Source organism: Peromyscus californicus, unplaced genomic scaffold (genome assembly GCF_007827085.1).
Source record: "Peromyscus californicus insignis strain IS unplaced genomic scaffold, ASM782708v3 Scaffold_24__1_contigs__length_46423439, whole genome shotgun sequence".
In the NCBI taxonomy this organism is placed as follows: domain Eukaryota; kingdom Metazoa; phylum Chordata; class Mammalia; order Rodentia; family Cricetidae; genus Peromyscus; species Peromyscus californicus.
Genome location: NW_026294535.1, coordinates 15,264,085 through 15,408,263, shown reverse-complemented (window position 1 = coordinate 15,408,263; position 144,179 = coordinate 15,264,085). Strand labels below are relative to the sequence as shown.

The window sequence follows — 144,179 nt, the reverse complement described above, 5'->3', positions numbered from 1 at the left end:
CCATGATGTCCTAAAAAGTTCTGGGCTGTATTTAGTCGACATCTCTGCCTTCATGATAGCTGAGACTATCACTAATCTAATAACTTTAAAGAGATCAATTTGACTTCTGTCTTTGGGGAAATAAAAACATTAGTATTCATTCCCAGCCTCCTCAAGATTTTTCATCTTTTTTAATTCCTAGGTTATTAAAATAGCAGGGCACCAAAAAATACCTCCATTCCTTCAAAAATAAAAGTTTTTAAGTACTCACTACAAAATTTAAAAGCAATTCACAATAGCAATAAATTATCAATATGATTTTACTGTGTGAACATTAAATCCAACTGAATAGCACGTCCTAAAGCCGAAGGTCTCTTCCATTTCAGATGAAGAGCTGTTTTCCTGTGAGCAAGTTACACAGGCTTCCGGTGCCTTCATGTACTCAGACATCAAGTGACGATGTTAACAGCAGTTCGCTCCCGGCATCCTCATGAGTGAACGAGGCAGTATATCTAAGTACCCCCGCTCACTCACTATAATTTATACTCACATGAGGTAAGAATCCAGACTACAGATAATTGCAGGGGTGTGTGTATGTGACTGATTTATTGTGGTTATTCCTGTAATATCTTAATACATTCTTCATGGTTTGTTCAGATTTTTTTTTTAATTCAAAGTTTTGTCAGAGTTGCTCACATTTTGCTAATCCTACCATTCACATGGGAAAGACTTTTTGAAGAGAAATTACATATTTTCCCATCCTATCCTCATCCTAACTTCCAAAGAATAGGCTGTCTATGGTAGGCCCTCTGTAAACATGTTTGAGTAAATGTATTAAGTAAATAACATTAATTTTTACTGTGTTGCAGGTATTTCAGCAAAAGATAACAGAATGTTTACATTTCTCTTCAATAATTTCAGGTTCAGACTACCTTAACTGGAATAGCTATGTAGCATTTGCTCCAGGGAGCAGGTGGTGGGAAAACTTCCATTCACAGAACAGAAACAATCCAAAGCATTATAAGGGATGGACAGTTCATTTATTATGATTTCTTACTTCATAAGATAGAAGATAGAAACCTAAGATGCACTACAGGGTAGACTCTTAGAGCATTCAAGCCATGGTCTTCTGTATTGTCCTTCACTGAGTCAATAATCTCTGCCTTCACTGGAGCTGAGACTATCACTAATCTAACAACTGTAAGTGGACCGAGCAATGTTTCTATCTTTGGGGAAAGAAAAACATTAACACTCACTTCCAACACCCTCAAGGTCTTTCCTGTCTCCTCTCGCTCCTGTCTTAGCATACACACACACACACACACACACACACACACACACACACACACACACACTACACTAGTAACCAAGGAAAGCATGCAAAGTTCATCTGGCCACCAGGGGGCTTCCCTGAGACTAGAAAAGCTTAGAACAAACATATGAATGAATGTCTGCCTTGTTTTGTCCAGAAAGAAAGTGTGCGGGTTTTAGAATGTGAAAAATGCTGCCTTTCAGAAGCCAGAATCTTTGTTTGAATGAAATTTCTATAGCTGATGACTTTCCTTTGTGGGTAAAACAGGGGCACTCCAAAAACTGAGATTGATACATTTTCATTCACTAACTGAATCTAAATTGTCATTTGTCTTCAACAACAACTCACTATCTGATCATTTAAAGGAAGTTATTAATCACTATATGAGATAAAAATATTATGGGTCATTTTAAAATCTGATTTTGTAAGTATGCTGAAAAAATTATAAGTAAAATCATGATAATGTTTGGGTTTGTCTTAAAATATATATAATAATACACTGTGTGCCTCGAAGGGCTAGAAGGAGGGACTTTGAATGCTTTCATCATAAATTATAAATGTTTGATGAGATAAACATGTTTAACCTGATTTAAGCCTTACACAGTATATACATATATAAGGTACACATATGTATAAACATGGTAGCCCCATTCTTATGTATATAATTTTATTTATTTTAAAGCAAGATCTTTCTATTTTTGCTTGGATAGCTTCAAATTATTGGGCTCAAAGAGTCCTCTTTCCATAGCTTTGCCAGCACTTACGACTAGATGCATACCTCCGTAGTAAGCTTCAATTTAAGGTTATATGTGATGGCTATTCTTGGTAGACAACTTGATTACATTTGGAATTAACTAAAACCAAAAATGGAGGAGCAAACCTGTGAGGAAGTTTTACTTAACTTGAAGTGGGAAGGTCTAATTCTAATCTGGATCTTTGAGGTAGGAAGACACATCTTTAATCCATATTTTTGGGCTGGGAAAACCCACCTCTAATTTGACCCATACATTCTGTGGGGAGCTTGTACAAGGACATGAAGGAAGCTTTTGCTCTTTGCCTGCTTGCTCTCATCTCTCTAGCAAGTCCATTTCTTCACTGGTGTTCGAGCCTACTTTTTTGGGATTCCTGTGGTGATATTTTATTTGTGCTGAAATGTGGTGACATTTTATTTGCGCTTTAATAAATAAAGCTTGCCTGGAGATCAGAGGAAATAGCAAGCCATTTTAAGTAAACAAAGAAGTCAGACAGAGGTAGCACACGCTCTTAATCCTATCACTTGGCAGGCAGGATCTCTGTGTGTTCACAGCCACATTGGAAACAGAGCCAGGTGTGGTGGCACATGCCTTAAATTCTCAAACTAGTTAACCATGGAGTTCTGTACAGACAGACAGGAATTGACAGAGCTGGGTAGGAAGGGGAAGTGATGTAGCTTTATGGAGACAGCATATCAGATGGCAGAACATCAAGGCATATAGGCATGGGTAGACAGGAAGTTGTGGCATTTGGAAACTGCAGAGTTGGTGAGGTAAGGTTGGCTAGTGGCTTTCCCTGTTTCCCTGATCTCTCTAAGGCTTTCACCCCTATATTTAGCTATATTTGGTTTTGTGTTTTTTATTTAATAAGACCATTTAGAACTTCATCTACAGATTCCAGTGTCTACTGAAGATCAGCAGAGACATCCAGCCTGAGCAATTACTGGATTCTTGGATTTTCCATTCATAGCCAACCATTGTTGGATTAGCAGGACCATAACCTATAATAAATCCCCTTTCTAATAAAACCCCTTTCTACACATATAGAGAAATTAATTCTATAATTTCTGTAAAGACTGTTAACCCTGACAAATATATTACATATCAGATAAAAATAAATTTAAGATGTGGGGATTTTTTGTTTTGTTTTGTTTTCTGAAACAGAGTCTCTATGTACCCATGCTGTTTTGAGTCAACTATGTAGCCCAGGATGGGCTTGAAATTGTGGCAGTCCTCAAGCCTTACAAACCAAGAGTGCTGGCATTAGAAGCATGCCTTGCCATGCTGAAAATTTTAATTTAATTTGAGTTTTAAAAAACAAAAATATATATATTTTAAGAAGGAAGAAGGGGTATTTAGGGGGGAAATTCAAGAAGTATAGCGGCAAGCATTATACAATGGTTCAAAAAAACCTCAGACATTTTTTATGCTGTTTGAATGTTTTTGTAATGACTCTACAGTTAACATCACTAAAACACACAAAGATTAAAATCTCAAAATGAACATCAATTGTAAATATAAGGTAAGGTCTTTGGTCAGAAATATAGATTATTTTTCTCTCATTTAAGTTCTGTTTTATATAACAAATACATTTGGAATAAGCAATAAACCAAGTATTCAAAATTCTATCTCACAAGAATTTGTCAGTCTTAAACATCATATAATGATATACAAATGTACACATAGCTATGTCCATTTTCTCCTACCATCTTATAGAAAGAAACCAGTGCTGAATTTTAAGAATGTATTGTGGATTTTGTGTTCAATCTACAGACACATTCTTTCTTTGCTCTAGCTTTACCTATGTTATAAGCAGACTTTTTACCCCTGGGGAATATTTGACAACATTTAGTGATATGTTTTGGCATAAGAGGAAGGTAAAAACCAGCATCTGTGAGCAGAAGCAAGGGATGAGGCTAACTCTCCTCTAGTATGTGAAACACCCTCAGGACAGAGTCACTCAGCTCAAGCAATCGGCAAGGCCAAGATGGAGATGCCCTCTGTCTTAAAGTCATGCTATTGCAGAGTTGAAAAGAGCATTACTTCCACACAACACATACCTTCAAATGTAAGAACATGACAAAAGCAATTCATATTTTTCTCAGTAAATTTAGCTCAAATACTATCTGCAACTTTATTAGATGAAAGTCAGCAAAAGCCCTTTAAAAAGCTCAATGTCAGCATATTTTTCTGAGATTTATGTTTTGTACTGTAGAATGATCTCACTGGGAAGATTCTCAAGGATATTAGTCTAGTTGATGCTGGTCTCCAACTTATACAAAATGAGTGCCTAAAAAAAAATATACACTATAATAAAAAAAAACCCTTGACTTTAAGTTTTTATTACAGAATTTGGTCCAGAATTAATTTTCCTCATTTGGTACATCGAAAGGGATTTTGTTGAGACAGTTATGAATGTTTCTGGCCAACTCAAACACAGGAGATCATTTTGTTGATTTTGTTTTTCTTTTCTTAGGATCATAGCATTATATGTATAGCCCAGGCTAGTTTAGAACGATGTAGCCTAGGCTAACCTATAATTGGTGATCCTCCTGCCTCAATCTTCTGTGTGAGATAGAGTATATTACCACACCTAGAGACAGTTTCAGCAGCTTTGAATTTAGCTCTCTCCATATTACTCAGATAACAGAGTCTCCATAGAATTGTTAGGTGGAGTGAAATTAGTAATGTTAAACTAAATCAGTTAATGTTGAAAAAATAACAATATTCACAACCATCAATAATACAATAATAATGACATAGGGTTCCAACAGATTAGTGATTTATATATGCATTTTTATTGGCCCTTTCCTAAAATATTGAGCCCAAAACAACTGCAATGGATTCATGAATCTTAGCAGGGAACATCAATGTTGATCAGTATCTTAAAAAAATGGAGTTAATAAGGCACTCTCTGCTTCCTGTTGAGGAGAGCACATCACCACCCCATCTAATCCCACCCTCCAAGGAAAACAATTGAACTAATCATGTGCCAAGAGAAGGAAGGTTTGGACTATTAAAATGCTCTATAGCTCATTGACACATTATCCTAGAAATAAATTAAAACAACACAAACTGCTATGAGAAATAATGAAGAGGAGTATTTTGATGAAAGAAAGAACAGTCTGGAGACTGGAGAGATGGCCCAGCAATTAAGGGCACTTACTGTGCTTGCAGAAAATCAGAGCTCAGTTTCCAGCACCTACATCAGGTACCTCAGCATGTGTAACTCCAGCTCCAAGGAATCCAGTGCTTTTTTTTCTAGCCTCTGTGGACACTTGTACTCACACATGCAGATAACTCTCTCTCTCTCTCTCTCTCTCTCTCTCTCTCTCTCTCTCTCTCTCTCTCCCCATCTCTCTCTCTCTCACACACACACACACTGAGAGAGAGAGAGAGAGAGAGAGAGAGAGAGAGAGAGAAACACACACTTAATTTAAAATAAAATAAATCTTTAAAAAGCAGCAGTCCAGACTACATTTTTACTGTGCAGAGATGCACAGCTATGTGATAAGTCTGTGAGCTTGTGGGGAACAGAATAAATAGGGAGAAAATTCAGGGCAGCAGCTCCTTTAAGGAAAAGCAGGCTATGCAGGACTCCCACGGGACTTCTTGAAAAGCACTGAAACTCTGTGGCTTCATCTGAATGACAGGTGTAGTATAATAAACTATTAAGCACGGCACTTTTCCTATTCAATAGCCACTTTTTAAATTTTACAATAATGTGTTAAAATTATATTTTATGGACTAGATTGATAGCTCAGAAGGTAAAGAAAGGCTCCTGTCTTCAAGTCTGAGGACCTTACTTCCATCCTCAAGACCCATGTGGTAGGAGAGAACTGACTCCTACCAGTTGTCCTCTGACTTCCACACATGTACCACGACACATGCACATGCACATGCCCACCTACCCCCACACAGCGAATAAGTAAATAAATGTAATAAAAATTTGCATTTTATTATAGATGATTATTACACGGAGGGAAACCACTCACATTCAGGTATCACAGTTCATCGAGATACAGAATGGAAGAAATCTGTGCAATGGCCATATTCTGTTTTCCATCAGAGCAGCTCTGACTACTTGCAACAGCTCCCTGAGATCAGGCTGGTTGACTATGGACATTCTCCCATGGACGTCAGTTGTATGTGACTCTGCCCTAGTTGCACATGGCCTCTTACGGTCCAGGGATGTTCTTGTGTCTATCAACTATGAGGTACAGCTGCTTTGGTGTCATCCAAGGTGCTGTAAGTAACCCTTTGACCCATAGCATGTAAGTTGGCCCAATGAGGCCAACAGTTCCCTGAGCTGACTTTGGTGGAATCATATTTTGGTTTATTGTCGGGCCCTTTAAAAAGCGAGTTGTGTGTTCACATCTCCCTAGAGAAAAACTTCCTGTGATACAAATGTTTTTAAGCCAAGCTTTCAACCCATAACCCTTTGCCTCACATTTCTAGCCTGCTTCCATTTTAACTGACATAAGCTTGGGGTAGGGGCTCTTTAATATAAAAGGTAATCTATGGCCATACTACCCTGAACGTGCCCAAACTCGTCTGCTATAAAAGGTAGGTGTTCCCGTAATTGTAGAGCTTAATCACTATTTCTCTGACAGTTTACTACCATTGAAAACTCATGTCTCCAATCCATCACACATAATGACGAGTGCTGCATGTTTAGCAAAATTACATTAGCATTTCATTAAGCACACACAGGAAAGAGGTGACGTTTCGGAGGCCCTAATGACTTGTCATTTGCTGAGATTGGTTAAGTCAGTAACTCGAATCACACTGCTCATTTGTAACCCCACCTCAATTATCCAGGGGTAGATTATCCATGGGAGACATTACATTAAAATTCACATCGACAGTCACCGGTTCCCATCTCCAGATGGGACTGAGACGAACTAACTTTGGGGAGCATTTATGCAATGCGTAGTTTAATAGATAAGGACGGCAAAAGGCAGAGAGGCTTTATGCGAGGTCAACCCTCTGATAAATAGTGAAGCTGGAATCCCGGCTTGACTAATGCTAGGACAATGTGCTTTCAGTTGTACCCATCGAGTCATATACGCGCTGTGCACTTTTTCAAGTGTCTTACAATTTAAGGTCTTTGGGGGGATGTTAATGCCACACATGCTTTTGGGGTCCCAGATGTACTAGCACGATCACATAGCTACACGTTGTCTGTAGCACTCTCCTCTTCCACTTTTTAGGATCGATTCTACGGAAGCTATGTGACAAGTCACAGATAACCAATAGCAGTACAATTATAGCCGTGCCTTGTCTACAGGCATAGAAGTCTGTCCCGTGGATATGCCATGCTTCTTCTTCTGTGATGGAAGAGACCCTTGCCTCCATTTCCATAGTGATTTTTTTTTTTTTTTTTAGTGTTCCAAGCCCGAGAATGTGGTGCTGAGGTTGTCTTTGAGTCAGCGACACAACTGTTTCGTTCCCTAATTAACTCACATCCTAAGCAAGTCATACACGCATTTATTTTTACATCTAGGCATGAGAGTCAGGACTGAACGCTTGTTTTTTTAAAAATTGTCTTTTAACCACAGCTATTACTATTGTTGTTATACTACCGCAAGATGCCGCCGTGACTAAACAAGAGGCCTTCTGATAGCATCTCACGCAGTCTTCAAAATAGCTTCAAAGTCACGTGCACTAACTAGCTCGTCTTTACAAACACCCGATGGGTAGTACTTACTCTTATCTTTCTCTCACAAATGACACACCTGTGCTCCGGAAAGCTTCATGAGCTCAGGCACAGAAATGCCGCTGCTACCATGCATACAGCTTGACATCCAGTGTCACGTGACCCCAGACCTCTGGTTCTTACTCATAGACCCTTACTGGTGCCAGCATCACACCATTTCCGTCAGATTTCCCCTTCAACTGGGAATGAGAAGAGAGATGTTATCTGGGGGGGAAATGGACCATTGAAATGAAGTTGATGTTTTGATACACTCTTCCTGTCTGTCCGAATATATGAAATCAGGACAAGGTGAAGATGATTGATTTCAGTCCATAATTAAATAGGTTGAACTTCGGCTGACTTCACTTGATATATTTTGATCATTGGGTTAAAAATATTGTGAATTCCTAGAATTTCACAAGTATAAAAGATATGGTGAAAATGCACAAGAAAGCAAATTTTCAAGGGCAAAAAAAAAGGTAGTAGAAAGTTTGTCATTAAAAATCGTCTCTTATCTAATTATTGGCATTATTTGTTTAAAATTGGATGATACCATCATATCCGAGAAAACACAGCTAAATTGAATATCCATTCACCCAGCAGACTCTATCTGAAGCAATCATGTGAGGATTATCATGCATCAAAATGAAAATATGTAGCCTGCTGACATCATTTGTGTCCCTTTGGAAAGAAAAATAATCGTCCTGCCTGATTAAAAGCCGATCCTTGGCCTTTCATCTTTGCGCTTCTGAACCCCACCAAATTTCTTCATCTTCCAGACTTGATGTTAGCTCTCTTTCAGAACTGACCACATCTCACTTTTATGTACCCATAGGGTCATTATGGCCCAGAATTTTGGTCCAGGGCCACTCGTGTGAAGATCCCTTGGCCACAAGTCATAGCTTCAAGTTTCCTGGAGGCCTGAACTGTCACTGATGGGAACATTTCTCCCCTGAGGATTAGCAGCAGCTGAGGTTGAAGGGATGGGAAGAATAAATCCACAAATGGGGTGGTAAATGAGGAGGATGGAGCATGATTCTTCCATTCTGTGCTTCCAGTCACATGCTCTGGAGATTGGGAAAAGATCCAGTAGCTGCATGGTCCACATACATTCCACATCTGGTGCTCTCTTTGGGTATTCTCTCCATCTCCTTCTCAACTCCATATTGATTGCTCATCAAACAACAACAGAAATAACCATGCTTTGATCTCTAAAAACATTTTTGAACGTGACCTCTACAATACTGCTTTGTTTTTGGGTACTTATCACCTACTCTTAGGGTTCTACATAGCTTCTTAACTGCTCCTTAGGCTTCTTGTCTTTTATTTATGGCCAATATTGCCATGAACTGTGCACCACACATGTCCAACCTACATCCACTAGAGGACCTGCTGTCGTCCAGGGTGACTTTGCCGCCATGTTACTCACTGCGTCACTTACAGCTCCCGCTGGCCATTTCCACTCCATCACTGGCACTACTATCCTGCTTTGACTGCATACTGTTCCCCGCTAACACTGGCTGGAGCTATCCTACTCCAGACTAGAGCCAGACAATGACTAGTTGGCCTGGTCCAGACTACTGGACCCAGACTACATCTCTGGCCAAACATGTCCATTTACCAAGAAACATCTCAGCGCTTCTGTCATTGAACTGGCTAGTTTTTTTAATGCCATGGGTGCTTGGAACATGATACTCTTGTTGAACATCCTTCCCTGCTTCCTGCTGGCAGGATCACCCTCAGGGTATCAATGCACACACACTGATTGTTACTTGTAGGAACAATAAGAAATATGCAGACATTCCAGTAATAGGGGACACAAAGAAGCAATCCAGAGCTTGTCATTTGATTAATAACACACTTTACTTTCATTCTGTTGCTATAATAGCCACTCTAACCAAAAGCAATATGAGAGCTGAGGCTTTATTTCATCTTATACTGTCAAGTAACATCTATCTTTCCCTCTATCATTGAGGGAAGTAAAGGTAAGAACGGAAGTAGAAACCACAGAATAATGCCTCCTGCTTCACTCTGTGGCTCACACTCAACTAACTGTCTTATACATCCCAGGACCAGTTGCTTAGAGATGGTTCTTCCCATACCAGGCCGGGCCCTCCCATATATATCATCAACTAGGACAATGTTCACCGCAGACTCACCCACAGGTCAGTCTGATCAAGGCAAACTTCAATTGAGGTTTCCTCTTCCCTGCTGAATCTAGGTTGTGTCCAGTTGACAAAAAAAACAAAAACAAAAACAAAAAAAAAACAAAAAACCCTTACCAGGACATAACAAAACATTAAGACACAATGACACAAAATTTATTAAATGATGCTTCTTGATGATACCATGGGTATTACATTGGCCTATGTAAGCCAGTTAATGTTTGTGTTTGTTCAAGTTCACATGTATGTGCACATAAAAGGCAGAGGACAGCCCTAATGTATTACAATACCTCGGGAGCTGGCCACTTTGTTATATGAGACAGTGTCCGGCTGACTAGGGATTCATTGACTAGGTTAGATTGACCAGCCTGAGCCTCGGGCATCCTCCTGCCTCTGCCTTCCCAGCACTGGAATTCCTGGCCCGCATCACCACTCTGGGCTTTTCCACACGGGTTTTTCTCAGGTCTCCATACTAGCACACTAGGCACCTTACCCACAAAGGCATCTTCCCACCTCTGCGCAGACTTCTTAAGGAGAACTCGTTTTCTTTCCTTTCAATGTCTAACATACAGCCCAATTCAACAATCAATTAAACAACAAGTGAATTAAAATGTTTGGAATCTGTTCGGCGCACCAGCCTTTCTTGGACACAGTCAACAAGCCCTGATTCCTTCACATATTACATATTGAAATGTGAGTTTAACTCCTGCATGTGCCAGTCTTCCAAATGACTGACTTGGCTCTAGCACAGCGATTGAGTTCAGCCTCTTGTCCTAAGAGTAACAGTTTCCAGGGCAAGGGAAGGGACTTTAAAACGTGTTCTTCCAGTGGGGAGTGGTAAGGTTGAGGGCAGAGCCGAGCAGGCAAAAGTCCCATTATGTTTGGCACGTCTCCTGTTTGCTGTACTTTCTGTCTTGTGTGCCGGGGCTTCTGTGTAACTGAGCTGAGGATTTAAGCATGAACAAGCAAAGAATTGCTCAACTCCCTGGGTAGGCAGGTCTCACACAGTATTTGACAGACAACCTGTCATTTGAGTGTGATGTATATTTTCCAGAGGGAACCTGGAGAGTTTAGGCTCAAGGCCTTTTCTGCTCACCTGAAACGTTTAGTGCTCGGCCCATGGGAAACCCAGTGTCTCCCTTACCTTCAGGCTCTGAAGCCTGAGACAAATGAAATTTCCATCTACCTCCTGGCCATTTGGGTTTGAACAGTCTCTAAAACAGTCCAGTAAACAGACAGACAAGACTCCACTTGAGTCTGTTTATAACCTAAAGCTAAAGCATTTATGGAATCACAGACCAGGCTGGGGCATGCCAACTCTGCATTGAAAATCAAAGAATAGCCATTTAGAGGTAGGGGCGGGGCAGGGCAGGGCTGTTAAAACAAAATGGATACAGCTGGTTTTGCTTTTCAACATGTCTAGATGTGAGAAGGAGGTCAGGAAAGTACACACCAGAAAATGGGTGTGCTCGGCAGTCAATCTGTGACGGGGCAGCATGGCCATGGGCCTATGTAAATTAAACAACTTAGCCAATATGGAAAACACATTTTCGGCAGTAAATAATGCCCTTTAAGGGGTCTGATTGCTAAAGCGGCCTCATTGCCTAATGGGAGGATACACATTCACTCAACAAATATTTACTGCTCAGCTCTGGGGCTGGCAATAATGCATGCTGCTCAGGAATCACGGCTGCCCCGAAGCCTCTAAGTTTTTAGCGAAGAGGTTTTCAAATATTATAGAGAGTTTGTTTTTCTTTCTTTGAGACAGGGTCTCCAATTTCCTAGGTTGGCATCAAATTTAAACTTGTTATAAAGCAGATGACCTTGAGTCTCTGCTTCCCTTGTCCCCACCCCCTGAGTCTTGGGACATCAGACAGCATACTGCCACATCTGGTTCATGAGGTCCTGTGACTTCATTCTACATGCTAAGTAAGTGGTCTACCAACTCAGCCATCCTCAGCATGAAACATGCTAATTTATTTCATTTTATTTTTTGGTTTTTTTTAATCATAAAAATGTTTATGCTAAAATGGTTCTCTGAGAAACATGGAATTCTACCAATTTATTTTATTTTTTTATTTAAGAAATCTTTTTATTCATTTTACATACCAACCACAGATTTCCCCTCTCATCCCTCCTCCTGCTCCCCCTACCCACCAGTCTTTCCCCCCTACCCGCCATCCCCTCCTCCAAAAGGGTAAGGCCTCCCACAGGGAGTCAACAAAGCCTGGTACATTCAGTTGAGGCAGGTCCCAGCCCCTCCCTGCTGCATCAAGGTTTAGAAAGGCATCCCACTATAGGGAATGGACTCCAAAACGCCAGTTCATGCACCAGGGACAGATCCTGATTCCACTGCCAGGAGCCCCTCAAACAGATCTAGCTACACAACTGTCTCCTGTATGCAGGGAGTCTAGTCCGGTCCCATGCAGGCTCCACAGCTGTCAGTCTAAAGTTTGTGAGTTCCCTCTAGCTTGGTTTGGTTGTCTCTGTAGATTGTCCCATCACGATCTTGATGCCCCTTGCTCGTATAATCCCTTTTCCCTCTCTTCGAATGGACTCCTGGAGCTCGGTTTGGTGCTTGGCTGTGGATCTCTGCATCTGTTTCCATCAGTTACTAGATGAAGGCTCTGTGATGACAGTTAGGGTATTGACCAATCTGTTTACTAGGGTAAGCCAGTTCAGGCATCCTCTTCACTATTGTTAGCAGTCTAAGCTGGGGTCATCCTTGTGGATTTCTGGGAATCTCCCTAGCACCCGGGTTCTCCCTATCCCTACAATGTCTCCCTCTATCATGGTATCTCTTTCATTGCTCTCCCACTCCATCCCTGTTCCAGCTTGACCACCCTATTCCCTTATGTTCTCATCCCCTATCCCCTACCCTCCATTGCCCACCCCTCATCCCCACTTTACTCATGGAGATCTCATCTATTTCCCCTTCCCAGGGCAATCCATGCATCCATCTTTGGGTCTTCCTTGTCAGTTAGCTTCTCTGGAGTCGTGGATTGGAGTCTGGTTATTCTTTGCTTTATATCTAGTATCCACTTGTGAATGAGTACATACCATGTTTGTCCTTCTGAGTCTGGGTTACCTCACTCAGGACGGTATCTTCTAGTTCTATCCATTTGCCTGTAAATTTCATGATATCATTATTTTTTATAGCTGAGTAATATTCCATTGTATATATGTACCACATTTTCTTTATCCATTCTTCAGTTGAGGGGCATCTAGGTTGTTCTAGGTTCTGGTTATTACGAATAATGCTGCTATGAACGTAGTTGAGCAAGTGACCCTGTGGTACGATTGAGCAGAAACATGCCATTTTAAGAAAATCAATCCATTTGTATGAAAGGCCTAAAGAGGGGGGAAAACTGCTTTTCTGTTGACGTAGTTGTTTGAGTGACATGTAGAAACATAGCCCTAATCTAACCTGTATCCATGGGAACCACTCCATCCCAACACACCTGTATACAAAGACAGGGCATGAAACTTAATGCTTTGGGAGCCTCAGTTGAATCTGCTATGGGCGTAAATGTTGACCCTTCTGAGTTTTATCAGTGATCAAAGGAGACTACAAGGTCAGAACCATACTCATGAAGAACACAGCTACTTTACTGACCTAGGACTCCAAACTTCGAGGCTCGAATCATCTGAATCAAGATGTGTAAGTTATGTGAAGGAAATTACTTGACTCCCCCTACCCTTAATGCAGGCACCGACGGGTGGCTATTGTTCAATGCCAGCAATAAATATGTTACTTTAATGTAGAATGCAGTAACTCTGCATCCTAACAGGATGAAAGCAGGAGAAAAAGCATCATGGAGGAGTTGCAATGAAGTCATAAGAAACAAAATCATCAGGAAGAGGTCCACGCTTAACAGCATGTAAGCTGCTGTACACAGTGGCAGACTCCACCCCTTCAGATGGAATGACCCATACATTTTGTTACCAAAATGTCAAATGTCACCCAGGAGAGGGAACACTTCTGTCCATTCTCTTCCAATTAGTTTAGACTTAAAGGAGTCATACGCCACATTGCTCTATACAGTGTGCATGAGGAGAACTGGAAGCAGTCTGTAAACTCTCCATACGAAAATCATCTGTTCAAATGCCCATTCTCATAGGTCGTGAGCATGTACAGATTCCATGTACCTTCCATCATGTTTATTTTAGATTATCTTGATTTTAGATAGTTATTCATCCATTTCTTTCAATAAATATCTATGAGGCCAGTTTCCTGCCAATTGTTTGATGGCGTCACTGGCAACTGTTTACATGGTGGATCTATATTCTTCCCCATTATGTCTTCCTGCAAGTTTGATGTTATCCTACCTTTTTATCCTTATTCCCTTGGGTTTATGGACTTTCCAAGATGTTGAAATCCCACCTCCACCATGTGCTGCTATTCAGAGATGGAGTCCCAGAGAGATACTTCCTATTAGTTGAGATCCTGAGTGGAGCGCTCATGAATGGAAGTTGGTGCCCTTAGAAGATCGGGTGAGAGCATGTCTTCCCTCTGTGCCCTCACCCATGTGTGAACACAGCAGGAAGCCGGCCCTCTGACACAGAGGCTGGCCTGCACAGGAGGCCAGCCGCAACCATGCCGGCCCTGTAATCTTAGACTTCCAGCTTCTAGAACTGTCAAGTATATATTTATAGGTTTTGTAAGCTACTGAAACCGTAGTATTTTCTTACAGCAGACTGACCTACGAATCTTGCTTTTTAATAACAGTGTTATAATGTATAGCATATACTTAAGCAATAGTTTTGTGCTGAGCTGTTTTTGTATTTTAAAAGGGGGCTATTATGTTCTATCTAACTTTGGAGATTTTCTTGATTCTCAATAATAGCTACGATTCATTTACATTATGTAGAGTTTACAGCTTATTCATTTTCACTGCTGTAGAATGTCACACTTACGAATGACTTTTTGTTCATTCCTCTTGTGACAGATATTTGCATTTTAAATGTGTGTATATATGTATGTGCATTTATGTGTGTGCAAATACAGGTATCTCGTGGAATATGAGTGCATATGTGTGTGAACGTGTGTGTGTGTGTGCGTGTGTGTGTGTGTGTGTGTGTGTGTGTGTGTGTGTAGGCAAGAGATCAGCCTTAGGCATCATTTATCCAGTACCAACTACCTTGTTTTTGTTTGGTTTGGTTTGGTTTGGTGTGTGTGAGAGAGAGGGGAGGAGAGAGAGTGGGAGGGAGGGAAGAAGGAGAGACAGAGACAGAGACAGAGACAGAGACAGAGAGTTGGTTGGAACTTATCTACTAGGCTAAGCTATCTAAGCAAGCCCCATAAATAAACATAGCCCTGCCTCCCATTACTGGGATTTCAAGCCTGTGCAACCACACCCAGCACTTTCATATGGATTTCTAGAGATTAAGCTCAAGTCATCATGACTGTGAAACAAGCATTTGCCAACTGAACTGATGGGGTAGAGTGGGGGGATGTGTTGAGTGGGGATGCACACCCACTGCAAAGCACACGTGACGGTTCAAGGACAGGTTATCAGGGGTCAAGTCTCTCCTTCCATCTTATTTTCAAGCAAGGTCTCTCTTGGTTCTGCCACACTGTCGCAGCCTGGCCTTCCAGCATCTGGGCAATTCTTCCGTCTTTCTCTCCATCTTCCGATAGGAATGCTTGGATTAGAGATGTGCGACAGGGGTATTGGTGGAAATGTGAATAGCTGTATCTGGCTTTTTACATGGGTTACAGGGATTGAACTCAGGTCCTGAAAACTGGTGAAGCAAATGCCTTTATCCTCTAAGTCATCATTGCAGCAACCCTGTAAAGATTATTTTCTTTCCTTTCTTTGTGAAATTGTCATCTATGTTACTATAAACATTTTACATATGCCTTGTAGCACAGACAAGCAATTGTGCCATGTGAATGTATATCTAAAAGATAAATTGATAGATCCGAAGATACATACACGTTCATTTTTACAAGAAAACTTCAAATTATTTTCCAAGGCAGAAGCATGGTTTCTCCCTCCTGCTACCAGTGTAGGAGATAGTATTGATCCACCTCTCTCCAACAACTGGAATTATCAAACTTCTAATTGCTTTGACAAATTGATGTAAAATAGCATCTTCTCATAGTCGTGATTGATAGTAACTGGCTAGCTAATGAAGTTAGCCGTGTCTTCACATGCTTGTTGTCTAATGACTTTCCAATACGTTTACAGGACAACTACACTAAGCAGCCTGATAATGAAGAATTGATTCTGGGCAGGAGAGAGTTTCAGGACAAATATTCTCTAACTTGCTCTCTAGAATGTTAGCCTTTTTCATGCTCTTTTATGGATATTGCATTCCTATGGTTTGATCTATAGCTGATATAGTTGCCTCTGTTGCAGACTTATAGTTTCACAACCTAACCTAACCACCCTGGAAGTCCCAGAATGAAGAATGAACGGTTGATTCTCACAGACTAGGGATGCTGTATGAATACTGGTGATCCTTTAATTTATGTAGAGAAATTATTGCAGCTTATTGGAGATGTAGCTTTATCCCTACAAGTGCAGCTCTTTATTTGGAACTAAACTATATCAGCATTTGTTCTCTGGGTGGTATCAATATTTTTTTCTATGCTTAAAATGTCCCTATGCTTCTTTGAGGAATGAAATATGCAGGTCAGTATTAGAGAGCATGCAAAAAGATGCTTTTCCTTCTCAAGTAATTAATCATGCAATTCTTGAAAGCCATACCTTGTAAAAAGCAGTTAAAGGCTCTTTGAGAAACTGCAGGGCATTGTTTCTACTAACAGTCACAGATAACGGGAAGCATGGAAGAACCATGATTCATCACCCCACAATTTTATGAAGTAGAACTAATGACTCTTCACTCTGTCCAAAGTAGTTGCAGGGGATGGTCTGATGTGGTTGTTCCTTTCCTCTGGGTATCAAAAACCGACAAGTTCCCATCTTTGATAGGTATTAGAACAGGGAAAACAGAAAGGGAACTGTAAATGTTCAAAAGCCAGACTCACAGAGAAGCAAGTTGCCTCTGGCTTAAATTTGAGTGACATTAGTACATCGCTTGGAGGCCAGTGGCATGTTTCCAGGTAAGACAGCAATGTCTTCATCCCTGCAGATTATCCCACTGTGGGAAAATACAGAGGTTGTGCAGTCAAGGTTCAGCAACTGATCTTTCCACTCAAAGAGCTTTGGCTTTTTGTAATCAGAATTTGTTCTTATTTTTGCCAAAAATCAGAGATAGATTGGTTTGGGGGACCTGTTTAAAATGGGTTTTACTTTATACTAACCAACACAGAATTGCTTAGTTGCTTTGTATGAAAAATAAATGATATTCCAGCTGCAAATGATGCCTCTTAATAGACAAAATCATCTTAAACAATAAGTAGTTGCAGGGGATGGTCTGATGTGGTTGTTCCTTTCCTCTGGGTATCAAAAACCGACAAGTTCCCATCTTTGATAGGTATTAGAACAGGGAAAACAGAAAGGGAACTGTAAATGTTCAAAAGCCAGACTCACAGAGAAGCAAGTTGCCTCTGGCTTAAATTTGAGTGACATTAGTACATCGCTTGGAGGCCAGTGGCATGTTTCCAGGTAAGACAGCAATGTCTTCATCCCTGCAGATTTTCCCACAGTGGAAACATATCTTAAACAATAAGTAGATCTATTGCATCTTTCATTTTAGAGTTCCATAACAAATGAATAAAAATGAGTCAACTTGCATCATTGAGTTGGACATTGAACTTCCCCATTTTTACCAATGCAGACACCTTGTGATTATTTCCAATTCGTGTGTATTGTCCTCACAGAAATTAACCATTCTGTAAATTAATAATTCCAAAAAGTTGCTTATGTTATATGCTTTCGTGTAAAGGGCCCACTGTTCATGTGCAACTTTTTTTAAGGCATTGTGAATATGTGTAAAAGGTTGTCACTAAATGCCACAGGCAGCACAGAGCAGTAGAGTACATGTGAATAAGAGTGACAGACAAGAAGGTAAGACATTACTCACAGCTCAGAGGGGACACTGGGCAATGCACTAGTACCTGGTAATCACTCCCCAAGTAGCTTGTAGTAAACTCTTACGCAAAGACAAGGGTATGTATGGTCTATGGAGAGGAAAGATACAACAAGTTCTGGGTGAATTAGGACTTTTAGTCATATGATCCTTAGCTTTCCACCCTCTAGAGTAAAATTCCATCATCAACATGTTAGCCAATCAGTCAACAAGTATGTACTGAGTATGCATCATGTGCCCTGAATGCCAGTGAAATAAACAAAAGTTCTCCCCTTACATAAAAAACCATGACTGAGAACTATAGTTTAAACATTCAAAACCATATTGTGCCTTCTTTCTCTTTCTCTCTTATTCATTTTGTTACTCTGTAATCTTCCTTATCAAAGAATATGGGAAGTATGAGAATTACAGCACAGAAAAATACCAATGATGTTTAATTCCTCTCTCCTTGAAAGGGTTCAATATCTACTAGGAAAGCAACATACATGTATATCAATACACATAATGGTCCTTAGCTTTATGGTAGGTAAAATGATTAGAGAGTTTTAAAATACTTAGCTCTTGATGCAGGTAATAATAATTGTCATTTTGTTTTGGATGTTGAATATTCCCCCAATAACTTACCTGTTAAGTCACTATTAAATATTTAGTCTTCAGCTTAGTGCTGTTAGAAATGGGAGAATTTAAGAGGTAGGAGTCTCCTGGGAGTTAAGGCCATTGGGAGCATTCCTGGAAACAGGCAGTAGGATTCCAATTCCTTATGTTTGTCTATATTCATCCCTGTCCTTGAGGTGAGGGGTTTCATTCTACATGCCCTCCTCTATGCTCTGCTGCCTCGACACAGACCCAACTACACAGGCTGAATTGTCCAAGCCTGTACACACACACAAAAAAAAAATCAACCTTTTGTCCTTAGAAGTTAACTATCTCAAATATTTTTGTAGTGACACCCAGCTGACCAGCAGTTAGTTAGCATTTATTGATATTATTCGAACAAGGTTGCACAGATGTGCAGTTGTTTATCACATGGAAATGAGAGAGAAGGACATGCTCCTAGATTCACAGATAATAGAAAGAAGAAAACAGAGTTAATGAGCTGGAGAGAAGGCTTCATGTTTGCCACATGACCCTGAAGACCAGAGTTTTCAAACCCCAGAGCTCACATAACTGTCAGATAGATGTCATGATCTTTATGTAACTCCAGTCTCAAAAAGCAGAGACTGGGTGTACCCACAGAAAGCTGGCTATTGAGAGTGGCCATATTAGTGAACTTTGGCTTTGACTGAGAGATTCTGCCTCAATGAATAAGGCATGGGCATGATGGAGGATGCTCCCAACATCAGCCTTGGGTGTCCACATGCATGTGCACACAAGTGCATGTGCACCCCCATACATGCAAATGCACACACACACACACACACACACACACACACACACACACACACACACACACTAACAGAAAAAGGGAATAGCTAATCATTCAAGGGTAGTGAATTATCACAGGTGCCAACGTGGAAATCAAGGTTTGAGGCAGAGTAGGGCCATTTTATACAGTCAGGTGCTTCCTAAATGCTCTAGATGGTTTTTTTTTTCCTTCTTTGAAGCATACCCAACACAAGTGTATTATATTTTTCCACAAGTCTCTACAGCACACAAAATACAATAATGCAGCACTTTGTACTCCAGTCTCTCCTAAACATGGCCTATTACATCACGTAGAACTTGGAGGGTTTTGATATTCATTTGTCCTCCCTGCCAGCGTCCACTGTATAGTGATTTAAATTTTGCAAACCAACCTAACAGCTGGTGAGGGCATTGCTGCTTCTATGGCAGAGCTGTGCCATCTGTTCAGCTGGTGCCATTTGCAAGATTTCTTAGATAGCATATTTCATGATTATTTCATAAGTTGCATTCGCAATAAACCCTGCTAGCTGTACCCTTGGAGAAATCAAAATTGGCATTTATTATAGATTTGAGAATGGCCATATCCTAGGAGACGATACAGTTGTATATCTCTCAAATTAAAAAGAACAATGTCTTATGTAAATGTCTATACCATACAGACAGAAATCTTGATGTGGAAAGCTCCTGTCATAAAACCCTATAGCCTAAGTCATTCAGATTCATGGTCTCCAAGCCCAGCTGTCATCAGTCTACATTTCCTGGGGTCCATCAACATTTCCCTTTCCCTTTTCCTTCAGAACTTGTTCTATAAATCCCTGCTGGCTTAATGCCTCTTCCCTTGCTGTACGGAGCCCAGCAGCCCTGAGGGAATATGTACTGTTGACATGGGCATGGACTCTAAGGCCTAGGATCCACAGGGAATTGGCCAAGCCATTCCCCATATGGGTAAGGCTCAGAGGGATGGCAAAGCTCTCCTTGGGGGTTCAAGTACAGATGTTTATGGACAACTGATCACTGGGTACAAAAACTAGCAACTGCAGCTTCCTCCTCCAAGATGTTCACAGTCTGAAACTGTTTACCTACAGAGACCTCCTACCAATACTATGACTCCACCCCTGTGCTGTATCCAATAATAAACACGCTGAGGTTCCAGGTTCCTGGCAGTAATAGGTACTAGTTCATCAGTGTGAGGGCATCCCCATTCAACCCCAGCTTTTCTGTATCTGTCTCTGTGTGTCTGTCCAGGCTTGATTCCCTCACCGTGCCTAGTTAGGGTTTCAGGACCTTCCCAAGCTGTGTGGGTTGTGGTACCCTCACCCTTACTGGTGGATGGCGTATTCTCCCCCAGCCACAGTGAGATGACTCAGTTGGTAAAGTGTGAGTACCTGAGCTCAGGCCCTAGAACTCAGGTTTTGTTTTGTCTTAAAAAGTCAGGTGTTGTGACGTGTGTTCATAATCCTACCTCTGGGGACATAGAAATAGGAGGATCCCCGGGGCTGGCTGGACAGCAGCCAGTCTAGTAAAATCAGTGAGCACCAGGTTTCATGAGAAACTCTGCCTCAAACATAAACAACCAAATATATGAATCAGTAATGAATAAAATAAGGTGGAACATAATTGAGGAAGACATCTAATGTTGACCTCTGACCTCTGCACACCCCTGTGCATGCACATGTGTGCATGCACGAAGAAGTGAGAGCACAACAGAGCCCCTTTTCTCTTCATCTCTGTGCTCCCATGGTGCATTTTATTTATTTGCATCCTTCTAGAGGATTCCTTTCTTATTTTCTTTTAGAAATTATTTTTTTTCAGTGTGTGTGTGTGTGTGTGTGTGTGTGTGTGTGTGTGTGTGTGTGTGCATGCGTGCATGTGAGTGCAGGTACTAGCAGAGACCAGAAGAGGGAGTCAGATATCCTGGAACTGGAGTTACAGGTAGTTGCAAGCCAGCTAAAATGGGTGCTGAGAACTGGACAGCTTTCTGCAAGAGCAACAAGCTCTCTTACCCACAGCCCTTCACAGGATTTCTCTCTCTCTCTCTTTCTCTCTCTCTCTCTCTCTCTCTCTCTCTCTCTCTCTCTCTCTCTCTCAGTCTCTGTCTCTGTCTCTCTCTGTCTTTGTGTCTGTCTGTCTGTCTGTCTATCTGTCTTTCTCCCTCCCTCCCTGAATTTCCCTTCAGAGACCTTTTTTTAATCATTTGTTCCTCTTTCCATGTCTGTTCCTTTCCTCTCCTTCTCCCCTTTCTCCTTTTCATTCTGTCTTCCTACCATGCTCCCCTTTTTTTCTGTCTCGTAGCTCATTCCTTCCATTTATATGCACAGTTAAGTACACATGGACAGTTATATGTCACCAGTCTTGAGGAGCACATGCTTCCCTGTGACCCACAGTCTTCCTCTCCGTTTACCTTTGCACTGTCAAGCTTCCTTGCTTAATAAGTGCTCTGCTGCTCACACTGCTGGCATCTGGCTTTTGTTCTCTGACCTCACCATCAAGGATGTTTCTATTTCCAAGGGTAACAGATAATCCCGAATTGTTATTTGACGTGACTGTGCATTGCACTTGACCCATCTGATACTCCCTCACACCATTCTGAGAATTTCTAACTATCTAGGAAACACCATGCCCTATGGCACTTTGGCAAGCTGTGGATACCAGGACCTCTTGGCTTTCATTCCATTTGTGTTTCTTCCCCGGCCTTGGTTAGACTGCTACACAGATGTTGGAGGATCCAGAACCAACTTGCTAATTCTGTCTTGAGCTTCTAACAGAGATGACACTATGTTCAAAATTTGTCAGTCACAACTACTCTATTGTGCTCTGAATTGCACTGAGCAAAAGCATCTAAACTCTTAAGTCCAACGCCCTAGCCAAAGAGACCTATAAAAAAGAAAGTAAGAATTGATGTGGTGTCTTGCAACTGATGATGTAGGTTTAAATAATATCTGTGTCATTAAGACACACTGCTTTTCTGGCTCTCCAACTGAGGCCACTAGTGGTTAACTGTTGAGAAGGTACCATGCACTATTGGGGTGCTGGCTAGTTAACTCACATGTAGCTTGTTATATTGTGGGCCTATGGGGTAAGGCAAACAGAAAGGTGAGATGGGCTGAGTGACCATAAAGAGCTGTACATGTTATGGCAAGATGCTATTCTGTGCTTTGAAGACAGAAAAAACAGGGACATAGGGAAAAGACAAACGATAAACCTCATAGGAAGAAATCTGAATCATCCAGTCTCATCTGAGGGACACAGAAAAGCTTTCACACAATTCTCATGAAAATTACCGGTTGAGAACTTTTAAAGAAGTACAGATTTTAAGGAGAAATTATATAACTAGAAAAATTGATGCAATGAAAAATTTAGGCTTACCAACTTCAACAGGACTCTCAGCACCACTTAGTAATCTAACTATGTCCCTCTGAAAATGTTCAAGCTTTACATTCTTCATGATGCCTCATCAACTACATGCTCTTTCATTTTCTCCCAACAGAATCTACAGACTGTCATGTCTGTATCTATCCCATCATTTTCTTAATGCAACTATAGAATTAATGTCCTATTCCTTTTCCTCACTAATCCCTCTCTAGGCACTGTTAATGCAATACACTGTCTTGTTTTGCCCCCTGAATCTTCAGATTATCTTTTTTTCTATACTAGATCTTTTTTTTTTAATCATCAGTCAACAGATCTAGCAGTTCTAGTAACCTTTTAAAACAAGCATGGTCTCATCCATTCCCTTGCATATCCCTAGAGAGATGACCAGAAAGTTTTCCTGACCCTGCCCTTCTGTGAATTCCTCACCCACTTCCACACCAACATCTCTCGGTCTGTTAGTCAGGATGGCTAACCTGAGGCTGAAGTTGTTACTGTTTTCAAACAGTGTAGACCTCTCAGCAGTATTCAATGTGACTAACCACCGCTGCCCCTCCACCACCTCTCAGTACATACTTTCTAGGGTCCTGTCTTGAACTCACTTTTCTCCTACTTCCACAGTTTGCAGTTTCTTCTCCAGATACAGTCTTGGTTCGGTCTTACCAATTTCCCCTCCAACTAAGTTAATGACATCATTGACTTGAGCCGTGGGAGAGACTACATCTTCAAACTTTCAAGGAAAAGTTACGTTCAACTCAGAATTTGATATCCTTCCAGAGTATGTCAAACTCTAAGAAACACACATATCTTCAGATGAATATGAATTCCTTAAACTTGCTTTCAGGGGGTTATGGAGAACATTAGCATTGAAATGAGGGAATAAAACCAAAGAATAAATAAGTAAAAATATAATTCAAGCTAAAAAAATCCAACAAGAAGAAACCAAATTTTTATAACAACAGTTAAAGGAAAAAAGACCTACATTTCAAAAATTAAAATCGCAAATTACTAAGCACAAAATTAAAAAAATTCAAGCTTATATTTATTTTATTTGTACATTCATTTTCTATCTCACCATAATTAAAAATAAATTTTTATTATGAAAATAATTGTGTGACCTCTAATAGCTTTACATGTACAAGGTACATGGAAACTCAGTGCTCTATATATGATAAGGACAATTATAAATTGACCCTAGTTTCTGTCCATGATGTGCACACCCTCTGTAATTCTCCTGTGCTGAGTACGGGCCAGTCTCAGGAGATTCACACATGAACCGTATGAATTCACACTTTATACCATATTCCACGTGAGATAAGATCATACAGATGTAGCTCAGTCAGGTGTCTTGGACTTAGTCACAAGCAACATTTTCCTGGATGACTCTGATATAAACATATAAGCAACCTAAAAGAGTCCAGACAAAGAGATTCAACTCAAGACGCACTCACCTGTGTTCCAAGCAATAACCACATTGTGAACTGCCTATCAAGACCCCCTCTGGTAGCCCTTCTGAGAAGGAGACATGACATGCAGCAACTGAGGGTGGTGGCTGACTCATCATCAGAAATGAAACAGGTATGTCCCTCTTAAAACTGCAAGGCGTTGGTCTCTCCCAACCACCAGGGAATGAAGAAGTCCCAAACCTCAAATGAGACTTTGGCTGCAAACTGTAATTTGCTTAGACTATGACCATAGGTCTCAGATATGCCATATCCAGACTCCCAAGCCTGAGGAATGTGAGATAATATAGTAATAAGTGAGTGTTGTCTTAACCCGAGGCTTGTGATGATCTGCTCCTCACAGATCCATCGTCTTAGCTGACTGAATTGGCTTCAAGAACCTGGGATTCCCCAGCCTTAAAGTCTAGTGGTAACAACACATGAAACAATCCCCACAGCAAAGAAACAGTCTACAGAATGGGAAGAAACGAATCTCTGCCAGCTACACTTTAGACAAGGAATTACAGTCTATGAACTGTAATTGTTAAATATCAAAACCGAATCACCCAATCCGTAAATGCATGGGCCAACTGTATAGATAGTTCAAACAAGAATGAAAGTGGCCAATAAATACTTCCCAAAAAAATGTTCAATAGCAATGGGAAATGCAACTTAAAACTGCATTGTGATTCTCCCCAATCAGAATGGCTATCACTGAGTAAAGAAACAACAAAAAATTGTGGCAAAGATGTGGGGAAAGAGGAACGCTATTTACTTCTAGTCAGAGTGCAAAATGTTGCAGTTGCTATGGAAATCAGTATGGAAATTCCTCAAAAGACTGAAAGCAGAATTACCATATGAAACAGCTATACCTGCAGTACATACCCAAAAGGACTATGTCTGTGGTACATGCCCAAAAGGACTATGTCCATGGTATGTGCTCAAAAGGACTATGTCTGTGGTACATGCTCAAAAGGAATATGACTGTGGTACATGCCTCTACAATCAACGTATCACAGAGATGCTTAGACATCCATGTTTATTGCTACAGTATTCACGGTGGCCAGGAAATGAGCTAGCCCAGATTGTGAATTGATAATAAAAATGTAATACATGTACAAAATGGATTTTTCTGCACCCAGAAAGAAAAATTGAGTCATGACATTTACAGAAAAATGGATGCAGCAGGAAGTCAGTACATTAAGCAAAATATGTCAAACACAGAAGAATCTTTTCTTTTATATTCAGAAACTAGATTTAAAACTCCTCCCACCCTGTGTGAGTGTGTGTGTGTGTGTGTGTGTGTGTGTGTGTGTGTGTGTACAAACTTATATACCTTTGGGTAGTCATGAGTCTAGAAAGGGATTGTTAAGGGGCAGGAAGGCTCTTAAGGGATGTAGGGAATAGTGTAACAGCATATGTGTAATAAGAAAGTGGGAAGGGTGCTAACTAGAAGAAAGCCTGTCGGGAAGGGGAGGGGGATGGAGGTAGCAGTATGGGACGATGTCTTAGTTACTGTGAAAAGATAACATGTCCAAAGAAACTCTGAGAAAAGAAAGGGTTTAACTGGAGGCTTGCTTACAGTTTCAGAGGGTCAGTCCATTATCATCACGGAGCAGAGCAGATTGGCATGGTGCTGAACCAGTAGCTGGAAGCTCTACATCCTGACCCACAGGGAGCAGGCTGGGAGGGATGGAGGCAGAGACTGGGCCTGAATGGGCTTTTGAAACCTCAAAGCCCACCCCTGAGACACATTTCCTCCAATAAGTCCACGTGTCCTAATCTTTCTAATTCTTCTCAAACAGTTCACTAACTGGGGATTAAGCCTGCAAATATATAAGCCTATGGGGGCCATTCTCATTCAAACCACCATAGATGGAAAAGAAAACATGGTATGTACTCACTCATAAGTGGATATTAGGAGTAAAGTACAGGATAACATGCTACAATCCACAGCTCCAAAGAGGCTAGACAATAAGAGGGCCTGAAGGGGGATGCAAGGATTTCTCTGGGAAGGGGAAATAGAAGAAATCTCCTGGGTAAATTGGGTGAGGATGGGGGAATGAGGGAATGGGAATTTGAGTGAGCAGGTTGGGCAGGCTGGGTATAGGAAGCAGGTTGGGGGTGGGGCAGAGGGGAGTAACGAAAGAGATGTTTTGTTGGCTGCGGGGCAGAGGTGCTTTGGGGTTAGAGAGAAACCTGGTGCCAGGGAAACCCACAGGAATCCACAAGGATGACCCCAGCTAAGACTCCTAGCAATAGTGGAGAGGGTGCCTGAACTGGATGTAATCAGGTTGGTGTCTACCCTAATGGCCATCACAAAGCCTTTATCCAGTACCTGATGGAAGCAGATGCAGAGATCCACACCCAAGCACTGGACCGAGATCCAGGAGTGCTGCTGAGAGTGGAGGAGGGATTATACAAGCCAGCGGGGGTCAAGGTCATGACCGGAACCCACAGAGACAGCTGACCTGAGCTCCTGGGAGCACATAGACTCTGGACCAACAGTAAGGGAGCCTGCATGGGACTAGCCTAGGCCCTCTGCACGTGTGTAACCTGGTCTGTTTGTAAGGCTCCTAGCAGTGAGATCAGGACCTGTTCCTGGCACTTAGCTGACTTTTGGGAACCTGTTCCCCAAACTGGATTAAATCGCCCAGTCTTGATGCAAGGCGGGGGGCGGGGGGCGGGGGGGGGTTGTTCCTGCTTCAACTTGACATATCATGCTTTGTTCAAGCCTATGGGAGGCCTGCCCCTTTCTGAAGGGAGACAGAGGAGTGGATGGAGTAAAAAATAAATAAACAATTTAAAAAAAAAAAAAGAGCAAAGTATACATAGAAGCCATGATGAAACCCATTACATTGTATGCTAACCTAAAAATTAAAAAAAAAAAAAGGTAATAGAATCAAAATTTCAGGTGATAAAAGCAGGCAAGACAAGTCCACTTGATATCACAGCAACCATCTTGAAATTCTTAGTTAGATATTGCAGAGAACAGTGTATAAAGAATTCAAAATTCTCACTGGAAAGCACCCACATAGTTGCCCATGGCACTTGTTACACTCAAGTCTATCCTGAGTTCTTTTCATGTTTTTTTCTCCCTCTTTTGAACTAACACTTGCACATTTTTTGTGTCATAAAATAATATGTAACTGGATGGTTGATAGCTTTCAGAGTTCACACTGCCTGGTAGTCATTATGCTAAAAAGAAAAAAGAATAATTTAAAATTATAAAACAGGAGAATTAAGTCAGAGAGGGGACGGATAGGATCCAGGAAAGAGTAAGGAAGATTAGCACTAAAATGAGCAGTGACTATAATTTCCATGAAGATCGAAGTGATTCACACGCCTAAGTGCATGCTGCAAGAGTCACTCTCAATGTTCCCAAGGTGTCTGCTGAAAGAGCTCTAATTTGCCTTTGAGCATGACTTCTGCCTCATTTTCCCAGAATAATGTAGTTCATAAAAGGAAAAAAAAAAGGTAGATTCAAGAAAATTAGAAATGGTTCTTTGGAAAAATGGTAGAAAATGCCACCTGGAAACCCAGAGAAGAGCAGAGACAGTGGAGTGACTGGGTCTTGGCGAACCTTACATTGTTGTCAAGCTTCATAATTCGACTTACTTTCAGCAGTGACATATGAACACAAGGCACGGTGTGTTGGCGTTCATCGAAGGTCCTAAAGATACTCCATGTTTCTACGTAGTTCTCTGGGAGTTTCTGGCCACTTCCAGGAGAACACATCTCAGGCAGCTCCTGTCCCTTCAACCTAGACCTCAGATAAACCAAAGCCTGGAGCTGTGAGGAGTGATTGTCATGAGTTATTGCAGGCCGTGACATTCCTATCACAACCGATGTCAGATCTGAACCCTGAAGAGGACCTTGAGGCTGGATCTCAAAGGCCCTCAACATGAAGCTAAGCCAGTAGACCTACATACCTGTCCAAACTGGACCACAGAAGCATTAACCATGACCTTGCAGCAACACCCTGGAATCCTGGGTCAGTTTTATTTGAAAACGGTCAACTATTTCAGAGGACAGTGGAAAGGTGAATGGTTGAGATGATCCAGCAGCAGGATGTTGCCAAGATGAAGCTCAAAGAAAAACAGAAATTAAAGGTCATGGCCAAGAGCTGCTGGAAAGGTGAATGTTTAGGTCGTGGCTGGAAAGGAAAGGAAAGGAAAGTTGAAAGGCAGAGAGGTTCAGGTGAAGCCCACGGTGCGCTGCCTTCTCGTTGATGCCAACAAGATGAATGGTCAGTTATATCCTACTTTTCACATTTAAAGTTTCCTTCTGAACTTTATTCTCTTAATTCCAGCCTTTATTAAGTGCTTTGTACTAGGAATATAAAGATATCAATTCAAGTGCCTTAAACATGATTTTATACCAGACGATATTCAGACAAAAAGCCCTGTATTCTGATGATCGTGGGTGACTTTACTTTCAATGGCTATCCAGACAGTATCAAACACCCACACATGCTCTTCTGCAATATGTCCCTGGATATCCCTAAAAAGACTGAGCATATGAACTTTTCCTTGAATCTGGGTGGGCTTTTGATTACTTTGTACAATCGATTATGACTGAAATTGTGAAATGGATTTCTATAAAGATGCCACATTGCTTTATACCCAGCAGGCTGATTTGCTGCCCAGAACTCTGTGGAGAACTGGAATGTTACAGATCAAGAACCAAAATTACCTCGGGCTATCTTCAGTCTCCTTAATAACCATTTACTACCAACCTCTGTACCTGACCTAACATAGTGGTGACTGTTACATACAACCTTCGGAATGCATTGTTAAATTTAGCAGACCACTGCCTCCACCCACCCTGAATCTAAGAATGTTTTACCATCTAAAATACACAGAAGAGATTTCCCCCTTCTACTGTAAACCATCTTAAGTTCCTAACAACGCATCTGATACATGTGTTGACTTATAACTTTCTTTCGTTCTGTAACTATAGAAGCTCATATGGCCCCTCTGACAATGGACCGTGTTATTTGGGATAACCTCAGGCTGTGTTCACAGAGCATGGGCAGTTGTATTTGGCTCAGAATACATTACCTCCTATTCCCTTGAAGTGACAGTAGTATTTTGTGTCTGCATAATGCCATAGGACGTGAAATGTTCACTCCCCTTGCACTTTCTCTTGGGGAGTTCCCTCCTAGAGCATAGGCATTACAATGATAAGACGTTTAAGAGTTATTACACACATGGACATTATTCAACCATCTGTGGAAAGCTCCAATTTTAAGTCACTAAAGTCCAAGCACCAGTCACATGACTGAAAAAGACTGTATGAGAGTTCAACCTCTCGGCAATTTCAGTCTACTAAAGGTCCTAGGCATATGGAACAGATCAAACCAGCTGTCTCTACTCAGACAAATTCCAGTTCCGTGAATTTCATCATCACCAGAAAATGGTGATTTTCTTGTGTTCTGAGGTTTGGGGTAGTGTTTTGCTATTTAGAATAATCTGAAATATTCTAGCATGAAACTGTGTTACATGCTCTAACAGAACAAAAAATGCCATGAATCATTGTAACCAGAGAAATGTGTGTGATGATCCAAGGAGATTTAGGGAATGAAAGAGATAACTACAGATCTTGGGTCGTAACAAACACACATACATGACTTTGAAGGTATATCATGGTGTCCTTTTATGAGTTTCCTGGGGATGCCACAATGAATCACTACAATTTTAGGGCTTAAAGGGGCAAAACACATAGCTTATCAAATTCTAAAGAATTCTGGCATCAGTGTCACAAGACTGAAGTCAAGGTGTTAGAGGGTCACCGTCCCCCTGATCAACTATTGTATAGATTTCATATGAAGACATAGACACATGTGTGTATGCATGTGCTCATACATAAGATTTAGCTGGAGTTAATCTATGAAATGGATAATGCCCTTTTCAGAAGCCATATGTTGCCAAATAAAAAGTCCATTCCAAACAGGATGGTGTTGGTCAGAGGTGACGACCTGGAGACCCAAAACATTACAGGCTGTTACAGTTGCTTTTTGCTTCCCACCAGAACTTGATGCCAAGACCCTATTGCTGAAGACACCACACACTTTGCCTACAGGACTTGGAGAAATGGTACTGATGAATAAGCTGCCTCCTTGCAGGCTAGCTTTCATAGGTGCCTTAATGACCGACATGACAATATATGCCCACGGGTTTAATACTAGCATTAATATTATGGAGACAACCAACCACTATCAGATTCGATTTAATATCTACTGCACAGGAGGTAACCCATGCATGGTACTGTGAGTCTGACCAAGAACTCATGGTCGGTGAGCTCATAGGCCCCAGCGATGAACCTATTGCTATTATACACTAAGTAGATAGTATCACACTGCTCTCAAAATTCACTTTTCTGTGTCCAATGAAGGCCATCAGCCTTCACTGGAGAAGTTTCTTTGTACAGTAAAGGATGATAATACAGGATACAGGTAATACAGAAAAAGTAGTACAGAAACTTACAATTGATCAAGGTGCAGAGAAAAAATGTGTATGGAGTGCTCAGGCACAAATGGTACATCTACACCACATCAAGTTCCCCCAAAGCTCGGAAACCATCACAGAAAAGGGGGTGGAAAGATGTATAAGCCAGAGACTTAGAAGGACCAGAGGAAAACAGTATCTTTTGGATACAACAGGCTACCGTAGTCATGAACTCACAGCAGCTGTGGTTGCCTGGACAATGCCAGCCAGCATTCTAGCACTGAAGGAGAGAGGGCTCATACACCTCCACATTTAGCTGTTGACCACTGATAGCTCCTGAGGGAGAACTGATTTTCTTTAAGGGGTTATTTCATGGTCTGTAGACCATCCGGTGCATGGCCTCACATACATGAGTACATAGACAGCATAAATTAGACCTAGTGGGTTATAAAAATCAAACAAACAAACATCAAAACAAGCCAAAACTAAAAAAACCACAAAGTTGAGGTTGGGTTGAATTTGCAAGGACATAGGGTAAGGAGTAGGGAATGAATATGACCAAAATATGTTGTATGCATATATGAAATTCTCAAGGAATTAGTGAAAACATTATTTTAAGAAAGGAAAACAAGGAAGAGGAGGATGAGGATGATGAACGGAATGTGAGCTGTATCTTCAGGCTAGGGTGAAGATGTTTTAAAATTACTATCTAGCTATAATCTTTGTGGTAAAGAAGAGAGACATACAGTTTTCCCTTCCTTAAAAGTCAATCCAAGCAGGCCTGTCAATCACCTAGACAGGAAAATTCACAATATCTGAAACAATTAAAAAGAGTTAGAGGTATTCACAATTGAAGAAAACAAAAAAGTGACTGAGAACCTGCAAGTTCTAGAACAGGTCTTGGAGAATAAAAATGAAAACCTTACAGAGAGTCACTAAAGGGGATCAGACAGCTCTGACTGATAAACTTAAAAAGAATAGCACCTAGAATATCAAAACGACTGTAGAGGGAAGTTTCTGTGTCCCGCCTAGGCCCTGTGGTCGGGACAAATCTATCCCACCCATGGTCCCGTAGCCACTTACAAAATAATCACTCAGAGGCTTATATTAATTACAAACTGCATGGTCAATGGCTTCAGCTCCTTGCTAGCTAGCTCTTTCATCTTAAATTAACCCATTCCTATAAATCTATATGTTGCCACATGGCCATGGCATTACAGGTCTGCTGGCATCTTATTGTTCCTACAGTGACAGGCTGACTCTGCCCTTCTCCTCTCTGTATCTCTGCTTGGATTTCCCACCTGGCTGTAAGCTTTCTTGCCATAGGCCAAAACAGCTTTATTTATTATCCAGTGGGAGACACACATATTCACAGCATACAGAAAGACATCCCCTAGCAAAGGACTGCTGCATAATGGATTAAATACTAACAAAGCATATTAGACAAAGAACTTGTATATAGAAAGTACATATTTTTAAAATATAAATGACTCAACCATAAAAAGGAAACAACCCAAAGTTTATGGATACAGGTTGGGCATCTCCTTCAGACATTTTGAATATGTTCTCCAAGTGCAGAAACCTGCAGCCAAACCTTAGGCAGACCTCCAGGAATCCCATGGAAGAAGAGAACTGTGAGAGCCAGAGGGGTCAAGGGCACCACCAAAAAAAAAAAAAAAAAAACAAAACCACAGAATCAACTAACCTGGGCTCATAGGGGTTCACAGAGAATGAACCCACAACCAGCGAGCCTGCGTGGACTGACCTAAGCACTCTGCATGTATGTGACAGTTGTGTAGCTTGGTCTTCTTGTGAGATTCCTAACAGTAGGAGCAGGGGCTGTCTCTGACTCTGTTGCCTGCTTTGGGGACCCTTCTCTCCTACTGGGTTGCCTCATCCAGCCTCAATTGGAGAGGAGGTGCCTAGTCTCACTGCAACTTGACATGCCATGGCTGGCTGACCTTCCCTTTTCTGAAGAGAAAGGAGGAGGAGTGGATTAGGGGATGAAAGAAGAGGGGAGATTATGTGTGGGGGACTGGGAGGAGGGGGAGGGAGGGGAAACTGTGATTGGACTGGAAAATAACTAATTAATTATTTTAATTTTCATAAATATTTTAAATGTTCTCAAATTACACTATGGAAATGGTGCCCAACTCTAAATATGCTGCAAGTTACTTAGCTGCAAACGGAACTTGCTTTGTAGCTATGACACAATCGCACAGACTTGCAAGAATTCAGACCAGTGCTCCCAACTCCCAACATCTATAAAAATAAAGTAGAAAATGGCTTCCAGGGCTGGAAGGGTGAAATCATTTGAGACATCTCCAAAATAGAAGGGTGTCCAGCAAACCTGAGTGGATGTTTCCAACCTTCTTGATCTAGAATGGTCCTTCTAAATCCTATCAATCATCCTGCATCCCACGACACGAAGTCCAGAAACATCCTCACACATTCTTGCTGTTCTAATTGTCTCCTCCAGGGGAGGTGATGAGGGCCAGGGGGTCTAATTTCTTCTTCAGGTTTGATCTGGCATTGAACGCACTGGTGCATGGCATTTGGTAGAAGATAATGGTAAGGTATTAGAGGAAAACGTACAGTACTTACCTCAGAGAACTGTGGAAGACAGAGCCTGAAACTCAGGAAGTGTGAAAGAGATGGGACAGTCTAGAGCAGGCAGGAAGAGGGATAGCACAATGATAAAGAGATGAAAGAATGGGTTCCAGAAACTTCGATACAGCTGAAAAGTTTAGAGAAGGGAGGGGGAATAAAAACTGGAGGAACGGGCTGGAGAGATGGCTCAGAGGTTAAGAGCATTGACTGCTCTTCCAGAGGTCCTGAGTTCAATTCCCAGCACCCACATGATGGCTCACAACCATCTGTAATGAGATCTGGCACCCTCTTCTGTATACATAATAAGTAAATAAATCTTTAAAAAAAAAAAAAACCGCCGGGCGGTGGTGGCGCACGCCTTTAATCCCAGCACTCGGGAGGCAGAGGCAGGCGGATCTCTGTGAGTTTGAGGCCAGCCTGGGCTACAGAGTGAGTTCCAGGAAAGGCACAAAGCTACACAGAGAAACCCTGTCTCAAAAAAAAACAAAAAAAAAAAAAAATGGAGGAACAAGGAACTAGAATTGTTTTTCTTTTTTAAAATGCTTTTCACCTTTGATCCTAAAAACTGTTAAGTAGGAAAAGGGCTCAACATTGCCAACCAGTCACGAGCTCTCTGCTCAGACAGCAAGAGGCTATGTGATACAATGGAGGGTTGTATCCCCCTAAATGCATGTGTGTTAAAACATCAATGTGACAGTACTAGGTAGAGCCCTCACGATAGGCTTAGTATTTACAAAGAGGAAGACACCAAGGTATCTCTCTTGTCTCCATGGGAAGACAAAAGGAGAAAACATCTTATGCCAGACAGTGGATTGTCACAAGTGGATCCACAAGCATCTTGATCTAGGACATGTCAACCCCAGAACTGAAAAACAAACTCTTATTAATCCTAGGGTACATCTTTAGTGTGTGCCAACACTTATTGACAGGCCAATGTCTATGATATATTTGTGACAGCAACCTCAACACAAAGTGATTAAGGCAGGTCTCTTTGGAATGCAATACCCAAAGAGACAGAAAAATGTACAGATGAGTCAGGCTAGTGTTTAGAGTTATTGCATCCTATACCATGCAGCAATCTTCACACAGAAGATATGATAATTTGCCAGCCAAATTAGCTAAGAAATAAATATGTTAGTTGATTTGTCCAATTTATAACTCAAATCAACAGCAATAATCAATCAAAATAAAACAAAAACACCATAGTAAAATTCATTACTTACTGAAAATTGGTAAAACTGTAACCTTTCTATAAAATCTTCATGTCAACATTTTATTCCCAATACATTAACTCGATGGATCTAATACACATATGACAAAACTTCCAAAATGCAAGAGCGGTAATTATGTATTAGAATTTAAAAAATTGACTTAAAAGACTTCCTTTTTGTTGAAACTTTTACCTGGAAAATGACTGAAGAAAATAATTTTAGCAAAATGAAAATGAACATCCAAAATTGGAGTTTGATTTGAGTGCACTAGGCAGGGAATTAATCAAGGAATTAAATTGGTTTGCTGGGGAAATATATTCATATGTATGTATGTCTTTGTGTGTGTGTGTGTGTGTGTGTGTGTGTGTGTGTGTGTGTGTGTGTGTGTGTGTATTCCCTAGTCCAGATTTCTTTGATCCATGAGCATTTTTCCTCCATGTGCTCTGGGGAAACCTAAGTTTGCACATTCTGACACACAAAGAGCCCCTGAGGACACTTTATTAAGCTTCTGACAAACAATAGAAGTCCAGTGGAACCTTCAGTTGTGTTCCCTGGGCACTTCAAGAGCAGTGAGCAGGTGGTTGAATGGGCTCTCTTGCCTTTCGTGTTTATGACTAAGTATAGATTTCAGGGATTCTCCTGTGAAGCACCCAGCTCCAGCTCCAACTTGGTTGAGCTGAGGTATTTGGAACAAAGCATCTTTCCCAATACCCATGCCCTCAAAGCCATCCTAAAGATAATCCTAAAAGATATAAATGAATAAGGAATGATTGGGCATAGCCATGAGGCTTGCCAAAAGCCAAGGAAAATCAGAGTTGTCTAGTTACGTTCAGAGAGTGGGACTAAGAGAAGCCCTTACATGCTAGGGTTCAAGGTACTTCTGTTTCTGTGGCTGAACACTTCCCAAGAAGGGAGTTCTACTGGAGAAGATGTCATGTACTGCTTGCTCTCATGCCCATCCCCACTTCCCTCTTTGTGCCACTGAGGAAGTTAAAAGAAGAGGCAATGACCTGGTCTCCTCGGCTGCCTCTTAATTGTCTTAGGAAGCCAACCCACCTTCAAGGAATATGTGTCCTGTACTTTTTGGTGCCATTTTTTTTTTTTTTTATAAAACTGGCACTCTTCCCTCCCACCAGCACAGCCCATATTGTTTCTGCACCAGGAACTCTGATTTTTTTCTGCTTCCACCTGGACACACGTGGCAATAGCAGCCCATCCCGAGGCGCAGACTTGAGAAGTCCATTTCTCTACATAAGGTAGCCAAATTTGTAGGGAAAAGGGGCCAGCTAAAGAAACCCACCCTGACCCTGGAAACCAGAACCAGTGAAAGAAACACAGCCTGGATCTGGGACCCAAGCCAGTGAAAGAAACACTTTATCCCTGAACCCAGAACCAAAGAAACATGCCCTGACTCTGAAACCAGTGCCAAAGAAACATACTTTGTCCATAGAATCAGAGTCAGTGAAAGAAATGTGCCCTGGCCTTAGAATGAGAGCTAAAAAGCTAAGAAAGGCTAGTGAAAGGAACACAGTTTGGCTCTAAAATCGGGGCCATCTCTGCCTCTGACCAACAAGACTAACCAATCCCTGAGTAGAAAAAAAACTAACCAATCTCTGGACAGATATCTTCTCCCTGGAGAAACTCCACCCCTAAGAAACCCTATATAAACCACCTTGCCTGGTCAGTTGCTGGGTGTTCTTTCCCACCCTGGTAGAGGCATCCACTCTCCTGGACTCCTCTTCCCAAATAAATCTCTTTCTCAAAAGAGTCTTGAGTGTGAAGATCTTCATTCACTGGTACAAAGAAGAACCTTGCTAAGTTAGTGAACTGAGCAGAAAAAACCTTGCAGAGATGTTATCTTGGGGGGCTGAGCAAGGGGGAGCTGAACAGAAGAACTTTGCTGAGATGTTCCTTAGGGGACTGAGCAAGAAGGAGAAGAAAAAGCAATAACTTTTCTTAGGAGCTGGAGAAGATTGCTACATTTCTGCAGGCGTTTCCCCTTTTGCAGAGTGAAGCAAAAGAAGCAACATCTTGGGCTGAAGAAGAAGGCAGAGCTCTGCTAGGAAACCCCTTTAAGTGGGGGCTGAGCAAAGCTCAGCTGGAGCAGCTCCCCAGGAGAGGAGCAGGATTGCTATATCCTACAGAGAGACTGTCCCCCACCACACCAAGTATAGCCTGACTCCCCAACAGTCAGGATACCTTTCCCTGAAGGGCTGTCCTAACAGCTCCAGCTGCCAGAACTGTCCTCCAAGCTCAGGGTGTAGCCTGACTTCCCAAGCAGTCAGGATACCTCCCCCCACCACCACCAGAGTTGTAATGATCTTGGTGATCATTATGATTTTTGATACTTGGGGGAGTGTGTGATTCTACACTTGAACACAGAAGGAAGGAGTATTATTATCCAATTTTTATTTAAGGAAACAAATCAATTTGCTCTCTTCTTCCTCCTTGGTTGTTTCCTTCCATGGAAAACAAACCCCAGGGGATTCCTGCTCACAGTTTTTATGGATATGCATTTGTTTTCCTCTTTATTTTTATGAAAAGGAAGTAAGAATAGGAATGAGAGGTGCAGTTAACATTTTGAGGATCTTATAAAACTAAAAAGCAGTAAGATTTCTTTCACACAAAATGGTAAGGTTAAAAAAAAGGGGAGGATTTAAACAAAAGAACTTTTGGGGGTGAGGAAGTACAAAGAGACATGTCCTTATCCAAAATGTGGTCATTTAGTATTGAAAAGACAGCTAAAAATTTAGATATCTTTGTACATGATATCAAATATAAAATAAATATTCAACTATATGAGTGTTCTCATAAAATCACAGAGCATATTCATGTATTTTCCATGAAATTGATCTTGGATTTAGAAAATTGGTCTAGAATATCCTACAGCTTTCTGTTCAAATGCATAGGGCATTATTATTCATAGCACTACTTTGTAAGCAAACAAGAAGGTTTGGCTGTATTTCTAGACTGGATGTATTTACTGAAACACATAATAGCCAATACTCTAACTAGAGAGAAGTCTATGTGCCACTGAGATTCAATTTCTATTCCCCTTGTATTTGACATCAATATTAATAAGCACTTGAACACATTACCACAGCTAAATACAGAAAACTGCAAAACTCCGAAAAATCTAAAGGAAAAAATATCTCAAAAACATGCAACTGAAGAGTGAGGCTGAGTTACTCTGAGTCGCCTCTGAGGAGATTTTAAAATGGGTGGTTTGTCGTTCTACAAATTCCTCACCCAAGACCCTTTATAACCTGCCCTCTTCAATCTCAGGATGTTGAAATTAGGTTAGACAGAGGAAGAAAGCATCTCCATGCTCTTATTCAGAAGCTCCAGCCCATTCTGCAACTGTTCAGTGTTCTTTCTGAATGAACTGAAATCCTCCCCTCTCTGAAGTAGAATGCCATCTCCTCTCTAAAACAGCAGTCTCTATCTCTACAGTTTCTTTGGTATTGTAGAATATTATTTTAAGGTATGTTACTTTTGTTTATGTTGCACTTGTTTAACTCTGTGAAACTGTGTTACTGTGCCTGTCTAGAACACCTGATGGTCTAATAAAGAACTGAACAGTCAACAGCGAGGCAGGAGAAAGGATAGGTGGGGCTGGCAAGCAGAGAGAATATATAGAAGGAGAAACTGGCAAGAAGGATTGAAAAGGAGGAGCCAGAGAAGGAGCAGGACATCAGGAGCCAGCCACCCAGCTACACAGAGAGCCATGAAGTAAGAGTAAGATTTACAGAAGTAAGAGAACAAGAAAAGTCCAGAGACAAAAATAGATGGGATAATTTAAAGTTAAGAAACGCTAGGTACAAATAAGCCAAGCTAAGGCCTGGCATTTATAATTAAGAATAAGCCTCCATGCATGATTGATTTGAGAGCTGGGTGGCAGGCCGCCCAAAAGAGCAAAAGCCAAGAAAGTAAAAAACCACCACCAACATTTTGGTGTGGCCAGTCACACATAAACAAACAGACTAGCCCAAGAGTAACTAATTAATGTGCAAGTAACGTGAACATCAGAGAAGAAACCACCTTCTGATAGCCTACAATCACCACACATGCATTTGTCTGCCTTGCCTTCACCAATGACTAACCAGCTTGTTCTTGGACTCTGCTCTAGGCTGGTAGAAGTTGGGAAGCCTGCTCCTTATAGACATCATTATCTTTAAGCGAAACATTGTTACTCAAAGAATCACTCCAACTGGCATTGGCACTGCTAATATACACAGGTCCAGTTAACTGACCTGAATTTTATCATGGTTGTTGTGATAGTCAATAAGTACTTAACGCATGTCCCTGGAATACTGCTCAGTATTGCTAGATGTTAAGAGCTTACCCCCCTCCCAACCCCACAATGTTTTAAAGGAACAATGGATATCTGAAATCTAGGTTTGAATGACAAATGCAAAAGTCAAAAAAAAAAAGGAATAATCCGCTTCTAAGTAAAAAGTTGTCTGGATTTTTCTCATTCCTTCCCAATGTCAATAATTATGAGTTATTTGCATATATAAAGATACACACTGAGGCAAGAAATGATGATGATGATGATAAATGGTAATGATAGATATGAGGGATATAAACAACATGCAAATGTATATAATGATGTATAGATCTAGAAAGAGATATTTACAGAACGTCTATGTTCATAAATATCTATCCAGTCCTATACACATAGATACAAATATCAGAATAATCTTGTTAGCATGTCTTAATATATCTGGTATGAGTAAAGTATAGCTTTGATTTCACTGATTAAAATTGAATGGACGGCATTAAGGACTTTCCTAAACCATCACTCAAAATTTGCAAACCAAATGTGGGCTTCACGGTTATAGAGTTACAGAAATTTTGGATAAAATCCAAACAAGAGCAACAACCTTCTCCGAGAAACTAAATGCAGAAGTCTCAAGGCTAAACTGAGACAGCTGAGGAAAGATATAAGTCTGGGGTTTGATTGAATTTGTAAGGCCCGGTGCAGTATGGGGTTTAGTTAGCATAGTATGAATGAGTTCTTCAAAGTATCTCTATCTTTATCCTAAAAACTGGGAGATGAGTAAGCCCAGAAAAAGTAGATATATAAACCACTAGTCAACAAAAGAACTTTTCCAAAGAATGTGCTAATACTGAACACATTTGGGAAAAAAATAGATATTGAGACATTGATTAAAATTAGATATTATAGACTTTTACTATAACACAGTGTTACTTGGATAATATACTGGATAAGGGATAAGTAAGGCGGGGGCAGAAATCAGACCTAATATAAGGTGGGGTGCTGTGGGATGTTCTGTATGGCAAATGTGTTGCTGATTGGTCAATAAATAAAACACTGATTGACCATTGGCTAGTCAGGAAGTATAGGTGGGACAAGGAGGAGAATAAAGCTGGGAAGTGGAAGGCTGAGTCAGAGAGACACTGCCAGCTGCCACGATGAGAAACAGCATGTGAAGATGCTAGTAAGCCACGAGCCATGTGGCAAGGTATAGATTAATGGAAATGTATTAATTTAAGCTGTAAGAACAGTTAGCAAGAAGCCTGCCACGGCCATACAGTTTGTAACCAGTATAAGTCTCAGTGTTTACTTGGTCGGGTCTGAGCGGCTGTGGGACTGGCAGGTGAGAGAGATTTATCCTGACTGTGGGCCAGGCAGGAAAACTCCAGCTACAGTGGGGTTTTTTTTTTTGACCCATTTAAGTAACATTCTGTTTTATCTAGGGTGACCTTTGTTTAAGTGCCGTTGAAATGAAGAAAAAACTTCTGTTGATAGACTTCATTCCACTTTCTATAGGGATTCTTGGGAGAAAGCAGTTAACATACATGCCGTATACATATACTGGAATGTTGAAGATTTCAAATCCACCAAGCAATAGGCATTTCAGAGCTTGGTTCTCTGGTTACCAAAACATGTCAGCCAGTCATGGTCTACTTATTCTGACAACAGCAGAGTGCAACACAAGAAGACAGAAGAGAGAAAATAGCTGCCAACCTATAACCAACTAGCATCTCTATGAATAACATCTTCTGGTCTGTCCTTCCCTGAAGCCACATCTTAATCACAGGGCCCCGTGGGTCAGCCTCCTTTCTCAATCATGATCTTCCCAGTCTCCAGCTTTGGACATCCCGCCTTTATACTCTATACTATCATAATTAAGAGCATTGGTTCTTATTGCTTCAATTGTAGCACAAGTTGAATAATATCATGACCATAAGAAATTGTCTTGGTCTATATAGCTCCATAGTACAATTGAAATTAGAGATGGTGATGCCTCAAGCAGTTCTCTTACTGTTCACAATTGTTTTAGCTATCCTAGGTTTTTTGTTTTTCTATATGGAGTTGGAAATTGTCCTTTCAAGTTTTGTGAAGAATTGTGTTGGAATTCTGATGGGGATTGTGTTGAATCTGTAGATTGCTTTTGGTAGAATGGCCATTTTTTACTATGCTAATCCTACTGATCCATGAGAATGGGAAATCCTTCCATCTTCTGATATCTTTAGTTTCTTTCTTCAAAGACTTGAAATTTTTATCATACAAGTTTTTCACTTGCTTGGTTATAGTTACCTCAAGATATTTTATGTTATTTGAGGCTACTATGAAATGTGTTGTTTCCCTGATTTCTCTGTCCATTTGTCATTTGTATATAGGAGGGCTAGAGTTAATCTTGTATCCAGCCACTTTGCTAAAAGTATCTATCAACTTAGAAGTTCCTTGGTAGAATTTTTAGGGTCACTTATATATACTATCATATTATCTGCAAATAATGATACTATGACTTCTTCCTTTCCAATTTGTATCTCCTTGATCTCCTTCAGTTGTCTTATCGCTCTATCTAAAACTTCAAGTACTATATTGAATTAATATGGAGAGAGTGAACAACCTTGTCTTGTTCAAACCACGTGATATTGACATAAAAGCAGACACACTGATTAATGGAATTGAAGACCCAGACATAAATTCACATACCTATATACACCTGATTTTTTATTAAGAATCTAGAAAGACACAGTGGAGGAAAAAGCATATTCAACAAATGGTACTGGTGAAATTGAATCTCTCCATGTAGAAGAATGCAAATAGATCCATATTTATCACCCTTCACAAAACTCAAATCCAAGTGGATCAAAGACCTCAACATAAATGCAGTTACATTTAACCTGACAGAACAGAAAGTGGGGAGCAGCCTTGAATGCATTGGCACAGGAGACAACTTTATGGTCAGAACACCAATAGTGCAAGCACTAAGATCGACAATAAATAAATGGGGTTTCATGAAACTGAGAAGCTTCTGTAAGGCAAAAGACACTGTTAATTGTACGAAAGGCATCCTGGAGAATGGGAAATTTTTTTTTACCAATGCCACATCCAATAGTGGTCTATTATCCAAAATATATAAAAGACTCGATAAATTAGATATAAAAAGATCCCAAATAATCCAATTAAAAATGGGGCACAGACCTAAACATAATTCTCAATAGAAGAATCTCAAATGGCTGAGAAACAACTAAAGAAATGTTCAATATTCTTAGCTTTCAGGGAAACAGAAATCAAATGACTCAGATCAATAGCACAAGTGACAGTCCATAGCAGTGAGGATGTGGAGCAAGGGGAACACTCCTCCATTGCTGGTGGAAGTACAAATTTTTACAGCCACTATGGAAATCAATATGGTGATTCCTCAGGAAGTTGGGAATCTATCTACCTCAAGACCCAGCAATATCACTCTGAGGTATATACCCAAAGGATGCTCCATTCTACCATAAGGACATTTGTCCAACTATGTTCATTCTGGCTTTATTCATAATAGCCAGAAACTGGAAACAACCTAGTTGTCCTTCAACTGAAGAATGGATAAAGAAAATGTGGCATATTTATACATGGACTGTTACTTGGATGTTTAAAAATGATACCATGAAATTTTGCAGGCAAAATAGATGGAACTAGAAAAAAATAATCCTGAGTAAGGTAACCCAGACCCACAAAGACAAATATGGTATGTGTTCACTTTAAATAGGTATTAGCTGATAAGTAAATGATAATCAAGCTACAATACACAGACCCAGAGAGGTTAGGTAAAGAGGGGGTTCTAGGATGCATGAACTCCCTTCAAAGGGGAAATAGAATAGATTTTGCAGATGGACTGAGGACAGGTGGCCATAGGAGTGGGAGTTATCAGGTGTGGGATGAAGGGTGGAGGGAGAGAGTATGGGGAGAGAAAGCTGGAATTGGGGGGCATTGAAGTGGTGGTGTGGAAACTTAGTGAAGTGAAACTTCCTGGAATCTATGCAGGTTACCCTAGTGAGGACTCTTAGTAATGGAGGATGCAGAGTCTGAAGTGGACATCTGTATCCATGCAAGGGTTTCCAGTGGTGAGACTGGGATGCATTCATTCGAGTTGTTGGCCAAGGAGGTCCCATGAAGATCCCTAAACCACACAGGCTGATGCTAGGACAGAAGGTCACTCTCTAAAAACTTGACAGCTGGACCCCATTGCTGAGGACAACATCCACATGGCTCACTGAACATAGAGATGTTGAGGTGGTGCCCGCACGGAACCTTCACCCCTACATTCTAGTCTATTTGGTGCAAGAAAGTACTCTGCAGGCTACAGCAGAGAAGCCTGGACACCAACCCAGCCACAAAACCCTCCACCTACAATCTGTCCACCCTACAAGATGTAGCAGGTAATGGGGCAATGGGGGCACAGAACATGTAGGAGTAGCCAACCAACGTCTAGTTCAAGTTGAGGCCCACCCCAAGTTAGGGATCCCATGCCTTATACTGCCTGGATAGCTAGGAACTGGAGATTGGATAGCACAGATCCCTAGGGTAGATCCAAACATAGCTGGCAAAAGAGAGAGAGAAAGAAAGAAAGAAAGAAAGAAAGAAAGAAAGAAAGAAAGAAAGAAAGAAAGAAGATGTAATGATTCTTAGTGGTAATATGCTACACTCACGGATCAGTGCCTTGTCTAGTCATCATTAGAGAGGCTTCCTCCAGCAGCAGATGGGACCAGGTGCAGAGATCCACAGCCAGACATTACATGGAGAGTCTAAACTGGAGGTCTCCAGGGGGTGCTTCCACTAGGAGCTGGAGAAGCCCCATGGTGGGGTGAGTTGTAGGAGTCAGAGGGATGGAGGCTACCAGGAGAACAGGACCCACCACCAAATCAACTAAGTAGGGTTCACATGGGCTCACAGGGTCTGAAGTATCAAGCACAGGGCCTGCATGGGTCTGCACCAGGTCCTCTGTGTATATGTTAGGGTTGTTAGCTTGATATTTTTGTGAGACTCCTAACAGTGGGAGCTGGGGTGTCTTTCTGACACTTTTGCCTGCTCTTGGGACTCTTTTCCTCCTAGTGGGTTACTTTGTCCAGCCTCGATATGAGGACTTTTTCCCTGTCTTAGTGTATCTTATTTGGTTCTGTTTGGCTGTCATCTCTTGGAGACCTGATCTTTTCTGAAGAGGAAACAGAGTAGGGGTGGATCTAGGACAGAGGAAAGTGGTGGCAGTGGGCAGGAGCTGGGAGGAGTGGAGGGAGGGCAAACTGTGGTGGAGAAGTATTGTATGAGAGAAGGATCTGTTTTCAATAAAAATTTTAAAAAGAAATTAAAAAAATAAACAAGACAAAGAAGAAATTATCTTAGTCCATTTTGCACAACTGTGACAGAATCCCTGCTTGGATTAATCTACAAAGAATGGAATTTATTTTTCTTACAGTTCTAGAGGTTAGTCAGTCCACCTTCCTTAAGGGGCTCACATATAATAAAGGCTTTCTTGCTCCATCTGCAGGAGGCAGAAAAGTCAAGAAAGAATGAAAGAAAGAGAGAGAGAGAGAGAGAGAGAGAGAAAGAAAAAAAGAAAGAAAGAATTGTTTTCCTAAGGGTATTCTCATCTGAGAGAGCCCACTCTCAGAACAAACCATCCCTCCGATAATGCTAATCCATTAGTAAATGCAGAGGCTCTGTAGTGTAATCTCCTCTTAGGGGCTCCACTGCTCAACACCACTGCATTGGAATTAACTTGTCATATGAACTTTGAAGCTTTCTAACAGTGGGACACACTTCCTGAGAGAATCACCTTAGAAGAGAAGCCTCGGTCTGGCTCAGGGTTTCCATGGTCTCAGGCCATAGTCATTTGGTCCTGATGCTTGGAGCCTGTGGCCTCATGATAACCTTGAAGCATGTTGGAGAAGCTCTAACTCTCTCATGAAGAGAAACAAGAGGGGACTGAACCCCTCAAGTCCTCCCTAGAGCATTCCTCCAATGACCTAACTTCCATAACTAACTAGGCTCTACTTCTTACGGGTTCTATCACTCCTAAGAGACCAAGCCTTCATCTCAGAGGACTTTGGGAAACAGTCAAGCTCCAAACTCTTCAATGAAACACAGCGAGGACACTCAGCGAACGATAGGGGGTTCCAGAATTGTTTCCTCCCTAAAATTTAATCTGAGTTTATTTGCCATGGGAGCAGGTAGCCTTGGGGAAAGTTATGGATGGAGAAACCAGAAGAATGGCCTGGCTGGGACACAAGCCTGATATTTAATTAGTGGAGACAAAGACTTTATTCATGGGCAAATGAAGGTAGGGTCATTGCCAGAAACACTCCATGTAGAAGTAAATAAAAGGTTTGGGGAACCATCTGCAGCTGAAAGGGGTTCAGCACCAGTAGATACAGAACCAACATAAAGACCTTAACAGATGCCCATTCTGTGCATTTTCCAAGTATGTATTTTGTTCTGACTCGTAGTATAGGACTTTGTCAGAATTATCAGAATTTCCTACATCCTATTCATGATATAAATTTTGTCACAAAATAACTCAAAATTTATTAGCATAAACTATTTGTTTAGCTGGTAAATCTATTGATTCTCCATATGGTCTGGTGGAAGTGAGGTTGATCTTGACACCATTTTCGCCTGGATTTGTGGTCAGCTAGAAGTGTGGGTAAGGTCGGCGGGTTTGTGACGGCTGTTTCTAGGGCAGCTCAAACATCCTGGTGTCTTACGTCACCTTTCATTGTCCATCAGGCTAAATTTGACTTTATCACAATGAATCTGCAGAATCCCCAAAGTCAGGAGGGCAGAAAAATTCCATATTTCAAATACACATAGCATCTCTTCCAGCACATTTTATCATTCCATTCAAATTCAAAAAGTAAAAAACACTGGTTTTATTCCTTCACTGTAGGAGCCACCAGTTTCTAGTTCACAGAACGATAGCGTCAGGGAAGGGAAGTGTTTTTTATTTGCATGGGTTGCTTGTTGGTGCTGTTGCTGTGGTAAATTACGAGAGTAAGGAAACTTAAGAAAGGAAGAGTTTATTTGGACCGACAGTTCAAGGACACAGTCCCCCGTGGTGGGGACGTCATGGTGGCAGGAGCGTGAGGCAGCTGCTCACACAGCATCCGCAGTCAAGAAGCATGAGCGAATGAATGCCTGTTCTCAGCTCCATTTCCCCTTTTCACTCAGTCCAGGACCCCAGTCCATGGAACGGTATGACCAATACTCTGCTGATGTAACTGATACTCTGCATAGGTCTTCCTACCAGAGTCAACTTAGAAAATTCCCTGCAGACATGCCCAGATATTTGTTTTCAAGACTATTCCAAACCCTGTCAAATTGGTGATCCAGATTAATACACAGTCAATAAGCAGATATGCATGATTCGTCAATAGCAAATTTTCCATATAAGAGAAAATGAAATTATAGAGATGAGCACTGAATGAAGGAGGCAATAACCATAGTTATTGTATATATATATATATATATATATATATATATATATATATAGAGAGAGAGAGAGAGAGAGAGAGAGAGAGAGAGAGAGACAGAGACAGAGACAGAGACAGACAGAGAGAGAGAGAGACAGAAAGAGAGAGACAGAGAGAGAGAGAGAGACACAGAGAGAGAGAGACAGAGAGAGATCGAGAGATCACCATAGTATCTGAAATACAAGATACTCCAGAACTACAACTATGTCTTCTAATTTCATTGCACCAAATTGGTCAGCATATAAAAGCAAAGATTAACTTCAGCATTCTTTAAAAAGCTCATTATAGGGTCTGGAGAGTGGATCAGTGGTCAAGAGCATATACTGTTCTTGCAGAGGACTAAGGTTAGTTTCCAGCACCTAAATTGCAGCTCACAATTGCCTGTAACTTCAGTACCAGAGGATCTGATGTCCTCTTCTGGCCTGTGCAGGCTTCTGCACACATGTGGTACATGTTGAGTCTTGCAGGTACACATATATACACATTAATAATAAACAAATAAATAAATAAACCAATTTAAACCTCATTAGGATCAGAAATGCTTGCTATTTCACATCAACATTTCTATAACTTGGGATAGGATTGAGCACACTAAGGAATGAACAGTATCCCTATGGCTTACTTTTGCAGGGTAAGTGTGTGTTTAAGGAGGGAAGGAATAGCCCCTAAACATGCTGGGCATGACCCTGTGTGGTAATTGTTGGATTCTGCCACTCCGGCAGCATGACCGAACATGTGCAGTTCAGTAGCTAAGCAGAGGGGCCTTAAGTCCTACATCATCAGTGTGCTGCATGACCGTGCAAATGCGTGCAGTGTGGTCACACAGTCAGTGCATGTGTGGCATAGCTCCATAAGCCCACCTGCGCATGTGCAGGGGAATCCTTAAAAATCCGGACACAGACTCCTCCCTTCCCTTCTCTCTCCTCTCTCTTCCCCCTACCCTCTCTCTCTCTTTCTGCATGTGTGTCTCCCCCAGGCCTGGTTACTCTCTTCTGTCCCCCCCCACACACACACACACTCCTAATAAAGCTCTGACACTGGGTTTTGTCATGTCTCATAACGTTTTCACCTGGTAACAGCGCACTATTATTTTTAAAATAATAGTAATGCCTACAATTATTTATTCTTGTGCAAGAGAGAATTCAGAGTGAGCCAAAAGTATTAAAGCTGAAAGGTAAAAGAGAGAAAGAACATTTTGGAAAGATATGGCAAGAATATCTATACCTCAGATCTGTATATGAGGTTATATAAAAGTGATGTATTTTTCTTGGACATTTACCCTTCAACACTATAGCATCCTAAATAAACATGTATTCAGCCAAAGTTAGAGTCAGGTACTGCACTCACGGTGTGAGAAACAGAGAGGTGCCAGACATTTTCTTAGACATTTTCTTATAGTCAAGAAACTTTATACTGCAAGAGACACATTCTAAAGCAAATAACTATTAGGCAATAAATGCATGTATAGTATTCCATGGGAGCACAGTAGAAAGATCTAGAAAAAAAATGAGCTTACCATGAAGAGTAGGCACTGGCAAGAATGGTACCCAGAGATCTAAGTGAGTCATAGAAGACACATAGGCTATCTCAAGATACAGACATTTGAGCTGTTTCTAAGGAAGGGGCTAAAAAAAAATGTGAGACACAGAAACTCAGAATTGCCAGAAAGGAAAACATTTCACACACGGGGAACAGAACTAACAAATATGCTGGTACGCAGAAAGTGTCATTTGCTTGGAGAACAAAGAAAAGTTAGAAGTGGGTAAATTATAGACCACATGAGCGAGCATAGAAAATGAAGTGTACAAAACTCCTCTTTCTATCCAGAGCACCAGAGTAGCCATAGGTTCTTAATTCTCAACTCCGGTGACATGACCCATGGTCCACCTCATAATTAATATTTTATGCAGTGAAACATTCATCAAAACCTGAAGACTAGTCGGTATGCAAAACTACTGCCTTGATTGCAATTTGATCTAAAAATCAAAATAGAAAATCAATTTTAAGTAAGTTTCAATAAATCACAGGCATTCACAAATGTGTGTAAAATCGCCCATGAAAGGTGTCTTTCATTTTTATCAAATCCTTTTGTCTAACTGCTAAAGGACTAACCTCATTATAAACCCCAGGAGTATTCTATCTTCCCCACAAAAGAAAGAGAGGGAAAAAGATAAATTTCTGAGGCTGATTTTGCACACCAATGACAGGCATAGGTTTCTAAAGAATGGTTTCCAACCTGTTAATAGTTATCAATACACAACAGCTGCAATCCATGAAAGAGATAAATATTCATGGCACAAAGCATTTATATGTATCAAATGTATATTCATGAACAAATGGCTTTCCCTGCCTTTAATACCGTTTGCTGTGCAGTCAGTGAAGAATGGCCCAACTCCCTCCCACCCCCCACCCCGACTGCAACCACTGCTGCGTCTCCAGAATGCCCATGCAACAGTGATTAGGCAGGACAATAGCCATGAAAAATATATAAATAAATAATCAAAGGTATCTGGCCTCAGTTCCCGCTCCTTTCAGATAACAGGTTGTAAGAGTTCCCTGCATCAAATACAAATGGCAGACTTTATATGGCTGTTGACTTATTTTGCAAGAAAAGCATTTGCTGTTCCGGTCCTCTGTAGCCAGATGTGCCATGGAACACACATGGTTGACCCTCACCTTTCAAGGATGCTTCCTCACACCCCAGTCCTCCCCAAAGGCTGCACTAGGAAGACCGGAAAGAAAATTAGCATACACTGAATGGCACTCTCAGGTGACCTTGGGTACCCAGTTGTCAGGGCCCCAATCAGTGTTTGGTGTGGCACTGAGGAGAAAGGATGACAGTGTGGATTATGCAACAAGAGGGTTTGTTATTCAGTAAGGTTAGAGGACAGGATGCGCTTTTGAAAACTGGCACATTGTTGAGTAAAATTATCATCTGCTCCATTAGTTGTGCAGGAAGGAGGCTAGAAAAGTGATAGATGGGAAGAATGCCTTTTGTTGTAAAAGCAAAGTCATAATAAGGTTAGGGCACCGAACAAAGCCTGCTAAAATTAAAAATAAAGAGTAAAGAAATAATGGGAGCTAAATCACCAGCAAAGGAGCCCTTCAATTTCGCAAAATGGGTCTCCTAGTTAATTCCCTCCCTCAGATTTTCCTGAGGAGCACCCAGCCTTCTGTTGGTGTTAAAAGAAAACAATCCTCAATCTAGCAAGATGCCAGCCTTCCCCCCCCCTTTTTTTCTTCTGGCATTTCCTGTCCACTCTCAGAGGTGTGCTTTTTAAGACAGTTATGATAAACCGAAAATGTGACAGGAAACTGTTCCCTCCTACATTTTCCTAAAAGTAGCTGGTATGCACATATTTAGGTTTGCAAAATCAAATTGTACCCAAACCTCTCGGTGAGTCATACAATGCAACGCATCAAAATATAAATTATAACCAAGTGTAAAGTAGAAAAGATTTTAAGTCTACCATATAAGACTAAGATTGCACACGGTGGCAGATAAAGAGAAGAACCGTACGGGTTCTGCCGAAATTCTGGGAGTATCAGTGGATTGTAGCTACTAAGTGGTTTGAATGAGGCCATGCCTCACTATAGAAACAGCTCCACATTGAAAACATCACTTCAGTATTTTAAATAATCACTCATTTTATCTTTGATTGTATTTTTAAAATTAAGCCTTTCCAGAGGAAATAGTCTCAAGATTTCCATAAATAAATAGAATAGGTCATTGCAAACCCACAATGAGTTCTCTTGATCCCTCCTACAAGACAGAATTTGAGGCATGTTATTATCATCCCTTCCCCCCATCTCAATGAAACATTTTGCATCTAGTTTTTCTATGTCAACTTTTATCCATGAGTCTCACTGCTGAAGAGCCCAGCCTACCGCAGCAGCTCAGGGCACATTTCAACCTTCAATCACTTCATCTGAATGGGAAGCTATATGGAAGACGCAGGAGCTGCCCTTTTGTGTGCCTGAGCTGATTGTCCACTCCTCTCATGTGCTGGGACTATACCACATTACTGAATTACAGCCTCTTCCCTCAAAACGGTATTCAGGCTAACAGAAAAAGAAAGAAACAAAAGAAGATGCCACACATAAAATGAAAGTGTACTGAGGGCTTATGGGGGTGAAATGGAAGGAATTATAGATTCCAAAGGGTTTAAGACCCTTGCTCAAGATCCCACAAGAAAGCTTAGGGTTGAGTCCAAGCCTGCTGGTCTCTTAATGCGCTGTATACTTTTATAAGAAATACTGGTTTAGCTGTGCCCAGACTCCTGTGGCTTCCCATTACCCAACATTTGAGCACTAAGAAGAGAGTTGGGAGAGAAACTAAAAACAAGAATGGAATGGAGGTGGGGGGTAGGGCTGACCATAAGTCAAGCACTGTGCTGGTTTTGTTTTTGGTTTATTTGTTTTTAATACTCCCTTTCATCAACAACTCAAACTAACCCCAGCACTCAGGTATTGGTTGAGGAAAAGCAGCAAAGAGGTTAGCTTTCGTCCCTGAGACCTTACGCAGAGTAAGTGACAGATTCAGGATGGAAACGTAGCAGATCATGACCCTGAAGCAGACATGGTGTCCTGACATCACCCTGAAGATGAGTACCTTTTCCCAGAAATGTAAAAGCAAACTGATGTACCTTTTCTTCTCCAAATACAAAACAGGCCAAGTAATAAAAAAGAAGAAAAATAAGTGGACATACATCTACATTAATAAGTACCAGTGTTGCTGAAGAAGAAGCTAGTTTGGGTCTTCATCAGGACAAAAACAGCCTTGCAACACCCTTCCAAAGCTATTCCCCGCTGCTCCCTGGGCTGCCATCAAAGGAGAAGGAGAGAACTGGGGACACAGACCTGACCTCCCCCTGGCCCTGTAACTGGCACTGTAACATTCTAAAAATCATTCCAACACAAGGTAACTTCGTATGGGATGAGGCTGGATGGGAAGCCCGAGACACCCAGGGACTAATTCAGCTAAAGCTTAGATGAGAAATGAAGACAGAAAGGAAAAAGAAAATCCTCTCACTACGTCAAACTGGGATACATGGGCTGGTATCAAACTCATGCCGACGGAGAACCTAAATATTAACACGTTCTAAGACCTGGGAGTTTCCATCTAGAATAAACAAACAGAAAGATTTTTCAAAGTGTTCTGTGTGTGTATGTGCCTGTGCACATACCAATCTTGAAAAAAAATGCATTATATATATATATATATATATATATATATATATATATATATATATATATATATATATATATTCCATAGACATTTACTAAATATGTATTCCATATACATATTCCATAGAAAGATACTAAAAACGCAGTAATCATGACATTTTCCTAAGTCTTGAGCTCGGAGGTATTTCCAGTTAGAGGTCTGGACCCTGGTAGCACAAACTTTCCTAACAAAGGCTGCCACAGGTGTCTATTCACAATGGATGTGACCATGACCTCTTAACATTTATAGCTGCAAAGCCTAAGGGAGCTGATGTCAGCTTCCACATCTACGCCTGCCACTCCCTACTCAGAAAATCCCATTGTTAGCGAGCACAGGGCATAAGCAACTCTTCACGTAGCTCCATCCTAGGTGGAAGACCTGGGGCAGCTGTGTGAGGTGGGTCATGGTGGCCTTGGTCAGGAAGCCCAGACTCCTGTGTGTTTGCCAGCCCAGCTTGGTAACCAGCCTGTCAGAAAGGCAGGAATGCAGTAGGTATGAGAGCGAGGGTGTTGAAGCAGTACTGTTTACTGCACACATGAAAGTTCTTGTAAAATAAAAGGGTTAACTACTCCACATTATAGCCCTCTACAAAATACAAGAAAAAGCCGGGCGGTGGTGGTGGCGCACGCCTTTAATCCCAGCACTCGGGGGGCAGAGCCAGGCGAATCCCTGTGAGTTTGAGACCAGCCTGATCTACAGAGTGAGTTCCAGGACAGGCACCAAAATTACACAGAGAAACCTTGTCTAGAAAAACAAACAAAAAAAAAAGTACAGGAAAGTTCCCATTCCTTCCATACATTATAGAATTCCTAAGTATATGAGCCCAAGAGGTGCTGTTCCCGACCCAGCATCCTTCCTTGGTCTTACATTCCTGGCCTCATGCTTCCCTTATGTGTCAATTAGGTTTCAACATCCGCAAACTCTCACGTTTATATATGTGGGGACTTAACAAGATAGAACTGTCTCCAAGGCGCCGTTCACCATTATTTAAAGTCAATTCGTTCTCCTTCTTGACTTCTGTCAAGAACAGAGCTAATATTTATTTTCCTTTTCTTTTCCAGAGCAGCAGCCACTTTGAGATGGATGCTGTCAAGTTCTTCCCCCGGGAGAGGGGAATGGACAATATGTGTGGCACAAGGTTGGTGTGAACAGGGACTCTGTCCCTTTCTTTCCCACCTCACTAAATCATGGGAGACTATTTTATTAGTCATTTTAAGTCACACTTAATGTGAAGAACAGAAAAAAGAAAGTGATGGTAGGGTCCACGAAGGGCTGGGCTTGGGGTTTTGTGAGACTGCTAAGGAGTCGCCTGTCTGACTAGGGGTTTTAAGAACCAGTGTTTCATCATGATTTCATAATGTTTTCCTGCATTGCTATACCAGGATCCGTTTATTCTCTCACTTCTCCAATATTCTACATCAAGTATATGGTCATATAGAATATACCGGCAGTATTCTAAACAGCAAAGGAGGAAAGGGGGTACTGAATAAGAAGCATGACACCAAGAGTTCAGATACTATTGTGTGTGTGTACGTATGTATACATGTGTATTGTGTGTGTATATGTGTGTATGTGTATGTATAAGTGTACATGTGTATACATATGAGTATGCATATGTGTATGTATATGTGTATGTGTATTGTGTGTATGTATATGTGTATGTGTATGCATATGTGTACACATATGTATATGTATATAAATGTGTGCGTGTATACATATATGTATATATGTGTTTATATGTATATCCATATGTATATGTGTGTGTGTATGTGTTTATGTATACATATATGTATATGTATACTTGCAAGAAGCCTTGTAAAACAGGAACAATTGTGGCAGTGGTATGGAGTAGAGCTGAAATGGAGGGAAGGGGTCCCGAGTTACTTCAAGAGGAAAGTCCACGAGAACAAATTTTCAGATTTCATGGGAGCCCCCATTGCTTGTAGTTACAAAACTGGGGAGGAGACTTTCCAAAGGCTTTAGGATTTTGTCACAGCTGAGCTAAGAAGCAAATGAGATCAAACGAGGGGAATGTGGTTCTGGTTCATAGACAAGGCAACAAAATGCAGTCTCACAGGGGAAGGGGGCAGATTTGACGGTCCCTAGACTGGGAGAAACAAAGAATCACTCTGTTGCCCCTTGAATAAGTGCTACTAGTTGGAAGTATTCAAATCTATGTCTCCAAGATGTTTTCAGCATATGATGTCTGCTAACATGGAATTCTCAACAAGTACCAAAGAATATGTATTATGACTACTTTTTTTTTATTTTTTATTTTTTGAGACAGGGTTTCTCTGTGTATCCCTGGCTGTCCTGAAACTCATTTTGTAGACCAGGCTGGCCTCGAACTCACAGAGATCCACCTGCCTCTGTCTCTCAAATGCCTGGCGACTCCTTTTTATAGTTAGGTATCTTAGTCACTGCTCTATTGCTGTGAAGAGACACTATAACCATGGCAACTCTTATAAAAGAAAACATTTAATTGGGGCTGGCTTACAATTCCAGAGGTTTAGTCCATTCTCACCACGGCAGGAAGCAGGGTGGCATGCAGGCAGACCTGGTGCTGGAGAAGGGGCTGAGAGTTCTACATCTGGGTCTGCAGGTAGCAAAGGAGAGACATTCTGGACTTGGAGTGGGCCTTTTGAAACCTCAGAACCCACCCCAATGACACACTTCCTCCGACAAGGCCACACGTCCTAATACTTTCAGATAGCGCTCCTCCCTGGTGACCAAGTATTCAAATCTGTGAGCCTATGGGGGCCACTGGAGTAGCCATTACATTCAGGAAGCCAAGGCCCAGGGAGGATCCTTTTCCAGAGTTGTATGAGCCATGGATCCTGCCTCAATCTTGTCTTCTTTTATGCTTGATGCTTACATCTTTTCTCTTTGTTTCTTTTCTTGTCTTTTGCAGTGATTGAACCCAGGCAGACATGCATTCTACCACTGAGCTGGATCTCCAGCCGTTTTTAACAAAAATGGTTATTCTGAGGCAAGGTCCCCCTGAGTTACTCAGGCTAGTCTTGGACTCACCATGGAGTCCAGCTCAACCTTAAACTCATGATCCTCTTGCTTCAGCCTCTCCAGAAGGTGGAATTGCAGTCTCGTGCCACTGGTCAAGCTATGTAAACCATCTTTAAAGGTGTGATCTGAGTTGCTTATCCCCATTTACTCTTTAGCAGAATATAATCTGACTTGCTTCCTTCTGGCTCTCAACAATAGACACAAAGGTCCTTCAAGAGACATCAGTACTAACCTCTTAACTTCCCGTTCCAGTGGCCTGCTGTTATCCTCACTCAGCCTCCTTTCCCTGAGGGTTCATAATGTTTACATTCCCTGTAAGTTGCTCCTACTTTGTCCTCCATCCTTTTAGCTAACTCAGCTACTTCTTCCACTGGGGACAGCAGTCGGCTCTGTCCTTCACCAGCTCCCATCCTGATTCCAGCACTAAGGAAGGAGTCTCCATGAGACTGGACATGCAGGATGTATAGAAGGCCATCGCTTAGAATAGTCTTTAGGCTGTCCACACGTTCTCTCAAGATTTCAGTAGCAGCGCTTTGAATGTAAAACCCCCCATAGGCTTGTGTTTGAACACTACCTCCCCCTTGCTGGTGATGCTGTTGTGGTGGGTTGTGGCGTGTTTGGAACTTCACTAGAAGCAGGCCTTAAGGGTGGTGACCCAGCCCTCCTTCTGGTCCTGCCTTCTGCTTCCTGGTCTGCCGAGATGTGAGAACTCTAACACACACACACACACACACACACACACACACACACACATGCCTGCCCTGACTGGGACCATAGGTGGAGACCTCAAGCCAAAGTAAACGCTTCCTCCCTCCAGCTCCTTCTGTCAGGTGATTAGCATCGTCCCGAGGAAAGAAACCAATATCCTAATTATCCCGATACATTCCATACTTTGTGGGCCGATGAAGCAAGAGCTACATTGTCCGTTCCTTCAATGCCTAGGAAATTTAACCAAAACTACTTAAGAAATGGTAGTTCGTTCCGGTGCCCCCTGTCCCGTGGGCTTTGTCTCCCTCTCTCCTGCTTCCAAAAGAGGCCCTACTCCAAATAACTGCTTCTCCCACCTTAAAAAAGAAAAAAAAAGAAAGTTCTTTTGTATCTATAGATTGAAAATCATGGAAAGAGAAGCTGGAGAAGCAGAAGAGGAAGAAAAAAGAAAGAATGGCAGAGATAGTATGGGTGTCCGTGAAGTAGCAATTTGGGGGAAGCACAAAAAGCGGCTGTAGCTTAGGATCCAGGCCTAATCACTACGCAGAACCAATTGGGACTCTGGTGAAGACTGAGCAGTCCAGCACAGTCAGGTGTACGGAGGCAGGGGCATCACCAGGGAATCAGGCAAGCTTGACTACATCACATGTTGAAGGGAGAAAGGGGCGTTTAGATTGTGGCCTCTACGTTGTACAAGGATGTCCTTTCTTTGATTCTTTCCATTTAGAAATGCCGACACATGGCCTCACTGACTGATTCCACGTCAACTATTAGGTAACCCACTGAATGGTAAAATGGCTGTCTATGGAATCATGCCCCTTCTTAACATGATATGTATTTTCTCCCTCAATCTTTACAATAATCCCATGTAGCAGGAGCTGGAATTATATTGTTTGCAAGGAAGACAAGAATCTTGTCAGGAAAAAAGAGGAGGAATTTCATCCAGGGTCATCTGCCACTTCAAGCACTGTTCTTAAGCAACAGTATCGCCTCTCAATGTGATGTTCTGGCACCATTTGTCATCAGGGAAATGCAAATGAAAACCACCCGTTAGAATGATTGCAGGCAAGGCTGGCAGCCCCGCGCGTGCATAGAGATGAAGAACAACTGGAATACTCATATGTTTCCGATGAAAGAGGAAAAGGCTTAAAAAAAAAAAAGTGAAAGACTGTTTAGCAATCACTAATCAGTTTAAATACATGTTTGTCTGTTGGCATTCACAATCTCACTCCTATTATATTTACCCAAGAAAAATGAAAATTTTCCATGCAAATATCTCTATAACAATGTCCTCAGTGGCTTCCATTGTGGTAGTCTCTAACAGGAACAGCTTAGGTGTGAAAAAAATGGAAAAGCCAATGCTAATAAGCACCTTTATTTGGAATGTTTAAAAACACAAAGGAAGAAGCTGAATAAACCCATAAATGCACAGCTTAAATGCATCTTCCAGATAAAGCATTGTGAACAAAAGCCGGGCACAGAGAGTCTTTGCTGTATGATTCCATTTCTATAAAGTTCTCAGATTAAGAAACCTAACCCATGGCTTCGCAAAAAGGGAAATGAATCGTGAGTCAGTGGCAGTTTCTTCTCAGGGCCAGAGGGTCTGGCTTAGAGGAGATACAGGAGCACTTCCTGTCGTGAGAAAAACTGTAGATTTCCTATATCTTGATGCCGTGAGGATTGCATAATTGTATGCACTGGTGGAGACTGTAGTTAAGATCATAGCACCTTAATGTGTGTGATTTCCATCTCAAAAAAAGAAAAAAACTAAAGAAATAGAGCTGTGGAGATAACTAGGTCATAAAATGCTCACCATGCAAGCACAAGGGCCTGAGTTTAACCCCCAACACCTATGTAAAAAGCCAAATCCAGAGATGCATGCTTGTAATCCACCAGTGAGTTGGAAACAAGAGGAGGACCCCTGGAGCTTGCAATTAGCAATGTGGTCAAATCTACAAACTCTAGGTTCGTGGAGAGAACCTTATTAAAAAATAAGGAAGCAACCAGACATGTGTTGTGCGCCTTTAATCCCAGCACTTGTTTGGGAGGCAGATTTCTGTGAGTTCAAGGCCAGGCTGGTGTATATAGTGAGACTGTGTCTCAAAGCAAGAGGGGAAGAGAGAGAGACAGAGACAGAGACAGAGACACAGAGAAAGAAACAGAGATGCAGAGAAAGAGACAGAGACAGAGAGAATTTTCCTCTGTCACAGTTTCAGCTGAGTTCCACCAGCAATCACATAAACTCCAAAAAGTTCTCTGAGCCTCAGATGAAATTATAATCCCAGCTAGATGTGACACTTGCCTGGATGCCATCACCCAGCACTTAGGAGGCAGAGGCTGGAAGATGAGATGTTCAACAACACCTTCGGCTACAGAGTAAGTCTGAAGCCAATCTGGGCTACCTGTGACACTGTAGAACTCACAGCACTCTTGGCTGTCCATTGTTCCAAGCCACTGACCAGCCTGCACGCTAGATTAGAAATGGATGAACCCCGTTTCTCCTTCTCTCTTCATTCCTTCCAACATTCCAAGCACTCTGGCCTTTTCCCTTTTCTCGGTTTCCTAGTTTAAACGTTCAGTGACGTGGATCTTCGAGGACTAGTCACTTCTCCTGGAACCACTTATCGTTGATGTTCATGGAATACTATTGCTGCTTCCAGACCAGCTTAGCCTTCCCTAATTAACAGTGGAGCCCATCCCTCCCTGCTCAGTACTCCCTCTTCTCTGTCCTCTCCCCATCTACCTCCCCTTGAGTTGACAAGAACTTACAGTCATCACATTCATAACACCTAAACTAGCCCAATGCTCTGCCCCTAGTAGCCTCACAGCCACTCCATAAATAGTTAATAGGCTCATAAACATATTGTTTCTCACTAAAATGCTCCGGGAATTTATTCAGTATTTATCCTCAGAGCCTCATACAGCTGCTGTACCATGAATAAGGCATGTCTCCTGTCTGTTCTCAGAAGAGTAAGATTCACATGCCACCAAAACTTACAAGAACACGACCTCTGTCTCATATGCTCTGTGGGGTAGGTCAAAGGGTTCAGACTCAGGGAGGCTCAGAAATGTGCCATCTCTCTCTCTTCCAGCCTCACTGTATACTTGAAGGAGCAACATCTTTCCATCATTATCAAGAAGGTAGGGATAAGAAAGGATTGTTTGTGAGCCAATTATCACGTGAAATATGTGAAAATGATTACAGGAAAAGGTGGGTCCCGGATGGGGAGAGGGTGTTGACAATGTCAGCTTTGTTCTGAGGCTCTGGATGGTAGGGTCGAGGGAGACATGGCACATTTTTGCTTGATGGGGGTGTGTGGTGCAGCTCGCAGGAGTCAGCTCAGCCGTTAGTGTGAAACCCAAGGAAACTGCCCTGCCACAGCTGATGTGAGCACTCCCAGCTGCCCTGAGTTGTGAATCAGACACCCACATCCTGTGGTCTCAGGCTCACTCTTGTCCTCCTTTTACAAGCTATATCAAAGAGTCGATGCCTGATGTCTCCAGAAGATGTCTGTTGCTTTTTAGCAGAAAGAAAATGTATGTGCGCGTTCTGCAGAAGTCCACCAAATGTGGCCCAGCCTCATTTCCCCCCAGTGCTTGGAAGCCTGAGCCAGAGAACAAACAGTAACTCCACACACTACATCATTTGGTATCAATTAAGCACTGTTCTCTTTGAAGACATGGCATCTATTTAGTTTGAGCCAATATCATTCAAGTAAACTTACAAAGAATTATAAAGTGTTTATTAATATTAAACTTGACTTCAACACTAAACCAATTAGACATTTTGTTCTGGCTGATTCTCTGAGCTTACAAAAGCTTATATTGTGGATATAAAGTTCTGATTATGCTTGACATGGTTCCATGTTTTTGAACTTTATCCATTTGCTTTCTCAGGCTAAAATAATAATCAGACCACTGGATCAATGTAGTTCTTCATATTTACTCTTTTTTTTTTTCAATTGAAGATTTTTGGCTCTGGTGGGGAGGAGAGAAAAGAAAAGACAGTAGAAAATGAATTGAAATTAAATCAAGGCTCAGGAGAAATTTATTGTGTCTCTCTAGTTTGAAATATCCGTTCTGTTCATGTGGCTTTCAATCACTTATGGACAGATCCCTGGTGATCTTCGGCAGAGTCACAGACAAATACCTCACTTGGTAGTCATCTCAATGAGGTGTTAAGGGCGTCCTTCTTGGGTGCTCTTGAGTTTGTTGAAGCTGGCGCGTGGCTTGGCAAAAAGGTCTCTGTTGAGATGGAGAAAGGCTGTGATGTTTCCCGTCCACTGCAAACTTCAGCTAATGTTTGTTCCTCACCTAGTCTGACTTCCTTAAGCCTGGCCTAATTTTGTTTCAGACCTCACATTGCCCTTTCATATTAACTTCCTAGAATAAAGATATTGCAGAGTTGGATGAGGTGTCAGAGGTAAGGTTATATCACATCACCAGTTTCTCAACATGTACTCTGGATTTCAGCTGGTGGATGCTTATGAAGCTGCTATTGACGTTCCTCATTAAATACAACAGAGATAGTTTGTAAAACTATGCTCAAGAATGTCATGTGGAACATTCTGTATTTCATTTCTGTTCACATGATATGAACTTTATTAGCGTGATTTTATACTAAATTATAAACTGGTTAAAGCATGTGATAGCAAAGAGTGTAAACAGGGGCAAAAAGGAAGCAGGCAACCCCTAATTTCTGGCAGTTCATTTCTAAAACCAACTGGCTAATCAATAAATACCATGACATCTTCATTCATTCAGTATTAATGCCCCTTTGAGAAACATGGATACCAACAAGACATTTTAAGTCCCCCTAAGGTGATATTTGTGATAGTACAGATTTAGAAACAGTCTTATTTTTGTTTCTGAAACTTTTGTTTTATTAAGTTCTGTCTCCGCTGTTGTGTTGAATGATTCAAACTGAATAAATGAAGTACTGTATGATTATGAATTGAAAATTTTTCAAACTGAATAGGATAGGAAGAAAGATAGAAAACAGTATGATAATATGGCTTTGAATCATTCATATACTAGGTTCAACTACATATTCAACTCTTAAGGAAAAGAACTGAATTATAGACTACCACATAAGAATCCAAGGAGGTGCCAAAGACCATTTAAGAAAAGATATTTGATTAAACACTCCATAACTACTCTTTAAACCTCTAAAATTGGATGGCTCTCCATTTTGTTTTTATGTTCATACTTTATGGAGTCTTGTGCTTATTTTCGGGATCACCAATATATAAAAGAAGACATTAACACCCAATCTTTGGAGGAGCAACTTTGAGATTAGATGGCTCTTGGTTGATTCCAGGTCTTTCCTCTACTCAACTCAGATGACCAGCTATTTGTGAGCATGTTTTCTCTTCTAGAAAATAAAGATCATCAAATGTGTTTTCTTAAGCGTTGTTTGTGAGGAGGGAAAGATGTCACATTTTTTGGATGTGAAAAGACCTTGTCATGGTAACTGGCCTGTTTGTGACTACCCTTTTGTGACTGGGCTTCTGAATATAGTCCCTAAATTAGAGTATAGCCACTGAATGCAAGTAATATACTCATGTTAAGCTGGTAAGCCAGGGAACAGGGAGATTGGTCTGAATTTAAAGAGAGAAGATTCACTCTCTTAGCCACATGCCATTGTGGCTTGAATATGAAGTTACCCCCACAGGCTCATGTGGTTGAATACCTAGGACATGGTTCAATGTCTGGAGATAGTACAGCCTTTGAGAGTGTAGCCTGGCCAATGACCACAGGTCATTGCTGGTGGGTCCTGAATGTCATATCCATCTTGGATAACCCAAACTATCTCTGCGCTGCCTGATCTGCCAAGATATGTCCAAGCCATGCTACACATTTCCTGCATCACAGACCAAGCTACCCCAGATGCCATTCCCTTCTCAGCAGAATGGACTGACACCACCAGAACTACAAGTCCAAAGATATCTTCCACCCTCAGGTTATCCCTGTTCAGTAGTTTGTCCAGAGACAAGAAAGGTAGCTAATCTATATGTGACCCAGATCCCATGACCTACAGACCCACATCCAACAAGCCCTCTGGCTCACCCAAGTGAAGAGTAAGTATAGAGGTAGTCTATAATAGTCAGGATTCTCTAGAGAAACTGAATCAATTGGATATGTACACATAGACAGAGATTTAGTTCCAGGAATCTGTTCATGTAACTACAAGGTCAGGCAAGGCCAAATTCTACACTGTAGGCCAGTAGGACAGAAATGCAGGGAGGCGCTAATGCTGTTTAGGTCAGAATGTTGCCTGCTAGAGAATCCCATTAGTTTTTTTTTTCTAATAAAGCCTTCATCTGATTGGATGAGACCTGCCTTCACCTGATTGGATGAGACCCAGCCACATTACAAGGGGGTGGGGTAGGGGTGGATCTGCCTTACTCAATATGAACTTACTCAAATGTCAATCTCCTCTAGACATACTCTTAGAGAACCAGCTAAAATAATGGCTGACCAAATGCCTGGGCACAATGGCTTAGCCCCACTGAGATACAAGATTAATAGCCACACATTTCATCACATCCTCAACAGATCACAAAGAATAAAATGGTCAGGATTTCCAGTTTCAGAATGAGGCAGAAATGTATTCAAACCCTGAAAAAACTGTATAAACTTTCGGACATTTTCAATGGAACTGAGAGATCTCAGTATAAGGTTGTGAGTATTGCTAAAAGAAGAATTAGTGATACAGATGAGATTCCAGCCCTGATTTATACCTGGCATGTAGTGTGTATGCAGTAGCTGAAGTATCCTTTCTTCATGAAAACAAAATAAGAAGCTCAGTTGAAAGAAGATGAGGGTGGAAGCCTTGCTAGTTGGCACACGGTTTGTCTCAAATTGGATTTCCTTTAAGAAATGGCTTTAAAAAAAAAAAAACTTGTTAAGATGTAATAAATAAAATACTCCATTTTCAGACTTTTAAAACGTGCTTCCCAACCAGTTCCACTTCCTGGGCTTTTTCCCTCTTCTCAGTCACATACTGCTGTTTTCTTTTGCACATTTTTTTTTTGTCTCATTGAATTGCCAGGTGTAGGTCAGTAGATGTCACAGGCATAACAAAGAAAAGGAAAAGCTTTTTCTGCTTCTATTCCTGTAAGCAGAGAAATTACTCACTGTTTTTCTCAGAAAAGTGGCCAAGTAAGTGAGCTGTGCCAATGAACTTCTCCCCAAGTAGAATTCAGATGGGGATGCTGTTAAAGTGTTTGAACAGAGATGTGTTAGTTCGTCTTTCAAATGAGCTGTGACTGTGCTCTCCACATGCTGGTCATTGGACCCTTAGATGCGTAACATGTACAGTTCATTCCACTGCTCTGGAATATCCTAGGTTTTGACCTGTTTGTACACAAATAAGTCAGCAGCTCTCACTGACATGCACAAGGAACAATACATCCCAATCAACACCCTTAGAAAATCAGCCACATGTGAAGGACAGCCGTGCATAAGACACGTTAAGTTTAACCTTAGCTCAAGTTTGCTATAATTCCAAAAGACATCACTCATAGATGAAAAGTTCAATCAACAAATCATGATAATTCTCAGGAACTGTGAAGCACAAAATAGTCACACCTATGACATGGACAACAAAGACTACTAGAAAAAAATCTCAAAATCAGAACCATGGGGTCAGAGCCATATCCAACACTATTTGTATTTTTGTGCTGTCCAGTTGAAAAGTCTTTGGGTGAGACAGGAGTCTCCATGCTCAATACTCCAGTTGATGTTAATTGTAAGGAAGTCAGTTCACCTTTCTGGGGTTCATTATTCACCCTAGTGTCAGGATCCTTGTCACCATCATCTGAAAGTACTTTGCACAACTAATGTAGGCTGGCAGATCTGACAAATAGTAGCTAGTGTTTGTTATGACCTAAGTGTGTGTCAGGCGCTATTATGAGTGTGTCTTCACTGTGTTTCTCACTTAGTTTTCACAATGTCATGGTGAAGGTGGAATTATTATGTTCTTATGACACGACAAAATTGAGATGAACTAGCTGAACGGGGTCAAAGCCCGTAAGAGGCACTAAATTCAGACTTCAGACCCAGGCAGGCCAGCTCCAGGAGTCTTCACTAATCTCTACCACCTCCAGGTTAAAGGCTTAAGGGACTGCTAAATTTGGAAAACTTACCCTGGTTCATTTTGCCAAAGAAGAGACTGAAATCCAGGGTGCAAGGTTGTCATCCAAACTGTAGGCACAAGATGTTTTGTTTTGAACATCCATGTCAACTATTTCTTCTCTCTGGGGAAACAATGACATGAAAATAACTTTTCGTGACTTGGAAACAAGAGTGGACCGTGAGATTAAGGCAGGAACAGTAAATGTGACTGATCACAGGGCTGATAGAGACAGAACAGGGAAGTCAAGAATGGAATAAACAGCCTTGCGGAGATGAAGATTTCATTTCTTAGTTTGCATTTTTCTCCATTTTATTCTAGAAGTTTCTGGGGCTCTGAGCTAGCACTAGAACTCAGTCCATTGAAAATGCCACTGTCTGCTTTTGACTTGAGCTGAAGTCCAAATCCCTGGCTGATAGAAATTATCAGGCAGGACACGGTAAGCTATGTCATGATTAGTTTAAGAAATGGGCCTTTATTTTTCTTCCTGCTATACTTTATTTTCTTCCTGTTCTGAGTCCTCTTTTTTTTTTTTTTTTTTTTTTTTTTTTTACTTGCTACCATAGATGCAATGAGAAATACTGAACACTAATGAGGCACACTTAAAAAAAAAAAAAAACCTCCAGTGACAGAAGCTTGCATGGGGTGAATTATTAGACCATAGAAAGTATGAACTGGTTGAGACAGTTTTCATTCCCTTTTCTGTTTGCTCTGTGGAGTGCTGGCGACGGAACCCTCCTGGATGTTAGGTAGGTGCTCTGTGGCTCAACCCTGAAGGCTGATCCTTTTGTATTGTGAACGAGACCAACAATAGTCAACTGTCTCTGAGTGTTAGCCAAGCTAGCCCAGTTGGTGGTTGGATCAAGTCACTTTGGAAATTTCTATATTCCATATTCTAAATTTAAAAAAAAACACTCAAAAAAGAGAAATAAATACCTGGTTCATTTTTACAACCCAGGACATAGGTGATCTGACTAATATATTGCCTTACATGGAGAAGAAGAAAAAAAATTAAATCACTTACAATATGAAAACACACTTTTAAAATTTTCCCTTCAAACTAAAATCCTGAGAAAAATAAAGGCTTGTGCTGGAATAATTGATTAATTCAGTTTTTTAAAATTATGTCTTTTGGGTTCTACTGGAATCCTGAGGAAGATGGAAGACTTGTGTTAGAATCATTTGATCGATTCAGTGTCTTAAATACGTCTATTCAGTACTATCCCCCAAAAACAGGAGACGGAAATCCATAATACCCATCATGCCACCATTTCACAACTTGACACGGAAATACTGATATACTCAAAGTTTCCTTCTGTTGCAGACTTCTTTTTTTTTTTTTTAAACTATATTTATCATTGGGCCATGATGACCAGAAACTGAGTTTAAGTCAGACTGACCCGTCTGTAATCGTACATCTTCTGAGAGGGAAGTGAGAGTGTGGTAATCGTTAGGACCATTTTACCATGAATAGCCAAGCTGTGTTTATCACCAGCCTAATAGGGAGTCGTTCAGTGAGCCGTATTCTTGATTTCATCACTCCCTAGGGAAAGATTTCCACTTGGTCACATCTGCAGCTCTGTCAAAGTGACGGACGGGCCTTGTGCCATCAAAATGCTCAGTATAAATGAGAATAGCTACTTTATTAAATTCCTAGTATGGGTAGGCAATTACATAGATCTTCCCATGTAATCTTCACAGGACTTTAGGAAGAAATCACACACTCATCATTGTGCTGATGGGGAAACTGAGGTCTTGTGAATTTGAATAGCTTGCTTAATGGTGGTGTTTGTTTCACGATGGTTACAACCACCATTTCTGTATCCCAGGGTTTTTTGGCTTGAACCTGCAAGCATGTCATAGCATAGTTAGAAGCTGACTGTGTCTCACAGTGAGCCACCTTTAATTCACTGACATGTTAATACCCACTTGTGGTTTCTGAGAAGGTAAAAAATAGCTCTGATACACCAGACATGACATTGAGCCTTTCAAATAATATACTTTGATATGTTGCCTGGGAATGTTGAGACGGTAGAAATATGCTTTAAAGAAAACTTTCCACATGCGATGTAAATAAAGAATGGACCTGAGATTTGAACCTCTGCATTCATTAAATGATCAGTACTCAGTGGATGTAAAAAGAGAGGCATCAAGAAGCTCCTTCCTTAGTCAGAATTAAATGACTAAGCAAGTCTCACAATGGTAGGGATTTGCTAGTCACAGAAAGCCAGACAGACAGGTTACCACTGCATAATGGAATGTGTGCCCAAGATGTAATTCGGCTGCTTAAGAGTCCTCATGTGGCAAACCTCTTGCTTTTCCCAGGAGTCCTGTAACAAGATGGGCTATCCCTGCTCTTTAGAAAACCAAGAGAATATAAGCATGGAAATGCACTGATTTCCAATGAACCGTATGTTGTTTTAAAGCAACATTCTCAGCCAGTTTGACATGAAATATGACATCTCATGTGTGCCCTTCCTAATGAACTGCACACCACCATCTATCCATCACCTGCTTGGGTCCATTCATTTCTTCCTTTTTCTCCACAGTCTTTGTGTTAAACCTTGAGCTGTGTCAAACTGGTCTCAGAAGAGTCATCAGGTGCTGGGTATATATAAATATATATATTTTTAAATAAAGCATTCAAAAGGGAAAACACGCTTTCAAGATCCTAAACCATTAATATTCACATACACATACAGATGCAAAAAAAGCAAATGGAAAAGACTTTAATCAGAGCCGTGCTGAGACGGGTACGAAGTATTAGGCTGACAAGAGACTATTTTTCTAAATTTTATCTAATGCTTTTTATGAAAAGCTTTTGAAAAATCCATTCTGTATAAATCCAAAGAATGAGTAATTATCTTATTTTTGAAAGCATGTGACTTAAACACACAAATCTGTTCAAAGACTTTAAAACAATAGAAACATTCTTGTGTTGCCTCTAGAATATATTCAAAGCCTACTTTTAGAAAATTCTGTTTAGCCTCTTATACTTGAAGGCTTGATTTAATATCTCGACTTCTGAAAATGAAGCATAACATTTAAATCTTAGCCCACAATTGAGAGTAAGCTCATTCCCATGCTACAGTTTCTCAGTTAGGGAAGTAGTTTTAAATGTCCCATAGGCCTGCCTTCAATTCTGAGATTCCTTTATTATTTTCATTTTAATCGAAACAAATGTACCCTGGTGTACCACAGACCTCAGACACCACACCACTATTTCATGGGATAGATGTTATGAAACTCGTATAATGTCTGGCGGGTTTCCATTATGAAAGGCTTCTAGAAAGAGGGCTTGGCTCAAAGCAGCCACATCTGTATTGAAGCCTCTCAATTGTGGGGAGAATAATTTGCATTGTTGCATTTATCCAACCATCTTATCAATTTTTAAAAAGCCATTTTAAAAATTTTATTGAATTTTTTTCTCATACAATATATTTTGATCATTCTTTCCTCCCCCCAGCTCTTCTCTGATCCTCCTCCCCAACTCGCTACCCACCCAAGTTCATATTTCTTTCTCTAAAAAGGATAAAAGGAAAACATGGGTTCTGCTTTGTGTTGTCCAACTACTCATGAGCATGGGGCCTGTGCTGTACTGTGGTTGAGAGACACACAGATACTTCTTCAGAGAAAACTGATTTTTCCCTTTCCCAGCAGATGTTAATTGCAAATAGCATCTTAGTTAGGGGTGGGATTTTGTGTCTCCTTCCCTTTATCAGTACTGGGGTTTTGTCCTGTTTGGCCCTGTGTGGGTCATGTGTATGCTGTCAGGGTCTCTGTGAGTTCATATGTGTTATTTGTCTTGTTGTGTCTGGAAGATGTGGTTTTCTTGGAGTCATCCACCACCTCAGGATCCTACAGTCTTCCTGCCTTCTCCTCTGCATAGACCCCTGAGCCTTGAGGGAAGGGATTTGATAAAGACATCCTATTTAAGGCTGAGTTAAAAGCTAAATTTTAAAACTAAATTGAGTATTCCATATTTTTCAAACCACGTTTACACCATTGGGAACTTGGAATCATCAAGATTTTTGAGCTCCATTTAACTCCAAATGACTCGCTGCCCAGATTCTGAGCGAGCAATGGTACAAACGGGTGGCTTCTTCTAGGCTAAGCCCCAAGTGGATCCATTCCATAAAAAGGACCACATGGCTTCGGTGTGTCCTAAGAAGGTAAAACGGGTCATTCTCCTAATGTCCGGGACTACTGCCCACTAGATGCCTCCCAGACCATAAATGCAAGTGAGCAATCACGCCAGATTTCCTGAGCTGGAATGCTGATGAGATTGCTGAACGATTGGATATTGTTTCATAGTCATCTGGCATTGATAATGTTTACTTAGCCTGACCCATCTAATCCCTGAGTGCAAGGTATTTTTAGAGACACAGTGACTCATTCAAGCAAGAAAGTACTGTACCAGCACTGGTCTACTGGATGCCATCTGGGTTTGGGCTTCATGGAGTAAACAGCCCTAGTTCCTACCCTTGATCTCTGTGAACAGAGAGAGGAAAGGACAACACATAGCCTTGACATTCAAAAGGTTTCAACTCAGTCTTGTGTCAGCAAAAATCAGAATTTTCCAAAATACCAGCTACTTAGCTTTAAATTCTTATACTCTGGTGAACTCAATAAAATATTCTGTAATGTCACATATTTCCATGAAGCCAATAGAATTCTGGATCTAGAATATGTGTAAAAAAGCTAGAATTTGCCAAAGAATATGTGCTGCTTTCAACTCTGCTCTGGTCATTAACTGTCCAATCTTTGAAGACTACTGTTTTAAATATCTTGACATGTTCCAGTTGGGAAAATGTACTATAGATAGTAATTCTAAGTTCCAAAGCTTTCTCAAAAATAAAAATTCTAGAAGTAAGTACACTGCTGTGTTTGCATTATACCCAGGATTCAGAACATCAATTGTAGAAATAGAAAAATGAAGAAACATAATCTCTGTTTCTTAGAGAGTTGACTAGTTGAAGACAATTTAGCTTTAATCAAGGTATGGCTGGAGACTAGAGATTTCATTTTTGGCAACCTTAGGAAATGTTAGGGGGAAGAGAGATTTAGGGGTACACTTCCTGATTAGTAAGGAGATGCTTAAGATGATCCCTGTTGTGTGTGTCACAAAGGAGTGTTTATCATTCAGGATAACACACCAGACAGTTATTTCAGGTTGCACACAGATTCCTAATGAGATAAGTGACCCTTGGCATTTCCCCCACTCTGAACCAAGCATCTAAATTTAATTCAAAGGGGAAAAGAGAAAAGTCAATCTTTCCTTTCTAATGTCTATGGACACAATAATGAAGGCTATGTTGGCAAATAAAATATGGGATATTTTGGTTGCACTGTACTCTGAGACTGTCAATGAAGGTTACCTTGAATCAGGGGGTGAAGCCAGCGACTAGCTGACTGGAATTAACCATAGAGAGGCCAGGCATGTGGATAGAAAAGACACTCAGGAAGGAAAGGGCAGAGACTAGAGTTTGAGTTTCCTTTTAGTTTTGGGACGAGTGAAGAGACCTATCTCTTGTGGTGTCTCTGGCCAAAAACCAAGGTCAGCTGGTTGCTCCTTGGCTTCTATGATCTAGCAGGTTTTCACCCCAACATTGACTTCCAAGTCTTTGTTGGTCAATAGGACAATAGAGACTTAGTTTAAACCTACATACCACAGTCGAGGCCTAAATGGCTGACAGGGTACTGACCAAGGCCATGGATCCACAGATGATAATTAAAATATCAGTAAATTCATATGTAGCTGCTAAGCCAACAGAAAAACATCAATAAAAGACAAAAATCTTGTGTTCTAATTGACCATGAGTAACCTGGAGACTACCAATGTGAAATTATAAGAACTTTAAAATAATAAAAAAAAATATATCAATTATGAATGAGGTAGGGAATAAACTTTTCCTAGCTCAACATGTTTGATATGTGTGCTCAAGAGTTAGCTTTATAATAAAGCACTTGCCCAGTATGTGCTAAAATTTGAAATAAATCCTTAGCACCCTATGGTGTATGTTATTTTTTCTAGCATAGAGTAAGAGGACCTGTATTGAAAGACCATTTTTGTGAATGAAATGAGATGGCAGGCATGGAGAGGTCTTTGCATAAGGCAGACTCTCAATAAATATTAGTTTCTCCTTCAGAAAAGGTAGGTAACAAATATTTGAAGAATTTATAAATTACTGAAATATAAGGAGTTACCATTATGCTTAACAGCTAAAATTAATATCATTGAAGATGGTTGTTAACCAAGAAACACCAAAATGTTACAAGTTTCACTATCCATCTCCAAAACTCACTCAGTTATCCATTTATTTTAAGCGAGATAATGTATCTTGATTGGAAAATTTATGGGCAATTCCACATTGGTCTACATTTTGGAAGACGTTACAATTTTCCATCTTGTAATTAGCAAGAGGTCAGCTGCAGACAGTATAAATATTAATATTATGTGTTCATATTTCTAATAGTTTTTATGTTTTATGTTAATGAATGATTTTTTTCAAATGTAGACCATAAGAACATAGCTCCAACCATTTATTTCTGTGTGTTTTATTCTTGATTCTGGTTGGTGTTTGATCCTTAAGAGCGACTTTAAAAAGATCCTTACTAGATTTCTGTTTTTACTATATATATATAAGTAGGTAGAAAAATATTATGACAAATGGCAGGCAGACAGACTATACATTGACAGATAGATACAAATATACATACACACACATACATACATACATACATACATACATACATACATACTGTTGGAATTACTGAGAACTTACTCACTTCTTATTTTAACATATGAAACATGTACAATGATTTGAGGTTATAGCCTCGTATGTCAGATTCTGATGTATCTCAGAATCCTCAAGATTCCATATCATCTTATTCATCCTTGGCCTAATTATTCCTTTCTTCTCATTTGCAGCCTTTGCGACCTACAAAAGCTTTTCTCTACTGGAATCAAACACAAGCAACTGTGCTGAAAACGTAATGGTTAACCGTGTTTTCCCTCCTAGATGAGTTGAAAAACAAACCTCCAATGCAGAAAAAAAAAAGCGTTTGCAATGGATAGTGACACATTCCAAAGCTGTTTGTGATAATAATTGAAGTATAATGAAATATACTTAGCTCTGATTGTTTTGGAGAACCCTAATTATCAACTTATCATCAACAGATAAGACTTTGTTCTAAGTGTGCCAGCTGTCTGAAAAATATTTTCCTAAAACTGAAACTGTTGAGGGGGTTACTGGGTACAGCTAAGTGATGTGCGTGTGTGTGTGTGTGTGTGTGTGTGTGTGTGTGTGTGTGTGTGTGTGTGTGTTTTATAACTATATATATATAGTTATATATATAGAGAGAGAGAGATGATGATAGATGATGATGATGATGATAGATAGATAGATAGATAGATAGATAGATAGATATCACATTGTCCTTTAAGTAGTTAAGGCAAGTTTCTCTACTGTATGTTGAGAAAGACACAAAAATAAGATGAGGATCCTACATGTCAGGAATGACAGATAGACCTTCCCACAGGTTCACTTCCAAAGAGCAATTGTGGGGATTGTCTGGATATAAGCAAAGCACACTGTGTTTCCTCTGAATACCACTTATTTATGCTCTCATGGTACTTGTTTTAAGGCTTCTGAATTCTCCCTTAAGTTGAGGGGAAGCATAATGCTCCATGCTCTTAGTGTCAGTGGCCTGTTCTACCACAGACCATCTGACATCATCTGACAAACTAAAGCTTGTCTTCGTGACCTATGCATCTCATCTAGCCCACCTGACATTAACTCATCCTGGAATAGCTATCCAAGTGTGACAGTTCAGAGAACTTCATATCATGAAAGAGGCTTTCAGTTACAATTTCCCATTGTATATGTTATAAAATAAATACCATACTATTGTATTTACATATAAATCATGAACTATCCAGACATCAGGCTTGGCTAGAATGCTGAAACAGAGAACACAGGGACCAAATGGGAGAAATTGGGTTGCCAAAGCCTTCTTTCATCACTTTTAAGAATAAGTAGCATTTTTCATTATTAAGTACTTACCCGTATAAGTCATGAATCAATTGTTTCAAATGTGGAAAAGGAACATATCATAGTGTATTCCTTTTAAAACTATTGCATCTACAAGTCAACTAAAAGAGCACGTGGGGTCAGCAAGATGGCTGAGAGAGCAAAAGCACTCACTAAGCAAACGCGGCAACTGAGTCCAATCTTCAGGACCTGTGATGCTTGACGCAACAAAACACACTGCTGTGGGATAATGCCCTCGTACAATGGTTTAATAAAACGCTGATTGGCCAGTAGCCAGGCAGGAAGTGTAGGCAAGATAAGGAGACGAGGAGAATTCTGGGAAGAGGAAGGCTGAGTCAGGAGTCACCAGCCAGACACAGAGGAAGCAAGATGACAAGGCAGAACTAAGAAAAGGTACCAAGCCACATGGGTAAACATACATAAGAATTATGGGTTAATTTAAATGTAAGAGCTTGTCAGTAATAAGCCTGAGCTAATGACCAAGCAGTTATAATTAATATAAGCCTCTGAGTGATTATTTTATAAGCAGCTGCAGGACTGCAGGTGAGAGAGATTTGTCTGGACTGCAGGGGGCCAGGTGGGACCAGAGAAAAGATCCTGCTACAACACACCTCTAATCCTAGCACTCCAATGGCATGATGGGAAATAAAGACAGAATTGCTCAGAAGCTCTCAGGCAAGTTAACCTGAATGTGCAGCGCAGTATGGCAAACACAAGAGAGACCCTGCCTCAAAACAAGTTAGGAGAAGAGAACTGACTCCCAAATTTGTGCTCTGCTCTCTACACATGTGCTGTGATATGCATGTGTGTGCACACTCACTCACCCACACATATACACATACATTCACACACACACACACACACACACCAATAATAAAGTTTAAAAATAACAAAAAAATTAGAAGACCATCTAGATTTAAGACTAGAAATCAGAAAGTACTTTTTTTTTTTTTTTTTGGTTTTTCGAGACAGGGTTTCTCTGTGTAGTTTTGCGCCTTTCCTGGGACTCACTTGGTAGCCCAGGCTGGCCTCGAACTCACAGAGATCCGCCTGGCTCTGCCTCCCGAGTGCTGGGATTAAAGGCGTGCGCCACCACCGCCCGGCCAGAAAGTACTTTTAAAACACAATAGCTGGGGTGAAGATTTTATTAGCATTGTGCTCTAATCAACCAAGTGGCTTGGTGAGAGTGTATTTTAAACTTAGTAAACTTCAGTGGCTAACCTTGGGATATAAATGTTCCTCATCATGAAAAGTACTCTCTGTTGAGCAGAAGAAAGAGCGTTTCACTTGCAACTTCTTGAGGTTAGAAAATTAAGAGGGGCATCTCCCCTACTCCGTCAGAACAGCCTGGCACACAGTTAGCTGGAAAGAAACAGAAACTGAGTAGTAAGTAGCCAAAAGCGTTACTGTTGTCAGGAGTGAGACTCACAGTCATGTGACTAAGACATCTTGACTAAACCTGTCGATTTTTCCTCCTGTCCGCGGCTGCTTCGCTCCCTCACTTTGGACAAACTGCTCAGCTGGAGGTTTGGGGCAAACAACAGGAGGTGGCTGCAAAACAAGACACTGAGTGAGTATTGAAAATTAACGGGAAAACTTACCATAGTTTCCTGAAAAATTTTTATCGTGAAAACGGGGAAGGGAAAAACTTAAAGATCGAGTCAGTCTTAATTATACAAATTAAGATTTGCTTTTTAAGATGAGATCGGTTTTTAGAATTGCAAAATGCGTGAACCCAATCAAATATCTCTGTGGATTAACACGGAGGCAGTGTTGCTTCCCTTACTATGCTTATACATATATTCTCTTCACTGTCTTCACAATAGAAGGTGAGAAAGGCAGATTCCTCCCACATGATGCTCACACAGAGTTAATCTGCAAGGATTCCAGAATCAAGATGTTTGAATTTAAATAATACATGCCATGAGTATAGCATCTCTCATGCTATACTCATTATACTATATTCTATATAGTATAATAATATACTATATTCTCTCTGTCGTCTCAGAAATGCTGTACAATATTTCGGATGAGTGTTAGTATCCTTCCTAATTTATAGATGAGGAACCAGAAATTCAGAAGTTGATTTACACACACTTCCTGTGCTGGCATCTGAATCCAGACCCTGATCGCTCCCATTCATCCATATCTCAGGGTCCTCTCAGCTTCCATTTATCATACCCATTCTCTCACCTCATCTCCTGAAGCACCATTCCTGGAGGGTTGTTAGAAATATTTAGAATATATAAGCTGCTGCTGTGGGATGGTCTGTATGTCAAATGTGTTGCTCTGATTGGTTAATAAATAAAACACTAATTGGCCAGTAGCCAGGCAGGAAGTATAGGTGGAACAAGCAGAGAAGAGAATTCTGCGAAGTGGAAGGCTGAGTCGGAGAGACACTGCCAGCCGCCGCCATGACAAGGGAGATGTAAGGTACCGGTAAGCCACGAGCCACGTGGCAAAGTATAGATTAATAGAAATGGGTTAATTTAAGATAGAAGAACTAGATAACAAGAAGCCTGCCATGGCCATACAGTTTGTAAGCAATATAAGTCTCTGTGTGTTTACTTGGTTGGATCTGAGCGGCTGTGGGACTGGCGGGTCAGAGAGATTTGTCCTGACTGTGAGCCAGGCAGGACCAGAAAAACTCCAGCTACAAGCTGTACTTAAGAATTATTTTTCATATTCCCAGAATAAACCATTTTCCCTTCACAAAGTTTTCAACTTCCAAGATAAGCCTTGCAACCCTAGTCAAGACTGTTTCCAAATTAACATTTGTAAATATGTATTTCAATAACACAAAATCAATTTTATACAAAATTAACTTTCTGGTAATCTACTTTCATTTAAACGCTTAGTAGTAAGATTGATTTGAAAAAAAAGAAAGAAAAAAAAACCTTCATATTGTATTCAAGAGGGCAGGTGCTCTACAGTGGCCTTTTCTTATAGAGTAGCCACTAACCATTCACATATGTTCATTTAAATTTAATTTTGCTGGTTGCCCATGATGGGGCAAGACTGTAATTTCATCTTTGGGGTAGATGCAGGAGAATCAGTAGTTGAAGGATATCCTTGGATTTTTAGCAAGTCCCAGACCAGCCTGGTTTACGTGAAACCCTCAAAAATCACTTACTTACTTACTTACTTAGTTAATTTTAAGTAACTTTAACGCATCAAGTGAAATAAAAATGGCAGCTGTTCCTTCACACTAGCTGCATTCCAAGGGTTTTATAGTAACATGGAGCTAGTGCCTGCTGCATTGGGTACCACAAATCCAAAACAACTCCCTCATTACAGAGAAGTGCGTGATGGAGGCTGATTTAATCCATCTTCTGGGGTAGCATCAGAGATGTGTGTGTGTGTGTGTGTGTGTGTGTGTGTGTGTGTGTGTGTGTGTGCGCGCGCGCAAAATGAACCATGATTCTACTTGACCAAAAATCCTAGGAAACAAACAAGGCAGTAATGAACATGGGTAATTACACGGATCCTCCAAACATTGGAAGTTCATCTGTTCCCTCTATGACAGGCAGTCAACCCGAAGGCCATTTGAGTGATATGTCAGTATCAGCACATGATAGAAAAGGGCTGAAGAGCGAGGCTCTGTCTTCTCAGATTTTGTGACAAGGACCTTTAATGAAAGCTTCAGATGTAGAGTTAGAATAGTTAGCAGAGGGACAACATAAAAAGATTCCCCCAGAGAAAAAGCTTGTGCAAGAAGCCAGTAAGGTTGGAGGCACACCGGGGAATATTTCCATCAGTACAACCTGGGCATTTGTGTTAAGGAACAGATGGTTGCCTTAGCAGGGTAAGTGACAAGAAAAAAAAAATGATTTTTAAAAAATAAATAAATAAAAATAAAATCTCATGAGAAAAGCCTGATTTCTTATCTAACTGTCTCCTGCAGATGGCCAGGCGTTCTCACGCTATAAAATGGGCTAATCTGAAAAGGCAGTGGTTGGGGAGGCTGAGCACACTCAGGTCAGAATCCTCATCTGCTCTGTAACTACCTTCCGAGCTTAGGTACCACACGGAAGCTCTAGAAGTTATCAAGCCAAATGCTCTTTTTTTCCTATTATTGAAAATAGATTTTTTTTCTCACAGAATACATCCTGATTATGTTTTCCCCTTCCTCTCCTCCTCCTAGTTCTCCCCACCTCCCCTCCCATTCTGATTCACCCCTTTCTGTCTCTCATTAGAAAAAAAAAAAAAAACAGGCTTTCAAGGAATTATGATATGATATAATATAATATGATAATACAAAAACTGACAAATTGAAAGAGGACAAAACAATCAAACAAGAGGAAGAGAGCCCAAGAAACAGATATAGAAGAAAAGATCCAATATATACATTTAATAAAATAATAATTTAATTAAATTAAAAAACAAACAAGCAAAGCCCTGATAGGATATTATGAGACAGGGAACCTCCAACAATGCTGCTGGGTTTATTTTCTGTTGACCATCTACTGCTGGGCATGCAGCCTACCCTTATAAGTAGTTTGTTTCCCCAGTGAGACTCCCTTGGAGCAAACTAAACTTTTATTTGCAAGTGGCTATCAATTGGAGATAGCTTCTGGGTTAGGGATGGAACATGTGTCCATTTCTCCTTTCAGCTCTAAGATCCCATCTGGCACAGACCCATGCAGGCCCTGTGCATGCTGCCATGGTCTCTGTGAATTTGTATGTGTGCTGATTCTGTTGATTTAGAAAGCCTTGTTTCCTTAGTCTCCTCTACCCGCTATGAGTCTTAAACTCTTTCCACATCCTATTCCACAGGACTGCCTGAACCTTGAAAGGAGGTGTTTGGTGGGGGTATCCTTTTTAGAGATGAGTGTTCCAAGATCTCTCACTCTCTACATATTGTCTAGCTGTGGGTCTCGGTAGTTCTTCCCATCTGCTGCAAGCTCTTTTGAAGATGAGCCAAATAGTCTACTTGCCAAGAAGTTAACCATGTCAAAAGCATGGTGCTGAGGTAGACTGTTGGTAGACTAAAAAAAAAAACTCAGACACATAAGTTATTATCACATAGTTCTTTGGATGCAACAATAAGCTTCTGTGTAAGGAATACATCTGTCCTGGGGAGACTTCTGTCCTGAATGGAAGAAGAACTTGAACTGAGAAAGAGCCTCCATCATATTGCCTGTAGGCAAGTGAGTAGAGAATTTTCTTGGTTGATGACTGATGTGGGAAGGCCCAGACCACAGAGCTGTTTAAGAAAGGAAACTGAGCAAGCCACGGGAGGAAGCCAATAAGCAGTGTTCCCCAGGGCCCCTGCTTCAGTTCCTGCCTCCAGACTCCTACCATGAGTTCCTGCCCTGACTTCCCTCAGTGATGGCGTGTGACCCAAGAGTTGTAAGCTGAAATAAACCTTTCCTTCCCATTCCTTTTGGTCGTCACAGTGCTTTATTACAGCAGTAAAATCCTCGTCTCTCATCTCTTGCTGACTCAGATGTCGACACATCTCTTCTTTGAAACCTGTATGTTCCAAAGTGATGTTCAGAGAACAGTGACTTATTCTCTACCCTGTAGACAGACTAAGTCCAGGGCCCGTTCTCTGGAAGTATGAAATTCCAGAAGGGACTTTCACCCTTGTGTAGAACTGCCCCACGTGTACTCTATCCAATTTTTATGAGCAACAAAAAACTGAATACAATTCATTCCTTCCTCCCACCATGTGCTACTGTCACTTATTGACACTGGATTGACCCTTAGATCCACACCCTGTCCTTGTTAACAGGGTTGTGGGCTCAAGGCTAAAAGGCATATCTTCCATGGGGCTGCTAGAGAGTAACCAAATATGGAAAAGGAGGTCTTTCTTTATAGCCAGCACTCCCTATCCATATCTTACCCCCACCATTGCCAACCAGAAGCTGAGACAGTGAAGCATCTCACTCACACTCAGAGGCAAGATGTAGGCTGATAGCAGAGGTCAATAGATGGCCATCTGTAGACCAAACCCAGCCTGGAGCCGGTATTTTGTTTAACAGTGTTTTGTTTTTGCAGTACCGGGGATTAAATACATGCCTTCATTCATGCTAAGTGTTTTTCCATGGGGCTCTTCCCCTACTCTTTTCATGTTTTCTTTTTAACTTTTCATTTTTGAGACAGGGTCTCACTAAGTTACCAGATTTGGCCTTGACCTCTCTCTATAGCACAGGTTAAGTTTGGCATTTCAATCCTCAGTCTTTGAAGAGTTACAGTTACAGTGCTCAGAGTTACAGGCCTATGCCCCAAGACCATTCATCCTTTTTTTAATTTAATTTTGTTTTTTATTTATTCTTCTCTCTTATATTACATCCCCAATGCAGTTTCCCCTCCTTCCTCCTCTCCTGGTCCTGCCCCCCATCTTTTATAAATAAAGTTTTATTGCAACAGAGCCATGTACATTTATTTCTACCATTCCATTTTGTCTGTGGTTACAATGATGCTGAAGATTGAAACAATTGCAACAGAATCTATACAAGTTACAAAGCATAAAATATTTACTGTGGCCGGGTGGTGGTGGCACACGCCTTTAATCCCAGCACTCGGGAGGCAGAGCCAGGTGGATCTCTGTGAGTTCGAGGCCAGCCTGGGCTACCAAGTGAGTTCCAGGAGAGGCGCAAAGCTACACAGAGAAACCCTGTCTTGAAAAACCAAAAAAAAAAAAAAAAGAAAAAAAAAGAAAATATTTACTGTGTATCATGCCATGGATAGAAAACAAAAGCTTGACAATATAGTGTGTGTGTGTGTGTGTGTGTGTGTGTGTGTGTGTGTGTGTGTGTACCAGTTGTCACTTTGTTCCATTCCACCAATACTTACATGGCATGTGTAGGGCACTAATCTCTATGGCGAGAGCTGAAACAATCTAACGGATTCCTTTGCTTTGCAAAGCTTACAGATGCTTTTTCCTGGCTTTACCACAATAGTGACAGCTCAACTTTCTTTTTCCACATTTGTGAAAGAGCACAGACAATAGATATAGTATAAAGTATCTGCTGTGGGATGGTCTTCCTGTACACTGTGAATATATGTAGCTACCATTGGTTAATAAGGAAGCTGCTTTGACCTATGGCAAGACCGGAGGCAGCCAGGTAGGAAGTCTAAGAGAGATACAGGAAGAAGAAAGGTACAGTCATGGAAGATGCTGCAAGATGTTGCCTAAGCAGCAAGATGTAACAGAACTCAGGTAAAGCCACAAGACACGTGGCGATACATAGATTAATAGAAATGGATAAATTTAAGATGAATGAGCTAGTTAGTAATAAGCCTGAGCCTAGACCAAATAGCTTGTAATTAATATAAGCCTCTGTGTGTTTATTTGGGACTGAACGGCTGTGGGAACACAGGAAAACTTCCATCTACAAGTGCGAGTCAGGACTACCATAAAACAGACAGTGCACCCCATTACATTTAGTAAATATATAGTAAATTGAAAGTGTAGTTGATAATCGCCTCAAATGTAATAATACTACTCTCTCACTGAATACAAAGAGGAGCAACAAGCATTTGCAGATTTGCTATTATTTATGTACTTATTTAATTTGGTAGTGCTAGGATTGAACTAAGGCAGTGGTCTTCAACCTTTCTAATGCTGTGACCCTTAAAGACAGTTCCTCGTGTTGTGGTGACCCCAGCTGTAAAATTATTTTCGTTGCTACTTCATAACTGCAGTTTTGCTGCTGTTATGAATTGTTAATATAAATATTGGTGTTTTCTGATGGTCTGAAGGGCCATTCTGTAGCACAAATCTTAAAAGGTCTTATTAATAAAATCAAATCCGAGCCAGGTACTGGGGTCAGCACTGAAAGATCAGAGAAGCAGAACAGGCCACAGTCACCTCACCTCGCCGTTTCCTGAGCTGATCCTGTTTCCTCAGACTGGAAGCCTCTGAGTCCTCATCCAAATGGATCTCAGCTAAACTGCTGCTAAAAGCCTAAAAGCTTAACCAGCTCTAGTTCCTTGTTCTCACGCCTTAAATACCTTTCTGCTTCCTGCCATCACTTCCTGGGATTAAAGGTGTGTCAGCATGCCTGTTCTGTTTGAACTCACAGAGATCCAGATGGATCTCTGCCTCTGGAATGCTAGGATTAAAGGTGTGAGTGCCACCATTTTCTGAAATCTATGTCTGTCTAGTGGCTGTTCTGTTCTCTGACCCCAGATAAGTTTATTAGGGTGCACAATATACTGGGGAACACAGTATATCACCACACCATTCAATCCCCAAAGGTATTGTGACTCATTGGTTGAGAAGTGCTGAACTACAGTAGGCAAGCACTCTATCACTAAGTTGTGCCTCAGTCTTTCAGTGACCTAATTTGAATCCCACTATCAAAGCTTCCAGAGGTAGAGCTGATACAGGCAAAAGACCATAATTATCAGTGAGAGGTCATTCCTATTTGGAATATATGTATCAAACAATGAAAACTTATTTGCTAATTATGAATGATCACTGGGCATGGTGGCACACAGCTTTAATCCCAGCTGAGAGGTAGAGATGCGTGGATCTCTGTAAGTTCGAGACCAGCCTGGTCAACATAGCAAGTTCCACACCAGCCAGGGCTACATAGATGCTAATAACATTCAATTCTTCTGCCTGATAGTAATTATCTAACAAAGGGAAATATAAGCAAAAAAAGAGGCCAAGTTTTCCTCTTCTTTTTGACAGAAAAGAGAAAAGGAGAATTTGTATCCAGTGCACAGAGGAGAATACCAGAATGAATAATTCATAAGGGGTAAGAAATGTGAGAAGTGTTCATGTGAACAAATATGTTCCTCATGCCAAAAGATGCCTAGCTTAACAAATCCGGGTTCCTAGTCTTGTAATAGCAAGAAAAGAAGCTGAGGGAAGAAAATCTGGCAATGGTCGGACTTACCTCTTGTACGGAGAGGGCTCACCAAAGTCAGATGGAAACGCTTCTTGCTGGGACTGGAGTTGTGGTTCTGTGGTGGAACGCTTGCTTAGCATATGCAGGACCATAGATCCATTCCCTTATACAAAAAAAAAAGAAGAAGAAGAAGGAGGAGGAGAAGGAGAAAAGGAGAAGGAGAGAAGGGGAGGGAGGGGGCAAGAGAAGAAGAAAAGAGACTTCTGGAAGTGTGACAGTGAGTCATACATGTCCCAGAGACAGAAAGGCATGGATGAAGACATGTATTCACCATCCAAAACTGATGCAGGCAACATCCTAATGATGAGTGGAGTATTTGTTTACAGCGTTCGTACACAGCCAAACACAGAAAGTGGGTTCGTTATGGAAGTTTGAGAAATCAAGCCTGGACCATATTAGCTAAATTTTAATTAGTCCTTCAACTTAAAATATAAATGAGAAGAGACTTGTTTTCAGGTCACCCCTGAGGGACTTACATATCTTCAGTGTGTCACAATGGCCATCGACATAATTCTCTTCCCAAGCATTTGTTTCCTAAGAAGGATTTTTCTGATCTGTCACACATGTCCTCATTCGCTGGTGCAGTGCCCTGGCAGAACCAGAGATTCTCAACTTGTCCAGGAAAAGGGTTTCATAATTCATCATGCATACCACTCTGCCTGGCACCAAGAGTTGTGGCTCCATCCAAGTGTATGCTCTCTCGGGCATTCACGGTTGACTAAAGGGACCAGATTTCTGATGAACTAATGTAGGACAAAGGGGAAGCGGCTGGGAACAAGCCCTGGGGTGAGAGTGGAGAAAAAGAGGAAGAGAGAGAATATGAGACAGGGTACCGAGGGATAAGGCCAGGAGTAAGTGGAGGATGTTCCCCTCCATGAGTTCCCAGGAGAAAAACACCTAGCTATGCTAGCTGAAGAAGGTGCTCCCTGCAGTGAGCAGAGCAAAGACTCTGCCAGAAGAGGCTTGTGAGGGAAGGGGGAGGGGGAGGAGGGCAGGAAAGGGGGAGAGGAGGGCCTGGTGAGAGAACAAATGTGCCAGGACAGATCATTTCGGAAAGCGTGGTGCCAGCCAGGTAGCACGGGAAGTTCATGTTGAGGGCCATCCTTGAAGTAGGGCATCCGCTGAGCTTGGCATTGAAGGCTGAGGGAGACAGAGAAGGAACGCAGCGGACAGGGAATGATGCATGGATCCAGGCTATGCCAACGCTCTTTGAGAGGGCCAACTTGTCTAAGGAGACAAAGCCTTCTGAAAAGCTTACTGTTTCCGCTGTGGTCATAATGATTTCAGCAGCGAGCCCCCTGAATTTAGAATTGAGATTTACTCTGCTGAAGTGTTTCACCTTAGGAAGATAGAACACACTCGTGAGAAAGGAATATGCCTGACTATTGTTAAGTCTCAGGATTCAGTCAGCCAGCAGCCTTCTGAATATCTGAATATTCAAATAGGAGAACTATGCAGGACAAAGAGAAAAATAAATGCATTTCTGATTAAAAAATGCAAATGAGTGCCCGCATTCTGCCTAAATCCCTCCAACACAAGTCAGCTGTATACTTTCATTACCATCTAACTAGAAACTCATGTGTTTGGTTTTTTTTTTTTTTTACGTCTTTTCAATTTTTCTTGTTAAAAAAAAATTGCATTGACAATGAAAGAAATGCAAACACAAATACAAAATAACATAGGTCTATCGAACCGGGGAAAGTCCAAAACAGCATCAGTGTTCCACGTTGATAAAGCAGAGACAAAACAGAAGCCCTTCCATTTTGGTGGTCTAAGCAAGAAACATCGACGTTTAGAAGGAAAACCTGAAAACTATATACCCCAAGTATTTCAACTTATCAGACCTATGCACCTTAGATCGCCATACACATGACCAGACCTATATGAATAAGAAAGATCACTGTTGGATATTTTATGGGGGCAAAGAACCAGACATGATTAAAATGCCCACCCACCAGACTGCTGATTTGTCAAATTATGGCCCATCTTTTCAACAAAAACACCCAACAGCCCTTCAAGAGCTGGTCTACGTTTACAAGCGTTGGCATACATCACAGATCCCCTGAGTATATTAGTCATAGGCTAGAATGCTTCTGATTACATGTTTTAATCAATGTGTCAATGATAGGGTCCAGTGATAGTTGACAAGGCTCATCTATTGGAAAGGACAGCATTTGAAAGCAGTCATAGTGAATTGTGAGCTATGGTATCTCCTTGATAGTGGCAGAAATGGGAAAGTTTTGCTCTTTCTTCTTACTGCAGGTTTTTTTTTTCTTTTAATCTATGTTGTTGCTGTTTGTTACTCCTATGGCTCTTTAAGGGTCCTCTGCTCTTTTGGGGACACACCACCCAGCCCCCAAATAAATCACCCATGGAGCCTTATTCTAAATTATAGGTGCCCAGCCTTAGCTTGCCTTGTTTCTAACCAGCTTTTCTTCTTTTTTTTTTTTATTTAAAAAATTTTCTTTCCTTTTACATACCAAACCCTGTTCCCCCTCCCTCCCCTTCTCCCACCCACCCCCACCTTTCCCCATCCCACCCTCATCCCCTCCTCATAGAGGGCAAGGCCTCCCTTGGGTAATCAACATAGGCTTCTAGCCAGCTTTTCTTAACTTCAAATGATCCCATTCACCTTTTGCCTCTGGGCTTTTTCCTTTTCTTACTTCTGTAATCTTACTCTCACTCTTACTCTGTGGCTGACCGTGTGGCTGTGTCCCTAGCGCCCTCCTCTCCTTGATCTCACGCTGTTCTTCTTTCTTCTTCCCGGATTTCTCCCTCTATCTATTCTCTCTGCCTGCCAGCCCCACCTATCCTTTCTCCCGCCCCACTGTTGGCCAGTTCTTTATTAGACCATCAGGGTGTTTTAGACAGGGACAGTAACACAGCTTCACAGAGTTGAGCAAATGCAACTTAAAAGAATGCAGCACATCTTTGTATCATTAAAGAAGTGTTCCACAGCACAAATAAATGTAACACATCTTAAAATAATATTCTACTACAAATCTACCTACCCGGGCTCTTCTATAACGCCAACGTATTTACTCAGATATTTTCATTTGCTTCTTTCTAGAAATCTAAGGTTTGTAGTTTCTCTCAGGTGAGTATTATGAAGCCTAAAACCTTTTCCATTCTATATTGGCGCTGCCATTCTGTGTCGGCGCTGCCATTCTGTGTCAAGGGTTGTCACCCCAGGTTCCTTAAGATCCCTGGAATGTGTGGATCCTCTCCATGTGGTTCTCACCTCTCTGCTACCTTCTTCCTCCATAAACAACTACTGGTGTCCACACTCCAGCTCACGGGGACTCACACAAGAAGCAGAATAAATGCAACTGCAGTTCTCATTTTGAAACCCTCGCCACAGCAAAACTGCAAGTTTTAACTCAAACAACAAATTTGGAGAAACTCCTGTGGCCAAAGGCGAATCATCACATCTTACAAAGGTAGAGCTAAAAGACGAACATGGAGCTGGGTTGTTCTTCATTCTCCCTGCACAATGGAATGCCCTGAAGAATTGTGCATGCATAGAGATGCCCAGGCTGTCTCCATCCATTCTGAAACCAGGCCTATTTGTGAGCCACTGCCTTTCCTGATACCTTTTCTAGGCCTTTATCAGGAAGATGAAGACACTGAGTACCAGAGAGGATCCAAGATTTGCTAACGGCCATTCATTTATGTACGGGTTAGAAGATGTGTTATTGAGAAGATTTTTAATTGCTTGTCTATCCTGCATGGTGATGAATAACTCAGAGGCAACTGTGCATAAACTTAATTTAACTTGTTATTAAAGGACAAACTTGTTCTTAGCATCTGGAAACAGAAGGTGTTTTTCTGTTTCAAGACATATCTTTCCTGAGAAGCAACATTACTGATGACATTTCACGTTGCCCCAGGATAAGGGCCATGGGTGTCCTGCTGCCCCACCTGTCAGAAGACAGTTCCTAAGAACATTGTATCTGGCACACCTCAATGGCCTTAACTACTTACATCGTAACTCATCAGTTCAGCAAACAGAAGTAGGACAACTCAGCCGAGGAGTCAAATGTCTTAGTAAATGGCTGTAACAATTCATGTTATCTCTGCACAGAGCTCAGTTTGAAGTACAGCACATACATCATCATTAAAACCACCCCCTTATGTTTAAATCAAGGGAATCATCTAAAAATGCATTAGATTCCCATAGGAATGTCTAAGTTAGGCTTACTATTGCTGTGATGAAGGACCGTGACCAAAGCAACCTGGGGAGGAAAGGGTTTATTTGCCCTACACATCCACATCACTGCTCATCATCAAAGGAAGTCAGGACAGGAGCAAGGTAAGAACTTGGAGGCAGGAGCTGATGCAGAGGCCATGGAGGATGCTGCTTACTGGCTAACTCCCCATGGCTTGCTCAGCCTGCTTGATTAGAGAACCCAGGACCATCAGCCCAGGGATGGAACCACCCACAATGGGTTGGAGTCTCCCACATCAATCACTAATTAAGAAAAAGCTCTACAGTTAAAACTCAAATCTTCAGTTTTGAAATGATCTGTAAATAAATAAATTATAGGGCAGTCTGATTATGCATGCTTTAAAGTTTTTTTAAACTTGCCTAAAATTTACTATTATTGTGTGACTGACTGTATATATGGTGTGTGCATGTGAGTACAGACATGCGCAAACCACAGTGCATGCATAGAGGTCTTAGAACACCTTTTGTGAGTTGATTCTCTCCTTCCACTGTGGGTTCTAGGGAATCAAACTCGGGTGATGAGGCACGCATGCTCAAGCTTGGACAAAGGGCAAAAGCTTGGGAGCCTGGAAACCGAATGGTGGAGTCCTGAGTTTACGTACACAGAGCTCAGCAGCTAGTCCCTGGCCTTACCCTATGTCAGTCATTCCCAACACAAGACAGGCTTTTGATCTGTTACTCCTTCTGTTTTTTTTTTTTTTTTTTTTTTTATTGTTTTTGCTCTTCAGAGAAAATATCAACTCTAATGAACTTTTTGAAATTCCCCACAAGCCATGGCAATGAAGCTCGATTCTAACTTCAACAGTCCTCATAATCTGCCTCCTTTAATGGGGAAATTTTAGTCCAGTGCCCTGGAGATTCTAGCATTACATTGTCTGTTTTGTTTTAGTTTTCATTTGTTGTTGTATTTATCTTCATTCATTTTAGTTTATTGTTTTTCCACATGAGGAAGTAGTTCATTTGAAGATAAACTTTTATTGTTGTAGTTGGAAAAGCCTCATTAACTCTTTCAAAAATTGTAAATGCTCCATCTTTTATTTGTCCTTTTGATGATGTGATAAATCCTGTGGGTCTTTGTCTGAACTTGACAATGTGACATTTTGTTTATTCCTTCCAAACTACTTCCATGAACCACCTAAATCAGCGTGGTTCTGCATCCCTTAATGGTAGTGGCAGTGTCTCAGTCCATCTCAGTCTTGAGTTTGTGTAGTCTTTGCACTGGCCAGCTTATGACAGATGGAAACAGAAGATCTCTCACACACTGCTTTCTTATGAGCACATTGCAGGTGGTGTCCTCCTCGAGACTCCTTCAACTGGGCCCCAGCTTCTTGAAAGACGGGAGGCAGCTGCTGATCTCGCTTAGCCATCTCTCTCTCTCTCTCTCTCTCTGTGTGTGTGTGTCTGTTTCTCTGTCTCACTCTGTGTGTGTCTGTGTGTGTGTGCGTGGTGTGTGTGTGTGTGTGTCTGTTTCTCTGTCTCACTCTGTGTGTGTGTGTTTGTGCGTGGTGTGTGAGTGTATGTGTGTGATCAGAAGTTCAACAATAGGTAACTGACAATGATACTCTGCCTCTCCCCAAGTCTATTTTTCCCATCACTGGTATTCACACAAAGAAAAAGAGCATATCTTTGTTCAGGAGTAAATAGGAAATGGAAGGGTCAATAAAGACATGTCCCAATCATATTATCTCCCACACTGGCTCCTCGAAGTTGGTATTTAGGAGGAAGTGGTTAGAAGACCCACCAACTGGAGGTTGGTGGGTCTATATGGCTGAAGGCTCAAAACGGTCAAGAGTCCACCACATGGAAAGGTTCTGTGAGCCACGGAGCTTGTTTTCTGTGTGTCCCCTTCCCTTAGGACTTTGACAGAGTGTGTCCAAACTTACCAGAGCTATTGATGCGACTCTGAAGAACTCTTGGACACGCTGACGCGTGTCCCTGCTAAATTCAGATCTTGAAGTCTTAATCATCAGTGTCTCAAAGGCGACTGTATTTGAAATTAAGGATTTTTGTTGTTGTTGTTGTTGTTTTTCTGAGATAGAGTTTCTCTGTGTAGCTTTGGAGCCTGTCCTGGATCTCGCTCTGTAGACCAGGCTGGCCTCGAACTCACAGAGATCAGCCTGCCTCTGCCTCCCGAGTGCTGGGATTAAAGGCGTGTGCACCACCACCGCCTGGTGAAATTAAGGATTTTTAAAAGAGGTTAAAGATATGAAAGGGAATTCAATTTTTACTCTAAACCAGACGGAAGGGGCTACTCAATAGTACGGACAAAAATCTTTGTGGGGTAATATTTGAATAGTTTAAATGCATAAAAAAAAGGGCTGGGGATGTAGCTCAAAGGTACAGTACTTCTCTCAGGAGAGAGAAACTAGGTTTAATCCTGAATACTGAAGGAAAAAAACAAAAAAAAAAATATCTAGGCTTTACCTCTAAAAACAGCCCATGTCATCTATTTGGTATAAATAAGCAATTCCAGTTTAATTCCACAAGCAAATGCAGGCATCTTTGCCTCTTCATTGGGAAATGGATTAACTGGTCTCTGACAGACGGGCTAGACCTCTTACCTACATATGAACATTACCTTGTAAAGCTAACTACTTAGAGAACAAATGATAACTTCTCCAGTCTTACGCTTGAGATCATCTAAAAATAGGCTTTCCCTGGAGTGTGGTATTTAGGGACTCACATCATTATGCTATGTGGATGTACGGGGTATAAAATAGTAGGTCAGAAGATTTATTGTTTTGCCATAGGCATGAGGTACCGTTCGCCTGGCACCCTTAGTCATGATAATTCACAAGTGAACATTAAAAACGCAGTTTGTGCTACCCTATGAATTTTCTTCCTCACATCACGATTCTCTAGTGATTCTGAGACCTAAAGTAGGTCACCGTAATGGCAGAGATGATCATTTTCTTGGCGGTACAGGCTGAGAAGACAGTTCTGTGCAACTGGCATGTTCTCTGCCGGCTCACCTGGGTGTAGCCATGTGCTGGGGTCTTCCTTGAAAATTTGCAGTGATCGCCAGAGTCAAGTCTCCAAGTTTTCTTGAAATATTGTCAGCATGTTTTAAATGTTCCTGAAGATGACACTCAAGGTTGTCTTCCAGATTCCATGTGTACACACAGAAACATGTGTGTCACACATACTACACACATACACACACATACTACACACACACATACACACACACAGCACACACACATACTATACACACACACATACTACACACACACACACACACACACACACACACACACACACACACACACCAATACATACATTTTAAAGAAGAATCATAAGTTAGGCAAATACCTAAAAGGTAACTTCCAATGACAGGGTACAGAAAGTAAAGTTTTCTGAAAGAAAAGTAAATAAAAGAGCATCAGAAAAAAAAAATGCTGCAAAGAGAACAGAAGAGAGATCTATCTGGGGTCAATAATGAAAGTCATTCATAATTTGATCTCCCTGCTCATAGTCTCAAAGAGATTTTTATTAGATACTACCAAATATTTCCAAATGCAGAAGTTTCAGATCAATCATGTTTTGTGGCTTCTATCACATTAAGTTATGCAAATTGTTTTTAGGTCTGTAGGACACATTTATATAAGGATTAGAAGCTATGAGATTCAACTTATGAACATTTCACATTTTTTTCTCACTTCCTGTAAATTTATAAGCTGAACAAAACAAAAGTACATTTTGGAATACATTATTTTGACAGGGTTTCTTCATTGAATGGAAAGTTGCTCATTTTTTAAAAAATGCAGCAAAAGTTAGGTTTTTGCTGAAGTAGCTGAGAACCCCAGTGCTCTAGGCTACAAGCTGAAGCTTGGAAAATATTCAACCTGCTGATTTTTATCCACTCTCTCAGACAAGATGGCTGTGGGTAATTTGGGCTGCTGGCTATGGAATGTGGACCTGCCTGTCTGCATTATTAATGAACACCTGATGGAATTAGATAGCGGGGATTTTAATTTCTCTGGAAAAAAAGACCAAAAGGAAATTTCTTAAGAACAATAAAGTCAAATGAATATGAATCTAAAAGCAACAGGCTGGAGGGATGGCTCAGTGGTTAAGATCGCTGACTGCTCTTCTAAAAGACCCAAGTTCAATTCCCAGCACCCACATGGCAGCTCACAACTGTCTGTAAATTCAATGCCAGGGGATGTGAAGTTTTCTTTTGGCTTTGAGGGTACTGCATACATGTGATGCACATTCATCCATGCCGGGAAAACACCCATACACACAAAACGAAAATAAACTAAGATTTACAGACTAGTTATGACACAGTAGGTATTGTAACAAGTAATTGAAGGGATGTGCATGCTTAGGTATTTCCACCTGGCTTATAATGTGAGTAAAATCATCACCCTATATTAAAGATGAAAACATCAAGGCCTGAGGAAGTCAAGATCAAACACTAGGAACAGGAGGGAGTGGCACTTTCATTAACTTACACTTGACTCCATCATTGTGGGTTTCATTATATTGTATGTGCTGAGGATTGTATTTCAGAAGTGAACAGGTCACAGAGGGAGGTCCAGCTGTCTCCGGCTTGTGCCATACTTGGATTCCTATCAGCAGGAGATGAAAGCATCTGGCCAATGAAGACAAAGGCGAAGGGTATCTGTACATTTATGCCCTTGTTAATATAAACAACCTCTGGATGCCACTTATACTTCAGCTATTATAAACTGTTATAAGCCCCCAAACAGGGATTTCTTATTCACGACTATGGAAGGAAGCAGAGGGGAGAGGTAGATGGCACAGTGTTTCCAACATGATAATTAATTCTCTGCAGGAAACACCAGGGCCTTTTCCATGAAGAGGGGGAGTCTTCCAACCTTCCAAATTACTTTTTCTCAAAGTAGACTGTAAGCTAAGAATTTAGATAAAACTCCAACCATTTGTGGAGTTTCCAGCTATGGTTGCTATTTTTAGTGAATCATGATAAGACTCTTTTTTTTTTTTGCCTAGAAATGGACATAAAATCTCTTTAACATACAAATATAAACATAGATGTTGTGTGGAAAAACAAAGACAGATTTAGAAAATTATAAACAAGGAAGGCATTGACCTATCATTCGTCATCTTAAGGAGATAGATGGATATATTACAGGTCAGGGCTTGGTGACCTTGATCATCCCACTGGCTTTAAATAAAGTATGACTTACTATTTTCATAGGTTCTTATAAAAGGAAAAAATAATAATACATGGTGTTCAGGAATCCCAGGCCCACTTGTTTCTTTTTTAGTAATAATCTTAAGACTTCCTCACCAACAAACTTCTAAATTTTCTCCTAGCGTGTGTATGGGAACAGTGAGAAGCCACACAGACCCTCCAGGGCACAACTAAATAAGGAACAAGGGAAACAAAGTCAGAGACTATCACAGCAAAGTACAAATGTTTGCCTCTCTTTACTCAATGCTACAGCTAAAACCAAAACCCTCAACCACAAATTCATTTAACCCCACAAAAGTAGCCTCCTTCATGAACTCCCTTTTGTTTGAAATCAGAATAAGCAGTACCAGTCAATTCAAATGCATTTTCTAGGTTACTATTGTAAAACATGATTAAATCATATGACATCAAGTCTTTTCAAACAACTCTGAAGTGAATCTGAATTTGTGTTAGTGTTTTAACCCTGCTCATCTTTGCATTATTTTTAGTGATTATTTTTAATGACAGTAGGCATCTTTTACAAATATGTATAATAACTGTGTTAATGCTTTGAAAATTGTATACCTGCATATGATCTATTTTGATCACATTCACCCCGATCCTCCCCCTAATTCTTCACAAATCCAACCCTCACCTCCCTTCCCTGGTCCCAACTTCATGTCTTCTATTTATTTTTTTTTAAGCTCAAGGAGTGAAATTTGTACTGCGTGTATACTTCTGGGTGTGGGGTCACACCCTTCAATAAAACTGACTCACTCCTAGAAGCCATCAGCTATCAGTAAGTCCTCAGCTAGTGGTGAGCGGCCCATGCTGGAATGGTATCTGGCTTGATCTTGCTCGGGTCGCCCACAGGCAACCACAGCTGCTGTGAGTTCCTGAGAGCAGCGGGCCTGCCATACAGAGAGGACACTGTTTCAGTCTGTTCCTCCCAGCCCTCTGATGCTCCTTGACCTCTGCTCCCTCTTCCTCAACTGTCTCTAAGACTTGTGGGGAGGCAAGGGGATACAGACATTTATCACCATTTGTGGCTGAGCACGTATCCTTTGCAGTTTAACCAATTGCTCTGATTTCATTGAAAGACACGACAGTGACCTTTGTTATTCTTGTTTTAGCAAGCAATTAATTTTGATGATTTCCAAGTGAATATTCTGTCTTGTGGGAGACAACTGAAATGCTATCTTGTTTGTTTCTTGCTCAGGGGCCATGCCTTACACCTGCCCGGTAAGCATAGGACTCAAGAGTTGAACTGAGATTTGGGCCAATTTTATTCAAGAATGAGAGCTGCTCATATTTGGCTCTGTGCTTTCCTAAACACCCACCACCCACCCACCTCCCTTCACTTCCCTAGCAGCTCTGGTTTACTTCCTCTCTCTGGCCTATCATCCATTTGAACCCGGAAAGAGCAGTCGCAAAGCTAAAATAACCACCCAAATAGCAGCTTCTCTCCAGAATATGCCTAATTCCATAGCTCTGGAGTGATCCTTGCCAGAATCTACCTAGAATGACAGTTGTTATCTATGGGATGACTGGTTTGCAAGAGATTCTGACAAGTCACAGTCAATTTCAGACACTGGTTCTTTCTGTTAATTTCTTTTTCTCCTCAATTATTTCTAACTTTTCATCATTCCTTTATGTGACTTATTTGATTGTGGAAACACACTCGGCAGAAGATGCCTTCTTTGAGAGTCCCTTCAGTTTTCGGTAGCTAGTTTGTGTTTTACTTGCTTTAGTAAAGCAGGTACCTTGTTTCCTCTTCAAGTAAATTTGCTAAGTGAATTGCATGTCTGGAAATATTTGAAGCAAAGAAAACAAGGACTGAGACATATAGCATGTGGTAGAGGGCGCGCCTCGTGTTTCACAAACACAAGCGGTGAGTTCAAATCCAAAACCACAAAAAGAAGCCACAGGAAAGAAAACATCATGGTAACTCCAAATACACTTGGCGCACATCGATGGTAATGGGGAAGGGAAGGGAAGAGGAACTTGGCTAGACCTCAAGCTAAGTTTGAATTTCTCCAAGATCCATGCTGATGATTGGCTGTCATCCTTTAATGAGGAAGAACCGTACGTAGCAGTATGAACAGCAGAGCGTCACACACTGTGGAGCAGAGAGGGGAAGCCGGGGAAGACATTTTCAAGGAATGGGACAAAATTCAGCATAAAAAGTTATCTACGAGCAAAGTGTTTTCTGGTCTACGGCCATACCACCCCGATCTTAGATAGAACTTGGATGGGAGGACAAGGTGCTGTCTAAATGTCTAACAGCCAATGCCCTTAGAAAGAGTTCCTGACCTCTAAAAGTGACATGTTGAGTCATTTATTTGGAATTGGACAAGTATTTTGAATACTGTGGCGGGGGAGGACCAGTGAAGGTTTTTAGAAATATTTCAAGAGGCTGTCTCCTGGGATATCACCTTTATTGCCCTCCCTCTTGATTATTTATCATGTGGGAAAATAAAGGTAAGGTATTCTGGCCTCCACAGGTTTGAGGATATTGAGGTCCAAAAAAACGGTGGCAGCCACTTCTGAAGGTTTCTGGTTAGTCAGAAGAAGAGCCCACTCCAACAGCCTGTTACACAAGATCCCTGCTGCCGAGTCATTTACACATTAAAGACCACATGGAAGCAGGTGGATGGGAACAACCTTCTGATCAACCCCAACTAGTGTTTGCATTCAATAATAATACCTACCCGTGCAAAAGCGAAGGTAGATGCGCTCAGGGTGGGGTGGCCGATATGAGACTAGCAATTTCTTGTTTAGACAGAAACACCTGATGAGGAGGAAGTGCTTATTAGGGTCTCGGAGAGTGGCTGACAGGTGAGAAGCTGACAGCTGTCGGAAGATCTTTGAAAATAGTGCTTGTTTGTTCATTCAAATTTTCTGAGTCGCCAGCAGGAATCCAGGATGACATTGTTTGCTTCCCAGCCTGTTTCCTCAAGCCTTCAGCACTAACAGGATTTACCCAAAGCCTCAGCTGCCTTCCAACCCTTTTTGCTTTGGAATCCATGCCCACAAACACACGGGAATTCAATTTAAGAACCCTTTATATGCCCTGGCTTCTATTCTTCTTGATTACTGTCAGGCCTTGCTTTGAAATATTCGGCTACTGACAACGCATGTGTCTACACACATACACACAAGACTAACCTTCATTTTGTGTCTCTAAGGTAGACTACAAGGAGAATTTATTCAATAACTTCTAATCAAAAACACAGGAAACAAAACAAAAGCCAACTCTGCTACAGACAGCCGTTCCAGCTGACACACTTTGATAAAGTGCCTCTCAGATATCTTCTGCTAGGCGTACAATATGTTCTACTTTTTTTCTTAATCTGGAGTAACAATCTAGCTTAAGAAATGTATTTCAGCCCCCAGCAGCACCACCCCCTGACTTTCCCCAGTGTTTTCCTGCCCTGACACATCTACCCGCAGGATTGCCTCTCAGCAGGGCTAGCCTCAGCTTCCACGTCCGTTTGCACTCCTGTCTTTCTCAACACCTAACACCAGCATTTAGCTGAAGGACCATAACTATAGATATATGTCGATGAATCACATTCTGGATGGGAAAGAAAGCATTGATAACTCCCAATGGAAAGGTTTAAGGATGATTATTCTGAGTCTTCAGTGGACTGACTGAGAATGAGTGTCACTGACCCAAGGGTACATAGTCAAAGTTGTTGACCTAAGGAGATACTGAATCATCACTATGGAAACACCTCTATCATCTATCTATCTATCTATCTATCTATCTATCTATCTATCTATATCTCTGTGTGTGTATCTACCTATCTGTCTGTCCATCCATTCATCCATCCATCCATCCATCCATCCATCCATCCATCCATCCATGCATGCATGTATCCATCCATCTATCTGTTCATCCATCCATCCATCCATGCATCCATGCATGCATGCATCTATCCATCCATCCATCTCATCTCTATTTCTATATCTCTGTTGCCCTCGATTCTGGTTGGTGGTTACAGCTTCTCCAGATGTATGGAAATATAGACCATAACTCTTAAGTTCACAGTACTTCAAGAATCTCTCTTTGTAACTGTCTTTGTTGCATGAGGTTCTTCAATGGAGCCACACCTCTATCTCACATCTGGCTTTGCTTCACTATTTCGTAGCTATGGCATATGATAGTACTTGAGCCGCTGCTCCACCTGACACAGATATAGTCATCATCTCCATTTTCCAGACGAAGAAATTAAAGGGTAACGGCATTGTGTACACACAGGATCAAACTTCAATGTCTACTTGTCAGAAACATCCTTGAGAAGGGTGCTTTATCTTTGCAGAACTCCAGTCTACAACCCAATAAACTTATTGACTTGAATTGCCCTAAATAACTGCTCTCAGTGTGCCCTCTGTACTATCTTCTCTGTGTGAGGGAAGTATGTTCCAGCACAATCTGATCTGTATCAATCATAACCCTTGTAAGAAAATCTACCATCTGCAATGCTTTTACAATTTTAATGCACTAAGCCTCCCCTAGAGATAGGGTAAGTACTAAGATGGTCACACAAGATGGAGAAGAAATAACAAGAGACTGTGTGTGTCCATGATCATCTATTAAACTTAAAAAAAATGTTAATGGAAGCAGTAGAACATGGGTCTTGGGAGAGGACTGTTGGGCAGAAGTAGGGGCTATAGGAGAGTTACTCTCGACAAGGGCAAAACGCAGAAAAGAAAGATGGAATAAATGCAGAACTCTCTCCACTTGTTCTTCATTCAACTTCCAGGCTCATCATCGTCTGACTCCAACCAGGAGCTAGTGTACAAGGAACAGAATAAGTCAGGACACAGAGTCCAGTAAAACGTGGATGTAGAGGGGCCAATAAAGAGCTACCAAACTGTCCTTCAAAATTTCTCATCAAAATTGTCCTTCAAGAAAACACATGGGAAATCCTTTACAACAGGTAATTCACATACCTACCCTAGGATGTAGCCATTTCACTTCACAGTGTTTATTTTTTTAAAGTAAATACACACACACACACACACACACACACACACACACACACACACACACAAATGAAAAGCCGGGCGGTGGTGGCACATGCCTTTAATCCCAGCACTCGGGAGGCAGAGCCAGGCGGATCTCTGTGAGTTTAAGGCCAGCCTGGTGTACAGAGTGAGTTCCTGGACAGGCACCAAAGCTATACAGAGAAACCCTGTCTCCGGGGGGGGGGGGGGGGGTAAATAAACAAATAAGAATAAAAAAGAGACCTTAACATGCACAGGAATGGATAACCCCAAAATGAATGTAACCTAAATGTCTTTTAATTGTAAAATGGACACACTGATGTAGTCATCAACAACAACAGTCTACAAAGTCACTGCTAATTAATGCAATAACCTGAATAGGTGCTGGAGAGATGGCCCAGGAGTTGAGGAAACTTAACTACTCCTCTAGAGGCCCAAGTTCAGATCTCAGCTACTGTGTCAGGTAGCACACAGCCACGTGTAACTCCAGCTACAGGGAACCAACTCAAAGCCCTCTACTGGGCTCTGAGGATACCTGAACTCAAGTGCAAACATCTACACACACACACACACACACACACACACACACACACACACACACACTTGGTCACTCAATAGAAAATGAAATAAATATTTTTCAAAATACAGTCACCTGAATAAATCTCACCAACATAGCATGAAGTTTAAAAAGCCAGACACAAGAAAGCCCTACTGGATAAATGCATTTATAAGACTCTAAGAGAAGCCCAAGCATTTTTAAAGACAAAAGTGAGAGCAGTATTACCCTGTGCTGTGTGTGGGAAGGCCACTGACCGGGAAGGGGCAAGAAAGAGACAGTGGGTGGTGGTTTCTTGGGTACAGACCTGTGTCAAAATTCATTGAACTGGCCCTTTAAACAGGTTCACCTCATGAAAATCCTATCTCAAATCAAGCAACAATAGCAACCATGGTGACTAGTGTTATCATAAGCCCATTCATGTAGCAAAGACATCCAGACTTGGGCTGCTTCTCAGGTGGTAGGAGAAAGTAATAAACTTAACCACATTAGCAGTCTTATGATTTGCCAACTGGATAGTCCTCACTGACGACTCAAATTGGATATGCTATTAACACACAAATGGTAAAGGCAAAAAGAGGCACCATCTTCAAAAACGTTTGATCATTGAACCCAAAATAGCCTGTAAACAGCCTGTCTGAAATGCAGAGACGTTGGCGAGTGTTAACGTGCCAAGAAGGGCAGATCTGGGAGGCCCCTCTTATACTGGCCGATGCCTGTGAAAGTCAGTATCTAGCATGTCCTAAAATGTCACATGTCACAGAGGGTTAAAGCTTCAGGATGCTGTGACAGACAATCCATTTTTACGAAAAGTGGCCAGAAATGTTGCATGACTGATTCTCAAACATAATTTATTTTTTTCCTTGGTAAATTGGGTAGAACATAGAATTGAGGGAAATTCTATAAACTCACCTAGCTTGCTGTTTTCTCATTTACTACTAGGCTGGTTCTCAAAGCAATAGTTATTAATGTTTCTAAATTGGACCTCCAATTACATGGTATTTTAATATCCTGACCCACAGATACAAGTTTAACAGATTATTTTTGTGGTGCAGTTATCTCAACGGGCCTGAGCTTATGGTGACCAAGTCTCACCCTGGGAATAGATTGTTCCCAGTAGAGTGGAATTAATGTTTCTATGCACCGTGGCTCCATTTTATAAATTGCTTCTCCATGGTACATGACATGCTGTGGAGCCACCAAAGAACAGGGCAGAGCACTGAATCATAAGAGAATGACTAGATTCCAGGATGATAGAAACTGGATAAAGATACAGTACTTAGAAGCAAATGTCAAGATCTCAGGACCAGAGGAAGGGTTGGGGATATTCTGCATATAGAATTGGCATCATTCCGGTCACCAGTGCCACAACAGCTTGTTAAGACAGTGATTCTCTGATGCCATGTCTCCGCATCTAGAAGGTATTGCTTACGTAGCCCATCAAGAAATGGATGAGACTGTAAACCCATTCTCAATCTAGTTCAACCTAAGTTGCTTTTCCTGTAGTTCCCTACAGTGGTGTCTGCTGAGCTCTCCAGGCAGGCTGTATCTGTCAACAATGTAGCTGCTGACACCTTGGCATTTGTTTAGCACTTGAGATCTGGGTGGATTGCAGTTAATCTGGGATTTTTTTTTTTAACCTTCACATATACATGGCACATAGAAATGTACATATGTATTTAAATGATAGTAGCAGATTAAATAGTCCACTTCTACCCACCATTATATTTCAGAAACATAAAACATGACAAAAACTATGACAAGCAGAAATTCTCCCAACAATGTCCTAGCTGTTTGTAAAAGCAAAAGCAATAACCCAGTGATGTGTTCTCCTGAAGAATCAAATAAAAGACGTACTCAAGATGTCTATTAGAATCAGAAGGTCAACAGAAAGTCTGGTTAAAGACCATGCAAACTGTTGTAAGTGAGCACAGTGGGAACAAAAACAGAAACAGCATCATCTTTGAGGACGGGGATGACAAGACTCTAGGCACAGGATGTAAAATAGGCATGCTTGAAGTAGTTACAGTAATTAGGGGCATGAAACCAAGGTAAGCAAATGAGGGTTATCTACGTTTTGAAGGGCTCTTTATGGAGAGCTCAAGATTCTCATTATGAGAATCTTTTTCTTTTTTTTATTTGTTTTTTTTTTGTTTTTTGTTTTTTGTTTTTTTCGAGACAGGGTTTCTCTGTGTAGCCCTGGCTGTCCCGGAACTCACTCTGTAGACCAGGCTGGCCTTGATCACAGAGAACACCTGCCTCTGTCTCCCAAGTGCTGGGACTGAAGGCGTGGGCCACTTCTACCTGGTTGTTTCCTCAGAAACATTCAAGTTTCTCTCTATGTGTCAGCTACAATAATATGGTTCTATAGCACATCTATTTTTGTCAAACATCAAACTTTTTCACACAAACTATCTTTGTATTTACTGCATTTTGGTTAGCATTGTTTTCACTTGTAATACAATTTTTTCTTCTTTTGTATTCAAAATTGCCACTTTGTCTCCTCCACAGACAACCCAAGAGCCAAGAATTCATTCTCTAGGAGGCCTCCATCAAGTGTGTACCTTGTTTTGTGTATCGCTTCTTGCCTCTTTACTTTTTGCATCTTGTGTTTCCTGTCGGCTCCTTCTGCTGTTTGCCCATGACATGATGTGCCTGGTGTTAAGATCTACATACGTTTCCTTATCCCTGACTTGTGACAACGTTGCCTTTCTGGAGGTGACATGTTTCCATGTCAACGAGATTACTGTTAGTTCCCCTCAATGGGAAGAGCTAGAAAGAGAGTAACTGAGAGGAGAAGATGAAGAAGAGAAGGGAGCTGTTAACTTGTTTTATTTTTTGCATCCTGATCCCCCATAAGACCCCTCCCCCTGGGCACAGTCATTGGTCACAGGTTCAGCTCCCCTGAACACTCTTTCTGTCAGCCTCCTCCGGGTCTCCTCACAGGCACCTGCCAGACTGTTCTCACAGAAACTCTTCCCAACTTCTGAGGTACTGGCCCCCACTTGGTAGAGCCCTCTCTTCAGAAAACAGAGCTCCATTCCGTGAGGATTCTGAGATCATGAGGTGTGAGGCTCTTCCCCCGAGCTCATGAGGTCCTGTCGCAGGCTCAGGGGTGGCGCTCTCTCTAGAACTTGGTTTCTCTACGCCACAGGTCCCTCCATGACGTTTCTCAGTCCTCACCAGCTTCCTAACGAGATTGCTGATCTCAACTCCAGTCCTGAGGGTATATTTTCTGTCATGATCATATCTAACACCCCCCTCATCCTTCTTCAGTCCTCCCTCACCCAGTCAGCAAATTCCCTACATTACAAAATGCTTAGTGACGCTTATCCTCTTGAATGGATATAAGCATTCGGTTTATTCATTTCATTACTGTTTTCTGTGTAGACATTTAAAGGCAATGCTCTGTTCTCTGTTGTCACTACCTTGTTGGCCTGTATAGCAGAAGAAGACATTCTGTTTTAGGGCTTTGGGTAAGTGATAGGCTCAACAGGTGTCTGACATTCTTAGAGGGTTCTGGGAACAAACCAGAGAATTAATTGGAATTTCTTTTAAATAAAAACTATTATTTATTGAATTGCTGATTTAATTCTTGCCACTGTTTTATCTTATTTTTCTTTCTGATTAAATTTAATTATATTAAAATACATGGATTAACATCCATCTTCCTATTTCCAAACTAGCCAGTGTATTGTTAATGAAAGGACTTCAAAAAATGGTTATTGATAAGAAAAGATACTGCATAACGAGACTGTTTTAAGCACTTAAGAGATGAGAAAAGTAAACTATGATTTTACTCTTCAAAACTACATAGACAGGCTTTAAAAATAGTTGATGATAAACTGCCCATTTATGAGGTTACAAAATCTCAAGCAGTGACTCTAAACTGAGGCTGGTCCTCAGACTACGGGAGCTCTGAGTCTCACGCCTGGGTTCAGGTTTGTATATATCCTAAAAGCTCTCTGAGAACTTGGAATATCTTTACAGCCTTCTTTTGAAACCACTGTTCTGGGTCCGAACGTTTACACTGTTCTGTGATCTTGTGTTCTTAATATCAACCCAACTTTCTCCTGTGGGCTTGTTTCTTGCCTTCATGTGCTTCAATATCAAAGTATTCTTACCTCATAAGCAAATGCTTCAGGAAGCAAAGGCTAAAATAACTCAGGGCTGAAGTTATCCTCTTCCAAAGGATCTCTTATTCTGCACATGATGTCCCTGCCTGTGCATCCCTTGGGACGGATGATAATGGCAGCCTTCTGAAATCAACATCATTGACCACATATTTCTGTTTCATAAATGCAGACTAAGTCAGGGATGCCAAATGGCAATGTCATAATCCTTCTGTTCTCTGCCAACCCATTGCCTTATGGACTCAAATATGCTTCTCTTGAAACAGATGGCTCTCCCTGCTCTCCAGGTTATTACATAAGGAGATGAGGGGCAGTTGATTGACTGCGCTGGATTTCCAGGGAGACGAACACAATGCACACGACAGGACCACAGGTGTAGAGAGCGAATTCGGCTTCCGAATCAGGCTGGCTTGAATTTCAACCTTGGCTCTGTGTCTTTCTGACCTGAGAGCAAGGTACCTCATTTGACATCTATCCCTTCTTCTGTGAAAAGACAGGAAGTATTATCTCCTTTACACTTTCATATAAATGAGAATACATATGTATATATGTATATATATATATGTGTGTGTGTGCATATATATATATATATATGAACAAGCAGAAAATACACAATCGAAAATATGCTTTCTTAGAATTTATATGTGAATAAATTTATATTTATTTATTTATTTATTTAATTTTTATTTTTATTTTTTTTGGTTTTTCGAGACAGGGTTTCTCTGTGTAGCTTTGCGCCTTTCCTGGAACTCACTTGGTAGTCCAGGCTGGCCTCGAACTCACAGAGATCCGCCTGGCTCTGCCTCCCGAGTGCTGGGATTAAAGGCGTGCGCCACCACCGCCCGGCAATTTATATTTATATGTGAAAAAAACAACAGGTCTTTCCCAAACTTCCTTATTAATGGTATTTACTGTGAGGAGGCACCATATACGATTTGAAATAAGTGGGGATAGTGATCCTTTCTCAGGAGCTCATAACTCCTGTGGTGCAACAGTAACCAGCCCAGACTGAAACCTTTGTGTGGAGGACTGTGCTTAGGATTTTGCTTCCTGAACTCACTAAGACCCTTAGCTGGTAGTTCAAACAGTCCAATTAGTTTGAAAGTGTGTGTGTGTGTGTGTGTGTCTGTCTGTCTGTCTGTCTGTCTGTCTATCTGTCTGTGATGTTGAACTGGGAAGTGATTTTGGACTTTCATATGATCCCCAAATGATTTCAAACAGATCCACTGGTTCCTCCTCTTTCCATCTGGCTGTGGAGAGATGTCTGCACATGGGACTTCCTTCACTGTGAGCTGCATTTTTACCCCAAATATCTCCTGCTTCTAATGAGGTCACAATCGTCTCCTTCCTTTAATCAGCCATGTTTGTTTGTTAGGCTTTGCTATGTTTTGACTTTAGGCCATTTCCATTGATTTTTCAAAAAGCTAAATGGCTTTTCCTTCAGATATTTCATTAGCTGGCTTCATCACTGACTGCATCTTCTCAAGCATTCCTTCCTTTAGCACACAAATGCAGCTCTGGAGGGAAATATGGGGACGGGAGACTGGCTTCACTGATTCAGAGGGTTTGCTATTCTTGCAGAGGACATGAGTTTGGTTCCCAAACTCAGTGTCAGGAAGGTCATAACCACCTATAATACTGACTCAACGTTGGACATACCTACACACACAGCACATATACATGTAGTTAAAAATAAAATAATAAAAATTTTTAATGACAAAAGTGAACTTTGGAGTCAGACCAACTTGAGTTCCGGTCACAGCTCTGCCACCTGCTGTCTGTGTGATAATGAGAGACTTAGTTCTTCCTTGCATTTTAAGTGTTCCTCCATAAATACCATATTCCACAGAGTCAAAGAATTCTAGAAAAGAAAAATTGATGCAAGCTATACTCTTCAAAAAGTGACTGTTTATTTTTTCCTTTTATCGATAATACTTTTTGCGCATACATCCATGTATAAACTTACACATATAGATGTATGTACACGTACATATACAATGCACAAGTAGTTCTGTCTGTCTCTAGTTGTTTATTTCAGATAATCCTCTTTTCCAGGAAACCTAGATTCAGTTTTTCCAGATTTCATGCTCTTCAAGACTCCTTGACCATTTTCCAGTGAATGTCTTTGGTTTCTTATTGTCATGAATGTTCTTGTAAGAGTCATCTATTACTGAATGTCAACAAACATTGATTATCTCATAGACTTTCTGGGGACCAGGCAACCAGGAGCATCTTAGCCAGGTTCAGGGGCTTTTTCAAGGTTAGATGAAGCAGTTGTCTGGGGCCGCAATCATTTCAAAGTTCTACTGAAGTGGGAAAATGCAAAACAGTGTCTACTGTAGATCCCATTTTTGGAGCCAAGCCAATGGTTGAAAAGTGCATTGACAACATAATGTTTACCGGGTTTTACTTACGGTGAGGTCACTGTAGGACTCTTCCCCACTAGGCAAGATGGAGCTAGGTTAGAATCCAGTGGATGGTCTGACTCGAGGACCGAGTGATGTGAAGGTCGCTCTGTTAGTCACTTTTCTCACGGCCAAGAGCAATACTTGGTAAGAAGAAATCTAAAGGAGGAAGTGTTTATGTCAGCTTACAGTTTGTGGGAATACCATCAGTTTATCACAGTGAGGAAAGCATGGTGGCCAGAAAGTACAGGAGCTGGTCACAGTGTATCAGTTGTAGACAAATTTCTTTATTTTATTATTTATTTATTTTTGGTTTTTCGAGACAGGGTTTCTCTGTGTAGTTTTGGTGCCTGTCCTAGATCTCGCTCTGTAGATGAGGCTGGCCTTGAACTCACAGAGATCCGCCTGGCTCTGCCTCCCGAGTGCTGGGATTAAAGGCATGCGCCGCCACCGCCGCCGCCGCCGCCTCCCGGCTGTAGATGAATTTCTAAATGGTCTTATTAAATAAAAAACACGGAGCCAGAAATTTGGGTTAAAGCCTTAAAGAGATCAGGGGAATACGGAAAGCCACCTCACCTCACCAACTCTGCAGCTTCCAAGGAGTGCAACTTCCTATCTACCCAGGCTTATATGCCTTGCTTTTCGGCCCTCTCATTGGCTCTTAGCCCAACTACCTCACTTACACTTCCTCTTCCTACACAGCTCTGTCACCGTCTGTCTGTCTGTCTGTACAGACCTCCAGGTGTCACCACGCTTGGCTCTGTTCCCTAGTGTGGCCTTGAACACACAGAGATCCTGCCTGCTAAGGGATTAAGGGCGTGTGCTACCACTGCACGACTTCTTTGTTTACTTAAAATGGCTGGCCTTTTCCACCTGATCTCCAGGCAAGCTTTATTTATTAACTCACAAATAAAATATCACCACATTTCAACACAAATAAAATATCACCACAATCAGTAGTTAGGAACCTGTGAGTGATGGATGCTGGGTCTCATATGTATATATACATACATACATACATACATAATTACATACATACACACACACACACACACACACACACACACACACACACACACACACATCAGTCCAGGACCCCATCCCATGAAAATTTACCACCTACTTTTGAAATAACTCTGCCCACCACAGCTGACTGAATCTAAATAATCCCTCAAGGACACTCCCAGAAGCCTGTCTCTTTGGTGAGGCTACATCCTGTCAAGTTGGTAATAATATTAGCCAGCACCGTCAGTAAAGTCAGCCTGACTCACTATATCTTCACCAGGTGACATTCCATCCTGGGACCACATGGAAGTGACCTACAGTGAATCCGGGATTCTCCTGCTGGAACCTCATGTGTATTCTAGAAGCTGACACATTCCTCTTGGGTCTGGGTTCTGCACCAGCAAGGACACCCTGGACTCACCACAGTGCCTGCAATTCGGATGGCTTTCAAATTGCTCCTGCAACCTCGTTCTTCCAAGTCCTGGGCTCTAGAAAACTTTGTCAGCAGGTCACCTGACCTAGGCCTCTTGTAGCTTTAAACATCACAAACTCTGGAAGAGAACCCAGAGGGCAGCGTAAGTATGAACTTGGAGCCTTTTCCCCTAACTCCTTCCTAGACAGACAGCATCTCTGGCAGTTACTCCACCAAAGGCCACAGCCCGTGTTAGCAAGTTCTGGGCACAGCTTTCCCCTCTGGGTTCCTGTAGCCACCCCGTTCCCTCCCATTCAAGCTTCGATTTCTCACTGTTCTGCACTTACTACACCCAGAGTGCTTGGCCGGTGTCTTTCTTCCCAAACCCTACTTACAACTGTGTGGCTAGTCCTTTGTGAAACTCTCCTCCATGGTCCTTCTTGAACTGTCACTGTGTTCTGCCAGGATCCTAACTATGAAGGGAATGGTTTCAAACACCGTGGACTCTCAGGATGCCTGTAGCCATGAACTAAACCTGAGGTAGAGCTATGGGTAATTAACAGTTCCCGTTGAATTGCTCAGTGGTTATTTGCTCACTTAGTGGCGTCAGTTCATTTGTAAAATATCTACATGTGCAATCATTTGCTGCTAAGATCTACAAATGCTGAATAGTAACACACTGGAGACCTTCAATATGAAACCCACTAAGATATGCTTATAAGATATAAGATCGCTTGAAAATAAGCAGTTTGTATTGAGTGCGGAATGGCAAGCATCACATTATTTATATATTTTTAAAATTATTTTCATCTTCACAACCATTCTATGTGTTGTAATAGTTCTTATTAAGTGGCAGATCTGGAAACTGAGGCTCAGAGGAAGAAATACTGTATATAATGCAGTATGTACAGGAAGCCATTTAGGGCACTGGTTTGCAAAGTCAGGCAGAACTTAGAACTTACATCACTTAATGTCCCTGGATAAAAAAAAAAATGGCTGAGAAGAATAACATAGTTATGCTTACTTTATGTGAAAAGTATTTGCTAGTTTCTGTTTGTTGTAAATAGGCAATTCAGAGTATAAAGTAAACAAAAACCTACAGGAGTTTCATTCATTCTAGGCTTCGTAGTTACTTTTGCAACTCACGAGAGCTGGAGCTATATTAAGTGTGACCCATGAGCAAAAGCACTTCTGGATTCACCAAACACCCACAGGCACTTACACACACATGCACTCGCACATGCGCGCGAACACAGGCGTGTGCGGGAGTCTGACTCCGGTGTTCAGGAATTCTCTGCTGAGAAAGAGTTAATCTTAGGCCCCCTTATAAAGCTCCTTATAAATAATGGTTGTGTTTACACAACCTGGAAGTACTGAATATTTCCCTGAATGAGTCGTTGTTTGGGCATAGTGTAAACAGAGCCTGTGTTAGGAAGAGAGCGTCTTTGTCTGGCGAAGCGCTGAGAGCCTCAGCAGCTGTTTGGTTTTCACTCCAGAGGTGTTTGCATTTCACTGACAGATGGAGTCATTTCCAAATTGTTTTCAATCAATACATACCAGACAAGTGGTGGAGAATCATCTCTTATGGGGGAAAAACACAATCCAGCCATTGTGTCTTACTTTCCGCCCCCCCCCCCCCCCAAAAAGTGAAATTTTAGCATCTGTTGTTAACTGATTACCACAAAAGTCGCTGCAGGGATGTGAGACTGAATGCTGTTCATATTTAACAGTGCGTATTTTCATGGGCTTGGGTGGTATTTGTGTGTTCTTGTTAGACTTGCTTTCCCTTAGAAAAGGCCCTGCGTGTCCACATCCCAGTTTTTGCACAAATTGATGCCCACGTTGCTCTTTACTTTGGCTTCTCTGGGAGGCATAAAAGTCCATGTGTAAGTGCTATATATTCTTCAGATAGCAGCAATATCTTCGAAGTTTGGGTGAAGTCGACAAGACATTCTTAAGCCATTTTATTTTGACAGTGTTCAAAGCACACACCAATCATATCCGATAGTTTCCAACTTCTGGCATCCATTTTAGTCTAATGTCTTTCTGACCCGAAGTCCAATCCTTCAGAAATAACTGAGAGGTTGATGAGTACAACCTCTCTAACATGACCTTTCTTCCTTCCTTCTTTTCTTTCTCTCTCTGTCTTTTGCCTGAAGATGGTTTTATTTCATATTCATTCACGAAGAAAGTGGATGAGTAGAATAATTGATGTGATATTTTTTTCAACACTATAACAAAATACCCAAGATAAATTATAAAGAGCAAAGATTATTTGGATCCATTCTTTAGAGGTGACAGTCCACAGTTGGGTGGATCCCTGGCTCTTAGTCCTCTATTCAACTGCCGGATAGCAACGGGAGGAAGCAAATGGTACAGAAAACTACTTACCTTGTGACCAGTAAACAAAAGAGAGAAAAGAGAGCAGGGCTTTCATGATCCCATTCAAGGACGTGTTTCCAGTGACCTAAGACCCTTCCCCAAGGGTCCCATCATTTCCTAATAGTGCTACTTTGGGGACCAAGCCTTTCAATACATGGGCCTTGAGAGAAGATTCTAGCAAGTCCCTAGGAAATTGTTTCTGTCGGTGTAACTCCAGTGTTACTTCACTGTGTCTGCCTTCTGTTGTTGACGCACCCGTGTCCTATCTAAACACCACTGCTTTGAGATCACAGTGGATGCTCTCATGTGCTGGTAGGGTCAAGACGGGATGAAGGTGTAGCATGAATCTTAAAAGTTCTTATTAATAAAATCAAACCTGAGGCCAGTTATTGGAGTGAACACTGGAAGATCAGAGAGACAGAACAAGCCACAGCTAACCTCACCTGGCCAACTTCTCAGCTGATCTTATTTCCTCAGACTGGAAGCCTCTGTGTCCTCATCCCAATGACTCTCAGCTGAACTGTGCTGCTAGAAGCCTGAAAGCTTAACCAGCCAAATGCTTCTAGTTTCTGGTCTTATATACCTTTCTGCTTTCTATTACCACTCCCTGGGATTAAAGGATCGCTTTCTGGGATTAAAGGCATATGTCACCATGCCTGGCCGTTTCCAATGTAGCCTTGAACTCACAGAGATCCAGAGGGATTTCTACCTCTGGAGTGCTAGGATTAAAGGTGTGAGTGCCACATTTCCTAGCCTTTGTATCTAGTGGCTGTTCTGTCTCTGACCCCAGATAAGTTTATTAGGGTGTACAATATTTTGGGGAACACAATACCACCACATGAAGTGCTTTGACTCTCAGATGCCAAGACTGCTGTTAGCTGATGGCTCCTGCCTAGCATCCTGATGAGTTATTCCTCTCAACTAAGAGAGCTTCTTCAAACAAGTCCACGCCACAGTCCTGGGGCAGCCTGTACATGAATACTTCTCTGACACCAACTAGATTATCAGCTTGAGTGACAGACAGGACGAGAAACAGCTATCCTCTCTCCCAGCAGTGTGGACGGGAAAGCTAATAGCACAAATGATGTTACCATGTGGGCCACTTGCCCCAGCAGACCCCAAGTTCTTTGATGTATCAGTGGTAGGAACAGAGACAAGCCCAAGAACACTATGCTTTACAGATCAGTGGTAGAGAATGTCGCACATTTCCAAACACTGCTTATGAATCCTACTTACCCTCTTGAGAACCAAGCAAGCGACATTGAAGCACAAAGGGACCATGGACTTCAACATTCTCCCTGGGAGCTGTGCTCTGTCAACTCTACAAGACTAGATGTGCCTAGAACCAATGCACTGGGTGCTGAAAATGAAATATCTAAGAAGAAAGCCAAGCAGGAGCGAGGTCACGTGGTCTAAGAATACAATACCAGCCGCTTAAGATGGTGCCGCTCAAATTTAGGTTGGAGCTTTCCATCTTGGGTAAACACTCTGGACAAAAAAAAAAAATCTCAGAACATGCCCAAAGGTATGTCTGGAGATTCCAAATCCTGTCAAGATGAAGACTAACTACACATAGACCAACAATCTATTTCCTGGCATAAGTTGTCTCCACTGGATGTCTTCTTTCCTAGAAGGAGCAACGATTCCTTTTGACTTGCCAACACATACTCTAGTATGACTTTGACTTTCTAGCCCCAGGACCTCTACTAGCACCTTCACCCAGGCTTAAAGAGCTTCAAACTCTAGCCTAGAAGGGATTAGCGTGTTGCATTGGACAAGACCAGTGGATTCACTTAATGGCTAGGGAGAGACATGGAATGTTGGGAATACCACGGAATCCCCTAAACTTGTAACTTGAACTAGTGCTAAGTGGCTTGAGGATTAGAAAAGGCCAAGAATCTGAGAAAAGAAAGTTCAAGGAATCCCTATCCGACTTCATAGGGCTGTCAACATCGTTGGAAAATTTACACATCCCAGAATGCCTAGCTAATACAGTTTGTGCAGATACAAGGGCAAATCTACCCGGAGGTAATAGCGACCAAACACATCTACCCCAATGTCATAATGACTGCAACTTCCTGGGGTGGAAGGCTGAGGAGGTGCAGGTCTGAAAGCAGCTCCCTCTCTCCCTCCCTACCCTTCTAGGCGATCTACCTTTAAAATAAATGACTTTAAACTCTGAGGGGAATTACAAGTTTTAATTCCTTTCAATGATGGGGTTAAGAGGTTTTCACCATCAGCAGAAATGGCAGCGGTGGGGCTAAGCAGAACCCAGGCGAAGAAAGAATGGATCCGAACAGCTGAGGTGTGACTACTTCAAAGTCTGTGCCTACCACAGATAGTCTGTGTGGATGCCCCGACACGCTGCCTTCAGAACTTTCTAGAACTGACTCATAATTAACCATCACGGTCTGTTCAATCAAGAAGAAGGGGATAATTTTATCTCACTTCGCGATTCTGAACTGGTGCTCTTCCTTATCGTGTAAATGTCTTTTAATGATTCACTTATTGATATCAACACTTTTGTACGATGTTCTTAGGATCGGCCCAAGCCCATCCTTAGTCATTGCTGGTTAGAATGTAAACTTGTTCGGCCTCTAGGGAAAAAAAAAAGTTTAGTGGTTCCTCACTGAAGTTAAACACGGAATTTTTTTTTTTTTTAACCATGTAACCTACCAATTCCACTCCTAGGCATGCACCAAAAATAATTGGGAACAGATGTTCAAATAAAACTTGGGGCATAAGCAGCCACGGGAGCAGCTTTCAAGGTAATAACCTGCAGGTGGAAACTACCCTAATGCCCATTAACAGATGAATGGATATAAAAAAAAAAAATGTGGCCTGCCCACACAGTAGAATATTATTCAACTATTAAAAGGGAGGAATGCAGGAAGGTGGGCACACGCCGCAGCTCCAGTGAACTTGAAAGCATGCCTAACGTGAACGGAGCAGACACAAAACGTTAGCGACAATATAATTCAGTGTGTTTGAAAATTTCAAAACAGACAGGCCTATAAAGATGGTAAGATTAGGGGTTTCCAGGAACTAGGGTGCAGGGGGAATTAGAAGCGATTGCTCGGTGAATAACCAGCTTTCCTTTGGGGGTAAAGGAACAAGCAGATCAGAAGTAGGTGGGGGAGAACGCTGCAGTTCCACGCATGCGCTTATGGCCGCTGAGTTGTATCCTTTAAAACGCTGGAAACGACAAGCTTTCATCTCTCATTGTACACATTCCCCCAAAACTCAACCAACAGATACTTGTCTTATTTCCCAAAACCTTCTCTCTTGGGCCTGTGGAAATTTTTCTGCAGTACTAACTGAAATGGGCCAACGGTTTTTCCCTCGTGGGAAGGAACTCAAGTCTCTGATTGCACCGAGCAAAACTGGTCAGCTGTTTTACAAGGAAAACAGCTGGCACCGAAGCCTGAGGTCTTTCAAGAGCTGCGAGCTAAGCCTCCTCCCGCCCCCTCTGAGGAGGGGGTGGAATTCAAGCTGAAGAGCTGTGATTCTGAGCTTGCCAGGTTCCTGTGAGCCACACCCAGCTGTTAATAAGTTGTTCCAAACTCTACATGCCCCGTCTTAATAACCAGCTCTTCTCTCACCTTGGAGGTTCCCATAATCATGTGGCCACTCAGATGAGAAGAGCAGAAACCACTGACAATTTGGAGACGAGACGGAGTCCAGGAAAGGAAGCCTAGTCATGAAAATATAAATTTAGCTTGAGGTGTGGCATGAACACAAGGCGGAGTCCTAGAATTCGGGTTTGTTCTAAATTTCCAAACGGACAAAATAGTGGTGGCTCTGAAACAGAGCCATGTGGGTAAGGAACTTTCTAGAGCAGAGGCCAGACCCCGTCGGCCTGAATCCATGGGAACTGATGACAACATTTGAAATTTTTGCACCTTCTGAAGATACCTGGGTCTATCTGATGATGACTCCTGAGAAGAGCTGTCCCCCGTCTAACGCTGAAGAAGCCAAGCTAAGTTAGCAAAGGGTGGGAACTACATCTTCCGCCATCCTGGAAATGCCAGTTAGGAACACTAGCTTTTAAGTTAGAAGAAGGTCACGAGTCAGCAGGAGAAAAATACAAGTCCTGGGAGGTAGGCAGGAGCCCAGCCGTATCATATAAAACCTCAAAGGCTTGATGTGGCCATTTTAAGCAGGAAAAATTACGTTGTATGAATTAGGTTGATGACATCCTAGTCTCTGGTCCCACTGTGGATGATGGACAGACAGAAGGAATTCTGGGAGGAGAAGCAGGAACATTGCCAGGGCAATGGTGACTCTTGGATGCCACTGGTATAGACCCAGGAGTTTAACAATGGAATCTGGAGAATTCTATGAGGCACACTAATGGGTGGAATGTGGGGAAGCAGAGACAATGGCTGAGTAAAGACCGACTGCCCGTTGAAGCAGAAGGCCACAGCAGCTGATGCTTCCGCTATAATACACAAAGCCAGGGTGCCATCTGCAGAGCTGCTAGAGAGGTTTGCCCAATGGTTGCCTTAAGGTCCTATTAGCCAATCCAGCTGTACCGAGGACACATATTCCAGTTTTTTTTCCCTGTTAATTTTTTTTTCACGTTTAGCTTAACCGATCTATAAAAACACACAGGAATGAGTTCCCATACTGTGCTTTAATCCGTGCATACATTGTGTAATGTTTAAATAAGTTTCAACATGTCTCCGCAAACATTTACCATTTCTTGACTGTGAAAAGATTCAGACTTGCTTCATGCAGCTTTTTTAAATACTCAGCACAGTGCGGTCTCAGTCACCCACCCATGCGACAGTTCCGTGGGTCATAGGCCCATAAAACTGTAATGTGGGTTTCCTGTATCTTCACCAATGTAAAAAGTAAAAAGAGTATAGCACATTGGATTTTGTGTCTTGATTGACAGTGAAGTATAACATTTGTTCTTACATGCCTCAGCCCTTGTCTTTTGTCTATTTGCATACCATGCATCCATCTTACTGCTCTGGGAAGCCCAGTGATTGACACCTGAAAAGCTCTCGGCATCCTTGAACATTCTTGCCACCGTTGCCAGAGTCCCCCATTAGTTGCCCCGCCCCCACTCACTCCCTGCTCACTCTGCCTTCCCTGTGACTGTCTACCTGACCAGATCGAAAATCATCCCATGTCCAGAGCCCTGGGCTCTGTATGAGAGAGCTTGTAGATGGGGTCAACTGAATTGCAAAGACCCACTGTGAATGTGGAAGGCACCATTCTATGGGCTGGTGTTCGAGGCCGAGCCTGGGAGAGAGTTGAGCATCACTTTTCTTCCCACCGTGTGACTGTCTGCTTCCCTCCTGCAGCCTGGGGTTCCCTACCATAAAGGACTGCACCTTCAAGCCAAGCAAGAACAAATCCTTCCTTGAGTGGCTTTGTAAACAAACACTGTCACATCAAGAAAAAAGTTACTGAGACTCTGTTCTCTCATCCCATTCTCCTTCCTAAGTCCTGTTTTCAAGTTCCTTCTCTCCTTCCCACAGGGCCTCAAGTGGTCTTTTCTATTTATTCTTCTATTTCCGCAGTGAGCATCCTAAAGTCTCTCTATCCAACTGTGGCTGTTCAACCCAATGATTCCAACGATCTACTCTATATTTTCTTGTCTACTTCCAGTAGACACCTTCATTAAAATACATCTGACATGCAAAGCCAGCCTTTCTTTGCCCACAGCTGTACCTTTCCCCATCTTACTATTTCAACAATAGAATCAACTCATCTGAATCCCTCAGGCTATATCTTTCTGTATTAATTTATTCATTTTTAAAAAGGCCTATTAAAAGAGAGTCTGCTTCATGGCAGAGAACTTGAGCTCACACTGCTGGGCCCTAGACTTCTCACTCCTTAGCCCTGCTCCCTCACCCAAATTCGGTGAGGCAATTGTGTGGATGGGTTGTTTGTGGGAGCCTTTCAAATTTATTATCACTCTCCTTTACTCTCTCTGCTTCTCAACTCCTAATGCTCTCAGTCCGTTATGTTTCATCTATCACTTCACCCAACACCCAGGCTGCACAAGCGATAGAGGAAATTATCCCATACTATGGATCTGATTATATTACTTCCCTCTGGGGTCCTCCAGCCACAGATCTCACTAAGCCCCCCGCCCCCCCCCCCCCCCCCCCCCGTTCTCCTTCCAACACTCCACGAATGTGACTACATCATTTGGTATTGTGTTAACTAGTCCCAGAGAAATACAAAGACAACAATGACAAGCCAAATAACAGTAACAACAACTATTATTAGTAATAATAAATAAATAAATAAATAAATAATACTCAAGCTTGGTCAGCGAGCCAATAAGTACAACTGGGTGTCTTAGTTCTGGTTTCTATTGCTGTGAAGAAACACCATGACCACAGCAACTCTTATAAAGGAAAATATTTCATTGGGGTGGCTTACATTTTCAGAGGTTTAGTTCATTATCATCATGATGCAACATGGTGGTGTACAGGCAGACGTGGTGCTGGAGAAGTCACCAAGTGTCATATATCTTGACTTGCAGGCAACAGGAAGTAGTCTGAGTCACTGGGCAGTGTCTTGAGCATATATGAGACCTCAAAGTCCACCTCCACAGTGACATACTTTCTCCCACATGACCACACCTACTACAACAAAGCGACACCTCCTAATAGTGCCACTCCCTTTGGAGGCATTTTTTTTTTCAAGCCACCACACTAGAGTTACTTAGAGAAGCATGAGTAAGGGATTACCTATAGTTGCATTGGGTGAGGGGTCCTATAGGAGCATGGGCAACTTATGGGTAGCTACACTACTGAAGAGCAACCATTAATTGGTATATCTGCAGAGAGGGGTAGTGACCTCATGAGCACTTCCCTCCCCTCTGTGATGGAACATTATTGGCCCAGCCTTGTGGTAGTCTGTGATGGAACACTATTGGCCCAGTCTTGTGGTAGTCTGTGATGGAATACTATTGGGCCCAGTCTTGTGGTAGTCTGTGATAAAACACTATTGGTCCAGCCTTGTGGTAGTCCCATGCAGATAAAAACAGTCCAGTAAGAGAGGTCAACAAGTATGTCATGCTCGGAGGAAAGAGTTTCATAGTATTTGGCTTTCATTGGGGTACACATGTGTGCATGTGCATGCAGAGGTCAGACATGAACATCAGGTGTCTTTCTCAATGATTCCCTACCTTATTTGTAGAGAGAGGGTCTCTCACTGAACTATAGTTCACTGGTTCAGGTAGACTGACTGGCCAGCAAGCTGAGGGATCCTCCAGTCTCCACCTCTAGAGCACTGGGGCTCCAGGCACTTGCCATCAGGCTTAGCATTTTTTGAGCTTGGATTCTCATGGCAACAGAGTAAGCATCTCCCCAGCAGAGCCATCTCCCAGCCCCATTATCATTTTCAATGCACATCTTCGTTGCACAAATCCTAATTGGTTTTATTAATAAAAGCACAGAGTCATATATCAGGGTGAAAGCTGAAAGATCAGAGAAGCAGAGCAGCCAGCCACTAGAGTTCTTATCTCTACGAAATCCTCAGCCTGAAAGAGCCCTGAGTTCCTATCTCCTCCTGCCTTATATTCCTCTCTCTGCCCAGCCATATCACTTCCTGTCTCCACCTTCTTGGTGCTAGGATTAAAGATGTGTGCCACCACTTCCTGGTTCTGTTTCTCCTTTAGGCTGGATCAATCTTGGGTAGCCCAGGCTGGCCTTGAACTCACAGAGATCCGTCTGCCTCTGCCTCCTGAGTGCTGGGATTAAAGGGGTGCGCCACCACTGCCTGGCCTCCATGGCTAACTAGTGGTTGGCTTTGCCCTCTGATTTTTAGGCAAGCTTTATTTGTTAGATCACAAACAAAATATCATCACACATCTAGTTGTCCTACACATTCCCCAATGTTTGCTGCAGGAAATCTGTAATTCTCACATTATTATTATTATTATTATTATTATTATTATTATTATTGTTTTATTTTATTTTGTTTTGTTTTGTTTTTGTTTTTGATTTTCAAGACACAGTTTCTCTGAAGTTTTGGTGCCTGTACTGGATCTCGCTCTGTAGGCCAGGCTGGCCTCGAACTCACAGGGATCTGCCTGGCTTTGCCTCCCAAGTGCTGGGACTAAAGGGGTGCACCACCACCACCCGGCCAGTTCTCACAATCTTAATCCATGTGAAGTGGAAACTTACAGTGATTGACTGCTCATTTCCAGGCTTACTGGCAATTCTGACCGTCTATCACATGCTCATTGTCTGTTCATATATCTTCATTTTTTGGAAATGATTCTTCACATTTTTCTTTTTGAGTTTTTGTCTTTTTATTGATTTGTAGGATTTTTAAACTATTCTTAACACAAATCTTTCATGTGATGTATATATATATATTTTATGTGTCATACCTTTTCATTTTTAATGTTTTTTATGATGGAAGTTTTAATTTGGACAAAGTCCAATTTATCCTCTTAATTTTCTTTTAATCTTAGTGCTTTGATGATCTAATGTGACTCTTCTGTCCAAGTATGTAAAACGCATGATGCTTTTAAAACAGAAACTGACAGGCTGTTTTTAAAATATATGAATATATGATGGGTTTAGAACTTTTAAAAATGATCTGAGAAACAGAAGCAAATTTGGAGAACAAAAGCTACTTAGTTTTAAGACTTTTAAAGAACGCTAAGAAGACATGAATATGGTAATTTTGCAGGAACAGACCAATAAATCAATGGAGTGGGAGAGTGTAGAAGTAGATTTATACACGCAAGATCAATTGATTTTTGTCAAAGGAACCAGGACTACTCAATAGATAAAGGAAAGTCTATTAGCAAAGTTGTTTTAAAATGTCTAGTCGAATACATAGAAAACATTCACATTAAACCAGCTGTGTGTGGTAGCACACACCTGTCACACACCTGGGAGTCAGAGGCAGGAGGATTACTGGAAGTTTGAAGCCAATGTCATCAGCAAAATGAATTCCCAGTCATTGAGGGTTACACAGAGAAACATATCTCCAAAAGAAAAAAATAAAACAAATCATACTGTTGCCCATCACACACACACACACACACACACACACACACACACACACACGCATGTGCACACACACACACACACGCATGTGCACACACACACACACACACACGCACACGCACACTCACACGCACATGCGCACACACACACACCCTCTGTGTAGTGGATTATACTGTTGAACATAGCCAGACAGCTGTTAATCTATTTCAATTGTTGGAGTGTGTGTGTGTGTGTGTGTGTGTGTGTGTGTGTGTGTGTGTGTGTGTGTGTGACTGAACCTGAACTCAGCCATTTAGCTAGACTAGCTGGCCAGGAATTCCCAGGAGACTTACTGTCTCTGCCTCCCCAGCACTAAGATTACATGTGTGTGTGTGAGTGATTAGGGCTTGGCTTTTATGTAGCTGATGGTGGTTCCAAACTCACATCCTCAGGCTTTACCCATTTTGCCACCACCACCACCCCACCTCCCTGGAGACATGGTTTCTCTGTGTAGCCCTGGCTGTCTTGGAACTCACTCTGTAGACCAGGCTGGCATCCAACGCACAGAGATCTGCCTGCATCTGCTTCCTGAGTGCTGGGATTAAAGGCTTGTGCCACCACCACCTGGCCAATTTTGCCGGTTTTAAGGCTTATCTTCACCTAAGTATTTTCCTCTTTAATGGTCTTTGGCATGTTGTGTCCTTCAAGACTGAAATCAGATGTGAGCTTCTTTCTGAAGCTATTTGTGACCCTCCTTACCATAAACTTCTTATCTGACACTTAGAGCAGTCTCCTGTCACTTCAGACACTGTGTTGTGGTCAAGTACGTACATGTGCATCATAATAACCCTCCAAAATAGTGTTTTCCTATACCAGCTTCTGTTTGTCACAGATGCCTGTGAACCATGTAAGAATGGATGCACTAAACTTCAAAATCAAATGCGTCAAAGGAGCCAATGCACAGCAGAGCAGAGTGGGCACCAGAAAAACAGTGAGAGCTTCCATCACAGGCCACACAGAAGGACTGAGGAAAAAGATGTGGAAGGAAGGGAGAGGTGTGTTGGTTTCTAGCAATATGAAGAAAGGCATGAATCAAACACAAATGACCTCCAGTGAATATTTCAATGACCCAGCCGCTGGTAATTCCCAAGCAGAAACACATTAGCAAAATTGGACAGGATCTTGCTTGAGAAACTACAGACCCCTTATCAAAAACTATAATATGATGAGAACATTTACAAGGAACACCAGAGAAATAATGGGCCATTCAGTGTGACCTTCCCCTATTTTTCTATGTCTTTCTGTTCACAACAAATACTTGTAAGGCCAGTGTTGCATGTCTCGTCTCATTGCCATGGTAGACGATTTGGATTCTCTTTGAATTTTTCACTGTTGAATGCTTCAGTTCCTTTTATCGTGAACCCACTGCTGTGATTCACCTCACATTGCCTCAAACACAGCTCAGTCAGAAAATATAGGGCCAAGACGAGGTTGTCCATTCTCTCCACATCAATTCAACGTAGTAGCTGAAGTTTTAGCTAGAGCAATAAGACAACTAAAGGAGATCAAGAGGAAATGGGAAAAAAAAAGGAGTCAAAGTATAGTTATTTGCAGATGATATGATAGTACACATAAGTGACCCTAAAAATTCCACCAGGGAGCTCATAAAGCTGATAAATTTTCAGCAAAGTGGCTGGATACAAAACTAACTCAAAAAAAGAAAAACAGTAGCCCTCCTATGTATAAATGACAAATGAAACAAACCCTTCACAATAGCCTCAAATAATAGAAAGTATCTTGGAGTAACTCTAACCAAGCAAGTGAGAGACTTGTATGATTAAAAACTTCAAGTCTTTGAAGAAAGAAACTGAAGACAATGTCAGAAGATGAGAAGACCTCCCATGCTTATGGATTGATAGGATTAACATAGTAAAATTGGCCATCCCATCTACGGATCTAGCACAATTCCCTTCAAAATTTCAATGTAATTCTTTACAGGCCTTGAAAAGACAATTCTCAACTCCATATGAAAAAAAAAGAAAACCCAAGATAGTTAAAATGATCGTGAACAGTAAAAGAAGTTCTGGAGTATTACCATCCCTGATTTCAAGCTCTACTACAAAGCTGTAGTAATAAAAACCACAAGGTATTGGCATAAACCCAGACACCTTGATCAATGGAATTGAAGACCCAGACATAAATTCACATACCTATGGACACTTGGGGTTTTTTTTTTTGTTTTGTTGTTGTTTTGTTTTGTTTTGTTTATAAAGAAGCTAGAAAGACACAGTGGGAAAAGACAGCATCTTCAACAAATGGTGTTGGTCAAATTGAATGCATGTTGAAGAATGCAAATAGATCCATATTTATCTGCACAAAACTCAAGTCCAAGTAGATCAAAGATCTCAACATAAAGCCAGATACACTGAACATAATAGAAAAGTAGGCAACAGCCTTGAACTCATAGACACAGGAGACAAGCTTCTGAACAGAACACCATTAGCACAGGCACTAAGATCAACAATTAATAAATGGGACCTCATGAAAATGAAAAGCTTCTGTGAGGTAAAGAACACAGTCAATCAAACAAAGGGGCAGGCCACAGAATGGGAAAAGATTTTTTACCAGCTACATATCTGATAAAGGACTAATATCCAAAATATATAATTAGATATCAAAAAACTAAATAATTCAATTAAAAATGGGGCATATATCTAAAAGAGAATTTTCAGTAGAGGAATCTCAAATGACTGAAAACAAGACCCTTAGCCATCAGGGAAGTGCAAATCAAAACTACTTTGAGATTCCATCTTACACCTGCTAAGTGACAAGTGACAGCTCATGCTGGAGAGGATGTGAAACAAGGGGAACACTCCTCCATTGCTGGTAGAAGTGCAAATTTGTACAGCCACTATAGAAAATCAATATGGTAGTTCCTCAGAAAATTGGCAATCAATCTGCCTCAAGACCCAGCTATATCACTCTTGGACATATACCTAAAGGATGCTCCATCCTACCACAAGGACATTTGCTCAACTATGTTCATTGTAGCTTTATTTATAATATAGCCAGAAACTGGAAATAGCCTAGATGTCTCTCAACTGAAGAATGGGTAAAGATAATGTGGAACATCTACACAATGGAGTATTACTCAACTGGTTTTTTTTAATGGCATCATGAAATTTGCAGGCAAATGGATAGAACTGGAAAAAAATCATCCTGTATGACGTAACCCAGACCCAGAAGACAAATATGATTGGTGCCTTGCCCAGTCATCATCAGAGAGGTTTCCTCCAGCAGCAGATGGGAGCAGGTGCAAAGACCCACAGCCAGACATTATGCAGAGAGAGAGTCCAAATTGAAGATCTCCATTGGGTCCCTCCCCTTGGAGATCTGGGAACCTCATGGAAGAGGGGAAAGAGAGACTGTAGCAGTCAGAGGGGATGGAGGACAGGAGGAGAACATGGCTACCCACAGGGTCAACTAAGAAGGGCTCACATGGGCTCACAGAGACTGAAATGGCAAGCATAGTGCCTGCATGGGTCTGCACCAGGTCCTCTATATGTGTCTTAGGGCTGCTAGCTTGGTGTTCTTGTGGGACTGCTAACAGTGGGAGCAGATGTATCTGTGACTCTTGATACTGCTCTTGAGACTCTTTTCCTCCTATTGGGTTGCCTTGTCCAGCCCCAATATGAAGGCTTTCAGCTTGTCTTTTTTTTTTCTCTTGTCTTGTCCTGTTTGGCTGTCATCTTTCGGAAGCCTGCTCTTTTCTGAAAAGGAAACAGAGGGGGGGTGGATCTGAGGGAAAGGGGAGGTGGGGAGAGCTAGAAGGAGTGGTGGGAGTCAACTGTGGTTGGGATGTATTGTATGAGAGAAGAGTCTATTTCAATTAAAAAGAAGAAAAAAGAATGCTTTGTGCTCTGTGGAACTCCCTGACTCAATTCTAAGTAGCAAGATGAAGTGGAAAGACAATAATGTTAAGAGATTTTTTTTAACTGTTCAGATTTTAATTTTGGTCGAACAACATAATGAAGCCTATTAAGATCTCAGTTTATTTGTGAGACTGTCTCAATAGGGCCCTGTTTATTTGAAATCATACCTTTGTTTTAAAGGGAAAATTGTTCTAGTTATATTTTTAGGTTGACTTTTTACATGAAAATATATTGTGTTTATCAAAAAGATGGTTTTTAATGACTACAGAAAAATAGCCTAAGAACGGTGGTTGTTTTATTGTCGAGGTGCATTAGCTTTTTACTATATGCAGCCTTAAAGTACTTAGATGAATAAAGCTATTACTCCTGGTATTATCATTATCATCCCAACTGTTAAGAAGATTCCTTAGATGTGCTGAAATAAAGGGCAAAGCCATTGTCGAAACTTTTCATGTGATCCCTCACCCAGCCACCTCGCTGGGTGACCCCCTTCTCCTCCCCCAGCACTATACATGAAAACCAAACATGAGTGAAGGAAACCATACGTGAGTTTCCTTCACATGTGTGCACCCAGCATTCATAGGAAGAAGCAGTCTGAGTAATGGGGAGGCCCAGAAGTCAGCCTGTTCAATGCAAACATGACTGTGTTTCCTACTCTGGAGAAGCCTATAAATACCAAAAATATTCTCCTCTCCTAAGTCACTTGTTTCTCAGGTCACACTTTCCAGTCCCTTTCATCCTCAGTAGACACCATGTCTAAAGTGTCATCCTTGGCTTCATCGTTGTACATACTATACGGAGTGGAAAGTTGAATTTATTTTGCTTTTTCATTTACATTCTGCTTCACACACACTAAATAAATGTCTGTCTGCAAAAATTAGTTAAAATTAATACAGTTGGGACTGGAGAGACGGCTCAGCAGTGAAGAGTAGTTGTTGTTTTTACAGAGGACAGGAGTTTGGCAACCACATCAGATGGTAAAGCATCCTATAACTCCAGCTCCAGGTGAACTTACATTCTCTTCTGGCTTCTAAGGGCACATATACACACACATGGCACACATATAGAGAGACACACACACATGTACATAAATAAATAATAAAATCTCAGCTGGACAGTGGTGGTGCACACCTTTAATCCCAGCACTGGGGAGGCAGGCGGATCTCTGTGAGTTCGAGGCCAGCATGGTCTACAGAGTGAGTTCCAGGACAGCCACGGCTACACAGAGAAACTCTGTCTAGATTAACAGTTTTCATTTCTGGACCCATATAAATTGGACATCCTTTTGACTCAAAAAAAAAGTTTATGTTTAATTTATTTTTATTTTTTATTATATTTATTAATTGTCTCATGTAATGGAATGGGGCACGTGCCACATTATACCTATGGCAGAGGACAACTTGGGAACTCATTCTTTTGTTCTACTGTGTGGGTCCCCAGAGCCGAACTCAGGTCAGCAGACTGAGCAGCAAACACCTTTATCCACTGTGACATCTCATGGCCCCCATTCTGGATTCTTTTGATAAAAGGTTTTATCTGTGTATTCTTCTATTCCCAGTTAAACAGCCAAAAAAAAAAATCCATTGTATTTACATAAACAAGAGACAACTCGGAAACTGAGATAGGAAACATTTCAGAGAGTATCAAGTTATGAATAAGGAATGCTACCACAGATTACAATGTAATCCCTTCTTCACAGATGAGCTCAACTTCTCACACAATCAGGATTTCGTCACAAAAGATGGGCCTGCTCTGAGTTATGGCTAACAAAAAGGCAATGATTGCGTTCGAAACACAAGTAATTCTGACTTTTGGAAAAAGCACATCCACAGCCATATTCCTGTGCCTCTTTCTTAAGTAACTTTTTATGATTGGAGACGTGTATGTTTATTTCTTCCATGAGACAAATATATCTTGTTAGCATATACTAGGAGAATGTTAAGTTAGAGGAGATGGGTGGAATTGTCCACAGAATTGGTTTTGTTTTCTTTTCTTGGTTTTGGTTTTGTTTTTGCTTTTCTAGTAACACAAATGTGGGAAAAGTGGCATTTTTGTCTGTGAAAGCGGACGGGGTTTTAAAGTAGAAACCTGGCCCTGAAAGAAATCCCAGCACTCCAATCTTGTCCGTTTCATGTAATGAGGGACAAGCAAGCGTTTTCATTGTGTTCTAAAACAGCATCGGCCACAGGAAGGAGCTAGCTAATGGTTTCACTTGTGGTCTCATTGTTCACATAAGTAATCTGAAGTATTATTTTCTGTTAATGTCAGATGAGAAACCGGAAAGGCTTAGTAATGGTACCAGCAGTCACAACACGGCGATTTTACTCTCTTGTCCCAGGGTGAACATTTGGTTCAGGATTTCAGCTCAGCCATAGAAAGAGTCTTGGGCTAAGTGGAACACGTCATAAGGCCAGAGACTAGAGGTGTTCTCAACCACAAGGCACGATGTTTTAGGCCACTCGATAGGCTCTCCTCCCTGATTTGATGTAACAGTTCCCAAGACTCCAGTGTCCTATTTCTGAGTGCCGCAAATACCTTCAGCTTAGTCTGATATTTTTGCCTGAGTCTGATAATTTATTCCTAACTATATGTGCTTCCCTCTGGTTATAAAGAAAAAAAAATTTGATAAATGGGTGTAGTTTAAAAAAAAAGAAAGAAAAAGAGGGGAAAATGCCTCATGTCTACAAATAAGTCAAAGCTATGAATCTCCCCAATGATGCCCTGACTAGCTGCTTGGCCATGCAATGGTCTAATTTTATAGCTCATCTTCCAATTAGCCGTGTTCAGTGACTTCAGCACCATATCAGACTATATGTCATGACAAGGATGCTCACAATTCACTGTGATCTGCTTCTAGAAGACAGTGTGCCTTACAAAGAAGAGAAGATGATTCTTCTATATCATCAGCATGTAAAGAGAGCCGGCCAAGGGAAAAAGCACTTTTCTAGGCCCCGAGGGAATGTTTGCGAAGCCCAGAATAACCAAACTCAGACCGTTTTTTTTTCCAAAGAGGTCAGGGTCCGGTGGAGAAATGGGAATTAATATAAATCATGATTATACAAAGCCTGGCTTATGGGGCAGAGGCTCTGTCTGAACAGTGATTCATTCTGACAGGGGTAGGGGTTGAGAAAAGCTTCCCAGAAGGAAGTAACATTGACGATGGCCTCAGAGGATCAATTAAGCAGAGAGAAGGAAAAGACCCTGAAGGCTGGGATTGGTCCTTGCAAAAAAGATGCGGACTCAGAAGGGGGAAAAAAGTATTAACAGCAAAACTCTTTTTTCTTTTCTTTCTTTTTTAAATGGGTGAAACATCATGATGCAGAGGTGCCGAGGACGTGGGCCCAAATTAAAGGACAGAGTGAGACAAGATCCTGAGTCTGGGAGTAACAGACGGAAATAAAACTCTATTATTTAGTAATAGACGCTCTGAGCAGGAAAACCAGTTTCTTTGTGTTGAGTTACAATGTTTCCAGTGACAGTATCTATCTGAGCGCTGGGAGGCTTACCTGCTACAGGCAAGCCGGTGAGAACTCATTTGCAATTGTTTAGGGAATAGGGAAGGAGGAAAGCAGGCCTTGACAGTCCAAGAGACAGCAGGGAGAGAAGACAGTACTTGGCTCAAGAAAGCTGGAGATTTCATGACAGACATCATGGAGGGAGGGAGGGAGAGAGGGAGGGAGGGAGGGAGGGAGAGGTCAAATATAAACCCTAAAGATGACCACAGATGTGAGTGTGGAAGGAGGGCTCACTGGGAAGCAGGCGGGATTATAGGAATAGGAACAGGATAAGAGGGTGATGGAGATCCACATGATGAAAACACATATGTGCATGTATGACTGTATCTCATAAAACTCATCATGTATAATTAAAATATGCTAATCAAACACTAATATACACAATATATAGCTGTTATGGAGGATATATGCATATTTATCTTCCATAGGTTCTTGGTTGACCGGCTGGATGAAAAGTAGATAGATACATGCTCGCCATGTGACTTGGAAAAGCCCCTCTGTCTGGATAATGTCTCCAACTCCTGTCTTTAGATACTCTAGTCCTCTGAAGCTTGAGAGACAGCAGCAGCAGCATCCAAATCTACTCTACCATCCTTCTAGATCCCAAACTCATCACTTCTTTTTTATTACACATAGTATTATTTTTACTTCTGCATACTATCCCAGGTGGATATGTACATTTCTATATCCCCACAGGTAAGTGTATTTGCAAAGTATTTTTGCAAAGCCATGTTCTATTCAGCTTTGTATTTCCCAGTGTGGAAATATCCAGCAAATAACCACTAAGGGATATAGCTCGACCTCACTGAATACCACCCCTAACTAAGATGGTTCACACAAAAGCATTATTGAGTCATGATTCTCAGTGTCTGATACATGCCAGAGATAAGGAAAATAATAAAGTTTGGGGAAAATTTTAATGGTGATGTTTTCATTTTCATATGTGTTAGAAAGACATTACACACCTAACCCATCAACTCATGACCCAGCGGGAACCTGTAGGACCAGGTTCACTCAAAATGAAACCATGAAATGTTCCTCGCTACCCAGAACTCCTAGTACTCTAAAACTCACAACCTTGCCACCTGGTTGGCCTAGAAACTCCATTTATTATTCCTGAGTCAGATATGCCCCCCCCCGCAAAAAAATAACCCTTGGAATCAGAGTCTACATCATCTTTCTTCCTTCAGCCTCATTCGGGGATGCAGGGATGTGATTCCTTATTTTGACCAGAAGGTCTCCATTTCACAAGACCCTCTGTTAACCCAGCCAGTTGTCATCAAATTCCCCATATTCTGAGTCTGTTCTCACAATGTTTCTTTCACTTTTTTGAGTTAACAGAAACGATCACTCCTACGCACTGTATTTTCCCTGTAGCTGCCAGAGGTGTTTTCTGTACCACACCCATCATACCAGACCTAAAGACATCGGTGTTATCTGTCCAACTCTTCATCACAAACTCAAGAAATATCTCCCATCCACATAACCATAGTTTAAGAACATACTAGCCATTGCTCTCTCTGTGGTATCTTTTATTGATCCGGTGGTTACCCTCTATGATGTCTAGATTGCTTTAAAATAATTCAGTGAACACAAAGTTATTCAAAAGAGGCTTATTCAAGATCAAAGAAAATGAACTAAAATACTGTTAATTGTGGGATCTGGAAAAACATATTTGGAAGCTCATCCTGCTATTCCTTCTGATTATGTGCATATTCCAATGTAAAACAAATGAAGAGCTTAGGAAAAATAAAATTACCACACCGACAAGGTCAAACCCCATACTAACTCCAACAGTAAATGCTGCTGCATCTAGTTTTAAAATACATCGGTTGGCTTTTTAAAATGTATTTTTTACTTACTACTTGAGAATTTAATAAAAACACATGATGTGTTTGATCAAAGCCACCCCAGCCTCACCTCACCATCTCCTCCACCAAGTCTCTCTACCAATCATACATACTCGGTTTTTAACCCACTAAATCCAATTAGTACTACCAGTTTGTGCATGAGTGTAGGGACATCCAGGGGAACATGGGCAACCCACCATGGGCCACATCCCTGAAAACTGACTACCCATCCCCAAATTATCAATTGGCCATAGATCCCGAACTAAGGGAACCACGTATCATACCGGACCTTTTGGCTGGTTTGATCTTGCACGAGTCTTGTACGTACAGTCACAGCCACTGGGCGGTCTTATTTGCAAAGTCCATGTCATTCTTTCACAACAATGCCTCCTCTTCCGCAAAGACATCTTAGCTGTAGTTTTTACTCTTACTGTTCTAAATTAAGTTACTCTTTCTCTCTACTGAACTCAGAGGATTTTCTGGGCCACCCCTCTACATCTATACCTTCGCTTATGTCCACATCCCACACTAAATGCAGAGTCATTTCTTCAATATACAAGTCAGATCATGTTACTCTGCTGCTCCCAAACCTTTATTTCCTAATTTTCACAAAGTAAAATTCATATTCCTTACTTGGCTTTAAAGATCCTATATTAACTACCTTCTTCCTCTCTGGATTCCTCTTTCATATTCTTTTTTTTTTTTTTTTCACTCTCTTTGATCCTGCTACACCGGCTTCCCTGTATCTCCCCCCAAAATGGCAAATCTGTGCTTGCCTGGAGGTCTGTGAACTTCTTAGAAAACTTGCTCCGGTTGGCTGAGGGTCCTACTTCCTGCCTCTGCGCAAACGGCCGATGAACAGAGCAGCAGCACAGTGCTACAGGCTGGCAGCTGTTCTACCCACTTCTGCTTCACTTCTCGCCAGGAATTCCATCACGAAAAGGGATGCGGGAGAGTGTTTTGTCTATTTCTCCTGAATGGAAGGCAGGTTCCTTTGGGACAAAGTCATTGCCCCGTTTTTGTTGACTGTGGAATCCCTGTCAGCTACAAGATTGTGTGGCACAGGGTGGGTGTTGAACAAACACTGAAAGACAAGTCAGAAAGTCGTAGTGCCACCTTCCATTCTGGATTCAGAAATTCCAGGCCAACTTACATCTCCCACCAAAAGAAGTTCCAAATTCCTCTTCTCTGAAGTAGTATTACTTACCAGGGCAGAAGGAAGAAGTAATGACTAGTTGGTTCACTTACACATGGAAATAAGATCATCACAGAGCAGACACATGATTTCAAATGAGATATGAGCAGCATCATGGAAATCTCCACCGGGTACAGCTATCCTCTGGGCATATGATGATGCATAGCTATCTGCATAAGGAGTATTGCTGGTGTAGGCAGAGGCAGAGGGAAAACCCACGTTGTTTTCCTAGTGCATTAATAAACCAAGTTCCCACTGGGGACCAAAGGAGAAACACTAGGAAAGCCATGGGTCATTTCCTGTCACAATGGAGGTGATGATGACAAAGTCAAAGGAGATACTAGGTCTTTTCCATTCCCAGTTCTCCCCTAAGTCTATCAACAACCAATTATACTACGAAAGGAAGAGAAGACAGGGACTGTTTTACGGTCTTCTGCACCCAATATGGTTTTTATTATCTATGTTCTTGGCCACTACCCAAAGGAATGCACACAAAGGGAACTGAGCATATACCAAGCTGAAGGAGATGGTATTGCTTTCTAAGAAGGCCTTGGCTATCTGTTGGGGTGTAGAGAGCATTTGTGACAATAAGAATATAGTCTTGCAGATTTCCTAGAGCAAGGATTGAAGGAGCTCACCGTTATTAACTGTACTAATTTGAACAGGTTGCTTACCTTCTCTGTAACAGTCTGAATGAGGAATGTATCCTGTCATCTCACACACTTCAATGCTTGCTCATCAGTTGGTGGCACTATTAGGGCAGACCCAGGAGGTGTGGCTTTGTTGGATACAGTGTCCCCCTGAACTTTGAGAATTTAAAAAATTGTGCCATTTCTAGTCTGTTCTCTCTTCTTTGCACCAGAGGTTCAAGATGTGAGCCCTGAGCTGCCTGTTCCTGCTACCATGTCTGCCATCCACTGCCATGTCTCTCTGCCATAACAAAATTTTAACCTTCTGGAAACCTAAGCTCAAATAAACCTTTCCTTGTATAACTTTCCATGGCTGTGATGGTTTGTTTTCTTTCTTTCTTTCTCCCTTCCTTTCTTTCTTTATTTCCTTCCTTCCTTCATTCCTTTCTTTCTTTCTAACTTTCTTTCCATTTTTGGTTTTTTGAGACAAGGTTTCTCTGTGTATAGTCCTGGCTGTCCTGGAACTCACTCTGTAAACCAGGCTGGCCTCGAACTCACAGAGATCCACCTGTCTCTGCCTCCTGAGTGCTGGGATTAAAGGCATGCGCCAACACCACTCAGCAGTCATGATGTTTCATCACAACAACAAAAAAGTACTAATATATTCTCTGTCCTTCAGTGTCTCCACTGAAAAACAGAGGAACAGTGATGCTTTATCTACATGACTAATCACAGTGACATAAGCATTTTAGTCATCCAATGGAGATGGAAAGGATTTAAAAAATGCATTTCATTGAAATGGGCTCTTGAACTACTAGCTGAGTTATTAGAATATTTAATGCCTCTAAAATTTTCCTTGTAAATGAAGTCCTAGTTATTATTATTAACTATTCTGTTTTTTCAGCATACTCTGTGTCATTCTAGATGATACAATTATATATTTCTTTAATGAAAGTAGTATGGACTATTTTTCCTTGGAATGACAATAAGTAGAAAGAATAATTGGTAATTATTGTTACAGGGTTCTAATGCAATGAATAGAAAATGGTTGTGTTATTATATTTTCTTTAAAAAATAAAGGCATGTGTGACCCCTGTGATCTCCTCTGACGACTCCTCAACAGCTATGCAATGAAGAAAGATGGGGACATTTGCTGTAACAGATTTTCATTGCAGTTTTATTTTATATTGTCTTTTAATGAAGACATCAAGTATTTGGGTGAGAGAGAGGAGAGACAGGTACAGACTATAATCCACATGTGATTCCAATCTGCAATTGAACATCTATTGGGTTAAGATGTTCTTATTTTGACAATTGTGAAAAAAAGAAAACAAGACACTAGACTCAAGAACACCACTTGTCAATTCGACAACAGAATCCAGCCTATTCAACTTTTCCTTTAATGATTTGAACAAAGACTACCGTGACATGTAAATCTAATCTGCCAGCACCACTACAAATGGCAAAATGATGAACAGTACTCAATGAGCCACTGGAGAATTGAAAAGAGCGAGGCAGCCTGAATTGTTACTAAAACAAACTGTAATCGAAGATAAATGTGGAATCGTGCTCATTAAAATGCAGAAGGACGTGAATAACAAAATCCCATGTAGTGCTTAGCTACTCATTCAAGTCCTTTGCTAAGAGGCACAGATATTTAAAAAAATAAATTACATTAATTGTTTCCCAGTAGCTTAACAATGTTCATCTAGCTGAGAAGAGAGAGAGACACAAGAAGAACAATGTGACCATGGATATGTTCACACACACACACACACACACACACACACACACACACACACACACACAATGGTAAGCATTGCAGTCACCTTGTGGAGATTTCAGTGAAAAGAGAACATGTCCTACTGAAATGATATCATGACCTGAAAGCATGAGAAAGATGTGCAGATTAAAATTGTGATGGATGCTGAAATTCTAGGCACTAAGGTACAGAGGAGGAAATGGTGAGAGAAGATGCTGTAGAAACAAAAAGATGAGTTATGGAGACACTAATTTATATTGCAGCAACATGACTTCATCACATAGGCATGAAGAATAGACACAAAGATTAGGCCACGAAGCAGCCTGCTTATATACATGTTACGTGTTGGTCACACAGGCAGTGCCATAGAGGATGAAGGGACAAGAGGAGGGAAGAAGGGATGTGAGAATCACACATCTGAATAATGGCCAGATACAGTGGTATTTGCTTGGCCCATGACCTTGTGCTATAGGGCCCGAAGGAGGTGGTGCTTCCTGCCATTGTATGTGACCTCTTAAAAGGAAAGGGAGAAGGGTCACATGGTCCTTCTTCCCTGCTTCCCTGCTCCGGGTCAGACAGAGGACGACTTCAGCTGTCTACTCCATTCTGTATTCGTGAATGTATTTCCTCAATTTACCTTAATAAATTTCCCTAATACTTCTTAAATAGACTCCGGTGGATTTATCGCTTTATCTGGCAAAGCAAGACATGAAAGTACCAGTAAGACATGAAGCCACGTGGCAATGCATAGATTAATAGAAATGGGCTGAGTTAAGTTGTAAGAGCTAGCTATCGAGAAGCCTGACCCATAGGCCTTACAGTTTGTAAATTGAGAGAAAGAGAGAGAGAGAGAGAGAGAGAGAGAGAGAGAGAGAGAGAGAGAGGTGACTCAGCAGTTAAGAGCACTGACATGTTCCAGAAGAACTGGGTTCAATTGCCAGGTTGGCCCGAGAATTATTTAGACAGATAGAATAAAGGAAGAAGGGACCTCCTTTGGGCCCTATAGCCCAAGGTCATGGGGGGAGCAAATACCACTACAGGCAGAGATTCAAGTGTGTGTTCAGTGTCACTGTGTCCTCTGCAGGAATTAGGAGCCAAAAGGAAGAACAAAAAATCCATGAAGACCTAGGACAAGATGATCAGAGAGTTCCATGGGGAAACTCTAAGAGCCCTGGGCCATACAAGCCATTGAAATAGACCTTTACAAAAGAAGTAGTTTCCAGTGTTGAATGCAACCCAGAGATCCATTAAAATGAGGACTTTAAAATGATCCTCATTTTACAGGCAGACTGATAGCCAGGCCTCATGGATACACCTTTAGTAGAGGGGCTGAGGTGGACGACAAATTAGAATGTATTTTAAAAAGTAAGTGGGAGATGAAACCGTGTAGCATGGACCAGCTCAGAAAGCTTGGTAAGGGAGGAAAGAAACAGCTATCCCTAAAGTAATAGAAGTGATTTGACTCGGTTTATAGGAGAAGAAGGGAAGAGTGGATGAGAGTAGAATTCAGGGTTCCTCGGGGGCAGGCAGCAGGGAGTGGACTCCATTGGTGGAAGAGTTAACTCTGGTTTTAAGTAGAAGGGGTGTATATCTCATCTTATTAAAAGGTATATAGAGAAAATGTGAGATGTGTGGCTAAGCTGGTGGGTGGGGTGTCAACAGCATCAAAGGTGAACAGTTCTTCAACAAGATCTTGTGATAGTAGCTACATCTAAGTCTCATATTTCTTATTCTATTTCTTTGTCTTTTTTTTCTTTTTCCATACAGGGTTTCTCTGTGTATCCCTAGCTGTCTTGGAACTCTTTCTGTAGACCAGGCTGGCCTTGAACTCACAGATATGCTCATGCCTCTGCCTCCCGAGCGCTGGGATTAAAGGCGGGTGCCTCTACCGGCCAGTTCTCATTCTACTTCTTAACTCACATGAAGCAGTTCATTCAAAGGTGATCTAAGAATTCCTCTTTACAGAGAGCAACCACAGAGCCCGCCTCCTGCCGGTTCTATCATAGGGAATGAAAGTAATATCCTCAGGCAACCAGAACTTCATATGAGGGCAGGTGAGGGCTCTGTCTTGTTTCGTCTGGTGGCCCAGGTTTGCCGTGGAAGGTAGTGATGTCAACCCCTGAGCAGTCAACATGGCAGCATACAAGGGGATTAGTCTTGATCGGCCTGCCCTGTTATCACTCGTTAAGTGACACATACATATTCTCGTTGCTAGAAGGGTCAGGGTTGTGGATGGAAGCATCACTGGAAGATGCAAAGATGTGGCAGGCATGGTTCCCTTCTGTCACTTGCCTGAAGCTGTTGGCCCGTTCTTCTTACCATCCTTCCCTTGTGAATGACGTTTTTACAGGTCATCTGCAGACTGAGCCCCTGGAAGCAGTCTTCCCTCCCCCAACGCCCCCCATTTTTCATTTTAAACCACATTAATACAAATTCAGACCCAGAAGCTTGCTTTTAAACCATGCTAGAGAACATAATGTGTGAAGAAAATCCTGGGAGTCAATAAGGTTATAGAGGTTTTAGCACTATAAACACGGTCTTATTCTATAGGATCGACAGTCAATCAGCATGCTACTCTCTATGTTATATTTTGAAGGGGGCACTTTGCAAATATGCTAGACCATAAAGTCATATGCAGGAGACTGTAGAATCCCAATCACCTACTTCATAAAAACAGCTGGAGAGGCTTGGTGGCACTGGCTTTAGGAAAGGAAACCGGAGACAGAGATACTTACCGGGAAAGCAGAGTGAGGTACTTGGTGTATGTGCTCTATGCAGCAAAGTTTGGATGCAACAAAGTGGTCAATTTTAAGAAAAGGAAATCCTCATTTGTGGAGTTATGCAAAATGTGCAAAGTCTGTAAGGGGTCTCCTGCATGAAAGAAGATCTGATGTCTTCCTACTCTTGGGATTTTGCAATGTTTTGTGTTTTTTGTGTTTGGGATGAGACACAGAGCATATGAGTCTTAGTATCTGATGAGATGTTGGATGCATTGACACAGAAAGTGAATTAAATTAATGCTTAAGTTTTGTGCCATAATGATTTGGCATGATGTTTTAAAAACTGGCTTAGCCATAAGCAACAGTTAGTAGGTTAATTTACTACTTAGAATAACGAATTGCAACTCATGGTAAGGGTGTTTGGGAAGGGTGGATGGAAGATCTTCAGAACTTAGATTTTGACAAAATATAAAAAGAAAATGCTATTGAAGAAACCCATATAGCAGTCATGGAGGTGGGAAGGATAGAGGCATATGCAGGTGTGTAGAGATAGAGAAAGATAGGAGAGAAAATAAGTAAATGTGTGATAGAGCAACCATTATCTAATCTTATCACTGAGAGAAAATAATGAGGAAATGGAGATGTCAGGACACAGGGGGACACTAGATACCCAGGGAACGTGGTCCATGTGCACAAAATTTTACATAAGAGACCTATAGATGTCTGCTTTCAACTAAGAAGATCACTGACAATAACCCACCTAATGACTGAGTCTAGACTAAGTACAAGCATGGGGATTCATGACACAGATAGGAGAATGTCTTAAGAACCAGAGCTTCAGAAGGAACTTGAACCCCAAGCTGGGATGTCATTGAGACCACCTCCTCTGAACATCCACTTTTACCTCAAACTCTATGACTTCCATCTTTGTCTACACCCCACATGTTGTTGCAGATACAAATTCCCACTCAAACAACAGGAATTGGACTAGTTTTTATCTCTGGCTAGACAGGCAAGGCCACCTTGATTAAAATGGCTAGCAAGACTCTGCTGGTACCTCATGGATGGAGGTAGGAAGAGGCTGTTGACAGAACAGGGGTGGACCAAAAAACAATGTGTATCTATTGGATGAGAATCCATGCTTTTCTAGTATACTTCCATGAATCCTTAGACTCATCCAAACCACAGAAAGCTACAAGAACCAGGAAAGTGACCAATAACACAACACTTTGGGAGTCCTCATGTTCTGCCCTGACAAGTGTTGGCTCTGTAACCTGGGGCAACCTGATCCCTCCACTGGGTCATTTCTGCACCTCTGTGAGAAGCAACAGCCTCATTATACAACAACACCTAAGATTCAACACAGTTTGGCATAGATCAGTTTTTAATCTACCGAACTGAGGCTGCCATGGTACTTCACATTGTACCCCACTTTTTAGTCCTACTCCATTTGTCCCAACAACAGGAAGATGTACCTCTGCTTAATCCTATGCACATAAACCAGCTTGCTCTAAGTCATCATGCTTTAGCTTAGGAGGCAGCTCTTAGCGACACAAGAGGCAGATTTCAACTACAGCAATGTCCTTCTTTTGAGTGGCTTCTCCCTAAACCTCTTAAGCTCTTTCCAGGCGTGATCATCTGAGATCTCCAGTATCTCATTCAAGGAGCAGTGCCCAACCATGGGAAAAAGTCATCCCAGAAAACACGCTATTTATTAGCCAGGTAATTTAGGGGCAGGGAATGGTGAAGGGCCTTTGTTTTATTGTTGGTTGCCAGTGTTTTGTAATCTGCACATTAGTTATACAAATTGAAGACAGAGGATAAATGTTGTTTTTAGGATTTGTAGGTGCCTTGGTCCTGGAGTGTCACAGAATGGAAATGTGGCACTTGTGTGGCACTTTGGAAAGATGTTTTTAAGCGTTGGGATCGGAGTCACCTGAAGGGCTTGATAAAGGATAGATTGCTGGGCCTCATACCTAGAGCTTCTAACTCCATAGGTCTCCGATGAGGCCCAACATTTTGAGCCTCTAACAAATTCCCAGTTGATGTCCACACCCTGGTCCGGGGAGCAAGTCCCTTAAGGTCAGAATCTTCCTAGGAGTTACTTCAGTAATCCTGATCAGAAGTCTGTGAGGGAGACCATATATTCATCTTTAGGACAGAAGCCAAAGGCACACAAGAGTTTTAATACTTGTCTTCAGCTTCTAACCCACACATTCTAGTCTGAAATTTCACTCTTAAGCTCCATGCCCTTCACCTAGTTGTTCAGGGTCACATTAATGACCTGTATTTATAACCTGGTGAAGACAAGCAGTTAATGGAGTTAATGGCACATCACTAATTCCATCTGTGTACTAATGATGTACCTATAGAAAATGCTACACTTTCAAGCAAAAGAGCCGTTAGATGTTAGATTTTTGTACTAAGGAAAAAAATATGACCATTATATGGTTTGTCGCTCTAAAAGACTCTTGTGTTGAAGACTTGGTTACAATATTCAGAGATAGGCCTAAGGAAGTGATTGGTTCGTGGAGGAACTGACCTACTCAGTGTGATATCCATGAATGGCTTCATAAATGAAGGTACTATTGGGAGGCGCTAGAAACTGTGCAAGGTGGGTCTTGAGAGGAAATGGGCAAATGGCGACAAGCCTCAATGGGTGCATCATGTCGTTGACCTTGCTCTCTGTGTCTCTCTGTTACTTGACAGCCTTGAGGTAAGCAGTTTTCCACAACCATGTTCTTCCACTCTCTTTTTGCCTTGCTGCAGGCCTAGAAGTAAGAGATCAAGCATACCACAGACTGAAATCTATGAAATCATGACCATAGTAACTCTTTAGTCTTAGTTAGGGTTTCTATTGCTGTGGAGAGATACCACAACCACAGCAGCTCTCTTAAGGCAAACATTTAATGGGGTGGCTCCCACACAGTTCAGATGTTCGGTCCGTTACCATCATGGTGGGGCATGGTGGCGTGCAGGAGGACATGGTGCTGGAAAGGAGCTGAGAGTCCTACATCTTGCAGGCAACAGGAAGTGGTCTCAGACACTGGGTGGTATCTTAAGCACGTAAGAGACCTCAAAGCCTGCTTCTATGGTGACCCACTTCCTCCAACAAAGCTGTATGTACTCCAACAAGGCCACACCTCCCAATAGCACCACTCCCTTTGGGGGCTGTTGTCTTTTAAACCACCACATCTTTCCTTCCTTAAGTTGCTTTTTTCCATAGTGACTAAATAAATAAATAATTAACCCAGGACATTCAAAGCTTTTTCAATGGATTTATTCAGTGCACATTTACATACAAATGTGCATGGTCCAAGCTTGAGGAGGACATTATAGCATTAATAACCGCCTTAGAGGTTTAATCCCATTTCTTGTGGCTAATGCTGCTTCTTAAGTTTTTAGCTACTTTTTACCTCTCCCTTGGGTTAACACCTAAAATTCTATTGAAATACTATTCAGTTTTTCCTAGATAAAAACTGGTTTCTCTGTGTAATTTCCCTTTGCAAAACCAATTTCTTTATTTCACTCCTTCAAAAGTTTAAGCAAAAAAAAAAAAAAAACCCCAAACTATGAAGTAAACTTTAAGGGTTTCTGGCTATTTCAAAACTATTTTCTAGTTAACTATCAGACCCAATTTTTCACATCTTTGTGAAATAAAATACCCACTATGTTCCATAGTTGAATTTTATATACATAGTTTACAGATAAAAGCATCCTGATTCTAAGAACCTGCAATTGATTTTAAGAGGTCTGGGTAGAAGTAAAAGCCATAGAAGACTTTGAATTTAAGTTCAAAAATGTTCAATTTGAGCTTTGCATTGTGTTTTTGTTTTTTGGTTTTTTTTTTTGGTTTTTCAAGACAGGGTTTCTCTGTATAGCTTTGCACCTTTCCTGGAACTCACTTGGAGCATTGTGTTTTGTTTTGTTTTGTTTTGTTTTGTTTTGTTTTGTTTTGTTTTAAACTGACCTGAAAGCCTCCCTGTACACTACCTTTTATAGTACCAGAAGTTGTCAGGCAAGCTTCCAAGGGAAGGATGTAACCAGCAGTCAGTCTTACCCAGCTTTGATACCTACAAACACAATGACCAACATGATGTCGTATCCCTAAGGGTGAAATAGTGGCATGCATACCTTGGATGTAACCATCAATTCTCTAAATTAGGAACTCATGCTTAGTACTAAAGATATAGCAACTACTCAGGGCTAGTGTAGTCATGAACCTTGAAGAAGAATCTACAGCTGCCACTTTACTAAGCGAGGATATCCCTAACTACATTCTAAATATTCGTCCTTTTATCCACAAACAAGTGTGGTTCTCACCTCTCATTAACGAAACTTCTCTTTGCAACAGAAGGAAAACATTACAGAACAGCGGAACTGATACAAATGTAGAGAACAACTGACCACGCAACGCCCAGTCTCTACCGATGCAGCTACAGCAATGCCTTCCCTGAAGGCTCGGGGATCATTGCAAACAGGGCTGTGAAGATTGGAAGAGGCAAAGGAACAGGAAGTGTTCTGGGAGATTGTATCCCCTAGATTGTTAGAGAAACCACACCCACGAAATCTCACCATCATGGCTGCCTAAGCATGACCTGCACAAGAACAACACCAGTAGACATGGTAAGGTGCAAGGGGGAAATCTCACAGAGTCTCAACATTGGGCAAAGAATGACAGGCAGCTAAGGAATGTGGAGGGCAGGAGAAATAGTCTTCTCCAAAGAAGAGGCTCTGAACTAGCTCCAAGTGGCCAGTCCTGAAATCATATACATATAAGGATCATTATACAGACTGAGCAGATGTATTTATGTCTTTAGGGAAAATATATATATTCATATATATGTACATATTCGTATATACATTTTATATATATATATATATATATATATATATACAATTAAGGAAAAAGAGGCCATGAATTTGAAAGAGAGTAAAAGGAATACATTGTTAGGGGAGGAAAGGGAAAGGGGAAATGATCTAATTATATTTTAATTTCAAAAAATAAAAATAATATGAACATTTTTAAAATAAAAATAATTTAAGGAAGGATTTAACTCTGTTATGATGAAGACTTTTTATTTAAAGAAACATGTAATACAATCATAAGACACTAATGGCAGTACATTCAGAGAAGAAGCTCTTGGCCCATACAAACTGGATTCATGGAACTATCTTCTGCACATTTTCATTCAACAAGTATTTTTTGGCATTTGTTACAGACTAGGCACTCAGCATATCATACTAAGAAGTTGCAATACACAACAACAACAGAAAAAAAACAAAACAAAACAAAACAAAAAACCCAGAAACAAAAAACAAAAACAAAACCTACGGACACTTCCTGAAGATAAATTAGCATGCAGTAGCACAACTGAGTTCTACAGTAACAGCATTCCAAGTGACTGGCCCCGAGGAAACCAAAGCCATTGGGATGGACTGCGAGATGGAAAGCAGTATTTCTAAGTGTTTCTATGATAAAATGGTGGGGATGGAAGAGGCAGTTGAAGCGGAGATGAGACAGTAATGAGAAATTATTACCTATCAAATGTGTCCATACTTCATTTCAGCACAGTGGAAAGCCAGAATATGGATGAGTCCCCTCTTCTATGAATGTGTGTTCCCAAGACCTGCAGTGTTAAATGGAGAACAAAATTACACCTTAGGTGAATTTTTTTTCATATGCATACATACATATGATAAAGTTTGATTTACAAATTAAGAATAGTAAGAAATCAATAATAATAATAAAATTATGTTGACTTAGTTGCTTTTCTTACATTTTTTGGTTGTAAGCCTAGCCTTTAATGGCTGAGCTATCCCTCCAGCCCAGACTTAGTTGGTTTTCTATTGCTGTGAAGAGACACCAGGACCACAGCAACTCTTGTAAAATAAAGCATTTAATTGGAGCTGGCTTACAGTTGCACAGTGTTGTTAGTCCATTATCATCATGGCAAGAAGCATGGTGGTGTGTAGACAGACACGGTGCTGGAGCAGAAGCTGAGAATTCTACATCCAGATCTGCAGGCAGCAGGAAGAGAAAGAGCCACTGGGCCTGGCATGGGCTTTTTGAAATCTCACAGCCCACCTCCAGTAACACGCTTCCTCCAACAAGGCCACACCTCCTATTCCTTTCAAAAAATGCCACTACCTGTGAGCAAGCCTTCAAATCTATGAGCCTATGGGCCATTCTCATTCAAACCACCATACATATCAGTCTATTATAACAAAGGTATATGAATGGGCTATGTCATTCAAAATACCTTATCATTTCATATTCACCTTTACTCCTGTGATGACATGGGATACAGTATCAAAATGTTCAGATACAGTAAAATGGATGACATGAGCATTGTTGCAAAGTATTAGGGAATCATACAAGTAGTAGTTAAACATGGGAGTTGTGATACCACCATAGTTAGTCTGATAATCAAGGAGGCTAATTAAAGGTTAGTGGGTAGGTTGTACATACCAAGTGGATACTCTGGACAAAGGGATAGGTAATTCATGTCTTAAGTAGGACAGAACAGTATGGCATAAGATTTTATCACACTACTGGAAACAAAACACAGTGTAAAACTTAGGAAAACTTAGGAATTATGGAGTTCTCTGTGGTGTGTGAGCTCTTTTTACTTTAATAAGTTGATTCAACTTATTAAACATATAGTCAGTCTACAATTCATTTCTAACTTCTTTCTTCATTTTTTTTCACATATGCATACATGCCAAACATCCAAAGCTTGAATGTCAGACATCTGTAGTGGGCCATGGCCAGCAGTGTTTGTAGCAGAAGGCTTTTTTAGAACATTTAACACTACACACGATAGCATGCTAATGTCATAATACAGTTACAAAAGTGAGTTTTGAAATTATATTTTGCTTGAGCTCAGTTGTGCAAAAGATGAAGGTGGACAAAAGGGCTGGAAGGCCAGTGAAAAACGTCAAAGAGCCGGGCGGTGGTGGCGCACGCCTTTAATCCCAGCACTCAGGAGGTAGATCTCTGTGAGTTCGAGGCCAGCCTGGGCTACAGAGAGAGATCCAGGAGAGGCACCAAATCTACACAGAGAAACCTTGTCTTGAAAAACAAAAACAAAAACAAAAAAACAAAAACAAACAAACAAACAAAATACAAAAGGAAAAAAATGTCAAAGAATACTGCTTCGGTTGAAATGCAGGTCGTGTTTTTCCTACTGCTCAGCATTTTGTTGTTGTTTCTTTTATTTTTTTCTTTCTTCTTACAATACTGTATATTTATTTGACCATGAAGAAAAGAAAATTAGTTAAAAGTTGGAAAGAAATATTACTATAGGATAATTGGCCAGCAAAAACTCTGTAGCCTATGGGGAAACAGCCCCAATCCATCGCTTCCTCAGGGCTAAAGCTTTGCTCACATCCAGGAATATTATGAAGCAAGAATTGTGAACAGAAACTGAGCTGTGTCAATCAACTGATGCTTCTCTAAGGATAGGTGCCCCTAACAGTTCCCTTTCCTTTTGGAATTTCATTTTGTTCCCCGTAGCAAGCAAGACCAAGGACCTTATAGTGTGTAGATAAAAGCAGAGACACCAAAGCCTGCAAGCCTTGACCTGATACCCCACCACAGAACCCGAATTCCCACACAGCCCACACAGTATGGAACTTCCAAGTCCGGAGCATGAGCAAACATTGGTCTGAAACTCTTGTCATTCCTGGATATCGTGATGTTGGCTGACAGGAAGTTTGTACCACTGAAGACACCCTAATTTCGTGGTCCATTCCAAACTGTGCTCACCATGGCGGAAAAAGTGCAATACTCAAAAGAAACCAAATGGAAAAGGATCAGAAAAGAAACAAAGAGAAGAAATTGTATTAAAAGAATATGCCTAGAGATTGCAATTTTAGATTGAAATGTTTCAATATTCAAGGAGATAAAGAACAGAAAAAAATAATATTAAACCAATCAATTATTTAAAAAAAGAAAGGATAAGGCAATTAAAAAAAAAACCAAGTAGACATTCTTGAAATAAAAATTAGACCAGGCACAGCCAAAGAGAGAATATGTAAATATATATCAAAGGAAATCACCCGGAATGCAGGTGAAATATTTAATAGAAGCTTCAAATGATGGAAAAAAATTTTCCTGAGAAGTTTTACAGGTCTTGAATTACAGAATGAGTTATTCTAAAATACATTTAATAAGTGTTCCCAAGGAAGGTAAAAGAGGAAATGGTGAAATAATTTTATTTGGATCATTTGCTTCAAAAAATAAATGCTTGAGCGTCCAAATATCAAACAATAAATAAAGGTAAGTCCTCACACACTGGTACTTACTACTCAACAAACAATAAAGTGGGTCTTAACAGAACACCCTAAAAACTACCAGGAAAAGAAAGGCTGTGCTAGGCAAAGGCAATCAAACCAGCATCAAGGTCCTTATTGGCAACAGTGAGCATCTCCTTCCAGCAAAACTGGCACCTAGGAATGAAGATAAAAACAAGGAATGTCTCACAAAGAAAGGCGGGCAACTACTCACAGGTCCTCACAGTAGAATACCAAGGTGCGCATGTTGTCAAGGAAAGAACTGAACCCTGAGAGTGGGAGAGAAGATGAAACCATTGTGAAGAAATAAATTAATGAAAATGGGACATTTAACATTGGACTGGAATTACAGAAATGTTTGTGGTATGTCATACTCTTTCTATAATTTATTTTTATAGTTTTTTTTTAATAATAAGGATAAAACAGCAGTTGAACATTTGTAAACAGGTACTAGGTTCTAAGCATAGCACAAACATATTTTTATGGATTTTCTGTTAACTTTTTCTAAGAAATGTTGATGGGTTAATTCAATTTTGTAAGTGAGGCAAGTGAGACATTGAGCAGTGAGCTTTCCCAAGGTCCTATAATAATAATAATAATAGTAGTAGTAGTAATAATAATAATAATAATAATTTATGTGTTCTAGGAAAAATATAAATCCAGTCTCTTAATCTGTGAAATGAAGGTACAACTATTTGCTCTGGTCATTCTTAGTGGTTTTGTGAAATTAAAATACTACTAATACGTGTTATAGTGTGTTTAGAGTTCTAAAGTATTATACAGCTCAAAATTATCATAAAAGTAAAATAGAATATGTATGTCAAACTTCAGATAGAGAATTTTGCCAGTTACTGATAGATGGTGGTACTTTTAGAGTCACTCATTTGATTGCATTTTAATGACTTTAGTAAGTAACTTTGATCTATAAAATATCTTTGTGGAACTGTATATTTCTGACCCGTCTTACCTCAAAAGAGGCTAACAAAATATATGTAAATTTTTATATAAGGGGGTCCATCATATATATATCATATATATATTTGATACATGTCACATTTTGTTTCCAAATACATAATCTGTGAAAGCTACTTTTTATTAATTTAAAATATAGCTTCACTTCATGCATCCTCCATTACCAGTCCCATCTTAAAACAAATGTAAGCCGCAGAAAAAGTTCCCATCGTCTCTTTTGAAAAACGAAAAATGTCTAATTTTCACACTACTGTGGTGTGGTTCAAGCTAATGTCGTGCTAAGCTGGTATTAAAGTAGTAACTCCAACAGCCTCATCAGGGAGCTGACCTCACAATGCTGTTGCTAGAAGGTTACATTTGGCTTGATTTCCATAAGTAAATGGAGCCTGAGATTCATTGCATGTCATTTGCATGGTGTAGCAAGTCCTGTATTTATTCTGAATAAGCATTGCATTCTCAAATAAGAGTTAGATGGGGGAAGATGGGCCAGAATTTGATGGAGACACTACTGGTACCCACTTCTTTTGGTTCCCATGATGAATAGAGATTTTTAAGCCTACGGAAAATGAGAGCAGATGTGGATAATGACATAATTTGATATTTATGAATGCAGGTTTTCTCGGAAGACTGAGGAATTATCATGAAAACTATTCATTGAACCTCAGAGAAAATCAATAAATATTAATATCAGAATGCAAATGTTTTCACCATAATTTAAAATGTGAAGAGTATTTACCCATTTGTGCCTCTGAACAATTCAGTGTGCCCTGAATACTTGGTGATGGTGATGATATTTTATTTGTGCTTTAACAAATAAAGCTTGCCTGGGGATCAGAGGAAAAAGCCAGCCACTATATTAAGCATAGAGGTTAGGCAATGTAGCACATGCCTTTAATCCTAGAATTCAGGAGGCAGAGATTCATCCCATCTCTGTGAGTTCAAGGCCACACTGTGAACAGAACCAAACATGGTGGTATACATCTTTAATTCCCAGCACTAATTATCCATAGAGGTTTGGAGGTCTGTACAGACAGACAGGAAGTGATAGAGCCAGGCAGAAAGAGGAAGTGATGTAGCTGGGCGGAAAGAGGAAGTAAGATGGCAGAACACAGAAAGGTATATAGGCGTGGATATACAGAAAGTAGCTCTCTCTTGGGCTGAGGATTTCCTAGTGGTAAGAACTCGTGGCTGGCTTGTTCTAGTCCTCTGATCTTTCAGCTTTCACCCCAATATCTGGCTCTGGGTTTTTTATTAATAAGACCTTTTAAGATTTGTGTTACAGGTGACTGTGTGACATTGCCTGATTCAGAGCACTTCTCTGAACTGCTTAGAATTCTCAGCCCGTCGGTAAGGACACATTTGAAAAGAAAAGGCTGCACATTGTCCCCTGCCTCCTATAGTTTAGAAACTGGGGTGCAATCAGGAAACCTGGGCTCATACATTTAAATGCCATCTGCCCTCAGGTATCGTTCTCAAATATGAGCTACACAGATTTCACAAATCTATACAATGACAAGAAAGGCCCTGCCCTCCAAGGGTTATTTGAAGATAAAGTGAGAGCAGAACCTAGTATACGTTATTGACAGTTTTAAATATGATTCAGAACTGAGGATCTTCCCCCCCCATCGTAATTATTAATAACATCACTTGAGAGTTCTCTTTGGATGGATGTGAATCTAATGACATCTTTCTTATGAAAATGAAGTGACAGCTCAAACATATATATCTCCCTATATTTCAAGTTAGAAGAGCTATGTGATTCTATAGGATATGACTAAAAGCTTCTCTGTATACCAAACTATTATGGGACATTGATTCACTCTTTAATACTATGAGTGCCGAACACTCAGTTGGGTTACTCTAGTGGTATGAATAAGAAATGTCTCCCATAGACGCGGGTATTTGGAATGTTTAGTCCCAGTCACTTTCACTGTCCTGTAGTTGGAGCCTTGTTGATGGAAAGACATCACCCGGGGTGAGGTTTGAGGACCCAGAGACACTTGCAGCTTCTTCTCTCTGGTTCATGTTTGAGCTTGAAGTTACAATTTCTCAGCTTCCTGCTCCTGCTGACCTGCCTCCCACTTGCTGCTGTGCCTCCGCACCAGGATGGATTCTTCTCCCCCTGGAATCATAAGTCAAAATAAATTCTTTCTTCCATAAGCTTCTTTTTATCACAGCAAAAAATACCTAATGCAGCCACTAAATTTATTGAACCAGTAAAATGGATCACTCACATCTCTTACTTCTTTTTTGTTTGTTTTGTTTTTGTTTGAGACAGGGTTTCTCTGTGTAGCGATGTCTGTCCTGGAACTCACTCTGTAGACCAGGCTGGCCTTGAACTCTTGGAGATCCACCTGCCTCTGCCTCCCGAGTGCTGAAATTAAAGGCGTGTGCCACCACCACGCGGCCTGTTACATTCTTACAGAGACTCGTTTGTCCCATTCTGGAATTGGAGAATAAATCGTTTAACAAGAGATCGCCTGCTTCATTTGCTGCACAAATGGTGTTACCGCAGGAAACCTTCTCGGGTATCTTGTCATCTCCTACTCTTGGCTCCATGATGCCTCTGGCAGCCCGGGATGTGAGTAGAGAGGAGAAGAAGCTCCCACTTTGCTACTTTAACCAACTCACCAGCTCTGTTGGTGTTGCTCTCAAACATTAGCAGTTTACCCAAGATTCCCTTTACATCAAAGGATGCAGCCAAGGGCTAGTTTCATCTGTCACCTCCACATAACCTAGATTCATGTGGGAAGAGGGGCTCGGTGCACTTGGCCTGTGGGCATAACTGTGAGTGTTATATTGTGTGTTGATCGATATGGAAAGATCCAACCTAAAGGTGGACCACACTGTTGTCTGGGCCTATGTCCTGGATTGTATAAAAGACAAAAAAGTAATCTAAGCATGGGCATGGATGCATCCATTCTCTCTCTCTCTCTCTGCTATGGACTGTGGGCATGAGTAGTTGCTTCAAGTCCCTGCCTTGACTTCCCAGCAATGATGAGCTGTGACCTGGAACCGTGAGCTAAACAGACCTGGTCTCTCTCCAAGTTGTTTGGTTAGGGTGTTTCCTCACAGCAACAGGAAACAAAACCTAGACAAAAATTTTGGTTACTGTAAAGGTGCTTAAGTTAACCAATGGCGGTGGTGCATTCCTGAAATCCTAGCTCATACCTCAGCTCCGCAGTGAGAGCTTTCTCAGACAAGCAAAAGGAGAAAAGCTCCAACTGACGAATCCACCTTCCTCACTTTAGAGATGAGGAAGCTGAAGACCAGAGAAGACAGCACCTAAGATCTCTCATCAGTCAGCTCTTAAATCAAGAGCATCACCAAGTTCTCCAGACTCTTGATTGAAATTATTTCATGACAATGACATCCATTCCCTGTCCGGTACTGCACGCCAAACACCAAGCTAAACATTCTACCTGTACTTTTTATAAATCCAGAGAACTCTCTAGAGCAGTGGTTCTCAACCTTCCTCATGCCATGACACTTCAATACAGTTCCTCATATTCTGGTGACCCCCAACCATAAAACGATTTTCATTGCTACTTCACAAGCATAATTTTTGCTACTGTTATGAATTGTAACATAAATATCTGTCTTTTCCAATGGTCTTGGGCGACCCCTGTGAAAGGGATTGCAACCCAGAGGTTGAGAACCACTGCTCTGAAGATTCTCCCCACTTGATGATGACATTCAAGAATGTTAAGCAGCTCAAGCAAGGCTACATTCAGTTCCAACCTAACACCAAATCCTGCCCCTGTGTTTGAGTTAAAGCTGGCAGTTTCTTGTTGACCATCAAAACACCAGGCCATCACAAAGTCCATCCACAGCTGAGTGAGCATTATATAGTTAGTGGACAGATTCTGTAGTTAGGAGTGCGGTCCTCTTCATGTGTGCTTTATCAAAACTGAGGTGCAATGAATATGAATATTCATGTTGAATTCACATTGAATTGACTTCATATTGAATTCACAATGAATATTATCATTCAATAAAAATGAAGTATCTCAGGATCATCTTCATCTTACTCTGGGTTTTAATCAGTTGTAACTTTATGTTGATTATGTTATTGGGATAAGCTTGTGGATTTTCTACTCTTTGATACATCATGTTGTTATACATAGTAATTTATTTCCTGGCCCAGAAGGTTTAATGCTTGTGTCGCATATGAAATCTGTGTATGTGTGTGTGTGTGTGTGTGTGTGTGTGTGTGTGTGTGTGTGTGTCTGTGTCTGTGTCTGTGTCTGTGTGTCTGTGTGTGTCTGTGCATGTATCTGTGTGTGTCTGTGTGTATGTCTGTGTGTCTGTGTCTGTATGTGTAAATGTGTCTGTGTGTGTGTCTGTGTGTCTGTGTGTGTGTATATGTGTGTCTTTGGGTCTGTGTGTGTCTGTGTGTCCGTGTGTCTGTGTGTGTGTGTGTGTGTGTGTGTCCGTGTGTGTGTGTGTCCGTGTGTGTGTGTGTCTGTGTGTGTGTGTGTGTGTGCCACTGCAACGATCCTTTCCCACTAGCATTTTCACTTTGCAACTTTCATGTTTAAATCAATTTTCTTCTAACACAGATAGGTAAAGTTCTCTTCAGTATAATTGTAACATCATCACATTTTTGTCCTACTTTTGCACAGATTATAAATCTGCATCTCAGTTATTCAGAGTATCATGGTAAAAATACATATGTATTCCATTTGTAAAAATCTATCAATAATATTAAATTATGGAGGACAGATCTAATAGGTCCAAAGGAAATAATAAGCCCAAGTTCTTTACATAGATTAAATGAAAAAATACATATCGTGGTTTCTGACTCTGATACATTGTTTATAAAACTGGAGATGGGGGAAGGGGGGCTACAGGGGAA

At 41.2% G+C, this 144,179-nt stretch overlaps 1 long non-coding RNA gene across 1 annotated transcript; it reads right to left on the bottom strand.

Moving 5' to 3' along the window:
- Window positions 1–62,221: 62,221 nt before the first annotated feature.
- LOC128119997 (uncharacterized) lies at window positions 62,222–135,683 on the bottom strand. Its single transcript, XR_008221742.1, has 3 exons — window positions 135,593–135,683; window positions 63,274–63,384; window positions 62,222–62,482 (listed from the first exon to the last, which is right to left on the bottom strand). It is a non-coding gene; the product is annotated as an uncharacterized LOC128119997 (long non-coding RNA).
- Between the last annotated feature and the right edge of the window lie 8,496 nt (window positions 135,684–144,179).